This window comes from Mustela nivalis (assembly GCF_964662115.1).
Source record: "Mustela nivalis genome assembly, chromosome: X".
NCBI classification, from domain to species: domain Eukaryota; kingdom Metazoa; phylum Chordata; class Mammalia; order Carnivora; family Mustelidae; genus Mustela; species Mustela nivalis.
Window position 1 is genome coordinate 32,011,875 of NC_139040.1, and position 144,179 is coordinate 32,156,053.

The 144,179-nt window shown below is 38.4% G+C and overlaps 2 protein-coding genes and 1 pseudogene across 5 annotated transcripts; 2 read left to right on the top strand and 1 right to left on the bottom strand.

Moving 5' to 3' along the window:
- The first annotated feature begins 7,659 nt into the window (after positions 1-7,659).
- Positions 7,660-66,370, top strand: CT83 (cancer/testis antigen 83). 2 transcript variants are annotated; one of them, XM_082716410.1, is made up of 4 exons: positions 7,660-7,981; positions 62,524-63,047; positions 64,557-64,976; positions 66,055-66,370. In XM_082716410.1, the coding sequence occupies exons 3-4, from the start codon at positions 64,902-64,904 to the stop codon at positions 66,358-66,360; spliced, it is 381 nt and encodes a 126-aa protein (XP_082572536.1). In that variant the 5' UTR covers positions 7,660-7,981; positions 62,524-63,047; positions 64,557-64,901; the 3' UTR covers positions 66,361-66,370. The 2 variants fall into 2 exon arrangements, with proteins under 2 accessions (XP_082572536.1, XP_082572537.1); XM_082716411.1 differs by lacking the exon at positions 62,524-63,047.
- LOC309855810 (glyceraldehyde-3-phosphate dehydrogenase pseudogene) lies at positions 40,509-41,502 on the top strand (annotated as a pseudogene). Its single transcript has one exon. The product of its transcript is annotated as a glyceraldehyde-3-phosphate dehydrogenase pseudogene (transcript).
- Positions 66,371-66,454: 84 nt separating the features above from the next.
- SLC6A14 (solute carrier family 6 member 14) lies at positions 66,455-93,397 on the bottom strand. 2 transcript variants are annotated; one of them, XM_082716344.1, is made up of 14 exons: positions 93,246-93,397; positions 92,087-92,252; positions 88,719-88,850; positions 87,299-87,460; positions 86,062-86,200; positions 84,217-84,349; positions 82,131-82,271; positions 76,855-77,083; positions 75,323-75,448; positions 73,878-73,996; positions 73,228-73,327; positions 72,855-72,964; positions 69,953-70,120; positions 66,455-68,975 (listed from the first exon to the last, which is right to left on the bottom strand). In XM_082716344.1, exons 1-14 carry the CDS (start codon positions 93,291-93,293, stop codon positions 68,829-68,831), a joined length of 1,920 nt encoding a protein of 639 aa, XP_082572470.1. In that variant the 5' UTR covers positions 93,294-93,397; the 3' UTR covers positions 66,455-68,828. The 2 variants fall into 2 exon arrangements, with proteins under 2 accessions (XP_082572470.1, XP_082572471.1); XM_082716345.1 differs by having other exon boundaries at positions 72,855-72,954; positions 73,221-73,327.
- Between the last annotated feature and the right edge of the window lie 50,782 nt (positions 93,398-144,179).

Genomic DNA, 144,179 nt, shown 5'->3' on the forward strand with positions numbered 1-144,179 from the left:
ACTTAAAATGTAGATTTGGAAGCCATCCACAGAGGGATAATTTAAATCATAAGAGTAATTCAGATTACCAAAGAGCACTGTGTAGACTGGAAAGAGAAAACAGGCCTGGTCACAGTCTGAAGAACACCAGCACTTAAGGGATACACAAGGAGAATCAACCTATGAAAGAAACTAAGAAAGAGCTAGAGGAGAGGAGAAGCGGGTGAGCAAGGTGTTACAGAAATCCAGAGAAAGGAGTGCTTCAAAAAGAAGTGAAGGCAATACTTCCAGATGCTTGGACAGGTCAATTTTCCTTTCTTGACTTGTTATCATCTCCATACAATAAGAAGATTGGATTAGTGTATGTTAAAACCATCCCAGATCTGGTCTCTTTCTACTTTATAGGTGATCTGAAATGTCTCCCCTTACTTTGATTAATGGGGGGGAGAACATTCTTTCCAAGATTAGCTCCCAAGAAAAAGTCCTCTGGCCTTGCCACCAGTCTAATCAAAGCTTTTACATCAACTAACAATGACTACAATTAATAATAATAGTAAAGAAAACTAGAAAGTTAACAGCAAATAAAAACAATATATAAAAAATAGCTATATGTTCTTGACCACCTACTAAATGACTGGTATTGCCCTAATTTCTTTTTGTACTTTAAGTCGCTCACTGCTCATAAAGAATAACTATCCAAGGATGTCTGGGTGGCCCAGTTGGTTAAGCGGCCAACTCCTGTAGGTCATGATCCCAGGGTTGAGAGATGGAGCCCTATGTCCGGCTCCACGCTCAGCATGGAGTCTGCTTGAGGTCCTCTCTCTCCCTCTGCCTCTGCCCTTACCCTCACTCTCTCTCCCTCAAATAAATAAATAAACCTTAAAAAAAGGAATAATTATCCATATTTTACAAAGGTTAAAACCAAAAGTTCACCAATAGCTTACAGTGTTAATTTATGGGAGAGGTGAGATTTGAAACTAGGTCTACCTAATTCTAGCTATTTACTTACTGTGAAAAGTCCCAGAGACAGCACCTCCTCACTTCCTGCATCTTTATCTCTTATGAAGAATATGAATCCATTTTTCCTTTAACCTATTGTCTGAACACAGCCAGTCAGAATTTTTTTTTAAAGATTTTATTTATTTATTTATTTGACAGAGAAAGAGATCACAAGTAGGCAGTAAGGCAGGCAGAGAGAAGGTGGGAAGCAGGCTCCCGCTGAGCAGAGAGCCCAATGCGGGCTCGATCACAGAACCCTGGGATCATGACCTGAGCTGAAGGCAGAGGCTTAACCCACCGAGCCACCCAGGCACTAGTCTGCTTCTCCATTTGACCTTCTCCCCTCTCATGCTCTCTCTTATTGTCTCTCTCTCAAATAAATAAATACAATCTTTAAAAAAAATTACTCTTGTCTTAATATTTAAGTCTTTTCTATTAAATTCACAAACAAATTGTATTTTTTCAAAAGATTTTATTTATTTATCTGACAGAGAGAGAGAGAGAGAGAAAGAGAAAACAGTGGACAGCAGAGGGAGAGGGAGAAGCAGGCTCCCTGCTGAGCGGGGAGCCTGACACCAGGCCCCATCTGAGGACCTTGGGACCATGACCCAAGTTGAAGACATACGCTCCACAGACTGAGCCATTCAGGTGTCCCAAATCATTGTTTTACAAGATCCACAGCAGTTGATATCCTGACAAAGGTGAACACAAGCAATGGGAGAGGTATTATCTTCTAAATCTTTCAGTGGTCAGGACTTATTTGCCTTCTTCTGAGCATACTTTACACTTATTTGAAGCTCTTGCCTTTTTCCTAATCCTTCCATAATGTGGATCTCTTCCTAAATGTCTGTGTTGCTTGGGTCCATTTTGAACGTGAGAAAGCACTGAAGACAGATCTGAATAATAAAGTAGGAGAAGAACACAACCAGTAAATATGCCCTATGGAAGCCACTCTCACACAGGCAAAAGTATGAAAGATGATGCATAAATCTATTAACCAATCTTCTGCGTAATGCACATACGTATGTGTGTGTGTTGTCCTAGGGGATATAGTGAAGTGATAGAAGTGACTTTTATTTATTATTTTATGCATTTTCAAAAATGGTAGAATTTTATGGGATTTTACATTTTCTTTTGTGTTTTCATTTTTTTTAAACTAAAACTTTTTAAAACAACACCACTACCAAAAAGGCTATTTCTAGGCAGTTTCACATTCTCTTCCTCCAAAAACTATTTTCATGGTGTCATCAATGTGCTAAATGTCCAAAATAAAACTTTCATCTTGATTTGTTTTTTGTAGCAGGCATCTCTAGGGATGTCAAACTCTACTCTGAGGACTACCCTCCCACATGGGGAAGGGAGAATCTTTGTCATTTCTACTATATGACTGTCCTCCCCCACTTCTGAGCATAGCAATTGATGAAGGATAGACACGTGATCCAGGGTATAACAATTCATTCTTCTTCCCTGATTATTTGAAATTGGTATTCAAAGATATTCATCTCTATTGATGGCTTAAACTGAGATAGCAACAACCTATAAGCAATAGATTGGCTATCTTTTTTTTCCTTTTTTAAAGATTTTATTTATTTGATGGAGAGAGAGACAACAAGAGAGGGAATTCAAGCAGGAGGAGTGGGAGAGGGAGAAGCAGGCAGAGCAAGGAGCCTGATGTGGAGCTCGATACCAGGACCCCAGGACCATGACCCGAGCCAAAGGCAGACACCCAACAACTGAGCCACTCAGACACTCCAATAGGTTGACTATCTTACACAGGAAGATGGAGAAAACATAAATCTGCCAAAAGAAAATGAAGCAGGCAAAAAAGACAAAATTTAAAAAGAGCTCATGAAATCTGAGGAGATGTCTTAAAGAAAGCAGCCCAAGAGAGAGCACAAGGAAGACTACTCAGATTCTTAATAGCATGCTCCTTTTTGATTCTCAGCCTTCTTAAGACTGACCTTGACCTTGGCTCCTTGAAATAGTGTTCTTTATATTTACTTACAGTTGTTTGAGTTGGTGTCTATCACTTTTTATCTGAAGCTCCTTGCCTAAGATAATGAATTACAAATTTTCTGCCTGGCCTAGAGGGGAACAGCAACAATATGAATTTAAATGAAGGCTAACATACAAGGGGTATCTCAGAGGTACAGACAGCTGAAGGAATTGATCTCATATTTGTGATCTCTTCAGCAGGCTGTAGTCCTTTCATAATATATGTATTTCTATTGTTGTGTGTTTAACAGTGGTTTTTGGCCATTTCCCCTTTGGGCTTGTTGAGGGGAAGGATTAAGTCTGTGGAATCTCTTCTACATGAAAATACACATCCTACAAGGAGGTTTAGTGAAAGCCTAAACATGCCTCTTTTTATAGTGTTCACACAAAGCTGGGTACCCTATTTAGTGGCTATAGCAGAGCATCCTAGAGGATGCAGGAAAGAGGAAGTCTTCATTCATGGCCATGAGAACCCATCAAATCACAATCGAAGGAAGGAAGGAAGGAAGGGAAAGAAGAAAGAAAAGAATGAAGAAATAAAAGAAAGAAAAAGTAGGGAAGGGAAGGAGGGAGAGAGAAGGAGAGAAAGAAAAGAAGAAACAACAGCTTCAATCAGATCGATTGTCTAGGTCAATGCTTAACTTCATTTATGTGCATCATCAATAAAAGTGAGTTCTGACCCAGTGGCAATGAAAGCTCTGAAATAAATGAGGTGTCTGCCCATGTGTGAATCATAACCTGTTAAGTCTTTCAGAAACAGAAAACTAACTTTCTCAAATATAAATATTAGTAGAAGGATTTCCTGTAACTTTTTTTCATTCATTTCAGATGCTGCGTTGGGGTAACTAGACTTTCAGTTAAGGCTATTTAACTACTATGCCCTGATGTTGATTTGTTGTGTATGTTTTTCTCTTCCATGTAAGACAACGACAAAATTAAAGAAAGAAAAATGAAAATAACCCCCGGAATAAAAAAAAAAAATGGAGTGACAAGTAATAAAGTTTACTATGTCCCAGAGCCAAGGTCACTTTGGACTTCCTGTGCTTCAAATTTTTTCATCCCCATGGGCCTTCACTGAATATAGAAGCCATTAATCAAACCTTAGCTCCTCGGTACCAGAAACAATGCAATTTTGGCCCTCAGCCGGACAAAATACACTCTGACCTATATTGGCTGATTGGTCTCTTTGCCACTCTCCATGCTGGAAATAGGGGATCAGGTTGACTGGCAACAGGTGGGGTAATCTACTGAAATTGACAATGGGGAAGAAGGAGCCACTTCTTCCTCCGTTGACCTCCCCAGAAACCTACCAGTGGGGTACAAAAGTTACAACTGGAAGAATTCAGGGTAGCAAGAGAAAAGTGAACAGACCAGACAATGTCTGCAGGAGGGTGCCTCATTCATGTCGGAGTCTGTCAGATGTATTAAAAGCAAGTGTCTGAGATAATAATTCACTTCATCTTTCTATTTCCCCCTCAGTGGGAGTTCGTCCTGTGCACCATGTCCCCAGCCTTGGTTGCAACAACCAAGTCCTTCAGTTAGGCTAGCACAACAAAACCTCCCTCCCCTGCCCACCCGCCTGCCTGCCTGCCTGCCTGCCTGCCTTGATTATTCTAGGAGCCTTCTGTGAGGTCTCCCTGTCCAGTGTCTCTCTTTCTGCCCCAGTCAATCTTGTTTGCTATTGTTATATTTCATCTTCCCCAATGTCATTTTCTTTACATTTATCTCATCCAAAAATCACCTACACCAGATTCTCCTCATTAACTGAACCAAACTGAATTTCTTACCCCTGCTTCTTTTCCCTTGACCGTCTTTCCACACCCACTCCTCCCCACCCTACCACTGGTTTTCCCATCCTGCCTTTTATAATTTCACCACCAGCCTTCATGTTATAGACAAACATGTACCTTGCTTATAGTAGAAATAGGGCAGGTGTGGACCAGAGGTCCTCTGTGAGGCATTTCCATTATTTTTTAAATCTCCTTCTTTAAAATAGAGAGAGGCTGAGCAGAAGGCAAGTATTGAGGAGGAAAGGACAGTGAAGGAGGTAAAGCACCAAGACAAATCCTGGCCTGACTGAAGCCAGCTTCCAGAATTCCCTTTGCTACCAGCAATTGTCTTCCACCCTTTCCAGTGTTGGTATGGCCACCGCACAAAGACAGTGTTTATGAAATACCAACTATAACCCATACTTAGAGTGTGCCATGGCATTGACACCTAATGGCCTTTGAGGCTGGGACTGGAGCCTTCTACCTTACACATGAGGAAAGTAAGGGACTATCTGTCTCCGAAGCTGGTGCCCTTCCCCTTACTGTGCTCTCTTCTTAAAGGAGGTAACATGACATTGATCTATATTGATGAGATCCCCTTCCCCACTCATCTTCTTCTTAAAGGGAACTGTGTTACGAAGAGAAGGGCTTGAAGGTAAATTGTTTTGCTCTCAGTAGCGCCTATAGAGGTCCTTCCCTGGCTCAGAAATCAGGGAACAAAGGAATTCACAAATTCTTATCCATAGCCACTTGGACCTCACAAACAGACTTGTGAGTAAAATCAAAATACAATGATTATTTTTAAAATCAAAAATGTAAATGAATTCCCATTAAATGTAATTACTTAAACATTTAAATCTAAAATTTAATGCATTGATAGAAAAAGATTTAAAAGGGCTATTGGAGGTTATTTGATCATTAATGGCCTGTAGAATCTTCTCGCCATTTCTTGCATAGTAAGTGAGCATGGCTGCTCTCTTCCGTAGTAATTCCTACTTCCCCACCATGCTGAGCGCATCGGTTCCTCACTCTAGATTTTCTTCTGTCGATGCAACTGAAGGAAGTATTGCTTCTCCAGCAGCCACATCAAACTATTGATGCATATTAAATTTAAAAATCAGGCAAAAGCGCAAAAGAGATTTTCGTGTACTGATGCTAAGTCCCATTTCCTGCAATGCCTAATGATAGCTGGGCTGCCTTCTTGCGTGAAGGTTTGGGGTCATCATATCTCATGGTTATCTCTGGGAAAAAAAGTGTCTTGCTTCATTCAGCCTGTGAAGACACTAGTTAAGGATGACACCCAGTTTTCTGTCTTTGGGAACTAGGCAAGGCAGTTACAGAGGTAGTAAATTCAGGCAGGAGAGCAGATGGACAGTGCAAGAATTGCATTATTTTGAATGTGTTGAGCTCAAGCTCCCTGACCAAATCCAAGTGCAGAGGTTTGGGGCTCCAATACAGCTCTAGGAATCATGAGCTAACTGATAGGAATGTAAGCAACAGACATAGTGAAGTCATCCAGAAGATCAAAGGCTTAGGAATACATTTGGGATGTAGTTTTTATTGGCATAGGGAAATGAAACTCAGTGTTGCAAGGAGTAGTCAGAAATAGAAAACATTCTATAGAAATATGGAGTATGAGTATTTCAAAAAGTAATGAAAAAGTAAACAATTGTGTCACATGCCACAAAAAGATAGTTGGGGAGAGGAGTAAAATACTGTGATCGGGGTAGTCTATGCCTAGATACTTTCCCCCATCTCCCTTAGCAAGGGAAGAAATGGCCTGATAGAACTTTTCTTGGTGACATCATGGATGATTCAAAGGATAATTCCTTTCTCTAATAAGAGCTTATAAACTACCCCTTTCTTAACCCTTTTTAAAATCATGCACAACTCTGAACACTTATGGTAAAGGACCCATTTTCTTCTCCTTATTAACAATTAGAATGATAATCCTCTGTTCAAATCTTTTGGTATGTTTTCCCATTCTCAATAATGAACAATCTTATCTATAAAATCTCTCAGAACCCTGGTGTGTGATTCCTCTGGACCATGAGCTGTACATTTATTTAGAAGAAAAAAAGTGTCCTTCAAAAACTTTTCTCTGCATTTCCTGGATTTCTCTTCCCCTTTCCCAATATTCCTTCTACTATTTTTATAAGAAGATTATTCCCTTCCACTAAAGAACATGAGCAAAATAGTCTGACTTTTAAAAAAATCAAATGCCTTCAAGGTAATCCGGTTAATTTGTCAGTAGAATAATGCCAGTGAGTTTCAAAACTAAAGGTAACGATATATTCAAGTTCATTCCTAATAGCCTGCAGAGAACTATTGATACTCGTGTTCTATTAGCTATAATAGGGACACACACCTAATTCTGTTCAAATTACCTTGAAACTTTACTGCATCATATCTTCAGACAGCAGATTTTTTTCACGCTTAATGAAATTAAATCTTTAAGGATACTCATAAATTACAAGCTACAAAACTGCATTGCACCTTTACCTATAAAGCCTAAAGAAAGAGCAATCCTATTTTAAGGCAAAATTGCAGATTAACACAGAACTCACAGATGTGAATAAGAAGAGAAGCCAGTATCTTTCTTGCCAGTTCCTTCTGGCTTTTACTAGAAGACTCTAGTTGCCACTTCTGGGAACTCAATCCTAATTTCATACCCTCTGCATGTACCAGAAAACCTGTCTCTCATCATGCCACAATTTTCTTCCATTTCAAGGGTCTAAAGTCATATTTCTGGTTTTTCCTGTTGTTAACTCTGGCTTGCTAAAATCCCCCAAATCCTTCTCCCCCCACCCCCGCTGCTCGACCAATATCTATTCATCCCCTCCTCCTCCCTCCCTCTCTCCTCCTCCCTTACATACGGTTGTCGGAAAATCACCACAAAGAGATCCAGCTGGATGAATCATCCTTTAGACACACAACTCTTCTCAGAGACACAGATCTTTTGAAAGCTGATGGGGACATCTTTCTCCAAAGCAATTCAGGAGTTAATCCTTAACCAAACAACCCTGTGAAGTAACTCAGGAGTACAGGGTTCATTTTTTGTTTTCTTCCAAAAACTCTAGGGAAATGTGGAACACAGTATCTACATATCACTCTTCTGAAAACTTCAGAGATCCCTCTGTTCTCCAAGCAGATGGAGATCCCACTCTATCAAGGGTTTTGTCTGTTGGCTCTTCCAAAGAGGCTGGTGCTCCTGACTCTTAAGAGTAAGAAAGAGAAAGGTAAGAATTTTGCTGATTCATAGCTTTCTGGTATTTCTGCTGCTCTGGGCCTGTTTTTAGGGGTTCATAGTTGTTTAGTTTTAAGTAGTTATTCTCAAATGTAATCAAATGTAATCAAATTTGTATTTTCTGAACTTTCATGTTCCACTCTCAGATGACTAACTCTTTGAAAGTCATCTTCAGGATCTTGAATGATAAAATGCCTAACTCTCCTGATGGCACCAAATCCCAGAAAAATCTAAATGAGTTGAAAAGAGCTCTACTTCTTTATAGATTCTATGGAAGACGAATAAAAGAGGCTTTAAGTTATGCTCAGCAGGGAGTTTAGATAGTGTCTTAAAATTAATCACAGAAGATTGTTTAAAGCTTTCAGATTTTTAAAAGTCAAATAAGAACTAAACATTGCACAAGTAATAAAGGAGTCATGATTTTAATTCTAACTTTTAATATTTTCAGGAAAGAAGGCCCCAGACCAACCATTATATAAAAACACTCACCATGACTAATATTTCTGGTCATTAAAGATCACATTATATAAAAATGTTTAAAACCTACTTCTGGTTTTGACCCTGGATGATTTTATATAATAATAAAACCAACTTGCATCTGTACAGCATTTGGGAAGGGCTTCCCAAAAGTTTCTCATTTTCCATTTACATAGATGCTTGTGGATGAGTACAGATGCGGAATGAAAGCAGAGAGGTTATGTGAATTTGCTTAAGGTCACACAACAATTTCATGATATGGCAAGTTAAAAATTTATCCTGTTGGCTTATTCACAGCTCTTTCTCTCCCTCTCTCTCTTCAAGAGAGGAATATGCCTCTTGGACCCTTCATTCACTCAGAAGGGCCCAACCTTGCCACAGAGTTCTTTAGGCTTTAGCAGTGGAGGGTCAGAAGTAAAGGAAGATACAAATCATGAGAGACTCTTAACTCTAGGACACAAGCTGAGGGGTGTTAGAGGGAAGGAGGGTGGGGGACAGAGTAACTGGGTGATGGGCATGAAGGAGGCCATGTGATGTGATGAAGACTGGGGGTGAGATACAATTGATGAATTACTGAACTTTACTTCTAAAACTAAAGTACACTATATGTTAATTAACTGAATTTAAATTTAAAAGAGGGGTAGAGAAAGAAGGAAAGAAAGAGAAAGAAAGAAAGATTAAGAAAGAAGAAAAGATTACAAAGAAGGAAAGAAAGATTAAAGGAAGATAAAAGGGGAACTATAACTGGTCTTTTGAGCTGAAGGCTGAAATTAATTTACACGGAGTGGGTGAGCTGAGAGGAAATAGGTATAAGAAGCGCCAAGATATCAGACAAGTGTATAGGACAGAAAGAAAAAAAAATTTTAAATTCCATTTCCAGAGACTACATGTCCCCATAATAAGATTCAGGGGATACAAGTAAAAGATGAATTAGTGTAAAGTTGCTCTTAGTTAAATGGGCTGTGGTTCCATGTGTCCTTAACATTGCTCCAAAACTATACCATATGGTTGCATGTCTTCAAATGCTTTCTTAGTAGTATATCTTCGGCCTTCATAATATTTTTTTTCCACTTTATCATAGTAACTCTATATCATAGAAGAAATCCCCAAAGAATTTCTGTATAAGTGCAGAAAATCCTTACTCTTACCTGTTGCCACATGAAAATGACTTTTTCTGTTAGAGGTGACTGACTTATTAGAAGTCCAGTGCGAAGGGATGAGAACTAGACTGGAAAGAGGGAAAGATTAAATTCATACTAGATATGCTAGCACATATGAATAACCTAACAATCCCTGTTAGATACAAGTAGGAAATTGATTTATAAAGTGCTATCATTGGTTACTGGCACTAATCAATTAACTAATACATTGATTTATTTATACACTCGACTAAGTTTTTAAGTAACAATTCAGATAAACTACGTAAGGATATTTGTATTTAGGAGTTCCACGTTGAAAGAGAAGGAGGGGAAGAGAGAGACACACAGATAATTAAAATGATGCAATCTGATATACTTTATATTAGAAGAACATATGCATATACGCTATAGGAATTCGAAGCATAGCAAAGTGAGTGAGTAAAATAAAGGTAGGCCTTAACAATGATGCAAGAGCCTTACCAATGATGTATTAAAATCAAGTAGATAAAAGAATGATGGAGAGAGTGTATTCTATAGAATCATGGCTCTGCCCAGCTATGCTGTCATGGTGTGTTCTCTAAAAATTGCATGGGACTAGGGAGTGTCTGTGTTATGGAGAAGGGTGGCAATGATGGTGCTAATAATTTGCAAGATATAACGTTGGAAAAGTGACTTGAAACTAGATAGAGAAGAGTTGCAAAATTTTGCAAGTATATGCATCTGCACATTTTCTTTAAAAAAACTCATAGCTTTTGATAAATTGTCGAAGACCTTGTGACCACCCAAAAAGTTTGCAGGTCCCTGCTAAAGGAAAAGGAGAACATATATATTCCTTTTTAATGTTTATATTTGAAAATTCCTTATATTACTGAATACACCATAAATGTCTTTTTAGATCCTTCCATATTCTTCCACAATATAATTTTAATCCTGCCTGGACTGTACATATATAAATAAATATACATATTTAGACTATAAATATATATCTGTGTCATGGTTTGTCCAGTCTCTTACTGTTGAATATTATTATTCTCCTTTTTCTGTAAATGACAGACATTCTTATAGCTAAAATTTTTGCAAGCATTTGTAACAATTTATTTATAATAAACTCCTGGAAATTTAATTATTTGATCACACACTACATGCCTTTTTAAGGTCTTTGGTAAATACTGCCGAATAACTTCTCCCCAAAAAGTTGGTGCTGATTTGAGCTATTACTTCCACTGTATATGGTGTTTTTGTATACCCTGCTCTGTAGTCAAAAAAGGAAATTACACTTATTTCACATTTTAACATCCACTTGTGTTGTTATCAATTGGGTCCTTTGCCCTTTTTAGATTGGGTTGCTTGTCTATTACGTAAGGAATTGTAGGAGCTTAGTTACGCCTCTACTCACAATGTGAATTATTGCCATTCATGTTTGTGAATATTCACTCTAGTTTATTTGGCTTTTAGTTTGCTTTTGCAATGTTTGACTTACAGAAGCTGGAAGATTTCATTTAGACAGATCTATCATTGTTACCCTTTATGAATTATGACCATAATACTTAGAAAGTCCAGACCCATCCCATGACAATTTAAATATCTACCTATATTTTCTTCTAGAATTTAAAAGAAACTTATAGAATGTAATGATTTTCCAGGTGTCTGCACTGAGCTTCTTGAAACATCCAAACTGGACGCACCAGATCCAATGTTTATCTCTTAGATTTATCTCTTAACCACTTTTCCCTTGCTAACCACATCAGCATTTTCTCCAGCCTTTGGAAATGCCAAGCTCAATCCAAATGAAAGACCTTAATGTTTGCTATTATCTGGACAGTGAGCATGGTTCACTCTTTTGCTTAGGTCAAATCTCCACTTAAGTGTTACCCATTCATAAAGCCTATTCCTGCACGCTCCATCTAAGATAAAATACCGGTCCAGCCCATCACACTTAGTCTACTTTATTTTTCTTTCTATAACTTAATTCTACCTGAAAGGATATATTTATATATATACACTTGTTTATCGTTTTGTTTAGCATCATATGTTTCACATGGGTCATATTTTGTCTTCTTTTTTTTTTTTTTGGTAAAGATTTTACCTATTTATTTAAAGAGAGAACACATAAGCACACGCCTGGGGGAAGAGCAACGGGAAAGGAAAGAGAGAATCTCAGGCAGATCCAGGCTGAGCGCAGAGCCAGACTTGCAGCTGGACCTCATAACCCTGAGATCATGACCTGAGCCTAAATCAAAGGTCAGATATTCAACCAACCGAGCTACCCAGGTGCCCCAATATTTTGTCTTCTTATTCGATCTCTGTATCCTCAGGACCTACAGAGAGATGGGTGAATAGGAAGAGATCAATAAATACTTGCTAAATAAAGAAATCGATATCAAATATTCATACCCTGTATGTTCCTCTAGGAACATCTAGTATGTTCCTCTGACTTATCCAGTTCCCAAATAAGTAGCTTTATAATATATTAAAATCTATAAGACAATCTTTTTTATTCTTTCTAAGTATATCCATCTCTAGTTACTGCATATATTCTTCCAAATGTACTTTATTTTTCCTATTTACAAAAAATGATACTTTAATTGCACTTCCATTAAATCATGAATTTATATGAGGAAAATTGGCAACTAATATTTCTAACCATGAATGATTTTACATCTCTCCATTTAGTTGATTCTTCCTTTATGTCCCTCAGTAAAGTGTTATATTGTTCTTTGTGTTAGTTTCATACATTTCACATTTGTTTTACTTCTATGGATTAGATAGTCTTGTTATCATAGAGGGAAACTTTTATTCAAATTATTTCCTACCTACTTATAAATTTAGTGTGAAAATTTCAACATAAATCTGTTATGTTGTATTATTGTATAATTCAAATTTTATAACCCATGCATATTTAATATATTAAATCTATCAATGACTAGAACTTATGAAAAATATACCAAACTACTGTAGTTCTGTCAGTTTATCTTTTCATTTCTAATAAATTTTTGTGTTTGTTTTTAGATGTTTTGTTCTTTTAATTGGTTGTAAAATTTAGTGGAAAGTACCAAGAGACTTTACCTTTTATAACTGGAAAGTCAATACTACTATATTTTTGGTTTGTAACACCTTTTTTGGTTTCCTCTATGGTTTAAAATACTAATGCATAAAACAATAATTATAAATCCATTTTAATAGACAAATGACATAATGGCATATAATTTATGACAATAAAAAAAAGGGATGCAAGGATGTGTAGAAACAGACTTAATGTATGACATTGAAGCTAAGTTCACATCAATTCAACACAGATTGTCATAGGTTTAGCGTGTTAACTGTGATTAACTTGGTAAATTAATAAAAAAGTAACTAAAAAATATACAGTCAGCTCAGTCGGTTAAGTGGCTGGCTCTTGAGTTCATCTCAGGTCATGGTCTCAGAGTCCTAGGATAGAGTCCTGTATCAGGCTTCACACTTCATGGGGAGTTTTCTTGAAGATTCTTTCTCTCCCTCTTCTTCTGCCTCTCCCACCACTCATGGGCTCTCTCTCTCTCTCTGACATAAATAAATAAATAATATATAATTAATATCTCATATATTATATATTATTATATATAAATATGTATACATACATACACACACACACACACACACACACACACATATATATATATAGACACATACAGAATAGGAAATAGGAGGGGATCAGAATGGTGCACTAGAGAAAACCAAACATGAAAAAACATGCTTTACTAGGGGAACCAAGAACAAAAACTGTATAAGACATAATAAAGACAAATAGCAAAATGACAGAAGTAGGTTCTTCATTGTCAGAAATCACTTTAAATATAAGTAACATAAACTTGCCAACTAAAAACAGAGATTGGCAGACTGGATACAAAAAAATGATCCTTTCATTTATTTTGCTTTTCAGCTCTAGAGTTTCTTTTTGGTTCCTATTTATAATTTCTGTCTTGATTAATATTATTTATTTGTTCATACATTGTTCTCCTGTTTTCCCTTAGCTCTATGCCCATGATGTCTTTTAATATTTAAGCATACTTAAGACAGGTGATGTAAAAGTCTTTGTCTAATAAGTGCAAAATTTTCTTGGAGCAATTTCTATTCATTTCCTTTTTTTCTGTGAATGTTCCAAACTTCCTTGCTTCTTTGTGTGCTGCATAATTTTCTTGTTGGAAACTGGGCACTCTGAATATTACAATGTGGTCATTCAGGATGTCAAATTCTCCTCCCTCTCCATGGTCTGTTATTGTTGTTGTTGTTTTAAATATTAGTTTTTTGTTTATTTAGTGAATTTCCAGAATTAATTGTATAAAGCATATATTATTTTTTGAGTGTGGCCTCTGAAGTCTCAGCTAATGACTGGACAGAGACTTCCTTAAATGCCTAAAACCAAGAAGTCTCCACACCTTGGCTCAGAAGATCTTTGTGTATTGAAGCATGCCTTCAGCCACACAGGTGACAACTCTACCTTAGCCTTTACTTCCTGCCAGTACAGAGCCTCAAGGTTAGCAAACATGAGAGCTCAGGACATACAGATATCTTTCCTGAGCATGCACACTCTGGATATGTGTGTGGATTTCTAGATTTCCAGGAATAAGCTGGAGATATTTAAAGTCTCTTATGTTTATCTTTACTTTTTTTTTTTTAGTGAGCTTGTTGTTTCTCTCAACTCTTATCACAGCCTGAGGCAGCTGTGATTTTAAATGATTTTTATTTCTTGTTTTAGATAAATACCCCCAGGGTAAAGGCTATTGGCACTGGACTGCCTATGTATCCAATCACATGAAGAAAAGCCTAGCGTGGGCGGTTTTCTAGGAAACTGTCAGGTCAAATAATGACAATTCACTACAAATGGGGCTTTGAAAAAGCTTGAACTCTACTGTGATCACTCCAGGAACTGCTAGGCTGCTGATTTTAACCATGATTGTGGGCCATTTTTCTTTTTTTAAGATTTTATTTAATTATTTAGTGAGAGAAAGAGAGAGAGCATGTGCATGCACCAGTGAAGGTAGGGAGAGTGGGAGAGTGCAAATCTCCAGGTGACTCTGAGCTGAGTGTAGAGCCCAGTGCAGGGCTCCATCCCACAACCCTGAGATCATGACCTGAGCTGAAACCAAGAATCTGAGACTCAACTACCTGCATGACCCAGGTGCCCAGTGAGCCATTTTTCTTGACTCAGCACTCTCATGGTTGTTGTAAGCCTTTGGTTCATTTCCAGAGTTCAGAAAGTTTATTTTGACAATTTTTGCCAGTGTTCTTGTTAATTTTATGAAGAAGGGGATATCAAGGAGTCTTTATTCCACCTTTCCCACTGATGTCACTCCCTTTAATTTCCATTTAATTTCCAGCTGTGGCTGCATCTAAAAAATTTTGATATGTTGACATTTGTTTCTCATTTAGCTCAAAATGTTTTTAATTTATAACTCTTTTTCCCCTTTGTTTATAATTATATATCTTAATTCTGAATGTATAAGTATTCCTAGTTTTCTAGGTGATTTTTAATAGACCCAGCTCAATGGCACCATGATCAGAGAATATACTTTTCATAATTTCAAAATTCCATTCTTTGAGAGTTGAACTATCATCTAATGTTCCCCGAGGCTATATGTCTTTTTTTCTTCTGGATGCATTTAATATTTGCTGTTTCTCTACTGTTTTCATCAGCTTTACAACACCTAGATTTACTGTAATTAGTATTTATCTTATTTTGTGTTCATAGAGCTCCTTGAACATAAAATATTGGATGAACCTCAAAATCATGCTGAGAAAAGGATTACAGACACAAAAGAATATATAGTACATGATACTATTTACATGAAACTTGAAGAAATACATATCCCCTCTCTGGAGATAGAATGAAGATCAGTGGTTATTTGGGCCAAAGATGGAGATTGACTAGAAAGGGGGAAAAGGGTATCTTTGAGATAATGAAAGTGTTCTTTGTTTTAAATGTGGTGGAGGGGATGCCTGGGTGGCTTGGTCAATTAAGTGTCTGCTTTGAGCTCAGGTCATGATCCCAGGGTCCTGGGATCAAGTCCCATATCTGGCTCCCTGCTTAGTGAGGAGTCTGTTTCTCTATCTCCCTCTGCCTGCTACTCCCCCTGCTTGTTCTCTCTCTCTGTGTGTGTCAAATAAATAAATAAAATCTTTTTTAAAAATAAATGTGATGAAGGTCCCATAAAATGTTGTTTTAAACCATTGAGTTTTGGGATGGTTTATTACTTTGTAGTAGGTAACATTTATAGAAATCAGTACGTAGAAGCATAGTGATGTAATAACAAAGCACTAAAAGATGTTCCACTGTATATGGGACCAGGGAGCAGGCAAAGGCTAAGAAAGCAGGGGGAGGGGGAGGGTCTGTTAGCAAAAATTTGAGGAATGTCCAACAGTGAAAACTGGAAAGGCAAAAAAGATCTGTTATTTGAATCTGGGGAAAAAGAGAATCCATATTGTATAATAGCAAAAACAATTAGCAAAATGTCATCTAAGTAATCTTGGAGAATAGAAAATATACATAAATGAACTTACAACTTGGACTAAAGACACATCTCAGCAGAATGTTGAGCATAACAGTTGGCTTCTCCTAGCTATATATGACAAAGTTCAGGAAAGAAAAGATGAATTCTTTGGTTAGTTCCAAAAGATTTTGATGGAGTCTTTAAGGGTTTTCTATATATAATATCATATCATTGCAAAGAGAGGCAATTTTTCTTCTTCCTTTTTGGTTTGAATGATCTCTCTCTCTCTCTCTCTCTCTCTCTCCCTCTCTCTCTCTTTTTTGTCTAATTGCTCTGGCAAGGACTTCTAGTACTATGTTAAATAAAAGGGCCAAGAATGGGCATCCTTATATTTTCCTGATCCTAAAAGAAATGTTTTCACCATTGAATATGATAATAGCTATGAGCCTGTCATTTATGACCTTTCTAATTTGAAGTATGTGCCCTCTATACCCAATTTGTTCCCTCTAATTTGAAATATGTGCCCTCTATACCCAATTTATTCCCTCTGTACCCAGTTTGCTGAATTTTTTTTAACATGAATGGGTGTTGGATTTTGTCAAATGCTTGTTTCTGCATCAATTGAGATGATCATATGATTCTTATCTTTCATTTTCTTAATATGGTGTAGCTCATTGATTGATTAGCATGTGTTAAACCATCCTTGCATCCCTGAAATAAATCCCCCTTATTTGTGGTGTATGACTATTTTAAGGTACTGTTCAATAGAGTTTGCTAATATTTTATTGAGGGTTTTTGCATCTGTGTTTATAAGGGCTATTGGATTGTAATTTTTTTTTTCTTGTAGTGTCCTTTTCTGGCTTAGTATCAGGTTACTGTTGGGCTTGTAAATTGACTTTGGGAGTGTTTCTCTTTGATTTTTGGAAGAATTTAAGAAGAATTGGCATAAATCCCTCTTTAAGTATTTGATAGAATTCACCAGTGAATCTATCTGGTCCTAGGCTTTTTTTTTTTTAACCTGGAATTTTGGATTATTGATTCAATCCCTTTACTAGGAATGGGTTTGTTCTAATTTTTTATTTCTTCATGATTCAATTTAGTCATATATGATGAAGGATGAATAGTGGCAAGAAAGGCAGACAGGGAAAAAGGGACCCCGCCCTAAGAGGAAATCACCCTTAAAAGTATCTTACACCACACTGGAAGGAGCCCTCCACCCTTTCCCACATGAAAGGTAAATGACAAAAACCTCATTGGATGACAGGCAGAGGGAGGGTTAATCAGATTAAAACTGTCCACCACCAAGCCCATTAAAAACCCCTAGGCTCAAGTCCCTCCCTTTTCAGGAGCTTTGCACTAACACTTTACCATACCTCAATAAACTCTTTGCAGCTGACCACTCTTCCTCTGGTCTACTTCTTCATTCTTTGAAGTGGTGTGACCAAGAACTCCAGGAACTAAAGGAAAAGGAAATCCTGTAACAAATACATGTTTCTAGATATTTATCTGTTTCTTCTAGAGTGTCCAGTTTGTTGACAAAAAATGGTTCATACTTGTCTCATGATCCTTTGTATTTGTACAGTATTAATTGTAGTATCTCCTCTTGTGTTCATCATTTTATTTAATTGAGTCTTCTCTCTTTTTCTCTTGGTAAGAATAGTTAAATACTTGTCTATTTTGTGTGTTTTGGGGCCTCCTTTTTTTTTCTTAAATGAAAGTGCCTATTGTACGTTAGCCTTATCTTAGCTTTGGCTGTATCTGAAGAAGGCAAATAGCATGACTTTTTATCTGCCAGCTCTTAGGATCAAGAAGAGCTGCCCCTCCAAAAACGTATTAGACGAACTACATGTAATGAGCTCAGTCTACATCTAGATAATGAGACTTAGATAATGAGATGAAGACTTTGAGCCTCAGCCAAAGGTCATAATGAGATTTGAATTGGGGAAGAAAGGATAAACTATCTTCTACAAGGTGGGAATGTAAATAATTGTGCCTAGAAGAGAACTGGGGTAGATGGAAAACCATTGCTGAGATAAATTACCCCTCCTGCCATCAATAGGTGGCATGTTTTCCCCCAGTGCTTTGACTGTAAACTTCCCTTGTGAGTTATTTTGACCAATATAATATAATAAATGTGTGAATTGCAGAGCCTAAGCCTACAGAGAAGTCCTTGAAATCTTGTCTTCAATCCTTTAAAACACTGCCCCAAAACTGACACGCTCTTGAAAAAGACCAGGGTTAAAGACGGAAGAGAAAGGTCTGGCCATCCCAGATGTTCCAGATGAGTCAAGCCCCTTGACAACTTTTCAGCTGAATGCAGCCACTTAAGTGAGCCTTGGCCAGATCAGCAGAACAGCTCAGTCATTCCACAGAATTGTAAAGATAATAAATAAAGCCTTGTTGTTCTAAGCCACTAAGTTTTGGGGTAGGGTGATACAGTGTATTGGTTTTCTATAGCTATTTAAAAATTAGCAACTGAAAACAGCCAGCATTTATTGTATTACACAGTTCCTGAGAGCCTGGAGCCTTGGAGCAGCTTAGCTGAATTTCTGACTCAAGGTCTCTTGTGAGGTCAGAGTCGAGCTGTTAGGCAGGCCTGCAGTCAATTCAGATCTTGGATGGGACTGGAAAATCTGCTTCCAAACTCACTCACATGTTTGTTGGCAGGTCTCTCCTCCTTTCCGGCTGTTAGCAAGAGGCTTTGGTCTCTCACTCTGTAGGCCTCTCCACAGGCTAGTTCACAGCATGGCTGCTTATGTTGCCCCAGAGTAGGTGACCCAAGACAGACAAAGCATGTATGTGAGAGAACTGACAAAATGGAAGCCGCAGCCTTTTTTTAAACCTAATTTTGGAATTGATGTATCATTAGTTCTGTTGGAGGCTATTAGTCACACAGACTAACTCTGGTACCATGTAGAAAATACCGTATAAGAGTTTGAAGACCAGAAGGTGAGGATCATTAGGGGTCATCTTGGAGGCTGACAACCACATATTGCAATAGGGAACTGGAACAGATTTTTTAGAATTATTCTTCGTTTTGTTAGCTATGAGAATGACAGTGTGATTTTCTCCTAAGTTCATACTCTTAGAAATGCCTGCTGAAGATGGACTGTGTGATGACTTGAGCCATAAGATTTCTTTAAAATACTTCATCAAGGGGCGCCTGGGTGGCTCAGCGGGTTAAAGCCTCTGCCTTCGGCTCAGGTCATGATCCCAGGGTCCTGGGATCGAGACCCGCATCGGGCTCTCTGCTCAGTGGGGAGCCTGCTTCCTCCTCTCTCTCTACTTGTGATCTCTGTCTGTCAAAAAAATAAATAAATCTTAAAAAAATTTTTAAAATAAAATAAAATACTTCGGCAAAAACAGTAATAACAAAATAGATAGGTAAACAAGGGTGGGGATATCTTAAAAATTGTTGAATATGGGTGATGGTCAGAGGGAATGCATTATCATATTCATGGAGGCTGGACATCTTTCCTATAAAACTTTGAAGTCAGCATTTACAACGTGCATGACATGGAACGCTTTGCTACTTCTTGAACTTGGGGAGATTTTAGATCTCAACTTTAAAAATGTATGAGGGAAGAGCTACTTTCTCAAATTTTTTTAAGTCATGCGAGGGAAAGAAAAAGAAACAAAGACCACTGGTAGAAGGGGATGTTGAGGCTGACTTTACTTTTGCCTTGGAATTGGGATCTGTGGCCCAAAGCTGAGAACAAAGAATGGTTAAACTTTTGACATCTGAAAGAGGCCTCAAGGCCCAGTCAAGAACTAGAGCCAGACCTCTCCCTCTCAGCTATTATTAAAAAACAAACAAACAAAAAATAACTGCTGTACTGACTCTGTTAGCCTCCAATATCTCTGCAGGCCACTCCCAAATTCTGTAAAAGCAGAAGGCTAATGAGAAGGCAGGCAAGCCAGGGTGTAGTAAGCACATTTCTCCCTCCTTCCTCTGGATTGGTAGATAAGTATCTTGCTCTTGGCATGATGCTTGTTCAGACCTGTGTGTGGCATTGGTAGAAGTGTAGTAGTGGAAGGTGAGGGATCTTGGGGGAAAGCTTGACATGTCTCTCTCGGAGTTTGTGTGGTTTGTGCAGACTTGGCTACCACTCCCTGCTTCTCTGCTGTGGAGGCAGAGAGCTGGTTGGTAAAGCCAATGGCAGCAGATCAAAGAAGGAATGTAGTGTGGCATTCTTGGTACAAAGGGGAGAACCCTCACCCAGGAAACTCCCCAGGACTCCACAGCACTGAAGTGTGCAGGAAGGAACCTCAGAAATCCCCTTGCATTCACATGAAGGGGTATGAGGTGCAGGAGGGACAGAAGCAGTAGGGTTCTATAGACAGACAAAAATTGAGGAAACATTTTACCCAGAGAAGGGGTTGGGATGTGACTCTAACATGTCATCAGCCAATTATCAGGAAGCTCATTGAAGATTACTATATGGTGCCCCCTCCAAAACAAACAAACAAACAAACAAAGACTTGTGGTAGGCATTACCATTATTCTTCAATACCCAAGTTCTTTCCACCTCTGGCCAGGTGGAACAGTTTCCTGCTGAAGCTGTGTGAGGTGGCCACGTGCTGTGATCTGACCAATGAAATGGGGTGGAAGTAGCATGTATCACTTCTACATGGAAGTATTTCATCACCAATGCTTGGTGCTCCAGTCTACTTTTTCCCTGCTGCAGTGAGTGTAAAAGTATTTATTCATGGAGAGCCCATACTGATGAATGCCAAGCCAACATAGGGAAAAATACGAACCAAAGAGTCACCTAGATCCCAGAAGACTTTGAAAGATTAATTTTTGAAAGTTCTTTTTGTAAGCCTCTGAGATTTTGGAAATTGTTTATTACTGTAACAGAGCCTAGTGAATCCTAACTGTTACTCTGTCAGTGAGGATGCATTAGTCAAAGTCACCAGCAATTGACTAAAGACTAGCCATGTAAGATGATCCCTACTATCTCTCTCTCAATCTCTTTTTTTAATTCAGAGACTCACTTTGTATATTTTTATTTTTTATTAGCTTATTTTATTTAAAGTCAATTAGTTAACATATAGGATATAATTAGTTTCAGATGTAGAGTTCAGTAATTCATCAGTTGCATAGAACACCCAGTGCTCATTCCATCATGTGCCCTTCTTAATACCCATCACCTGGTTACCCCATCTTCCCACCCACCACCGCTCCAGCAATTGTCAGTTTGTTTCCTAGATTTAAGAGTCTCCTATGGTTTCTCTCCCTCTCTGACTTTGTCTTATTTGAGTTTTCCTTCCCTTCCCCTATGGTCCTCTGTTTTGTTTCTTAAATTCCCTGTATGAGTGAAACCATATGATAACTATCTTTCTCTGATTGACTTATTTTGCTCAGCATAATACCCTCCAGGTCCATCTACATCAATGTAAATGATAAGACTTCATCTTTGTTGATGGCTGAGTAATATTCCTGTGTGTGTGTGTGTGTGTGTAATCTGTTGATGGACATCTGGGATCACCCATAGTTGGCTATTGTGGACATTGCAGCTATAAACACTGGGGTGTAGGTGCCCCTTCAGATCACATTTGTGTCTTTGGGGTAAATACCTAGTAGTACGATTGTTGGGTCATAGGGTAGTTCTATTTTTAACTTCTTGAGAAACCTCCATACTGTTTTCCAGAGTGGTTGTATCAGTCAAGAAATAGGCAGAAGACACGAACAGATATTTCTCCAAAGACATACAAATAGTCAACAGACACATGAAAATTGCTCAACATCACTCAGCGTCAGTGAAATACAAATCAAACCTCAGTGAAATACCACCTCACACCAGTAAGATGGCTAAAATTAACAAGTCAGGAAACAATGGGTGTTGGCAAGGATGCAGAGAAAGGGGAACCCTCCTACGCTGTTGGTGGGAAAGCAAGCTGGTACTGTCTAATATCTCTCTTACTCTCTCTTCTCTCTCCCAATCCTATAGGAGTTTTGCTTTAAAAGGGTAGAAGAAAAGGTCAGATTTCCCATCAGTGGTGGGGAGATGTCTCCTGATATCACTCTGAGGAAAGCTTTGAATCCAATGAGATTGAATATTGGAGTTTTAAATTATATGACTTTTTTTAGAATGGAATCTTGCCATTTGCAATAGTGTAGATGGAGCTAGGGAGCATTATGTTAAGCAAAATAAGCCAGTCAGAGAAAGACAAATACCAAACAATCGTAGGGGGAGAAAAAGAGAGATGCAAAAACCAAGAAGCAGACTCTTAACTCTAGAAAAAAAACTGAGGGTTACCAGAAGGGAGGTGGGCAGGGGGTGGGGGGAAATAGATGGTGGGGATTAAGGAGTGCACTTGTGTTGAGAATTGGGTGATGTATGGAAGTGATGAATCGCTATATTGTACACCTGAAACTATCATAATACTCTATATTAACTTACTGGAATTTAACAAAAAACTTAAAAAAGTAAAAAACACATAAATCTTAATGAACAAATAAATAAATTACATGACTTTTTTAATAACTGATTGTGACCAGTGACCGATGACATCTGGTCAAGATAGTTTTAAGGTATTCGTTACATAATATGAAAGGGATATCAGAAGTAGCAGAGTTGAAAGCAATGATGAGAAGGAACAAAAGTTCCATAATTGTGAACCCATTGAGACCACAGAGATAGAGGCCAGTAAACAAGTTCCATCTCCTAAAAATTCAAGAATACATGATATACAGAGTATGCTTGATAATAACTAGCTCTGTGCTGCTACCATCTGAGGATTATGTGTCCTTTTGTTTGTTTTGTTTTGTTTTGTTTTGTTTGGGGGTTTTTGGCCATTTCCTTTCTGAAGACCAAATCCTTAGGAATCACAGCTTTCCCTTTGCTACTTTTTCAAGTATTCTAATAATACAGCCCCCAGTGAAGAACTTTCCTATTGAAACCCCACAGTACCTAGCAGTGTTTCTTGCATTGTGCCTACTTACATAAATATTTGCTTCTGGCAGATTTTACCAAAGGACAAAGGAATATCAGGATGCAAGCTATCTATGGAGTTCGACAAATTACAGGCCCAGCATCTCACTTATTATCCACACTTGACTAACTTCATGTAAATTCTCACTCAGTGTTTTCTGTTGTTAATACTTGGTTCTTGTACCTGATTTCCTTTTCAGCTTCATCTGTGGGTTTATACTGTCTTCTCTTGATCGTGTAATCTTATTTTTATTTACCAACCTATTTATCTCCTCTCCTAGGGTATTTGAGGAAGTATCATCCTTCCTGAGTGTTTGCCCCTCACCACCACCCACCATCACCATTCCAGAAAAAAAATCCTCCTGATTCAGTGGCCTCCATGGCCTCAGTATGGATTATCCCTGAACTTGCTTCTTCCCCTTGTGAATTAGCTCAGCTCCCCTAAACTGTCTCTCCTCTCTACCTCTTGTATCTCTTGTCCCTCTCCCTAACAATCTTTCCAGCTAGAAATTCTATTGCTTCTTCAGATGCACACATACACACAAGCTCTCGTCCTAACCCAGCTGAGACTGCTCATGAAATGACATGTGGTTTTAGGACAATTGTTTATGGATCTCAGCAGATACTAAAAATCTCTCACTGTAGTTAATAAAAAAATTGTATGGAACTTTTCAATTTGCTTAGTCATTTAGGAGTCTAGTGGTTCTATTTATTCATAGAAATTAAAACATATTCTTGAATCCAGCTGTAATATAAAATAAATCTAAGCTAAGTATTCACTTCAAAATACATTGCAATAGTCATTTAACTCTGAATACCTTCATATTTCTACTTTATAAAACAATTCTAAATGATGTGTAAATATTGTGGTCTCAATGCAGTTTTAGTCAACTTATTTTCAATATAGCTTTAATAAGAATCAAGGACTTTAAAAAATGGCAAATGTAAACAACATATTTAAATTTTTCATTTGTTTTCCTTCCTTTTTGAAATTCTCTCCTTCCCTTATTTTGGTGACCTGGGTATCTCTTCTCTACATGTGTGGTCACTTTTCAATTTCAGTCGGTTGTTTTATTCTCTATTCATCTCTTAAATGTTGATTTCTTTCAATGTTCCATATTGGGACCTCTTTTCACATTATAAGATCTCATGGGTGATCCATCCACTCTTGTGACTATGCACAGTATCGATATACAATGAATCTGATGCTGGAAATAGCTATGTAAATAAAATGAAGTCTTTCATTTAGTTTGTATTCTAGTTAGTGAAGGTACAAATAAATATATCGATTGGCAATAAGTGCTATAAAAAATAAAACAAGTTAAGAGAACACGGTGCTTTTTTACAGAAGAGTGTCACTAAAGGCTTTAGCAGGATTGTAACATTGGGTTGGGACTTGAATGAAATGACAAAGTGAGCCATGTAGATATCTGGAAGATATATATTCCTGGCATAAAGAACAGATAGTGCAAAGGCCCTGAGGCAAACACATGCCTGGTAGGTTTAGAGAATGTCAAGACCAGTATGGTGGGAGAAGAATGAGTGAGAGGAGAATATTAGATAAGACAATGAAGTGGGGACTTTATCTAGAACCTCAAAGGCCATCATTAGTTCTTGTCCTTTCACTCTGATTGAAATGGGGAGCCATTTTATAATTTTCATCAGGGACATGGCAGGATATGGCTTATAATCTTTTACACATTTTTAAAAGATTTATTTATTTGTGTATTTGAGAGAGAGAGAGCATGTAAGCTTAAGTGGGGGGAGGGGCAGAAGGAGAAGGAGAGGGAGAGAATATCTTAAGCAGACTCCCCGCTGAGTGCAGAGCCTGATGTGGGGCTCAACACCATGACCCTGAGGTCATGACCTGAGCTGAAATCAAGAGTCAGACGCTTAACTGAGCCACTCTGGTGCCCCATTACACTTTTTAAAACCTATAAATTATATATATTTAAGGTATAAAACATGGTTTGACATACATATACAGAGTGAAATGATCACCACAATCAAGCTAATAAACATACCACTTTCTCACAGTTACCATATTGTATGTGGCGAAAGTACCTGAAATCTACTCTCAGCAAATTTCTAGTATTCAGTACAATATTATTAACTATGGTTATCATGCTGTACATCAGATCTCTAGACTTACTCATTTCACATAACTATAACATTGTACTCTTTGACCAGCATCTCCCCATATCCCTCATCCCCCCCACCCTTGGCAAACCATTTTACGCTCTGCTTCTATGTATTCAATGTTTAAGATTTCACATGTAAGTGAGATTATGCAGTTTTGTTTTTTCTTTCTGTATGTGGCTTATTTCATAATGCAGAATGTCCTCCAGTTTCATCAATATAGCTACGCTTTAAGAGTCGCAATGACTAATTTGTAATAGACCTTGGTGAGGATTCAAAGCTAGAAGCAGAAAGACCAGTTGGGAAACTGTTGCTATAATCCAGGCAAGAAGGAGTGAGGATTTGCCCTAGGTTGGTAGCAGTGAAGTAGGGAAAAATTAGGACATTGAGAATAAACTTCAAACTTTGAGCTGACAGGATTGTGGTTTGTTTATTTGTTTGGATGAAGGTAGGGGCTCAAAGATGATTCTTCATTTTTTGACCTGTCCAACTAGTTAAGTCTATGTCTGTATCCAGACCTCTAGACCCACATAAATACAAATCCCCTACCCACTGAATTACTTCCACTGGTTGTCCCAGGACATCTCAGATTCAAAAGTAAACTCATCTTCCTCTAAGTTACTCCTTCTTTGAATAAATTGCATTTCCATCCACCAAATGTCCATATGCTTTTTTCCTCACCCTCTCCCAATCTAAGTATTCCACAGATCTTACTGAAAACATAAAATATCTTCTGTTTGTCCATTTCTTTCTCCACTCTCCTTCCCTTTGCTGCCTTATTTCATGTCCTCAGCCATTGCCTGGACTATTGCAGTACTTACGTAACTGATATTGCTACTGCAACTGATATTGCTCAACCATTTCTAATAGATTCGTAGCACCCAGTATAGCGCTTAATAAAAAGTAAGTAATTAATTTTGTTGAATTAAATTTATATACGAACTCCTGGATGATGATCATATATGTCAACTCAGGTGGACCATGGTACCCAGATATTTGGTCAAAACTTAAATCTAGTTGTTGCTGTAGGGGTATTTTTAGATGAGTTTAATATTTTAAAAAGTGGACTTTGGGTAAAGAAGATGACCTTCCATAGTGCAAGTGGGGGAGTGAGCCTCATCGAAGAGATCAGTTAAAAGCCTTAAGGACACAAAGACTCATTCCCTGAGAAAGAGAGATTTTTGCCAGCAGAATGCCTTTGGACTTGAACTGCACCAACCGTTTCTTGAGTCTATAGCTAGTCAGCTACCCTGCAGATTTGGTCTTGCCAACCTCAGCAGTTGTATGGTTATATGAAGCCATTGTGATTGTGTGTGTGTGTGTGTGTGTGTGTGTGTGTAGGAACCAATAAGATATATATATATATATTCTGTTTCTCTGAAAAATACCTGGCAAGTACAACCTGTGCATCAGGGCATAAAATTTCAGTGACAGATCTAATAATACTTCATCCTACAGGCTGACGTTATTTAAAAGTATTTATAATAATCTCTTACTCTGGGACACAGCCAGTTGAAATTCAACTTGGAAACAGAAATTAAAGGAACCACACAATTTACCAGCACTTCATAGCACCAATTAGCAAGACACTTGCTCAGATTAGCAAGTCCCTTTCCTGAGCCTACTTCCAATTGGCACCCCCCAGTAGAGTCAACTAACCCAACCCACTTGCTGACTCTGCTGCAAAAGGAATATATGACCTTCGATATATATCTTGGCAATGAAGCATCAAGCCAGTTCGAGCACTACCAATATTTTAAAAGTGTACCCTGCTTCTAGTAAATTTCAGTTTTTTGCCTTACTACATGACATCAAGATCTCCCTTTATGGTCCAATTCTTGCATTTGGGTCACGGTTTTGCTTTTCAAGAGTTTTTGCCTCATAAATTTTTCTCTCTCTCTGTCTCTCTCTCTCTTTCTCTTTAGTGTTTTTGCCCCCAGATACTAGAGTTCTAACCTTGAATCATTTCTGTCTTCAGTCAGTCTCTTCTGAGACTGTGTTTCTTATCTGGCAATCTATCTGCCTGATGTCTGTTTCTGGAACTCCTTGATGCCAGGTCTCCCTGAGTCTACACTTCCTTACCATATATAGCCTAGCCTCATGGATTTATCGACTCTCAGTGTTCTCAATGTCCTTTTGTGCCTTTTGCCCATCCTACTACTTGCTGGTTGTACGTCAGTCCTGACAGGGAGTGTCATGGCTGCAATTCAAGGAGCTGCCACCAGCTAGCTGTATAATGGCACACATGCTAGTAGGGGACAATTGTCTGAGAGGGTAGGCAATTTTGTCAGGGGAGAGAGAGAAAAATTCATACATGTGACCCAGATTATAATGTTTCAGATATATCTTATATATTAACATGAAAGTGCTAATGTACAGATTTTATCTAACTTATCTCACTGTCGCTGAAGAAGATCAGCCAAATAGAAGTGCTTATTAGAGTTGGAAATCCAGAATCAACCTCTGAAAAACAAATGTGTGAGGACAAAAAGGCAAAATACCTGATTTTACAAGCATGCTATACAGTAGATGCACCAAAAGGCACAACATCAAGAGAATAGGAAGATGAAACTACAGATCTGAAGACTTCTGACACATCAGGCTGTATTAAAGCCATTGAATAGGTTATGTACACTAAAGGACAATGAAAGAGACAGAAGGAGATGCTAAAAGTTGGAAAACTTTGAGTGGGCCATTGAGAATTCATGTTCCGGTGTCCACATTTTTCTTCCCTTAATATTTAAATGCCCTTTCACCGAACAACTTTAAGCCTCATCTCCCCTAGAGAAACGACATAATACTAGTGATTTAGAAAACTGATCTCTAAACATTTTTGACTACACTCCTAGATCAGTCTGTGACTTTTTTTTTAAAGTAATCTCTACCCCCAAGAGGGGGCTTGAACTCATAACCCTGTGTTTGAGAGTCGCTTGCTGTACCAACTGAGCCAGCCAAGCACCCTTACAATCCTAAAGCAGTTTTTAAAAAGCACATTTAATATATGTATTCATATTTATAAGTTGTGGACATAATAGGTACGTTAAGAAACTTCAAAAAAGGCTTATACATAGATATGGTTAAGTTTAGGAAGTGTTATCAAATATCATATAGATACTTCATGGTTCTAAACATTGCTGAAGTGTTGGTACAGATTTATGTTAATTTTTTTAAGATTTTTTATTTATTTATTTGACAGAGAGAGATCACAGTAGGCAGAGAGGCAGGCAGAGAGAGGGGAAGGGAAGGAAGCAGGCCCCTGCTGAGCAGAGAGCCTGATGCGGGACTCGATCCCAGGACCCTGAGATCATGACCTGAGCCGAAGGCAGCGGCTCAACCCACTGAGCCACCCAGGCGCCCCAGATTTATGTTAATGTTTAAAGTGGGTAGTTTTTAAGGTTTTGCTAATCAGTATAGCTTTATACTATCAATACATAGCTCAGGACACACTGTACATAAAAAAAAAAAAGAAAGGACCAATACCCAACTTTTGTAGCAACATGGACGGGACTGGAAGAGATTATTATGCTGAGTGAAATAAGTCAAGCAGAGAGAGTCAATTATCATATGGTTTCACTTATTTGTGGAGCATAACAAATGGCATGGAGGACATGGGGAGTTAGAGAGGAGAAGGGAGTTGGGGGAAATTGGAGGGGGAGGTGAACCATGAGAGACTGTGGACTCTGAAAAACAATCTGAGGGTTTTGAAGGGGTGGGGGGTGGGAGGTTGGGGTACTAGGTGGTGGGTATTATAAAGGGCACGAATTGCATGGAGCACTGGGTGTGGTGAAAAATAATGAATACTGTTATGCTGAAAATAAAAAATAAATTTATAAAAAATAAATAAATAAATAAATAAATAAATAAATAAAACCTTAAAAAAAAAAAAAAAAAAAAAAGAAGTGGGAGTCATTCATTGTTAATGATAGTGTATGTACATCTGTGTTTCAAGTAGATTCCAGAAAACTTTAAAAATACATCTTGGCCACCTTCCAACCAGATCTGTTTGTGCCATCATTTTCACTCTGTTTATGAGTGGCTAAAAAGAAAAACAACGGGTACTAGAACTGTCAGCCCCAACTTTTCTTGTTGGTTTGTGCTTACATTTCAGGATCACCTACAATCAAAGTATTCTTAAATAAATAAACAACTTGCCCGTTGAAAACTGCATAATAGGGGCACCTGGGTGGCTCAGTCGTTTAAGCATCTGCCTTCTGCCCAGGTCATGATCCCCAGAGTTCTGGAATCCAGCCCCACATCTGGGTCTGGCTCCCCATTGTGTGTGTTGGGGGGGGTCTGCTTCTCCCTCTACCCTCCCCACGCACTCGCACACACACTCATGTATGAGCTTCCTCTCTCAAATAAATAAATAAATAAAATCTTTTTTTAAAAAAGAAAACTGTATAATGTAATCCACAAATGCACTAAAATGAGCACACGGAAATGGGAACATGTGGCAATATGCCAAAAGCAGCAGAGCATTATTCCCTTCTCCAAAGAGGGAAATGCCCAGGGTTCCCTGGGACAGGCCATGTACTCAGTGTAATGTTTGAGCATCTGACACGCACATCTAGTGAGAGTCCCTGTGCCAATCTATAATATGAAATATTGGTACCTGTTAGCTTTTTGTTTTCACTTAAATATGTAATTTATTATTAACTTCTAGAACCCAAGTGACCTTCTTGCACACTTACTAGTGTAAATGTATCCACCTTTTTTTAAAAAAAGTTTGTTTATTTATTTATTAGTAATCTCTGTACTCAACATGGGGCTCGAACTCAAAACCCTGAGGTCAAGCCTTCCATGCTCCTTCAGCTGAGCCAGTCGGGAGCCCATGCATGAATTCACTTTAAAGATCATGACTTTAGAGCATGGATTTACTGTGGTAGATCTGGGTTTCCGTCTCAGTTCCACTGCTTACCAGCTCAGCGAACTCAGGCAGACACGACTTCCCTAGGTCTCATTTTTCTCGTCTATAAAATGTAGATGTGACCATGTTTATTTCACAGGGTTGCAAGAATCAAATGAGATAATGGGTGTATAACAATTGTGGCCAACTTCAGTACATAATTAATACATGGCTTATTTTGTCCATTATTAGCAGGATTATTTTTCTAGGCTCAAAATCTCCAGAAATGCATCACTAAGGAGGGAAGGGAAATGCCTTGTGGATAATAGAATCATCTTAGAGGACAGCCATTTGGGATGAGATTCTCTCTAACATTGGCCATGCTTAAGGGATCCATGAGCTCACAGGGAATAAATCCATTGAATAACTCCATTGGTTCCTGGAGAGAACATTTTCACCACTGTTAACTTTCTGGGATACCGTACATTTCTCTGGCTTGTTTATTGTCTGATTGGTACTTCTCAGAGAGGTAAATTCATATCGACTTGCTTAATCTTATTCTTCATCTTTGCTTTCTATTTCAAACCAAAGTTTTAAAGATTTAGCAAGGGTTAAGACACTTAGTGGATGAATTTCAGTCATTTTCCCTCTATATATCAATTATAACTGATTAAACATTTTTTCTTGATAAACTTCCGAGTCACTTTGCTCAGTAACACACTACACCAGTGAAATTTGTGTTACCCTCGCAATCTAATTTTTCAGTGCTAATGTTTCGGTTGCCTCTTCATGACTTTCCCTGGTGCGTTTCAGCAAAAACAACCCCAAGGGAGGAAACACAACTCTTGTTTCACACAAGCCGTATATTAAATTATTCTGCCGCCCTACAGTTCATTATTGTCAAATACTGTGTATACTGTTTTTGTACTACTTCTGATTCACTGGGATTTAGTCAGACAAAAGAGTGAAATCTTGCTCTCATGAATTGTTAAATTCATTTTGAAAACCGGTGAATTTGATCATGAGAGGCTACTCAGTAAGTTTCTCCCCTTTCAAAGACCTCCCTCACAAATAAATATTGTTATTTCTGTTCCTGCTTCATCTCCGGGAGGATCCCTGATGCGACATTTATCACCAATCCTGCCTCAGGTGTCACTAGGTCACCATACGAAGTTGGGGGGGCTTTTGATACCAAAGTAACAAAAAAGAAAGAAACAATCTGAAACACTTCACATTTTAGGGAAAACATCTCTTTGAAAGAGTGAACCATTTGGGAAGCCCTAACCTGTTCCATGGCCTCCAGCTCAGAAAAAAATTTGCCTACACTGGTTTAATATTCTCACCTCATGTTATTAACACAAACGAAGTCTGTCAATTAGCAGTATCTTTGGATCAACCAGACTTCTCTTTAAATAATTCAAACAGCGGAGTCGACAAAGGGGGATGATGAGCCATCCATGCATGAAGAGGGATTTGAAGCAGGTTGTTTCCTTCTTTTTCTTCTTCTTCTTCTTCTTCTTTTTTTTTTTTTTTTTTTTTTTTAGGTTGTTTCCTTCTTGACGCTGGGGTGGAAGAGAAATTATCTGAAAGAAAGGCAGAACGGTTTTATTAATAGCAAATAAAATAGATAATTTTGGATCCAGCAGCACTTTAAGAAGCAGGTCCGGCCTGCTTGGAATCCCACAGTAGGGAGCAGGGGTTGTATTTAAGGCAGACTGAGGGCACCAAGTTTTAGGTAGCTCTGAGGACACTGGTATGTGTCCCAAATCAAAGACAACCCCTCTTGCTTGTCTTAGCAATGTACCTTGAACTGACCCTTCGCCTTGGAAAAGGGTGAAAAAATAAGAGAATCCTGACCCTTTATTTCATGATCCAAAACCAGGACCTACAACTGAGTTGACCATTATGTTCTGGGCTTGGAGGTCGACCTGGCTACTCATTCAGTAAATTGTCTTTAAAATCTGAACGTGGGAGCCCACCCATTTCCTTAGATTGAAGTCTCCCTCAATTCCTGTGTCCTGATCCTTTCTGGGAAGATATAAATGAAGATCTTGTTCATATTCTAAAGGTGAATATTTACGATTATTGTATCCATAAAAAAAAAAACTGTATCGAATCTATTAAGGTCAAAATTGTTCTGTATTCTGCCTACTGAGATTTTCCAAGGAGTGTATGTGGAGTGGTTGAATATTCTTTGTAAATGTTTGGTCCACGTGTCTCACTGTTAGTCACCTTGTTCTCCCTTCTAATGAATTGCGACCTGAGAGGCTGGGAGATTGAATTTGTCCCCATTCTGGGGACAAGCTAAGAAAGCCCGCTGAGAGCCTCCGGTACTGTGTATCATTTTGATGTTTGAGGTAAAATACCAAAATAAATTGGTTCCCCAAAGAAAGATATCAAATGCATACTAAAGAACTCTTGCCGTCTGCCATTCCCATCAAACGCCCAGCGATGCTGCCATAAAAGTGACTGATTTGTATTCCCTTGTATCATCTCGTGTGTTCTCCCTCTCCACCCAGCCCATCTGGCGGGTTTCTGCAGACAGTACCCTGCACAGTTACTGTGAATGGAGCATGGCCTGTTGGGGAAGAAAATCAATAATCAGTTTCTTTTGCTCTTTCTATTGGAGGCAGGTATGCTCTGCTCCATTGAAGAAACCATCTCGTAGATTACATTGTAACTTTCATTACCTTAAGCTTTTTATAAGACTTAATCTATAATGCCTTGCTTTTCCTCCTTCAGTTCTGTCCTCATTCCCATTGCTCCTTTTTGTCTCTCTTGTATGCTCCCAGGCAATATCTCTTCACTATTTTAGGCACTTTCTTTATTTCTTTCGGTCTAGAAATGCTAAACCATGTGTTAACAGTTTACCACAAACCTTCTTTTCCTCCTTTTCAGTAATAACTACAAGAGAGTCTTCCCCACCCTGCTTGCACACACCAAGTTATGTTGGTTTTTATGTGTATGGGTAGTAAAGTCTTAATGGCCCAAAGTACATTCTGCCAGTGAAGTCTTATATCATGTTTTCAATGGTAATTCTCTTAGTTTAGGACAAGAATGGATGTCGAACCAACTTGGTTTATGAACTTCCAGCTCTCTGTCAGTCTGTGTCTACGGACTTCGATCAGGGGCTGGATTTAAAGAGATAGCGCCACCCTGAACATTTCAGCAGCAGGAAGAAATTGAATGACTGGGAAACTAGGAGATGGTCTTGATTATGTCTCAGTGGGAAGCTTTCTGTTTCACAGCTCAATGTTTCGATCCCAGACTGAACAGATGCTCTCTCACTTGACTTTCAAAAGAAGGAAATCTGTGCTTAATGGGTATGATTTTTCCTTTGAAGATGATGAAGTTCTAGAACTAGACAGTGATGATACTTGTACAACACTATGAATGTACTAAATACCGTTGAATTGCACACTTTGAAATGGTGAATTTCATGCTCTGTGTATTTTGAGACAATAAAAAAAAAGGAAAAAAATCTAGAGAAAAAAGAACAGGACCAAAATTACAAAGAAGATCAAGTCCCCCTTGGTAACCCCCAACTGCCCTTTTCCTACTCATCTGCAAATCTCTAGCCCTCCTTTCCCTAACTGTAGGATGATTTTTGCTCTGTCTGTCTATACAGAGACACTTTTTTCTGTTTCTTTCAGGTCTGCCTTTCTGACTCAGTGCTGTGTTGTCCAGGTCACATCTACATTGTCTCCTCAACCTTGCCAATAATCATATAAATTCTCAATCCATTTATAGTGTAAGAACATACCCACCCTTTGGATGCCAGTGTTTCTACTGAAATGGCTCTGTCTTTTCCAGAAAGTGATCAGTGTGGAACACACTAGTGGAAACCAGGAAGATTGTGGCATCGCGTGTTATTGTTAAAGAAGCATAGGGTTTGGAATCAAAGGAATCCACCCTACGACTTAGTATATGCCATGGTAAAAGTGAATTATCATGAGCCTCAATTTTTATCTATAAAAATGAGAGAACACCTGTCTCAGAGGGGAGTTGTAACCTATAAAGATGAATAAGTTTAAAATGGTGTTACGTACAAGACACAGTCGATAAATATGAGCTCCATCTCCTGTGTCATCTAGCTCTGTCACTAATTAAATGTAGAGTCATCACCAAGTTCTTGGACCTTCTTAGCTTCCATTTCCTCTGAGTAAAATGAGGGAGAAGAACAATGGCTTAACAGTAAGACAGAAGATGGCTAGATCTTGAACAACACCAAAAAGCTACACCTTTCTAAAATTCCTCTGGGTTATTTTCATTTTAAGCCATGCAGGACTCAGTTGCATGCAGACCCCTATCCTTATCATTCAATGAAGAACAGGTCCATTAGGTAATTATGTTCTATTTTACAGAAATCCAACTGGCAATTTCCAAAACGCACAGAATCAAATGTTATGATCTTGAATTATAAAAGCAAATCTACTGAGCACGTGTTTGTCTTACGGAGTAAACACTCAGAAAGATGGAGCTTCTTTTTATTTTTTATAGATTTTTAAAAAGATTTACGTATTTATTTGAGAGGGGAGAGAGCATGTGAGCATGTGTGAGTTGGAGAGGGGCAGAGGAGGAGACTCTCAAGCAGACTCCCCACTAGCGCAGAGCTCAACTCCATGACCCCTAAGATCATGACCTGAGTCAACTAGGAGTCAGACATTTAATCACCTGAGCCAAGCAGGTGCCCCAGAAAGATAGAGCTTCTAAAATTTTTTGAATTTTTCTTGTTCAAGCCAGCCTAAATAGCCTCATCTTGGGGAGTCTTTCATCAAACTAGTTTACTCAACTTTTTTGTCCCGCTAGGCTAACAGAAAATGCAGAATTTCATCATTAGATATTTTGAAGTTCTTGGAATAAAAATATATGCAAGTTAACAACAAATGTCTTTTATGCAAATATTTTTGTCCCAGTAATATATCCTGGTTGATTCTAAGTTACTTAAAAATTCCTTCTTTTGTCTACTTAACCACTCATGTGCAAAAATTGAACCAACAAAAAGTGTATGATTTGTCAAACATTGTGTTTCTCTGCCCTTGTGGATTTTGTGGTCTCATAGAGCACATTAATGTTAACACACCATACAAATTAATATAAAATCACACTCTAAGATATGCCACAAGTAAGGGTCCATGGAGTTATGAAACAGTATAATAAGAAGGTCAACAAAGCCATGGGTGTCAGGAAAGGGTTATTATTAGGTTATCTTTTCATAATGTCACACAGAAGCCTTCTCTTAACTTTTATATTCTAAGTTGGATAATGCTACCGCTGTTCATTCAGTCACCCATACTTGAATTTCACAATCATCATTGATCTTGTCTTCTTCCTAGACTTAGGCCACCTTCAATCAATCACTATAGCCTATCCTTCTGGACAATATCTCACAGCTTTTAGCTTGTGTTTCCATTTCTAATATTGTTCCCCATAATTATTAGCTATTGCCCCTCTGTTGGACTATGAGCATAGTGGTCGTTTTAGTGGGCCTGCTTCTGCCCTTTTCACTCTTCCAGTCCTTTCTAATCACTGAGGTCTGAGCAATCTTTATTAAATCGCTTCAGCGCCCACCCTAGCAGTCTGTCCCTAGCTCAGTGATTTTGATGTGTGGAGTGGTTAAAGCCACTGTCTCAACCCAGATTTTCACCCCTGTTTCCCTCTGCTTCCCTACACATACACAAGACTACAGCAATTTCTTACATACCCTCTGCATTTTCTATTTCTTCTAGACTCTACTCTTCCCTCTGCTTAGAGTGGCCTCTCCTCCTCACTTGTCTGCCAATGACAGTTTTTAAAATTTATTTATTTATTTATTTATTTATTTATTTGAAAGAGAGATTGAGAGAGGAAGAGCACAAGCACAGGCAGGATGAACAGATGGGGAGAGAGACCATACTCCATGCTGAGCAGGGAGCCCAATGTGGGACTCAATCCCAGGTCCCTGGGATCATGACCTGAGCTGAAGGCAGATGCTTAATCAACTGAACCACCCAGGTGCCCCTATAATCCTTGTTTTCGAAGGTTTCATTCCAGAGCCACTTCCTCTGCTGGGCTTTGGGACTTCTCCCAAGTTGGTATTGATTTCCCACTCTTCTTGAGAACTTCAGGAACGTTTTGTTTATAGCACTTATGTGTTCTATTAGAATGTCTTGTCTCCCTTTGTAGACCATAATCACATAAAGACTTTTTCTTAGATAATTTATATCCACTGTAATGGTTAGTTTAGTTCTTTGGGCAAAGTAGGTGGTATAAGATATCTTTGTTGAGAAAATGAAACAGGAGTAAAATTGCCTGCAACTGTACTGCTATCGGAACAACTCCCCCTTAACTATCAATGTTCTTGAAGTCTCCATTGGACATCTCTGCTTTCCATAAATATGAGCTTAGCTACATATATTAGATATACAGATATGCAAATCTATAAGGCTTCAATATACACTCTTTTCATGAATAGAAAATCTATACAATTTCTGTCATTCACTCACTTTTACTTTGCAGTCTGACTTTTAACCCACCCATTTTCCAATAACAAAGGAGATGAAATGCTTTCTCCAGAGGCAATGCTGTTGATGCCCTGCTGTGAATCACTGAGAAAACAGCCTTGGAGCAGGAACTTTGCGGCATTTCTTCAAGTAGACTTTCCATAGGTCACTTCTAATATTTGTGTATCTTTAACTCGTTTTCATCCAGTGAATTCATTTACATAGTGGACTAAAATTCAAAAAAGAAAAAAAAATGGTTCCGCTTTACAATTCATGGCATGATGCTTAAAACTTCAAAAATAGTTTGATTTATACAAAGACATAGGTCTCATTGGTTGGATGATGTCCAGTACCTTTTGACAAATAGGACCCAAAGCCAGTGAGTTTCCAAGAATAAAGGTAAAATGTCTCCCAAATTTATACAGAGATCATGGACTATATCTATATTACTATAGATTTATCATGTCCTAGAAGTGATCAGGCATTTCATGTTTTGTAGGATGGACATGAACTAACATGCAAATCTGCTCATCATTCTAGAGTCTGTAAGAAGTTTAACTAGCCTAGCTGAAGTTCTTTTTTTGAACTGAGAAAGATTTAAATAAAAATGAAAACTAGTCCTTATAACATTGAAGCTCTCTGTATTGAAGTTCTCTGCTTTTTGTTTTTTCTACGGATTACCAATAGTCTTTGTTATGAAGGATACATCCCTTTAGGAATTGCAAAATAGGTTGCATGTTTCCTCTGGAACCCTCCTTCTGGGGTGCCTTGGTTAAGCAACTGCCTTCAGTTCAGTTCATGATCTTGAAGTCCTGGGATCGAGTCTCGCCTCGGGCTGCCTAGTCAGTAGGGAATCTGCTTCTCCCTCTGACTCTCTCCCCACTTATGCTCTCTCTCTCTCTTACTCTCATTCTCTCTCAAATAAATAAATAAAATCTTTAAAAAAGAAAAAAAAAGATCTGTGGAACCCTCCTTCTGTCTCCCCTCCTTGGTGTCTTTCTCTTACTGCTGTCAGCTGTTATATAAGGTCCTTCACTGTGATAATCTTTTCCTTTCCAGCCCAGACTTAAACCACTTTCCCACATCAAAAATTATCCCATTTCTTAAGAAGTCACACAGATAAGTGCTTCTCAGCCTTTACTGTGCACGTGGGACTGGGTTGGAGCTCTCGATTCTACATTTCTAACCAACTTCTTGGTTAGCAGATCCTCACATCTGCTAGTTTGGGGACAGCACTTGGAATAGCAGGGTTTTAGGTGGCAGAAAAATATTTTAATCAACTTCATTTTGATCATCTAATAATGGCTTCAAAAGCTTTACTCTGTTCAGAAAAGTGTACATTGTTAAATAAACCTTCAATAACTCATATGCAAATATGATATGAAATTTCAGAATACTACAGTAATATCCACAGGAGAAATATTAAGGGGACAATTGTCACTGAATGTCTCAAATCATGCAACAGAGTAGATGGATGCTTTGCTTACAAAAACAGCAGGGGGGACTCGGGCAGCAGATATTAATCACCCACTTTATGGATGAGGAAACTGAATTCTAGCAATATTAACTAACTGGTCTGAGGTCACCAAGATGGTAATTGAAACAGGTTTTGAATACTGATTTTTCTGACTAGAAAAATCCATGATCTTTCTAAAATGTAATTGCACCTACCTAATAACTAAAGAAATTTATCAGAGTCATAGGCTGATAAATCCTTCAAAGGATTTTAAGATTCTAAAAATTTAAGTATCAGGTAGATGCAACTGGATTCTGAGGGGAGAGAAAACAACACTTGTTAATTCATTTTCTAATAATACACACACATGCACACGTGCATAATATTACTAAAAGCCAAAAGTAAAACTTAATATTCAAATAAATCTCTGAACTTTATATGCGGTGAAGTTGATTCAAAAAAGGTAGGAATGAACATTCAAAAGTCATAGCTGAATTTAAGTAAATAACTTGCTAAAAGGTAGTTTTGTTACTATTTTTTAGAGTTGTATGAATTTTTGTTCAACCTTTTATTTCACCACATTTTCTTATCAGTTTGTAGACTTTCATTATTTATTTATTTAAAGCTTGACTCTTCTCTGAGTGTAATTTTAATATACTCTCTACTGAATTCTTACAATATAATTTGGAATAAAATTCAAGGAACAATAATGGCAGTAGGATTCTAAGTCCAAGGTACAACAGGCTGATCTCAAAATAGAGTCCAGAATAATGGTTCCCATTATCGGCTTTAGGAATGAAAGAGACCAAGAAATAAATAAGATGTAATGGGAAGAAAAAAAAAGTCAAGTTCATTTTATTTATTTCTCTGTATTCAGTCAGCCACGGCCATTTCTTATAGCTGAATAAATAAAGCAAAACATAAGAGCTAGTATCTTAAAGCATGTATAGAATGCAGTAATAATCATAGGCAGCAATATTCTTTCAATTGAAATGACTGCAATTTTGTCGACATAGTTTTTCTCCGAAGTCAAATGTACCCATATTTTAAACCATTTTTCACATCCAGTCTGTTCTTCAATAGTTACAGGGCTCCATTAACAGGGAGACGAGAGGACAACATTCCTTTCAAACTTATTATATGACTTGGGTCAAGGGTTCCACCGAATCCTCATTGGGTTCAACTTATTATCTCCTCTCCAGGCCAGGTTCTCATGCAAAAATACTGAACTATGTCCAATGTGTAGAACTTCACATGTCTCAAGCAGGATCTGTTATTTTGCTGAGACTATGCTTTCTAAACCATTGAAATGGTGGGCTCACCCACATCCTGGCCCCTCAGATATACTTCACTATCTTTTTTGATGAGCTCATCATCCATAATGCATCTCTTTTCTCTTCTGGTCATGAATTACCCTGGCCATCGTGGCCAGTTTCTCATTGCATTTGCTCACTCCTTCAATTTCTCTAACTTGCAAGTGTCCTTGGTAATGCCCTACCAGTAATTTTAGATCACCCGGCCACTGAGTGGAAATGAACAATCATTTTAACTACGTGAGGTCCACACAGGGATAGTCAACAACCTAAACTCAAGAAATGATACAAAGCAAATCATAGGTTATTTCAATCAAAGATACACATGCTATGTGACGTTTGTTCATTATACCAACATGATGTGAGGAGTGTCGTCAAATGTGTCCTATACTAGTCTGAAAATAAGATCCTTAAAGGCCATAAAGTTTAGTTGCAGTCTTTGTAGTTAAGCATACAATTGTATGTTCTTTTTAAAAAAAATTTTTTAAGATTTTATTTATTTATTTGACAGATAGAGACCACAAGTAAGCAGAGAGGCAAGCAGAGAGAGAGAGGAGGAAGCAGGTTCCCCGCTGAGCAGAAATCCTGATGTGGGGCTCAACCCTAGGACCCTGGGATCATGACCCAAGCCGAAGACAGAGTCTTTAACCCACTGAGCCACCCAGGCACCCCCAATTGTATGTTCTTATGTTTGAGATTGAGTCAGAAAGTGCTCTTTTTCCATGCGAGAATGGTAAAATGAATACATCTCCTCATAAATGATCATGAAGGCAGGTAGAAAAGCCTACCAAACATACTCTCATACTGTTGAATGGAATCAGTGTTATTTGAAATATATTAGAACAGCAGCCTATTAAACTCTAAAAAGGAATCCAATGTGGCAAACTGACCTAACACCAAACTGGGCTCGAAGGACATATAAATACTGAATAAAATATAGCTATTCTTTAAAAGATTTTTATTTATCTATTTGAGAGACAGAGAGAGAGAGAACAAGCAGAGGGAGGGTCAAAGGGAGAGGGAGAAGCCAGCTCCCCACTGAGTAGGGAGCCCAACAGAGGGCTCAAAACCAGGACCATGAGATCATGACCCAAGCCAAAGGCAGACACAACTAACTGGTCTACCCAGGCACCCCATAGCTATTTTAATAATCACGAACCTTGAAAGAAAAATTCCCAGCAGACAGAAGTCTAAAAAGAACTCAAGTTATCAGCTCCTCCCTGTTCAACAGACAGCCCCATTTTCTGATGCATTGTCAGCCATGGACCCGAGACACCATGGTGAAAGTCAGAGTAAACAGATTTGATTGTATTGGGCTTTTAACTCTGGCAAAATGTATATTGTCACCATCAATGGCCCCTTCGTTGACCTCAACTACGTGGTCTACATATTCTAGTATGATTCCACCCATAGAAAATTCAATGGCATACTCAAAGCTGAGAATGGGAAACTTGTCATCAATGGAAAGCCCATGTCCATCTTCCAGGAGCGAGATCTCACCAACATCAAATGGAGTGATGTTGGTACTGAGTATGTTGTAGAGTCCAGTAGGGTCTTTACCACCATGGAGAAGACTGGGGCTCCTTTGAATTGTGGGGCCAAGATGGTCATCATCTCTGCCCCTTTTGCCTATGCCCCCATGTTTATGAGGGATGGGAACCATGAGAAGTATGACAACTCTCTGGAAGATTGTCAGCAATGCCTCCTGCACTAACTGCTTGTCCCCTCTGACCAAGGTCATCCATAACAACTTTAGCATCATGGTCCACGGTCCACGTCTTCACTGTCATACAGAAGACCATGAATGGCTCCACTCGGAAGCTGTAGCATGATATCTGAGTGGCTGCCCATGACATCATCCCTGCTTCCACAGGTGCCACAAAGGCTGCAGGAAAGGTCATCGCTGAGCTGAATGCAAAGCTCACTGGCATGTCCTTGCATGTTCCCACCCCTAATGTGTCATTCATGGATCTGACCTGTTGCCTGGAGAAAGCTGCCAAATAGGATTACATCAAGAAGGTGGTGAAGAAGCAGGCATCAGAGGGCCCCCTCATGGGCATCCTGGGCCATACTGAAGACCAGGTTGTCTCCTGCAACTTTAACAGTGACACCCATTCCCATTCTTCCACCTTTGATGTTGGGGCTGGCATTGCCTTCCATGACCACTTTCTCGAGCTCATTTCCTGGTATGACAATGAATTTGGCTACAGCAACCAGATGGTCGACCTTATGGTCTACATGGCCTCCAAGGAGTAAGTACCACATGGACCAACCAGCTGTAGCAAGAGCAAGAGGAAGAGAGAGGCCCTTGGCTGCTGGGGAGTCCTTGCTTCAACTCATCACCCAACACACACTGAGACTCTCCCAACCTTTATACAGTTTGCATCCCTGACTCCCTGAAGAAGGGGAGGGACTTGGGGAGCCTCTACCTTGTCATGTACCATCAACAAACATACTGTGTCCAGCCAAACACACACACACACACACACACACACACACACACACACACAAAGGACTCAAAACCAGGGGGATATAGATTAGCTAGTTATTATGGTGATGTAAGGGCTCTCTGAACGACATATCTAACAAGGATTCCACAAGTAGAAGATAAGAAGTGGGGAAAAAACAGCAGTGAAAAGAGGGGAGAATTTAAGAAAGATATGAATACTCAGGTCGAAATGGATCCAATGGAGATGAATCAAACTAAAGTGACCTGTAGAAAAAAGGTAAGGAAACTGTAGAATAGCAAATGCAAAGGAAAAGATTACAAATAATCCAAAGAAGGATATTTTCCCCCAATAAAATGGCAATCATGTGGACCATAGATTTTGTTATCAACAACACACACCAGGAGGCAGTGGACATCTATGATTTGACAGCTGAGGGAAAATAACTGCCCACCTAAGGCTGCTAAATCTTCAAGAGTGAATATGAAAAAAGACAGCCACTGAATGAATTTACCACTCACAAATGCTTACTGAAAGCGTGTCCAAAGATTATTCTAAAATGAAAAAGAGGCTGACTCTTGAAAGAAGTAATGGAAATGCAAAAGGTCAGTGGTGAACAAGAAGTGGGCACATATGTGAGGAAAGCTTATGAGGCATCACTTGTAAAACGTATACTACGAGGACTACTTTGGGCCAAGTTTAAAAACAAGCTGGGACTTCCACTTCTGGGAAGACAGAGGTGGATTTTCCCTATCCCTCCTGCTAAGTACAACTAAAAATGCTGGACATTATATATAAAACAAACATATAAAGACTCTGAAAGGTGGAAAAGAAAGCAAGTCAGTTGTGGACTTTTGCAACCAAAGAATGGCACACTGCTGAGTTCTCAGATAGAAGGATAGATACTTGATAAAAAGACATAGAAATAGATACATCTCTATCCCATGAATATCAACAGGAGCAGACAAAAAAAGCTTTAGCTAGACTTATTGTCTCTAGCCAAAGAACCAGGAAGGGGGGAGCTTAATAAGACAAAAACCTTTTAGACAACAACCAGTCTACTGCATTCAAACACCACAGAAGAAATTGTAACCTGACTCCCACCCATGAAAGCAAAGGTGGAAGGGGGAAACTAGACACCCACTCTCACGAAGCTCTAACAAGGTTCTCCAACACCACTGATTAGATGGTTCGGAGAAAGCTATATTAAAAGCAGGGACTTTTATCCCCACAGCCTGTTAATCAATCCCACCCCCCATGGTGTCAGAGGGTATGATGTGGGGAGCCTGAGCTTACACTCCACCCACTGTCCATGAGGCATTGTGCTCCCTCCCTGCTGGAGTTGTCTAAGAGGAGGTCTAGTGGAGAGTCAGGACATTTACCATTTTGTAGAAGAAAGGAAGTGAACCCACCCTGTGGTGTCAGTGGGAACCACAGGGCTGGAAGTCCAATCCTATCCAACAGAAATGAGTGCACCCCACTCCAATGCCGGTGTTGGTGGAAACCAAGCTGGGAACCTTTACTTATACTCCCTTATGGTAATAAGGCAGCACTTACTCCTCTGTCAAAGTAGTGTCAGAAAAAAGAGAAAGTCAGCAAAAGGCCCTTGGCTGCTGGGAGTCTTCAGGAAAAAAAAAAATGAAGATTCAATAAGAAAATTAAAAATGAAGATTTCAGTAAGATCCAGGGCCTCATAAGATAATATGAAAATGCCCAGCTTTCAATAGAAAATCAATCATCACACTATGCACTAGAATGATCTCAAACAGAATGAGAAAAGACAATCAGTAAACACTAACATCGAGATGAAAGAGATGTTAGAATTATCTGAAGGAAAAAAATGGCACCCCCTTAAATATATACCCAGCAAAAGTACCCTTCAAGAATAAAGAAGAAATCAGACATTCTCAGATGAAAGACAAACTAAGAGAATTCCTTGCCAAGAAACATGCTCTGAAAGAATGGCAAAAAGAAGCTCTTTAAACAAAAGGGAAATGATAAAAGAGAGAAGAACCCTGAAGCATCATGAGAGAAGAAAGAACATGGCAAGCAAAAAGCTGGGTAAATACAATAGCCTTTTCTCTGTCTGAGTTTTCTAAATTATATTTGCTGGTTTTTTAAAAAAAAGTATAACACTGGTATCATTTTAAATGTAAACAGGAGAAATATTTAGGACAATTATGTTATAAAAGGGGAAGGGAAATGAGACACGAGAAAAGAACTATTCTAAAATTAAAAGTTTCCCTTAAGGGGCGCCTGGGTGGCTCAATGGTTTGGGCCGCTGCCTTCGGCTCAGGTCATGATCTCAGGGTCCTGGGATCGAGCCCCGCATTGGGCTCCCTGCTCCGCAGGAGGCCTGCTTCCCTCTCTCTCTCTCTTTCTCTCTCTGCCTGCCTCTCTGCCTGCTTGTGATCTCTGTCTGTCAAGTGAATAAATAAAATCTTTAAAAAAAAAAAAGTTTCCCTTAAAAAGTCGCTACACCATAAAAATATTTATGCTCAAGGATTAATTTCATTCAGACCATGTTCTCTGAATACAATGTGGTCATAGAACAATAGGAAAGAGACAATAAATATCTAAAATGATTATAGAGATTAGGGGTGCCTGGATGGCTCAGTCAGGCAAACATCCAATTCTTTTTTTCTCTTCTCCTTTTTTTTATTATTTGTTTAAATTTCTTTTCAGCGTAACAGTATTCATTGTTTTTGCACCACACCCAGTGCTCCATGCAATCTGTGCCCTCTCTAATACCCACCACCTGGTTCCCCCAACCTCCCACCCCCCGCCCCTTCAAACCAATTTCCCTCAACTCCCTTCTCCTCTCCATCTCCCCATGTCCTCTATGTTATTTGTTATGCTCCACAAATAAGTGAAACTATAAGATAATTGACTCTCTCTGCTTGACTTATTTCACTCAGCATAATCTCTTCCAGTCCTGTCCATGTTGCTACAAAAGTTGGGTATTCATCCTTTCTGATAGAGGCATAATACTCCATAGTGTATATGGACCACATCTTCCTTATCCATTCGTCCGTTGAAGGGCATCTTGGTTCTTTCCAGTTTGGCGACCATGGCCATTGCTGCTATAAACATTGGGGTACAGATGGCCCTTCTTTTCACTACATCTGTATCTTTGGGGTAAATACCCAGGAGTGCAATTGCAGGGTCATAGGGAAGCTCTATTTTTAATTTCTTGAGGAATCTTCACACTGGTTTCCAAAGTGGCTGCACCAACTTGCATTCCCACCAACAATGTAAGAGGGTTCCCCTTTCTCCACATCCTCTCCAACACATGTTGTTTCCTGTCTTGCTAATTTTGGTCATTCTAACTGGTGTAAGGTGGTATCTTAATGTGGTTTTAATTTGAATCTCCCTGATGGCTAGTGATGAAGGCATCCAACTCTTGATTTCACCTCAGATCACAGTCTTGGAGTCCTGGGATCAAATCCTGTGTCATGTTCTGTGCTCAGCAGGGAGTCTGCTTGAGGATTCTCTCCCTCGCACTCTGCCCCTCCCCTCACTCACACACTCTCTCTAAAATAAATACATCAATCTTTAAAAAATAAAACAATTATGGAGATTATAAAAATAAATATGAACCATGATGAAATCACAAAATAATATTTAAAAATCAGATTTGTAAAAATAAAAAAACAAATAGAATTTACTTTTTTCTAAATGAATAATTCAAACAAATCATAAAGGAAATGGTTATATAGTTGTAATTGAATAATCACAAAAATACTACATATAGGAATTTACTATACAGTTATAGTAATTAAAACAATGTGATATTGGCAAAATGAAGCAATTAGGCTAGTGAAATGGAACAAAGCCAAATGTATATGCACATATTTATATGTATATGAAAATTTAGCATATAACAGAGATGATATTTAGTTAGGAGAGCAAAAGTTTTTCAGTACATGGCATTGGATCAATTGAGTATATATGTATATGAAGAAAAATAAAATGGGATCCCTACATCACATAATAAAAAAAACCAATTCCAGATGGATTTAAAGACCTAATGTGAGGGGCGCCTGGGTGGCTCAGTGGATTAAGCCGCTGCCTTCGGCTCAGGTCATGATCTCAGGGTCCTGGGATCGGGTCCCGCATCGAGCTCTCTGCTCGGCGGGGAGCTTGCTTCCCTCTCTCTCTCTCTCTGGCTGCCTCTCTGTCTACTTGTGATTTCTCTCTGTCAAATAAATAAATCTTTAAAAAAAAAAAAAAAAAAAAAGACCTAATGTGAAAAAAGAAAAACCTTCCAAACAAAATACAGGAGACTATCTTCATGATTTGGAAATGTCAATGGCTTTCTAACACAGGAACCCAAAGCTAAAACTACAAAGTAGCAGATCAAAGTTTGGGTTTGTAATAATTTAAATTATTCTGTATGACAAAAGACAAGGTTAAACTAGAAGATATGACTGGGAGAAGACATTTCCAATACATACAAACCAAGAATGCACTGGGCATCAAGAATCCATAAAGAACTCCTATAGATTAGTTTTTTTTTTAAGCAGTTAAAGGGTGGTCAAAGAATATGGGCAAGCAATTCGCAGGGGAGAAATATGAATAGTTAATAAACATACAAAAGGATGCTCAATCTCAATAATGATCAAAGAAATACAAATTTAAATAAATATCTTTCATACCCAACAAACTGATGAAGCTTTAAATGTGATAGTGTAAATTTAAGCAAGGATATAGAAAAACGATTCTTTCAGATGCTGTGCAATTGGAATGTAGTTATTACAACAATCTTGGAAAGAACTTTATTTACTTACTGGAATTCTACTCAACAGTAAAATAAATGAACAAGGCCAATATGGATATATCTCAAAATAAAATGAATGATAAAACAAGTTATGAAAGAATTCATATATAATAGTAAAATGCTTATAAACTTGAAAATTAAATACCCAGGTATTGAGACAGCAAAAATGAATTTATTTGGAAATAATGTAGGAATTGCTGTCCTGGACATGCAAATTAAGGCAAACCATAGTCAAGTTCAAAGAACTAAGGAGTAGAGCATGCTTTTATAGAGAAAGGATGAAGTTGAGAAGGGTTATTTTGAACAAAATCTCACTAGAGAAAATGAAAAGTTCAGGGTAGTGGTGGTTTCTCATTTGCTAGGTTGTTAAGCAAGGAGAAAAATCATCCTTCCTGCTGATAAAAAGAAAGCTGTGAGGAGTGGTACATGAGTGAGAAACCTTCCTTCATGGTTTCCCAACTCCATTTTGAATTAGGTTTCCTATATTAATTTTCACAACAGTAATATACTGTAAATGGTTTATGGAAACATTGTGCTGTATTAACATAAAATGAGACATAGAGGAAACTAACTTTAAAATGGTTATTTAAAAATTTTTTTTTAAATGGTGGTTATTCCAGGAAAGGAAGGCATATTGGGATAGGCTCAGGTTACAAAGTGGGCCTCAGCTGTATCTATAAGTTTTATTCTTTAAAAAAATCTCAAGCAGATATGGCAAAAATCTTAATATCAGTGAACGTGGATGGTGGATTCTTAGCATCCAGATTATTAGAAAGAACAGAAAACCTCTCCTAATACCACTACCCAGAGGTTACCATGGTTAAGCTTGTAACACATTTCTTAAGAGTTTCTGTGCATCTGCCTTGTGTTCTTATTCTCATGTGTGTGTGTGTCTGTGTGTGTGTGTGTGTGTGTGTAGTAAATTGGGATCATGGAGTTGTACCTCCTAATTTCTTCATTTAACATCATATAGTAAGCATTTGAGCATTTGATATATAGCTATTTCCCTTCCTTCCAGTTTTCCCCTACTTATATAAACAAGAAATGACTGTTTCTGATGTGTGTCTCTGGCCCCATCATGGAATAAGTTTCTTAGGATTGTTTTCTGATGTGGAATTCCTTGAATATTAATACTTGAAGGCTTTTGATACCTATTTTCTATATTGTCTTTGAGAATATTTGGCCTAATTTAATTCCTATAAGTAAAATCAGTATCCATGCTCATCACAGAGAATTAGTATCTTAAAAATATTACTCAAACATATATATAAATATATTTCATTTTAATTTTCATTTCTTTGATTGATAATCAGGTTGGTTTTTTTTTTTTTTTTGGTTAATTGTTTCTCTTCTTTTTTTTGTCTTTATCATTTTTTTATTAGAATGTTCATCTTTGTTTCAAGTTTTCTAATCTCTTTCCATTGTCTATATACTCCCGTTCTAACACCACATTGGGGTTAAATTGTTTCTTTTCTACATTTTTATATAAGCAAGCATCCTCTCTTTACTTTTGTTGTTCAAAAATTTCTTGGATGTCTCATGTTTTAAAACTTCCAGATGAGTGTTAAAATCATTTTCTCAAGTTTCAAAAATCCCACTGGGATTTTGCTCTGAATTACAATAAACTTACATCTGAATTTTGGAAAAGTTGGCGTGTTTATATTGTTTAGTCTCCCTATCCAGGAACATGTTATTCTTCTACGTTTATGTAAATCTTGTATCTCTCCCAGTAAAGTTTTGTCATTTTCTTCAGCCAATTTTTAGTTGGTTGTTTCTGGGTATTTTGTATATTATGTTGCCATTTTAAGTGGTCTTGTTTCCCTTTATATTTTCTAACTAGTTATTATCAATATGTAAGAAAGCTATTTAGTCTGTTCATTTCCTTTGTATTCGGGCATTTGACTAAACTCTCCCATCAGTTCTAAGATTTTTAATGCAGAACCTCTTAGATTTTCTATGCAGAATTTTCTTGCTGCATTGGCTGGAATTTCTCTGTCATAATTGTAAGGATGAAGAATGCTTGTCTTAATTTTGATTATAATGTCTCCAGCATCTCACTATTTCAGATGATGTTGGTTATTGTTTTCATCTCAATTGAACCTTATTCTTTCATGCATAGGCTTTTAATAAATTAATGTTTAGCTTCATTAATCCAGACATGGTGTTGAAATGTAGCAAATGCCTCTTTTGGCCATATATTGAGAGATAGTCCAGTAACTCAGTTTTCTTTTGACTTCTGGGTATGATATAGTAAGAGATTTCCTAATGTTGTCAGGCTGACATTCGGGAATAAACTATAATTGGTGATAATATTTTCTTTTCAATACTGGCCATATTTTATTGGTTTAATGTTTTATGTTAGTTTTTTTTTAATTTTAAGAGAATCAGTCATTAATTTCTATGTGGTATCTTTGGTAAGATTTTGTATCAGGGTCAGTTTAGCCTCAAAAAATATGTTCAGGAGCCTTCCTTCTTTCACCACGTGTGATTAAAAAAAAAATTACTGGCTAATTATATATTCCATGAAAATCTGAAAAAAGAAGACCATAAATAATCAGTCTGGGAATTTGAATAGAGCTTCTCAATAGAATAAAATCTGCAGGGGCGCCTGGGTGGCTCAGTGGGTTAAGCCACTGCCTTCGGCTCAGGTCATGATCTCAGGGTCCTGGGATCGAGTCCTGCATCGGGCTCTTTGCTCAGCAGGGAGCCTGCTTCCTTCTCTCTCTCTCTGCCTGCCTCTCAGTGTACTTGTAATTTCTCTCTGTCAAATAAATAAATAAAATCTTTAAAAAAAAAAAAGAATAAAATCTGCAAGGAGGATTTTCGTCTCTTGCTCTCTACTATATTTCTACTATCTAGAACAATTTCTTACATGGAGTAGGTATTCAATAAATATTTGTTGAATAAAACTAATGGATAATATCACCAGACATCTGTTGTATAGTTCAGGTTTCTTTCTTTCTGAATTATTCAGTATTTTGCTCAATAAAGCTCTTTTAGTGTATCACTTAACACACACATGCACACACAACCCCCCCCCAAAATACTGGTTTATTTCAGACAACCAAAGTATAGGTGCTACTAGAAAGATCATGTATTGTACTTTAATTCCCCACTGATACTAAAAACAATTATCAACATTTTCTAAAGTTTTCCAATATTACAAGTTTTAACAAGGTTGTAAATTATATTTCAAGAAAATTTTCAAGCTAGCATTTTAAAGTTTCAGTGACAGACAAAATGAATTGTTAGCTCCAATTTGAGCTCTCTTAATAAAAAAGCTAAAAGCAATTTCTTTTCCAAGTCCCTTAATACTTTCCAGGACACACTACAGATATAAAGGTCACTTAAAATAAGTTCTAAACGTCACTTAAAGTAAAACCATGTCACTGAAAATAAAATAGTAAATTTAAGCATGATAGCTCAGATTATATAATCACTTTCTTTTGCCTATATTACAACACCAGGGGTGATATGGGGGTAGAGGTAAAAAATGTCTCAGGTTGGGATTGATCATACTTGATCAATTGATCACAATTGATCATAATATATGGTTTTTAATCCCTTTCTTTTCAAAGAAAGAGAACAAATGTGGTTTGATTTGATAATGTTAACATTAACTTAAAATTAATATGATTAATTTTAAAGAACATAACCTCATCAAAATACTATGGTAATTTTTATGCAGTGATTTCTGGATTATGGTGTCACATAGATCAGTGATCTGTGGTATATTTCACAAATACAACTTACCACTTATTTATTTGACCCTGGATAATATAATACAATTCCAAATGAAAAGAAACTATGGTTGAACAGTATAGAGCAACCAAAAAATGAAATAAACCTACAATGCCCTCTGTTGATGAAATGTGTGACTACAGAATGCATGATGAAAAAGGAAAAATTCAACATATGTTTCTTAATTCATTTTTGTATCAGTTTAAAGTAGTTTCTCTAAAATGTGTCTTAATTTCATAAAATGAATGTTCCGTTTTTATAGCAGTCAGCACAGAAGTATATAAATTAATAGGGGAAAATATCAAAATAAAAATGTTTAATGCAGTAGTTCTAGTCACATGGCCTTGAACAGTTATTGTCTAGTCTGACCTCTTTCCAGGAGAACAATAATAGGGAGGGAAGAACCATTTTTAGAGATTTTCAGGTAGGGCAGAGTGGAAGAGGTAGATGGGCAGTCTTCTGAACAAGGCCGATGGCTATTCTCCCCCCTCATTTTCCCTAGTCTTCAAATATCAGCTAAGTCCTTACAACTGCTGGAGTTCACCTGTGGCTTATGGGTGCAAGGATGGCTTGGTACCCGGGAACAAAATCTAAGGCCCCTCTTCCAGAAGGTGTTGAAGAGATAGGCATCCTCTGATAACTTCTCTCTCTCTGCTTTTTAGTAACATAATCATACATTTTGGTTGGGCATATTGGTACCCAGCATAAACACTCTATTTCTTAGCCTCCTTTGCACCTAGATTTGGCCATGTTTCTACATTCTGGCCAGTAAAATGAAAGGGGTAGTAACATATGTGACTTCCAGGAAATGTCTTGAAAAGAGAGGACACATGTCCTTCTTCACCTTCTCCACCAACCTGGTAAGCAAGGACAGTTGGCAAACATCTTGGACCATAAGGCAGAACATGTATGCTGCCATAAAGAAGAACATATATGTTGAAGATGACAAATCAACAGACTATATCACATTTGTGTTCCCAATACATTTATGAATCTCCCCTCCTCATGTTGGACTCCCTGTCTCTTAATCAACTATTTTTTTGTGTTAAGTTATTATTTTGCATCTTAGCTACCCCTGAATCTAAACCTAAATGAAAAAAAAAATGGAGTATTGGGTAAAAACTTTCAGAGACTATGACACCATCAAGGATTATGACAAGTTGCTTTATAGTGATTATTTGCACAGCATTTACCATATTATTCAAATAGATTTGCATTAAATTTCCATTGAGTGTGTTAAAAAAGATACATTGTATAAACTTAAGGTAAATTTTATTGTTATAGAATGAAAAATATTATAATATTTTCTGGATACCAATTCCTTACTTCTGTGCTTATGTTGACTCATTTGTTATGGAGAATTTCCTTGGTGATTCACGTTGAAGATAGGGTGTCCTTTTACGTGCAAAGGATTATTCTGAGGAAACTCAGATTTCATTCTACACTCATTCTAATCTTCCTTCAAAATCAAATAGAAATGGGCTCACATCTTCCAGACACCAAGAACTTTGAGCTTTAGATGGATGACATTGTTACAGAGGTGGTTAAATATGGTAGCATAACCCAAGAGAAGCTCCTAAGCAATGGCAGGACCTCGATAGCACAACCAAAAGGGGCAAACATTTCAATTACAACAATGTCTTAATATCATTTGATATCTTCTCTGTCAATTTCACAACTAGAGAGATGATGATAGGTTGCTTGTCAACGGACCTGAGGGTGAACACTAAAAGATTCAATGTGTATGGTAAACTGCCAACAAGATATCTCCATTTATTCATCTTTTAAAAAAAGATTTCATGCATTTATTTGACGGACAGAGATCACAAGTAGGCAGAGAGGCAGGCAGAGAGAGGAGGAAGCAGGCTCCGTGCTGAGAAGAGAGCCTGATGTGGGGTTCGAGCCCAGGACCCTGGGATCATGACCTGAGCCGAAGGCAGAGGCTTTAACCCACTGAGCCAACCAGGCACCCCTATTCATCTTTTCAACACGGGAACAGAAAATTAATACCATAAGCTATCTAACTTGTGATTCTTCTCTACTTGGGGATAAACATATTAAGGAAGTATGATGAGAGGACACAAAATCGAGAGGCCTGGTTCCGAGTTAACTAATTCTGAGAACTGGTTTTTTTTAAGAAATTTTTTCATTTGAGAGCGAGAAAGAGTGAGCTAGAGAGAGTATGAGTAGAGGAAGGGGCAGAAGGAGAGGAAAGCAGACTCCTGTGCTGAGAAGGGGCCCAACACGGGGCTCCATGCTGGAGCTCGATCCCAGAACCCCAGCATCACAACCTGAGCCCAAGGCAGATGCTTAACCAACCGAGCCACCCAGGCGCCCCTAATTCTGAGAACTTAAGCAAAGCAATTAAATCACACCTGCTTCCTCTGCCCTAAAATGGTAATTACATTTGTCACACCTATCACACAGGATTATTGGGAGGGATTAAATGAAATCATGTAAATAAAGATAATTTGGAAATCAAAGAAATGATCAACAATTATAAGAACGTTACCTTTCTATCCAGATTATTAGAGAGCAAACTCTTTCCATGAATAAACTGACCATGTAACAAAATACACTTACTAACTTCCATCACTATAGAAAGCACTGTCAGTGCTCCCACTGTAATGTAAAAATCACATTTATTCAGATACCAGCCTGGGAAACACTCCCCAAGTTGCCCACAAATATTTCATAATAATATCCAAATGGCTGAGGAATCTGGTATTTTCAAGTTTAATATTGTATGATGTATATATGTCAGAACTTGGGGAAAATTGTAGTAAAATTTATACATGATGTCCTCAGTATCCTTTTTTTCCCCTTGATTCTATCCTACTCCCTACCCTCTCACTATTACAACTCTATTAAACCTATTTTTTCAAATAACTAAGGTAACCCTGGTATTTAAAAAATTGATGTCATGTACATCTTGGCATAAATTAAAATCTCACGGACTCCTCAGTGGCTCAGTCAGTTAAGCATCTGCCTTCTGCTCATGTCATGATCCCACGGTCATGGGATCGAGTCCCACACCATGCATCGAGCCTGCTTCTCCCTCTCCCCCTTGTTCATGTCTTCTCTCTCAATCTCTGAAATAAGTAAATAATATCTTTTAAAAAATAAAGTCTCGGGAGGGAGAAGAATTAAGTTTTATCTCTAAAACGTGGAGTAAACTAAAGCTTTCATGATCTCCTCCCCTAAGAATTTCAGCTCATTAGTAAGGGAATAATCTTCTTCAGTGTAAAAACTGAAGTGGCAAAGGACCAGCCCATAGACTTTAAAAACACATTCTGTAAGCATATGAGATAAGCCTGATTATGATGGGAAATCAAGGGCAAAACCTACTTTTTCTGTCATATCCCAACAATAGATGGGCCTCTGTAATTCCTGTCTGAACCATGTAATTTACAAAAGAACGCTTATAAAACTACCAGCTTAGCTTGTTAAGGACAATCCAATTAGAAGCAGGATATTGCTGCTTGTTTCCTAGCTTTCCCTTATTCTGGGTAATTTGAGATGCCCACCCCCACAACACACACACACACACACACACACACACACACACACACACACCTGTAACCTCTCACCTCTCAACCATCCTCCTCAACCCCACTTACACAGGTTCCCTCCTAAAGAGCTTAATTTCTCCTGTTGCACCAAGAAGCAGTTATCCAGTTCTTGAAACTCTGTCTGAACCCTGGATTTCCATCAATGCCTGTGTCTAATGCCTACCATCACATTTCATAGCAAACATAACTTTTCTGAGATATTTTAAAAATTAATAGTATAATGAATGGGACACCTGGGTGGCTGATTTGGTGGGTGTCTGCCTTCAGCTCAGGCCGGGATCCAGCCCCACTTGGCTCCCCACTCAGTGGGGAGTCTGCTTCGTCCTCTGCCCCTCCCCCCTGCTCTAGCTCTCTCTCTCACTCCATCTCTGTCAAGTAAATAGTCTTTTAAAAAAAAATTAATAGTATGACTAAAACATCAGTAATCTTTCACATTTTGTAAAATTCAGCAAATCAATAATATTTCACATTCCCCAAAGTTTCTGAAAGTCACAATACTTAAGCAATAAGCAAAAGGATGAGACTTCATTGATTTATAAAGGAATAGGTACTTGGGAAAGCATGTGTTCTACACAGTGTCTTTAAGTTGAACTCTTGTTTTTAGAGGCCCAGAGAAGTAATAGTCATTAGTAGAGGGAAAGACCCGGAAGGCACCTTTCTCTCCTGCATATATAAATAGGAAAAAACACTTACAGGAAAATGCAAATTTTTCCTTTTATCTACAGCCATTCGCAAAGACAACAGATTTGTCAGAAACATCACTTCATAGCACAAACCAAGATTTTGGGGGAGAATTAGAGTGGATTTTTATTTGTGCTAACATAAAAGTAAAATCCTTACAAAGGGAGAGAAGAAGTAAAGAAATATAAATATATGATCATTAAAGTAAATAAATTTTCAGCAGAGACCATTGAAACAGTATTTCATAATTGAATAAATGCATTCTTGACCATAACCAAGATTACAAATTTTGAAACATTTGTAGCTAATATTTTGAAAGCACAACAATAAGCAACAATAATTATTAAGAACTTTTTCCCTGAAATAAAGAACTTTTTTTAAAAAATGGTTTAATTATGGCCAGAAACACAGACAGTTTACAAAATATTTCAATAATAAAAAGTAACCTATTTTCTGTATACACATTAAGCTGGTCTTTGAAAAGAAAGAAACTCAAAATCTGATTTTATTTTCTGTGTATTTTAATGTAATTATTTTCCAGTAAAGGATTCATAAACCACCTTTATTTCTAATTCTAACATAGATTTATATGAATGTGTTCATACGTATATAAATATATAGTTATATAATAATGTGAATTTGTCCATCTTGTTTTTTTAAATATAATTAACTTTATAGGCATATTAAATAAGACAATGTGTAGGGTATGTTATGATCTTAATAAGGCTAATAATTTTTCTGATAAATTACAATATAAATCATACACATTATCTCATATGTATTCATTTCTAACTACTGTACCTAGTCTAAACTCAACCATTTATCTCTACCAGAACCAACCATTAAAACATCCTTCTTTACAGAGAAAACTAGAAGCCAGGAAGTCAAGAACTGCCTGGCCCTTTTTTTCACCATCATACATTTCATATTACTTACAAAATTATCAAGTTACAATAAACATATATATTAAAACTATCCAAAGACTTTATTTATCCTATCAGCTATTAGCTATTATAGAAATAAGGGACAAGAGTAAATGAAAAATTCTGTGTAAGGACCAATGTGTTATATACTTTTCTTACCTAGAAATTGTCCAAATACCCAAAGAATATTTATTAATTAGCTCAATTCAATATGAATTTAAGGACATAAAGTTAACTAAGGACATGGAATGTAGAATCGAAGCCAACACATTAAGACTTTATGATTTTAACATTATAAAAATTCACAAGACTGAGATTTTTAATATACTTATTATTGCAAATTCATTTAGTTCACAAAATTTTACATTTTAGTAATTCAAAACTGTGAGAACAATAATGACTATTTGACTTATAAAAGTAAGAAATTTAAATATTTTAAACCTCCATTAATTAAAGTCTTAAACTATCAAGAATATCATATCTTTATTATTTTTTAAGATATTTATTTATTTATTTATTTGACAGACAGAGATGACAAGTGGCCAGAGAGGCAGGGGAAGCAGGCTCCCTACTGAGCAGAGAGCCTGATCTGGGGCTCGATCCCAGGACCCTGAGACCAAGACCTGAGCTGAAGGCAGAGGCTTTAACCCACTGAGCCACCCAGGCACCCCATATTTTTATTATTTTTACATGATAGTGAAATCAGGGAGACAACAAAAAAATTGTCATTAAACTAAAATTAAGTCACTGTGATTTGTCCAAATTGTCTTCTTATTTGGAATATTACATGTATTATTTTCTGATACAATTCATAAAACTCTTTACTCTTGAAATCATCCCCAAAACAACTGAGTATCTCATTTTTCTGCTTATTTCATTAGCTAGCAACCTATGCCAATAGAAAATTTGGCATCTAATGAAGAGGAGATAACAAAATTAAAGGTTAATAATATGTGTAACATTCATTCCATAATTTATTTTTGTTTTTCTGTTAATTTTTCACAAGTGGAGAGACTCCATACTTTTTTTTTTAAAGAATTATTTATTTATTTATTTACTGACAGAGAGAGACAGTGGGTAGGGGAAGAGGGAGCGAATCTTTCAAGCAGACACCTTGCTGAGCACAGAGCCCGATGTGGGACTTGATCTCATGACCTAGGAGATCATGATCTGAGCTAAAACCAAGAGTTGGACTCCCAAACAATAGAGCCACTCAGGTGCCCCAGGACTCTATAGTCCCAATTATTTATACCAGTTGTCATATTTTATTTATTTATTTATTTATTTATTTATTTATTTTTTTCCAGTTGCTGTATTTTATTTTTATTTTTTCAAGATTTTATTTATGTATTTGAGAGAGAGAGAGAGAGAGAGCACAGAGGGAGAGGGAGAAGCAGATTCTCCACCAAGCGGGGAGCCTGGGTTCAATCCAAGGACCCTGAGATCATAACCTGAGCTGAAGGCAGATGATTAACCCACTGAGCCACACACATACCCTTCCAGTTGTAGTGTTTTAAAAATCAGTTTTTAGTGGGTGATATCAACGAGATGATGGAACAGGAAAGCCCCAGGCCACAGACCCTTTTTACCCCATGGAGATATCAAACAACTGCCGATTGACTTAGATAACTTTATAGGAACTCTGTATACCAATGAAAGATCTATAGCAACCATGTGATTGCGCAATCAAGAAAAAAACACATGAAAACTAGTGGGAAATTTTGCAGCCTTCTGCTCACTCTTGTCTTCCTCCCATGGGGGCATGCTTGAAAAATAGCAGCCCAATTCCTGGTTCCATCCATCCGGCAGAAGCAGAGGGAAACTTGTTTACAAGGATTTGGTGTGTCCTTGGGCTGTTGGAGTGACCGGTTTGTCTTCCATGACTCGAAGCTCAGTTGAGGAACAGCAGAAACTTTTGGATCTCAGTCTGGAAGTCATGTGAGACAACAGAGAGTATCTTGGCATGCAAACATTACAGAGGGGTGCAGACCTGTGGATGTCTGTGAGCCAGAGAGTCTAAGTAGAGGAATACAATAGAAATTCTAAAGTCCCAAGATGCTCAAATGAGACTTTGGGGAAACTGAGACATTTAAAAGCAGCTGGGGAAAAAAATTAGAAATTAAAAAAGGAGGGCGCCTGGGTGGCTCAGTGGGTTAAGCCGCTGCCTTCGGCTCAGGTCATGATCTCAGGGTCCTGGGATCGAGTCCCGCATCGGGCTCTCTGCTCGGCAGGGAACCTGCTTCCCTCTCTCTCTCTCTCTCTCTCTCTGCCTGCCTCTCCATCTACTTGTGATTTCTCTCTGTCAAATAAATAAATAAATAAATAAATCTTTAAAAAAAAAAAGAAATTTAAAAAGTACACACAGAGACTCACAAAAAAACACATCCCCATAGAAGCCCCAGGCTGATCCCAAGGCTCAGGGTCCCTCTAAATAGTGAAGGTCTTCCATGTCAGTCTTTAAAGACTAGAAGAGGTGGGCATTTTCCCAACTGCCTGATTTTCAGCAAGGTATCAAAAAGCATACAAAAAAAAAAAACAAAAACAAGAAAATGTGGCCCATTCAAAGGAATACAATAAATCTCCAGTAGTCATTTCTAAAGAACATATGCATCAGACTTACTACACAAACATTTTAAAAGGTCTATCTTAAGTATGCTCAAAGTGCTAAAGGGAAGCATGGACAAAAACTACAGAAATTCAGGTAAAAGATATATAAACAAAATGAGAATATCAACAAAGATAGAAATAATAAAGTATCAGAGTCTGGAGCTGTAAAATACAATCACCGAACTGAAAAATGTACTAGAAAGATATTCAAAAGAAGACTCAAACAGGGAGAAAAAAAGGTCAGTGAAGTTAAAGACTTTAGAAATAAATGAGTCTGAGGAGTAAAAAGAAAAGAAGGACTGATGAAAAGTGAACAGAGACTAAAGGATTCATGATACAGTGGAGTGAAACAATGCACACATTAGGGAAATCCCAGAAGAGGAGGGATAGAGAAAGGCGAAGACACATTATTTGAAGAAATAATGACATAAAATTTCTCAAATTTAAGGTAATATGTGAATATACAAACCCAAGAATCTTAACAATTCCACTTAAGGTTAACCCAAATAGTCCAACACTGACACCATTATAATATAACCTTTGAAAACCAAAGAAAAAAAATAGTTAAAATAGCAAGAGAAAAGTGACTCATCATGTACAAGGAATCCCCAGTAAGAATATGGGTGGATTTCTCAGAAGAGACCTTGCAGGCCAGGAGGCAGTAATATGATGTATGTAAAGTGCAGAAAGAAATAAACTGCCGTGTAAGAATTCTACATCCAGTAAATACATATGTCAATAATAAGGGAGAAACTAAAACATTTCCAGAAAAAATCAGAAAGAGTTCATTATGAATAGAAATGCTACAGAGGGGCACCTGGGTGGCTCAGTCAGTTAAGTGTCCAACTCTTGACTCTTAATTTCCACTCAGGTCATGCTCTCAGGGTCATGGAATGGAGCCCTATGTCAGGCTCCACACTCAGTGTGGAGTCTGCTTGAGATTGTCTCTCTCCCTCTCTCTTTAAAAATAATATTAATAAGTAATGCTAAAAGAAATACTAAAAAGAATCCTTAAAATTGAAATAAAAGTCACTATATAGGGGCACTTGGGTGGCTCAGATGGTTAAGCATCTGTCTACAGCTCAGGTCATGATCCCAGAGTCCCAGGATCAAGCTCCCTGCTCAGCAGAGAGTCTGCTTCTCCCTTTCTCTCTCCCTCTGCCTCTCCCTCCTGCTTGTGCTCGCATTCTCTCTCCCTCTCCCTCTCTCTTTCTCTCTCTCTCAGACAAATACATAAAATCTTAAGAAAAAGGATGCTAGATAGTAACTCGAAGTCATATGAAAATATAAAGCCTTCTAGTAAAAGCAAATGCCTGGGCAAATGGAAAAAAACAACAAAAAATACTGTATTATAGTGATTTTGGTTTGTAACTCCACTTAACTATTTTCTACAGGATTTAGAAAGACAAAATCTACCCACTATGTAAGTGGGTATCCAATATATAATAGATGTAATTTGTGACATCGATGACATAAAGTGGAAGCAGGAAGCAGAGTTGTAAAAGAGTAAAGTTTATGTATGCAATTGAAGTTAATTTTGTGTCAATTAAGACAGATAATCATAACGTTAGGAGGTTATATGGAACCTCCATGGTAACCATAATAAAATATATATTGACTATACACGAAAGGAAATAGGAAGATAATCAAAATGCATTACTACAAAAAACTGAACTAAAGATAAAGGAGGTAAACAGTCATGGAGAAAAGGAGGGACAAAATTGATAAAATATGTAGAGAAAACAACAACAAAAAATAAAGTGATAAAAGTAAATGCTTCCCCACCAGTAATTACTTCACATCCAAACAGATGAAACACTCCATCAAAAAACATATATTGGCAGAATGGATTAAAAGCAGAATCCAAGCATGATACCTGGTGATTCACAGACCTGTACCCCTGGGGATAAAAATATATGTTTATAAAAAATAAAAAATTATAAAAAAAAAGCAGAATCCAAGTCTATGTTGTCTAAAACGGAGTACTTTTAGGTATAACATGCAGAGATTGATAGTAAAAAGATGAAAAAAGATATTTCATGCAGTAATCAAAAGGGAATATAAAGTTAAGTTGTTGATTCTTTAAAAAGATTACTATTTATTCATTTGAATGAGCTAGCACAGCAAGCAAGAACACAAGTTGGCAGGGAGGGCCAAAGGGAGAAGCAGGCTCCCCACTGATCACGGAGCCCAATGCGGGGCTCAGTCCCTGGACCCTGGGACCATGATCTGAGCCAAAGGCAGACGCTTAGCCAACTGAGCCACCCAGGTGCCCCTAAGTTGTTGATTTAAGTCCTTTTTCTAAAAAAAAGAAAGCATTTAAACCTATCAATTTCCTGCCCTGCACTGATTTTGCTGCATTCCATAAGTATTAGTATATTGTATATTCATTTGCATTTGCATCAAGATAGTTTCTAATTTCCTTTCTAATTTCTTCTTTGACCCATTGGTTGTTTAATAGTGTGCTGTTTAATTGCCACAGATTTGTGAATTGACCAGTTTTCCTTCTGCTGTTGATTTCCAGTTTCATCCGTTGTGATTGGAAAAAAGTACTTTGTATGATTCAATATTTTTACATTTATTAAGACTTGTTTTGAGCGCCTGGGTGGCACAGTTGGTTAGGCGTCTGCCTTCAGCTCAGGTCATGCTCTTGTGATCCTGGGATCAAGTCCCACATTGGGCTCCCTGCTCTGAGGAAACCCTGCTTCTCCCTCTGCCTCTGCCTCTCTCTCTGTCTCTCATGAATAAATAAATAAAATCTTAAAAAAAAAAAAAAGACTTATTTTGTGGCCTTTTGGTCTATCCTGAAGAATGTTTTCATGTGAACTTGAGAGAAACATGCATTCAGCTATTTTTAGAAAAATAACAGAACTATAAGAAAAGGTAGAAGCAACATAGTGTCCATCAATGGATAAATGAGTAAACAAAATGTAGCATATATATACTGAAATATGTTTTTTTTAAATTTTATTTATTTATTGACAGAAAAAGAGGTAACAAGAGAGGGAACACAAGCAGGGGGAGTGGGAGAGGGAGAGGCAGGCTTCCCACTTAGCAGGGAGTCCAACATGGGGCTGGATCCCAGGACCCTGGGGTCATGACCAGAGCCAAAATCAGGTGCTTAATGACTGAGCCACCCAGGTGCCCTATACTGTAGAGTATTATCTGGCCTGAAAAAGGAATAAAATTCTGACACACAGTACAGTATGGATGAAACTTGAAGACATTATGTTAAGTGAAATAAGCCAGTCACAACATGACAAATATTGTGTCATTCTACTTCTATGAGGTAACTATTCTATTCAAATCTGTAAAAATAGAAAGAAAAATGGTAGTTTCTAGGGGCTGAGTGGAGGGAAGAATCGGCATTTAGTGTTTAAGCATATAGGTTTTCAGTTGGGAAAGATGAAAAAGTTTTGGACATGGGTGGTGGTGATGAGTTGCACAACCATGTGAATGTACTTACAGCCATAGAAGTGTGTCCTTAAAATTGTTTAAAATGTTAAATTCTATGTTTTGTATATTATACTACAATAAAAAATAAATGAAAACCTCAGTGGTTAGAAGAGTACTTTAAGGTGCTTGATGAGAATATTTTTAAAGGTTTTTGAAGTGTTTTCTCAGATACCAGTAGGGTCAAAATTCAAAACGCTTTTGTTAGAGACAATGTTACTGGGCTGCACTCAATTTTATTTGATGAAACAAGAAAGTTAGATGTCAACATAGCCATAGTAACATACCAAAGGAAGTGTTGTTACCCAGCCATTAAATATTAAAATCCTTCCATGCTCTATTCTCTCTTTGTATGTCCTACACCGACATGAGGGAATTTCTTCCATATCTAGAGCTTCAATTATCATTTGTATGTAGATGCTTCAAAAATTTATGTCTTCAGGGGCGCCTGGTGGCTCTGTGGGTTGAGCTTCTGCCTTTGGCTCAGGTCATGATCTCGAGGTCCTGGGATCAAGCCCCGCATCAGGCTCTCTGCTCAGCAGCAGGCCTGCTTCCCCCTCCCCTGCTGCCTACTTGTGTGCTATCTCTCTCTGTCAAATAAACAAAATCTTAAAAAAAAATTATGTCTTCAGTTATCTCCCCAAGCTCAACTATTTCATGTCTCAGTGTCACCTCAAACTCAACATGTCCAACACTAAATTCATGATTAGTAATCCCATACATGGTTATCTCCCATCCATCTAATTGAATAAGCCCTAAAGCCAGGAGCATCATTCTCCTTTATATCCCATATCTTATTAGAAACTCCTGTGCCACCCACCATGTACTTCTTCCTACCACTTATCTCATTAGCACTTTTACATTCATTTCTGTGAGTGTTTGATTAATATCTGTCTCCCACACTACAGTGCACATTCCAGGTGAACAGAGACCTTATTTTCACTCATAATCATATTATTAGGGTCCGTGATCAAAGGAACGAGACTGATAGAAAGTGAAGGTCAAACAAAGTTTCATTTCGCGCCAAGCATCAAGAATCAAACTGACCGGTCAGGGCTGTCTCTTACAAAAAGGTGACGACGATGATCCTGACAAAGTCACTCCCAAGAAGGCCGCTCCAGAGGAGGCTGCTCCGCAGATGCTGCTGCTCCCCCTTCAGAGCCACTCCTAAGAAGAGGCCACTCCCAGGACAAGGCCGCTGCTGGATGAGGTCGCTCCCCGGATAGGGCCGCTCCCAGGAAGAGGCCACTCTGGAGGAGGCCGCTCCAGACAACGAAGAGGCAACGATGACAGCAATGATGACAAGGAGGACAACCCTGATGACACAGACTCTGCTCCCCATAACGCCACACTGACAAGGCTGCCACCCAGAGTAGGCCACCGCTGCGGACAAGGCTGCTCATGGCTCAGGGTGGCCAGGCATTTTGCAGTGAGGCTGCTGGCGGCTAGGGGCCATTGGCGTCTCAGGACCACTGGCATCTCGGGGCTGCAGACATGGGTACTGCTGACAGCTGGACCGCTGTGGTCTTAGGACCGTTGACGTCTAGGGGCTGCAGGTGCAGACAGCTGGACCACTGATGTCCCCGGACCACCGGAGGTGGGACTGCAGGCGGCTGGAGGCCGCGGGCAGCTCGGGGCCTCAGGCAGCTCAGGGCCCTCGGAGGCGGGGGCCGCTGGAGGCTGGAGGCCGCGGGCGGCTCGGGGCCGCTGGAGGCGGGACCGCAGGCGGCTCGAAGCTGTAGGTGGCTCGGGGCCGCCAGAGGCAGGGCCGCAGGCGGCTGGAGGCTGCGGGCGGCTCGGGGCCCCCGGAGGCGGTACCGCAGAAGGCTCGGGGCAGCGGGAGGCAGGACCGCAGGCTGTTCGAGGCCACAGGCAGCTCGGGGCCACCAGCGGCGGTACTGCCGGCAGTGGTTAGAGCTCTTACAAGAGCTGTTACAGCTCTTCCTCTCCCTTGGACTCTTCCGTCTGCTCCCACAGTGGACGGCTCTCCTCTCCTGCTAGCCTCACACAACAACCTTTATGGGGTTGGTTGAGCCGGGCCCCTACACAGGTGGCCAATCGGATCTCCATTAACCCTAATGGATATATGCATGCCCCACCGATTGGACATCCCCACCCGGCCTGCCCCGCCCCTACACCCGGGGTCCACAAGCAAGTTCCTCTGGGAGGGGCAGGCCCTTACAATATCCCCAGAATTTATCACAGTGCCTGTCTTTACAGGAGTGTTTAATCCATACTTATTGAATAAATAAATCTTTAAGCTTTGAACTCATAATTAGGAAATAAGTTTGATGTGAAAAATTTGTAAATAATTCCTTTCTTTCCTATCCATATGAAGATGTGAGTCTTTCCCCCAAGCAGTTAGGGGTTGTAGTTTGACATTCATCTTGAGATTACCCTGGTTATTGCTTTTAGTTCTGAGTTTTTAGTTCAGTGTCATCTATGCAGGTTTCTTGAAACATTTCCTGTTGAGTATAACGATTCGTATATCTGTTACTTCTCATTAATATTAATCTAAATTTACTGTTCAATTCCTTGAGTGGAAAATATTAAATACTCAATGCTTACAAGTCAGAAAGTACAGGTAGAGGTCCTGAGGATGGGGAAGAGGGCAAGGGAATGAGGGAGTTTACCTCAGGACCCAACTCTGTGATTTGGGGCTTGTTTTTGCTACTGGTCTCAAATGAGTTTACTTTAGTACCTGATTCTGTTTCTGCATACCTGAAAGTAGACACAGTATTAAAAAATACCTGTAGTACAAAATTATTGTGAGAATTATATGAGAGAATGTCTCTAGAATTACTTTTTAAACTTTACAGTGACACTAATGTACATAATTAGCCCAATGGCGAACAGGGTCAGAGTGAATCCTAAAATAGCAATGGGACTGTGGGAAAGGTTTTCCGCAAAGACTTACGCGGTTTGTGGGTAACTACTTTTCACAGTACATTTCCATCTCGTTTCTGACCTTGTTTTTGAAATGAATAATGGAATGGTTGCAGCAAAGACAAAGATAATTTAAAAGAGAAAAAAAGGAGGGAGGAACAATTTCAAAATCTTGTATTTAACCAATGAATTTGGAGTCTGTATTTCTACCGTGTTTCAGCTTCCTGGACATCCCGACTGCCCCAGGTGTCTCTCAGTGCCCTCCCTGCCTACCGACCTGACAGCACAACCAAGTAGGCAGACATCATGCCACCTGCTTATGGGTTTTACGTCATCAAATTGTGACGCAGCGCCCTCACGTAGGTGCTCCACTGTGACATCACCTGCCCTTTGCAGTATATAAAGCCGGAAGCGGAAGCGTCCTCCAGCTGCACCAGGCAGTGTGGGATGCTTAGCATCGTTGCCCGCGGCTTCCCTAGTCCGGGCGACTAGTGTCCCCCTGCTTCCCAACTGCCAGCCGAGTGCCTCCGTACCCGAGAAGAGAAAAAGAGGTGGAAGAGGAAACATGAATATGCTGTTGCTTCTACTGAGCGGCATTCTGTTTGCTTTTCTGTTTGTCTTCTTGAAAAACCGCTTTCAGGTAAAGCGTGTAGGAGAAGTTGGAATTAGATGAAGTTAGATGGTTCATGGATGGGAGGTGTGTGTCTGAGAGAGTAGAAAGGTACTAAAATAGTAAAATAAGGGTAAGGGAAGATCATTTCATTCCTCTTCTCTTGCAAGAGCCCCAGATGTTTACCCCCACTCTTTGTTCTTATTGTCCAATGACTGGGTAGCTGTGGTCTGCTTTAAAAAGCATTGAGTGATGTGGTGTGCTTTTCACCCACTTGAAAAGTAGAGCTGAAAGTGCCCGTTTCCCACCACTTCTATTTTAGGAATCTATACCTTCTCTCTCTTCTCTCGCTTCTACTACAGGCTTTATGTTTGTTTGCCTCTTTTCCCCATGGTTTCAACCATCATTATGACAGGTATTTGGGCTTTCACAAATAATTCAGGTCAGAATGTGGGTTTCCTGGTGATATTGAAAGCTGCAAGTGACTTTGATCTTTAGTGATCCTTTTAGTTAAGGATTAGGGTCCAGGTATAGACCTACTTTTCTGTCCAAGAAATGCAAACCAAAGAGATAGGACAATTTTGATATTTAAAGGTTACTTTCATATACATTTTTTTCAGTGTTTTGGAAGGGCATATTTCCAGATCAACATTGTTCAACAGATTTTCAATCTCTAATTCTTAGGGGAGGACAATCAGTTTATTTTGGTAACCCAAGACTAAGCATGTTATTTAGTAGTACTGTAGACCCTTGAGCAACATAGGTTTGAACTCCATGGGACTTTACTTTCTCTCTTTTTTTTGGATACAGTACTTCAAACGTATTTTCTCTTATGATTTTCTTAACATTTTCTTTCCTCTAGCTTACTTTATTGTACAAATACAGTATATAACACATATACAAAATATGTGTTAATCAGCTGTTATCTGTAAGGCTTCTGGTCAACACTAGGCTATTAGGGTTAACTTTTGGGAGAGGCAAAAGTTATACATAGGTTTTTATACAGAGAATCGAAGTCTTTAATGCCCCCTCCTTGTTCAAAGGTCAATTGTATTTGGAAATTGCTAAATTCAATAAATTACATATGTATAATTTTCTTCCCTTACAGAGCAGCGTTGGTGAAATGTCATCAAATTCGACTTCTCTTGCACTAGTAAGACCAACCTCTTCTACTGGGTCAACTAAGAGCAATACTGATAAGAGTCTTTCAGTCATCAGCCTCTCTCGGGATATCTTAATTAATTCCCCACACATGATAACCATGCAGAAGCGAATACTGGTAAACCTCAGGATCGTGGAATACAAGCTGGCTGAATTGGAACATTTCCTAGTTATCAAGGGCTTAAATGGTGCATTAGTTAACTGGAAATCTGACAGGCTTAGAGAATGTCATAACAGTGAAGGCAATCATTAAAGGCACTTTGAGTGAATTCATTTGATTATACGTGTTTATACCAAATGAATTGTTGAAAAGGGGGGAGGGGATGCCAAGTCAGGTACAAAATCCAGACATTTATCAATTTGCTTTTACTGACATTTAAAGAATCGATTACATATTTTATATACTTACACATTTATATATTATATATATATATATATACAAGTTTGACAAGTTTATAAACATGTATAAACATATATATGTGTGTGTATATATATATATGTTTTACTGGGGAAGGAATGAAAGTACAGTAGAGAAAGAAACAGTTCCTAAGTTTTGCATTAAAAAATAAGCTACAGCAAAAAGAATATAGTTGAGATATGGTGATTTCCATTTCACTCACACGTGAAAAATAGTTTTGGTGTACAACACAATATTGCAGATGTCTTTTTGCATTCAAGTAAATGGGATTTGATGGAACTCTATTATACAGAATACTCTCTTACCACTGTCAAATCTGCAATAAGAGCTATCATTGAGCACCCTAAAATATGCCAGGCACTGTTAAGATCTGGCCTTAGACACTTACGAAGATAGTCACACAAACTCTTCACTCTTTGTAGTCAACTCTTGAAGGGGTTTTCTTCCCCATCACCCTCTCCTCTACCAATTTGATAGAAATGTGCCTAAATCTTCCCTGAATTACAAGAATCACCTATAGAAAAGGGCATACCTTTTTCTATTGGGTGGAAAATTGACACCCCAGATAGCACCAAAATAGAGTGATAGAATGCGTGTAATGTAATATGGGTTAAAATGAAGAAAAAGTGTTTCTTAACTCTAGTCAGTCATCTATTTCAAATATTTTATAAAATCCAGTGTAACCGAGGAATTAACAATCTGTTGAAGTTCACTAATGGCATTTGTCTTACCCTCAGAATCCTCAGAATATCTAACACACAGGTTCATTTTATATATGTGTACATAGCTCACTGAGGTGGTTCCATTATAGGCCCGTTTACCTACCTTCCTGCCCCTTCTCCCCAAAATAAATTACCAGTATAAATTAAATACAAATACATTAATCCCTTACTCCTTTAATCTTTGATCAAAGGGAAGAGGAAAAGAAATTTAAAAGGTATCAGAAATTAAGGTTTATTCCTCACTTGCTGAGGACAAAAAGCCAGAAGTAGTAGTATATGTGGTTCTTAAACATTTTTGAGTCACAGATCTCTTTGGTATTCTTATGAAAACTCAAGACTCTCTCCCTAGAAAAATGCATGTACACATTCACATGGAAAAATATTGTGTATAATGTTGGTTTCATATGTTCTCTGAAGCCCAGGATAAGAGCCTTAAGAACAGCTGAGAAGTTTCTTACATATTTAGGCACTGTTCACTATCCTAGGCTCTGATGTTTAAACCAGTGGTCAATAATATCAACATATAAGCCTATTAATGACACGTTTTCATTATCTTTTTTAAATGAAACTGGGACATAGGATTTTGTAATTTGCCTTCTCTCATACTTGACAAGTTTGACAAGTTTATCTCCTTTAAGTGTGTAAATAAATTATCACCTGTAAGTAGAAACTTACTCAAATAAGACAAAAATCATTTTACCTGATCTATTAATGATATATTACCATCGTAAGATCTTAGATTTGATTGAAAGTCATCTCCTCATTAGTATTTTGTCCCATGTTCTATTTGAAAATCTAGATTTCAGAGAGCACAATTAACAACTCTTAATTTTGTGAAACAGTAGAAATTAGGTGGGAGACATATTCTTCCAAGTATAACCTAAGGAAGACATTATTTGGGGCAAGAAGTACTCAAAGTTCCAGGATTCCATTTGCTAGATTTATCATTTACTGGCCATAGAATTCTTATTTTCCTGTCTTGTTTCACTATTTGTAAGTAAAGAACAATAACCACTAAGTTCACATAGAAAAAGCAAAATTTTAGATATATTTGAATCAAAAGTATTAAACTACAGTACTCATATATACAGTACATCTTTTCATCTATGTATAGCATTTCTAGTTAAATGAGGCCTTCAATTTTAACACTTTTTTTTTAAATATACTGGTTTATTTTCCCCAGCTTTATGGAAAAGAAAGATTGTATACTAAGAAAATATAAGCAAATTGTATTTTAAAACTTGTATAATAGAAAATATAACAATTTTCTAAATAACTGGCTCAAAATAAAGTATTCGGTGTGTTAGAAAAATAAGGTAATATTTACAAAAGTGTTACTGTGACACAGAGACAGCTATATGTGTGTTATACAGATAGATAATCTAAAAAATATAATAATCACATTGTTAAATATTAGTAGATTCACATTATATTACATTCTTAATAAATGGGGGGGAAAGCTTACACTATCTTGAGCATAGTATATACATTTTTCTACTAAGTTAACATAAAAATAAATAAAATTTTCCTCTGTTCTAAAATAATCACATTGTATGACCACATATTTTTAAAAATTGGATTTCATTCTGGTTTTCCGCTGCCACTAACTGTAGGTATTTCATGGTCAGTCTCTTTTTTAGGATCTACCATATCTTTATATCTCTCCCCACGATGTCGTTCCAGGTATGGGCCCCAGTTAGAAGCTGGTCTGCAGCAGTTTACAATGCGCTAAAAAGAAAAAAAAAAAAAACTTGTTTCAGACCATAAGTGTTACAATCTGTAAACAAGCAAATACCAAACCATATTATTAAGTTTCTTTGCTAACCAAAATGAAATAGGAACCATAGAAACGTTTAAAAAAAAAAAGAAGTGTTCATCAGAATTCTTAATAGAGTATACTAAAAAAAAAGATACCCAAATTTAACCGTAACTAGAATTACATGAACTACGAAACCAGAATAACTGATGAATATGTAAATTATTTTAAAAGAAAGTGTATGAGCCTTTAAACAACGGAATCAATCCACATATTTTCACTGAATTGTCTGACATTTCTGTCCTGCCCCTAGAGGGAGGGTTAGGTGAGGATTTAAACAAGTGTATACTTGGGAGGTTTCAAGAACCAAACAAAGGGAGCTCCAGGGTCAAACCATTGATCAGGGTGGGCTTGGGAAATTATCTAAAAATTTGACTCCTGAGAATTTATCCTTGTCATTGTCCTAGTGAGATGTCATAATCAACTCCATCTGCCTACACCTCCATGCAAGAAGGGTCACTCGGGGTCTAGACTGGGTTTGAAATAATTTACCAGTTTTTTTCCAGTCTAAACACACTATGAGGACATGTATCATAACCAGACAATGTATTTGAAGATTATAGATATAAAGCAAAATGTTCATTTGCTTTGCACCATCTTCAGGGACAACTCAGTACAAGTATAAATATAACTTCTACATGCTAAGCACTCTCATAGTGCCTGAGGATGTAGCAGCAAGCATAAGACTCTCCCTGAAGGAGTTTAGAGGCCAGTATGAGACATGCAAATAGATACGTGGCATAAAGCTATGCTATGCACATGGTAATGAGATGATTATACCAGGTGTAGAAGTTGCCTAAAGGTTCATAATCCCATATTACCACCATATGAGTAATCTTCATTTTGATAAGGGCTTTCTATAAAGTATAAATAATATAAATGTGCTTACTTGAAAGATATTTCCTTCAGCTTGAATTATTTTTATGACGGCCATAATTGGAATCCAAATAATGCAGAAAATAATCATACACCAGCCTAGAGCAACTCCCCAGTCAGGGTATAGAATTTTGGCATACTCGGGCCTATGAAATTTCACCAGTGACCAGATCAAAATTGCCTGTGAAAGTAAAATATGAAGAGACAATGCTGAAGATTAGACTTTATTGCCCTAATGATTTCAATTGCACTAATGATTAAGAATTTAATCCCATTCCTTAGAAATAGTCTATCAAAAGCAATTAAAATGGAGATATAGTCAAGCAACTAAGATAATCCAGTAACTAGCCAGAAGATAATACTAAATGAACTGATCTAAATAACTTGCATTTGGCTTTGAATAGATTCTTCCAAAATGAGCACCTCCATATATTTATAAAAGATAGAAATACTGGTCCAACATGTTTTTCAATAAACTACTTTACCATGAAATATTTCAGATTGAAAATAAAATAATATCTGAACAATTTGCACAAATGAACTTTTAACTTTCACTTATAACAGTATGGTTTTATTCTATGCTATAAGCTAGCCAGCATATAAATTCAAGGAAAACATAAAGTACCCTTTAGTGAAAATGCTTTGCTCCTTGCTTAGCAGATGTTTCTATTATTTCCCACTGCACAGAGCACCCCTTACTCCACACCCAAAACACAGACACACTCACACGCTACTGGTGCATATTTGCTAAAGCACGCTTCACTTCCAGCCTCTCTTTGAGAGAAAAACAAACTCAAGGTGTATTTGGGTAAAACAGTGAAATCTGAATCTTAACAAGGAAAAAATTTGTAAGCCAAGGCAAAAAACAAACAAACAAACAAAAAATTTCTTTAAAAAAACCTACTAGTTGGGCGCCTGGGTGGCTCAGTGGGTTAAAGCCTCTGCCTTAGGCTCAGGTCATGATCTCAGTCCTGGGATGGAGCCCCACATCAGGCGCTCTGCTCAGCAGGGAGCCTGCTCCCCTCTCCCCCCAACTCTGCCTGCCTCTCTGCCTACTTGTGATCTCTGTCAAATAAATAATAAAATCTTTTAAAAAGAAACCTACTAGACATGTTGCAGCATTAAAACTAATTATTTAGAAATCTGTAAAGCAAACAAAAGAAAGTAAACAAGAACCAGAGTCACCTAGTAGTTTCTCTAAATTACTTAACTGTCTAGGTTTTACTAAAAGTGAGGAAATGGAATGTAAGAATTTTTATCAAATATTCGAGTTTAATTTTAAAATAGATTAATCCTACTTAATTACAGTAATTTAGATGTATTTCCCAGTTACCATAATTTTTTACATAGCTACAAGAGAATGGATAAAGGATGCTGGAGTACCTATGACTTCACATCCTTTTATACAAAATAGATGATAATGTATACCATTTAATATTTAACGCTTTTACATTTGAAATTAAATCCAGTTGTCAAAGCTATATAGTCAATAAAAACTAGCTGGCTAAAACGTCTAGTGAGAGCTTCTTAATTGATAAAGGGTTTATTTTATTATGGGGAATTGTCAGAAGAGGAAAACAATCTTTAATACCACTGTCTAAATCATTTAGTTAGAATATGGAGCATCCAAAATATTTTAATTCAGTACATCCAGTCCCAAACTGCTCTCTGCTTGAAGCTGACCTTAAAAAATATGAGAAAAAATAAACTTAACACCCTCTAAAACAACAATAATACTTCAGGTGTGAAGCAAATTCTGGATCAAATTATTTAATGTCCTTTCCTGGGAAAAGCTCTGAGGCATGGAGACAATGAGAACCAAAACACATCCTCTGTGAAGCTTTGTGACTCCCACACCTCCACCATTGCAGTAATTCTCCATCCTATTAAGTGTTTATTTTATTATTGACTGCCCTGAAGTGTTATTTAACGACATCATGTCTATATGCCGGGTCTCTCTTTCCCTCAGTTCCTAAATAGCACCAATTGTTGAATTTAACATAAACTATTGCCTCTGTTGAAAGGGGTGAGTTTCTTTTAGTAATTTCAGATAGCAAATCCCTCCCATAAGGAAAAAAAAATAATGCATTAAAATGTGAGTGTTTCTTAGCAATTGGTATATTTATTTATTTATTAAGATTTATTTTATTTATTTATTTGACAGACAGAGATCACAAGTCAGCAAGGGGCAGGCAGAGAGAGAGGAGGAAGCAGGCTCCCCGCAGAGCAGAGAGCCCAATTTGAGGCTCAATCCCAGAACCCTGGGATCATGACCTGAGCTGAAGGCAGTGGCCTAATCCACTGAGCCACCCAGGTGCTCCGCAGTTAGTATATTTAGATCACAGGCCTTGAAGATTTAGATCACTGGGCCTTAGCAGAGAACTTAGGAACATTGCAGATAACTCAGCATACTTTTTAGGGAACGGCAGACAAATGATTTATTTTTATTTATTCTACTGATAATTTTTATTTATTTATTTAAAGATTTTATTTAATATTTGACAGAGAGAAATCACAAGTAGTCGGAGAGGCAGGCAGAGAGAGAGAGAGGGAAGCAGGCTCCCTGTGGAGCCGAGAGCCCGATGCGGGACTCGATCCCAGGACCCCGAGATCACGATCTGAGCTGAAGGCAGCGGCTTAACCCACTGAGCCACCCAGGCGCCCCTCTACTAATAATTTTTAAGTACGTAAGACCTTTAAGTCTATAGGAGCCTGTTCATTTTCTCAAATTGTAAGTGTTTAAACCTAGAGCCTCAAAGACAATACTGCAAAGGCGCTTTAACTGAGGCAACTTGCAGTCATAAAGCAAAAGTTGGAAGTCATTAATTTATGATACTAGTTTGCCTTATTGTCTTCAATTTGAATTATTTGGTACCAATGATATGGTACCAAATTCATGACATACTAATACTTACAATCAGAAGAAGAGGTGTAATGACAAACCAGCAGGCTCTCCACCATAGCCAGAATATCCACCTTTTTGCTCCAATCATCATTTCGATATCTTCAATAAATCTGTTCCCGCCTTAGACCAAAAAAAAAAAGAAAAAAAAAGTGTATTCAGTTCTTGCTCATGTTTTCCTCCATTAATCATTGTGGCCCCAAATTATCTTTCTGTCTAAACATTTTCTTATACTATAGCAATGAAGTACACACCTTTAACTACATTTTATTCCTAATCAATTTTTCCAGTAATATTCTACTTTACGACTTTAGTAAACATAATAAAAATAATCACACTAAATTATTTTAATAAGATGTGTAGATAATTCTGTAGTTACTGTGTACCATAAATCCAGATGATCCCTATTATTTCCAGTATAGCCGCAATCAAAATGCCCCATCCAGCACAGAAGTGGTCAATCAGATGCACCCAGTAAATTCCAGCCTACAAAAAAAAAAAAAAATTACATCTAAGTATATTTTTAATTATTTTTATGACTGATGAAGTCTTTATATCAAATCTATTCATTTGACCTTAACATGTGCTTCTTGGTTTCACCTGTGCTAAGATGTGAAAAAGGAGTATTTTCAAACGTAAACACAAATGTGGCTTTAAATATCTCAAAAAGGATGCACCTTTCATCCTATACTGAGTTACTGGGGAAAAAAGCATTGAGAATAGTTGGTCAAAATGATATGCAGTGTCTGTGTGCTGTGTGGTAGTTGCCAAAAAATACAGTATGTGTTTAAAGTCTATAACTTTAATTGTAATTGGGGAATTGTCCATTATTGGGTCTCCTGCCCTCTTCATAGTATACTTAGCTATTGAAATGTACTGCAATGGGGAAAAACTCTGGGCTAAAACTCAGAAAATCCTGAGCGGAGTCAGACTTGGACTTGTCTCTAACATCCTGTTGAACGTTTGTTTTCCTCATTTAGATTATTAAGTACGTTGCAACTAATGATTTGTCTACGAAAAAATACTGTAGTAATACCTGAGTTACACAGACGAGACCAAGGAGAAACAAAACCAAGCAGCAACCCAAAGTTATAGGAACTCTCATTTTCTTCATCACTTTGGGAAATAAATCTTGAATTGTTGTCGTAATTGTTTCTTCAGAAGGGGAAAAAAAATGACATGTCATAGGTCAACTCATTTGCCAGTAATTTTAATCAAATAATTCAACTTCTATTAATCAAATTTACAAATATATGCTGAAAATATACTCTGGGTCCTATTCCTTTTGTTTGTTTGTTTGTTTTCCCCTAAATGAAGTGCTTTCTGTATTTATTTTTAAGTTTTATTTTATTTAAATTCAATTAACTAGTTTCAGAGGTAGAGTTCAGTGATTCATCAGTTGCCTATCACACCCAGTGCCTACCCCTTGCTTTTAAAAATCCATAGGGTTCTCTCTCTTGGCAGTCACCAGTTGTTGGTTCAGATAAAAACCAAATGCTGCTCTCTTTCTTTGTTGTTTTTAGTCTGTTTTACAAGGTTTTGATAATAACTACAAGGTAACAGATCCCTGAGGGCTGATGTAGTTTGAAAGAGGATTATGGGAAAGGAAGAATTCTAGGAGAACTTTTTAAAAAGGTGAATATTTAAATAAATGGCATGGAAACAGAAAGGCCTTCTAGGTTTAAGAAATAAATATGTTCATGAAACAGAGTACTGACTGAAAACAGAAGGATGCGGGGGTGAGAGGATTAAGATACAAGCTGAAATTTCCAAGGCTTTGAAAGTCAACTGGAGGAGCCCAGACTTTATACTGTATCTTAGTCAATTATTAAAGTGTGTTATGCAAGACTGATCTGATGAATAATGTTTTGGAACATCTAGGTGTGTACCATGGGGGAAATTCCCTATATGTACATAGAGCCACGTGCAAAAACAATCATTGCAGTTGCATGTTTCATTTGTCAGAATTGGAAATGACCCAAATGCCCATCATTATGGCAAAAGACGATGAATTAGCTCAATCTATATGAGTATTATATCAACACAGATTCACAATACATGTAAAAAAGGGTCAGAATGATACATGTGTTATGAAACTTCACATTTATGTGACAACATTTATATGTTATTTATGGATACATATATAACAGATACGGACATGGACTGGATAACACACATAAGCCATGGTGACAGTTGCTTCTAGGAAGGAAGAAATGTGAATCGTATTAGGGAGAGAAACAGAGGGGACTTCAATTTCATTTCTGAGGCAAATATAAAATATTAATTAATAAGTGTTTCTTTGGGGTAACTACTGCATGAGTGCTTTGTACTTTTCGGTATTTAAAATCGAGTTAAAAAGAATTTCAGATTCTAAGAGTAAAAGCTAATGGGGACAACAAGGGTAAGAAAAGGATGTTTTTAAGTAGAGGAAACACGAGTAAAATAGAAGAGGGATATGGTAACACTGGGAGCATTACTTACCAATGGATGCAAACTGAGAGTCGAGACCCAAAGTCAAAAGCATGAAGAAAAATAATATGGACCAAAATGGCCCCCCTGGGAGTTGGGCTAGAGCTTCTGGATAAGCAATGAATGCCAAATCAAAACCTAAGAAAAATGTATGACACTTCACTTAAATTGGTTGCCAAAAAGCTCACACATTTGAACATTTTCAAAATAAGATACTAGAAAAATTACATTTTAATTTGGCGACACAATCCATGAGACACATTCTCGGGCAACTATTTCACTCGCACTTTTTAAAATATTTGACTTGATTGTTCAACGAAGTGATAATGTGAGCATGTGATGTGAATTAAGCTAGTGAGATGAATTTTGTAAATGGTACATTGCTCACATAAGAAATCTTAACTATTTCAATGATTTTGTTTCACCTATTTCATTTTTTTTAGAGACTCATAAAGAGTAACAACTGTCTTAAACTCCAGAAACCTAAATTAAGCCTAGAAATTTTAAGAGAATCACATTATCAAGAAAGCTCTGCTTACGGAACTACCTTTTTAGTCTTCAGCTGTCTCTCCAAATGTTCACCCAGAATCACTAGCCGTAGTGCCATTTTAATTCATATGTGGACACTTGCAAAATGGTGTATAACAAAACTAGAGGTTGAATCTTATTTTCTATTTCATGCACATTATTGTTAGAGGTGTTTTAATTCTTTTTTCAATCATATTATGTGATACTTTGTTTTTTTAAGTATTTTAAGTTTCTCCAGACTCCCAGAGGACTGACCTAGGAGTCAGAAGAATGACCTTCAGTCTAGGCTCTGTCACTTCCAATGATTTAATCTGTAAGACATGCTGGACACGAACTTATGTAGTCCTAACATTCTGCCATCAAATGATCCTGCCCATGAAAAAAATTTAATGAGGGATTCCTACCACTAAGAGCACGAGAATTCTTTTCCTAAGAGTCTTAGCCAGAAAATTAAGCATCCCTAGCTAATGTCTTTAAAGTTAGGAAGTTCATTATTCAGATTCCTTTAAAGCTGAACACAGCTGGACATTCAAATTTACCTGGGTTTCTATCTATATGATATTAATGTGTTTTAAAAATTCAGACCCAAGGTTGCACTTGTACATGGGGGAATACACACACACACACACACTCACATATATGATCTCGTGCTGTCATAGATATATGAATACACACACGTATATACATACATACATAAATTAAATGAAGGTAACACATGTAAATGGATCCATGATGCCTGACACTTGTACAGTAAGCAATTCATATTAAGGACTACACAAAATTCAGAAAATTATCTTCTTAAACAATTGTTCCCTAATAGAGCCCTGCTTTCTCCAACCATCTAAAAATTATTACATCATTAAAGTAATCAAATTATATAAGAGGACATGAAAAAGAAAATGCAACACCCTAAACCTTGCTTGAGTGCTTTAAGTAAATTGCCACAAGTTATATAAGTGTTTCTTAAATGAGCTACACGAAATTAATCAAAGTTATTAATGTATAGCACCACATACCTGATTTTACGACTTGAGAGACTTCCTTTCCAGATATATGAGCCATGTGTCCCAATATAGAAAAAATAGCAAATCCAGCGAACACACTAGTGAGGCAGTTTGTCAAACAAACTACAATAGCATCTGAGAAGCAGTTGTTATTGAACTTATTATAAGATGATAGAGCAACTAAGCCACCCCAAGCCACTGAAAGGGAGTAAAATATTTGAGTGGCAGCATCCTTCCAAACCTATAAGAGAAGATAATTTCGTCTTTAAAAACATACACTTTAATTTTTTTACTTCTACAAAAGACTTCATATATACAAATGAATAAATACAAATAACAATGAAATAAGCACCAAAAAACCAAACCCACTGCTCAGCTTAAAATATGACATGTTCCCAGTCTTTGGAAGCCCCCCCCAGCGCCCCCTTATGATCAGATAGATCACCCTTCCCCCTCCAGTGCTAACCGCTATCCTGACTCTTGGGTTTTTCATTTCCTCCTTTTCCTTTATATTTTTACCCTAGAAACATGTAAACCCAAAACAATATGGTATTTAGCTTTTCACGATCTGGAGTTGATAGAAAAGCTTTCTTCATGCATGTAAACCTATACACCTTGCCTCTTTTCATTCAGTATTGTATGGGCATTACTCGTTTTCAGTTTGAACTGTATGAAATTTCAATTTTGTGTCAAAACTGAAAAATATAGACAAATTCACGTGGTTTAGCTAAATATATGTAGTTTGGGACTTTTTTTTTTCACTGCCGTGTTGCCCCACTGTATATACCACAGATCATCCTCTATCCTGCTGAGGAACATTGAGGTGGCTCAATATTCTGCTATTAAAAATAATGTAGCTGTAAGTAGTCCCGTATGTGTCTCCTCATACCGAGCTGAGGAACTGTGATGATGTCGAAGAGTATACGCATCTTCTCTTTCATGAAATATTGCCACATTATTCTATTGCTTTGGACCCTCACCAGCTAGGTGTGAGAGCTCCCATTCCTTCACATGCTTGCCAATATTAGTCAGAATTAACATTCTCCAATCTGGTGGCTGTCAAATGAGAGTTTTCATTACCCTAATTACTTACAAGGTTTAGTATGTTTTAATGTCTTTCTATTCCACAGGTTTTTTTTTTTTCTTTGTAAAATTCCTGCTCACGTCTTTTGCCGATTTTTTGTTTGGGTTATTTGTCTTCTTTAATCTCTAGAAATTCTTTACTTATGCTGGGTTCTAATCCTTTGTCTGTTATATATGTTATTGTTCCTCCTAATTTGTGGCTTACTCTTTTTGCCTCTTAACATTGTGACCTTTGATGAGCCAAAGATTTTATCGTTGTTTTAATGTAACTAAAGGTGCCCATCTTTGCTTTAATGTATTGTCCTTGATTTCTCTGACTTAAAAAGACATCTTTAGCCAAAGATCATAGATACTTTCCTACAGTTTCTTCTAAATGATTTAAAGCTTTGTTCATATTATCCTCAATTAACCTGAAAAAATGACACAGTACATATTAAAGTGGAAAGCCCAATTCATTTTCTTTTCTAAATGGAGTATCAGTTGTCTAAGGATAATTGATACTACCAATTACATCACTTGGATGTCAGTTATCTGAAGTAGATAGTCCATCTTTTCCCCATTGATCTGTATTGCCACCTCTGCCACATAGCAAGTTCCAAATGTTCATGAATCTATTTCTGAGACTACTGTTCCACTGGCCTATAAGTCTATATGCTAACACCACATTATTTTAATTCCTATAGCATTATAATATTATTTCATATCTGGTAGGACAAGTCTTCCTTCGTCAGAAACCCCTTTTTTTTCCTTTTTCTCTTTCACGTAAATTTTACAATCCATTCTCGAGATCTAAGGAAAACTGTGCTGTCAATCTGATTAAAATTCTATTGACTCTTCATACCAATTTAGAGATGAGAGATACATATTCATTCTTAACAAGGACAATACTAGGTAATTTTTGAAGAATGATGATATATTTAGATCACTAGTTCCCTCATCATGTTTGTTGGAATAGATCCTCACGGAGCCAGGCCTCAACTCCTTAAGTGGCCTCTCCCTCACTCCATCTAATCCGAGCCTTTTACTAGTCAGCCTCTTACAGTTTACCCCTCCTGTATCTTTGCTAAAGGACAATAATCTTAGAAATGAATCTAAGCAAATCCATATTAACAGTGAAATTCTGTTGATATAACAATACAAAAGAGAAAACCTAATTGTGTAGATTTCAAATATATTGCCAAAGATTTGGGCAAAAGTGTTATTTTTTTGTTTGTTTTTTAGTCCATTGAAAAACAGGACTGCTCAGTGAAGAGCAGGCAATATAACATGGAGACAAAGAGCTCTAACTCTGGAGTCAAAAAGAATGACTTACTCTCCTTGACTTCAATTTATCTAACATTTTTAAGCCTGTTTGTTCTTCTGTGAAATGGAGATGATGAAGATGATGATGGTGATGATAAAAGTGTACTAAGAATGATGTGATAATTGAATAAGATAGCATATGTAAAGCAATTAGCATGTTCAATGGTAGCTATTATTATGGAAAATGATCATAAAATGATACTCAATTTCTTTTACGGAAATTAAAAACTATAATTTCCCCCTGGAAAGGTATGTAATCTATTTCCAATTTCAATAGAAATATAAGTTGTGAGAGAGTAAAATTTACTAGGTCTTCAGAATACAGCTTGATATTAGATTATTATTACATTATAATTGCTTTATACTGGCAGGCAACCAGTAGAAAGCAAAGTGGATGGATGGATGGATGGATGGATGGACGGGAAGAAGAAATAGATAGATGTAATTTCACTTATAACAAAATCATTACAAAGAAAATGCTCTTGTTTCTTAGGCACATATTAAGAGATGAACAACATGCTTATGTTGATCTCTCAGCTGCTTTTACTTGATACATTTTGTATTCATATGTGAGTTAGGGGGAGCTGGAAATTGATGTAGCAGGTCTGGGTTCTATCAAAATGCTGCTGCAGACCAAGATGTGTACCTAGGTAGCAAATAAAGTGAAGCAAAATTCCAAACATAGTTCTAATCTCCATATCTATCAATCTCATAGCTATATACAAAATTACTAATTTAGAGATTAGAAAATCTTAATTCAAGATGCACAAACTGGATGTGTAAACTTAACTACACGTGAATCTTTCTGGGTGTCAGTGTCATCACTGTAAAATGAAGGCATTAGTGAAATAATCACTGAAGACCAGAAGACACTTCTTACTATAAATTTGTATGATTCTCTGCTCTCCTAAAGATTGTAACAAAGTTCAGATAGCCAAAGAAAAGGAAAAAGTATATATTTATGATCCCATGCTCAGAATATGGATTGTGAGAAATTAAAAAAGATATAGGAAAAAATTCTCATTATCAGCAAACCCAAAGAAGGAATGGGGAAGTACTGTATCAGGGTGAAGAGGAGGGAGGATTAAATTGTATGTTTCCAAGGAAACTTTAGGTTTAGGTCTGATATTTTAAAGGTAACAGAGACATTGAAATAGACCAATTTAAAATAATCGTATAAAGTTTTCAGGAACTACAAAGCTCAGGTGATCTGAGGCTTGGAATAGTCACTTAAAGACTATCAAAGGGGCATTTCACCTGTGCCCAAAGTTAAGAAGTTTAAATAAAATGGAGGTCCACTTCTGGGGAAAATGTTGCATTAATAATAGTAGCAATGATTAATAATATAATAGCAATGATTGAAATCACCGTGTGCTCATATTTATATAATAGTATATCATTTTGTAAGTGCATTAATTAATATTTTATCTTGTTTAACAACCTAATAGAGAGAAGATGATGAATCCCAGCTTCCATTTTATTTATTTCTTATTCATCATGGAAAATGGTCTTCGAGTTGGGAAGATATTAACAAACAAGGTTAAAAGATGTGAGGCCCAAGATAAATGAAGAAATAAACAAATGGCCTGTGGACACATCAAACTACACTAATCTCCAAGACTAAAATAATAAAAGTTCATAGTCTAAAATAATTTAAGTCTGTTGTGGTTAATTACTGAGTGAAAATTATTTGGGTATAGGAAACCAATTTTTTGAAAAGAAGTTTTCAAAAAAAAAGTAAAGGCTGGATTGCCATGACTAAAAACTGATTACCAGAAAAATTCTACAACAAATAATTAAATATCCAGATTCTGGGGTGCCTGAGTAGCTTAGTGGGTTAAGCCTTGGACTCTTGATTTTGGTCAGGTCATGATCTCAGGGTCATAAGATCGAGCCCAGGGTCAGGCTTCATGCTGAATGTGGAATCAGCTTGAGGTTCTCTTATTCCGCTCCTCCCCCTGCATGATCTCTCTCTAAATAAATAAAATCTTAAAAAAATAAATATCCAGATTGTAAGTATTTAGAAAAAGACAAATTGCTGGAAATTAGCACCAGTTCCTCAAAGAATCAATATCCATTTTGGATAGCACTGCTAGTTAGGAAAATAATAGTAACATAGTGTTCCTTGACTTTAGCATAAGACCTGGTGTTTTAGTTGGCCAGAAGCATAATGTGTGCAAGAATGTGATGTGATTACTGACAAAGTGAAACCATTCTTGGGCTGTGCGAATAGAACCATCCTATATAGAGTACACTGAATCTATGTGATCTCTGCAGTCAAAAGTGAAAAAGATTTTATGTATCTCTAATACACACAGCCATTACCTGGTGATAGACTAAAGTTAAAAGAGGGTTACCCAATTCATATTCACGGCAAGTAACAGTTTCATTTATGGAATGCTTCATTCATTTCAAAGTTGTGGTTTAACTTCCTAACCCATTAAGGACACTTTGATCTTAACTTGGGGATATTAACTTTGGAAGACAATAAAAATATGTCTTAGACCATTAGGCTTTCACCTATAATCTTGAGATCTCTTGAGTTTATCCAAGAAGTCTCACCATACTAGTCATCAACTTGTAGGTCGGTGTCCCAACGTGAAAGGTGCTTTGTCAGATTAACACGCCTCAAATGCTTTTGGTCAAATAGAATCAGTTATATGAATAATATGACTTTTAAAACCTTACTGCTAAAAATGATTATCTCACTTCTAAAAGGAAAGCACTAGTGTCATGTTAAATAGCTCCATGGGACTTCCTGTGGACAGAAAGACCAATACATTTAACTGCATTATTCCTTTGCCAACGACAACATGATGACACTCATATGCAACCAAAGATTTTCAGTGTTGGATTTTAAGGTTTACCTCCTCAGATCATTTGAAATCCAAATGAAGTCTTACCTCGGCTTCCCTAAGTTTTGTAAAATTTGACTGTGCTCCAATATAGTAAGAAATGCCTTTCGATGCACCCTCCAGAGTAGCCCCCCGGATTAGAAGGATGAGCAGGACAACATAGGGGAAAATGGCTGTGAAATATACCACCTACAAAGAAAAACAACCAGAGGTGAGTAAGTTAAACTTGTAAGGCCCATTATATAATTGTATATGAACAAAGTCATTAACCAGTTAACATTAGTAGAATAAAGTATTAAAGATTTCATAGGTTCTCGATAAACCTGGCGATACTATTACCCAAACTGGCATCATTTTCTCTTTCTCTTCTCCCCACTCTCTGATGATCCCTTTTCAAAACACTCTGATGTATGAAGCAGTATTTCCTGAGTTCACATTGTAAATACACAGTACATCAGCCATGGTAACTGGGAATTGAGGTAGAGTGCTTTCCTAAATGTGTCTTTATAAATGTCTGAAGGGACTGAATATCACTTCTCGGTAAATTACTGCATTGAGGTGGGAAGGGAAATGATTTTATACCTGCGATAGTTAGTATATATTCAGTCCCCAAGGAGGAGGAACATAATCTCCTAGTAGATGTCCAAATCCCATGAAAGTTGATTAAAGTGAATACCGAACACTTGATACTATTATCCTTAGAGCAACCATGAAGACAGTTTGATAACACACATTGCAGTGTACTTGGATCCTGGATAACCCACGGTTCCAGATGAGCAGATTGCCCTTGAGGCCGGCTTTTCATTAATGTGGACAATTTCTTTGATCCATAGATGTCCTATGTTTGATAATATGCCCAAGGAGACAATTTAAAGTCATCCAGAGATCAATAAAAATTAATCACCTAGGCAAATGGCCTTTAATGGATTATTTCAATATTAACGTCAAAAAGGAACCACAGGTTTCAAAAATGTGCAACTGAAATATTATTTTGGAAAGTTTCCACTGACTTTGTGAGGCCCACTATATTTCTTTGATCTAAACAGAGTGTCTCCATAATTCAGCATTAACTGAACACGCTAGATATTATATCCAGAATACAAAGATAGCAGCCACAGTTACTCCTGCCTTTCATCTTTAAGGGGATTTCAGTCTAGTAGTTACCCATAAATACTCATTTTCTGGGTAGCGTACAACTGTTCTCAGAGAAAATTTCATGTTGTTCCCTGAAATTGCCATGATGCTCTCAGGAAAGTTTAAAAAATAAAGCAATAAAGGGGGAAAACAGGTTTTCCAGAAGAGGACTTTTCACTGAAAAGAGGGTTCTGAGTCGATTCTGGCCAGCTTAAAGAGAATGACTGCATATTTGAATTTTTTTCCTCTCTCTCATTGAAGGAATCCTGACACTAAACCTATATAACGAGAATCTAGACTTCAAACCAAACACTGCAATATATAATTCCATCCAACATGTTTATTTGTATAATAGGTGACACAATTTTAAACTAGGTACTCGAGCCTCTGAATGCTGTGTTAGCTAGCGGGGACCAACTTACAGAAGTACAGCTGACTCCTGAACAACACAGGCTTGAACTGTGTGGGTCCACGTAGACGAGGATTTTTTTTTTTCTTCAGTAAATACAGTACTGTAAATGTGTGTTCTATGATTTTCTTCATAACATTGCCTTTTCTCTAGCTTACTTTCTTATAAGAATAAGGCAGATTATTATATATATATATATATACATATATACATATATATATATAAACATACTAAAATAGGTGTTAATTGACTTTAGGTTATCAGAAAGTCTTCTGGTCATTGTGGGGGAGTCAAAAGCTATAGCTGGATTTTCAACTGCGGGGGTGGGTTGGCACCCCTCACCCCCACGTTGTTCAAGGGTCAGCTATAATTGCACCATCCTGGTACTAGTTTTTGCTTGTTTTGTTGTGTTTCTACCAGGAGCAGAGATCTTATGTATTTTCCTACAGCTAGGCTGCCTACTTAGAAAGCTTTTCACACATTCAAATGTTCCCATTATAGAAAAAAACATGCATTTGATTATGCTTGACATTGAACTGCAATGAAATTGGAAAAGAGCTACATCACTACCTAATGTGTTTTTCAAATTACCTTGCCAGAAGACTTGATTCCTTTAAATAGCGCTGCTCCAACTATGAGCCAAGCCAGAAGAAGACAAAGGGCTAAATACCACACAATTGTTCCAGTCTCATCCATTCCACTTGACCGCTGGAGCGCCACCTTACTGAAAACACACAAGCCCTTTTTATGAACACAGAATCGCTTGTCTTCATACATTGAAGTTTGTAATATCTATCAGGAGATGTTTCAGAAGTATTCTATCTTATTAATACATCAATTTCATGTGAATCTTTTATTTTTTTAAAGATTCTATTTATTTATTTGGCGGGGGGGGAGAGAGCATAAGAACAGGGAGGGGTCAGAGGGAGAAGCAGACTCCCCACTGAGCAGGGAGTCCAACGCAGGGCTCAATCCTGGGACTCCAGCTTCATGACCTGAGCCCAAAACAGTCACTTAACTGACTGAGCCACCCAGGTGCCCCCCATGTGAGCCTTTTATTGATGCTATTGTAAGAGGGGCAAAAGCAGTTCAATGAAAAGCTAGGCTCTGAACTTTAGGGTTAACTGTAGCCAATCCAAAATTCCAAACCGTAGAATAGAAGATCTACTCATTCCTTTAGCTATGATTCGCCCCCTAGTATATCAAAGCTCTTTTATGTAAAAATAAAATAATAACCTTACATCAGATTATTTCTTTTATTTGTTACAGTATTTTTCTCAAGGTAAAAAGATGAAGAAAATATCTAAAATTAAATCATTCATCATTCTTGTAGTTAGCATCAAACCTAAATGATCCCAATTTTATGCCTTTTTCAAAGGCTTTCTGTAAAAATCAATGATTTCTATTAAGAACGTGCATGAATCTAGGATTTTAGTTCTTAGCTTAATGTTTGGGAACATTTTAAAATCCAGATTTTAGGGGCGCCTGGGTGGCTCAGGTCATGATCCCAGGGTCCTGGGATTGAGCCTCGCATCAGGCTCTCTGCTCAGCAGGGAGCCTGCTTCCCCCCCCCCCGCCTGCCTCTCTGTCTACTTGTAATCTCTGTCAAATAAATAAAATCCAAATTTTAAAACGGTCCCACAGAGCATGAACATTTAGATGAGGAAAGGCTCGTTACAACAATAATCAAGGTAGTTTGCTAAGAGTAAGATGTAGGTATAAGTCAGGAGAGTAGAGAATGATCAACGGAAGTTAATGCAAATAAATATAAGCCCGAATGTCCACTTTTTCATGGAATGACAATCATTAACAAAATGGATAGTAAAGAATTGAAGCTTTATTTTTTCTTTTTTTAAAAGATTTTATTTGACAGAGAAAGAGATCCCAAGTAGGCAGAGAGGCAGGCAGAGAAAGAGGGAGAAAAGAGGCTCCCTACTGAGCAGAGAGCCCAGTGCAGGACTTGATCCCAGGACCCTGAGATCATGACCTGAGCCAAAGGCAGAGGCTTAACCACTGAGCCACCCAGGTGCCCCAGATTGTAGCTTTAAATAACAATTTTGCCCCCAATATTACTCATTACCCAACAGTTTATTATTCAAATTTTCTCATTATATTCTAAAATTTGAGTATTCCTTTCTTCAGAGCAATGCCCTAACTTATGCATGATAAACACCGAACAAATCATTTCTGACAGTACTGTGCTCATTTGATAAACAATTTATAAATGACAATTGGTTGACTAGAAGCTGATCTTGCAAGTTACCACTACCCCCACAGGCTAGGTAAGCATTTGAGTCCTATCAAGTGTAGTTTGCTCTGATTCTCCTTTTTCTCTTCTTATATGAGGTAAGGAATGAGCTGATCCGTATTTCATTGTTATTTCCAAAAACTTTTAAACAACACCTGTTTGAGAAGTAGATCATCTAGCATACTTACTTCCAATATTGTTCGCTGGGAAGCTGTCCTGGCTTATAAATTTCACTTCCGTTGATGCAGTTTAAATTGTGGATGTCTGCCCAGCTTTTATTCACTTGGATGATCTCCCCCAGAATTGTATTGACATTACAATGAGTAACTAAATATTATAAAAAAAAAATACACACACAGACACATACTTAGTTTTAGACAAGTACTTTTCAGGGGAAAAAAGTGTTCATTTAAATATTTATTTATCATTTTAGAGAAAGAGAGAGCATGTGATCGGAGGGGCAGCGTCAAAGAAAGAGAGAGAAGCAGATGCCTCACTGAGTGTGTGGAGTCTGATGCAGGGCTGGATCCCAGGACCCTGAGATCACGATCTGAGCCCCAATCAAGAGTCAGTTGCTCAACAGACTGAGCCACCCAGGCACCCCTCCTGAATGAAAGTTCTAATGATAAAATTATTAAGCCATTTAGATTGTTACTTGGTGAGGGAAGAAGAGAAATCTTACAAGTGGAATAAGCCATGCACATTCAGCATCTTAAATCTCTGCTACTAAGCTGGAATGAATAAATATCTGCCCTTTTAAACTGTGGTTATATGTATAGTAATGACCGCTATAAAGTAACAATCATTTCAGACGGGACTTAGTGTTCTAAGGAATTTTTAGTATGTGGACTTATTTAACCTCTGTAGATAAATGACACCTTTAAATTCCTAAGAAGCCTTAAAACTTTATTACTTTATTCTCTGGTATACATAGGCAATCCTAGTGGTAACAGTCTACAATATCAATACTATGTAATTCCAAAGATCAGCCATTTAAGATGTGGATGATACATCCTGAAACACAATAGCACTATCATGGATAGCGCTTATCTCTACCACATCCCCACTTTCTTCCTCCTCTCCTGACTACTCTTGAGAATGGCTTGGCTTTACCAGCGGCCCTCAGAAATAACATATTGCATTAATTGACTTTCAAAGTTATCCATGCTTTATCCTGCTTTCATCAACAACCCATGGCTCACTTTAAACTTTGATCTTTAAGTAACCCGTACACCCAACATGTGGCTCGAACTCACAACCCCGAGATCAAGAGTTGCATGCTCTCCCAACCGACTGAGCCAGCTAGGCGCCTCACCTGTGGCTCACTTAAAATTGCCCCTAAATTTGTTGGAAAATCATGTAACCCTTGAAAAGATAGAATGATTCTCCATTCACAACATTTTTAAATAAATAAATGACGTTTACCTATAGGCGACCTGCTACAGTTCTCATCTGCCCAATATGAGCAATTTTTCCATGGTAGTTCACTTTGGAAAGAAGCAAACATGTAGTAAAGACTATAGGCAATTATGACATTGTAATAGATCGTCACAAAAATGGATATCAGGACCATCGTAATTCCCACACCTAGAAAAGAGAACAATTGAAATAAAAAACAAACAAGTGCAATTTATTTTGCTAATTCATAAAAAAGATGCATCTCAATTTCCACAAAATCTATTTGAAAATGAGAAAGCAGGTTCAAGCAGCGTCTTTTCTTTTTTTCGGCGGGGGGTAGGGGAGTGGGGAGGAAGGAAGTTTTTTCCCAAATTTAAAATTATTTTGATGACTGGCTTTCTGAAACCATTTTTTTAATTAACTAGAAAATGGTACTAAGATCAAGGGCAGAAGACCTGTAGGGATCCGTCAAGTTCAAGTAATCACCCATGGCCATTACTCTCTTATTATGTCTGAAAGTTCTCGTCAGACTGGGTCCTGTTGTTAAAAAAAAAAAAGCAAACACTATTCAAAGCTTGTATCCTATTGACCCACTGACCACTAATTACATCCTCCTCTATAAACCAATATTGTGGCAAGTAGAAGACAAAGGCTCAGAGTTAATGTACAAGATTTCTTCAAGCATGTGTAAAGAAAAGTCAATAATTCAGTAACAATCTGAATTTAAGTTTGCCAAGTTTCTTGAATGTTGTGGTTTCAAGATGCAGTTTAGCATACTGAGTACAACCCGTGTGCTCAAGGCTCACTTTTGAGGTGGCTTCCTTAACATTCCCGCACAATGTTCTATTCGCCTCACTCTCAATTTATTTTTGATGCTTTGTTGAAGACTTTACAAATAGTTGGCAGCCACTAGCTCACACCAAAATGATATCGAATCTTCAGACAGGAAGGCTGTTTGATGTTTAATAACAATCGAGGCACTTTGAAAAACTTTGCCAGTATCCTCTTCTATTAGGGAATAGCCCAGAAAACATGGTGACCTGCCCTTTAACTTTTCTGAATGAGGCATTTTAAAAGATACACAAATGCAAGAAGACAAAAGACTGCACATGGAGGAGGAAAAAAAGCCAGAGCCACAAAGTGAACACACAACTGGACTACAACTCTGTGCCCCGGGACCGTAAAAGGTGAATGTAGGATAGTAACGACACCCTTACAACCCCCCGTGGTATACTTCCTAACACCTTCTGGATCTTCAGCCCGAGAGAAACAGAAATACGGATTAGCATTTGGTCTTTCATTTCTCCAGCAAACATTCAGAGAAACAACATCTGCTACTTTGCCTTTACCAGGTCCAAATACGAAACCTTTTCCCACCCCCCAGTGAGGACAGTTATAGACACCAAGAGATCGATAGGCACAATAAGAAAAACATTTGAATACCAACCTTGAAATAATGGGAGAATCCTCCAAACTGAAACTGGACCTAAGCTAGCAAATTGTCCCAGTGAACACTCCAGGAAGAACAGAGGTAAACCAGCCAGGGCCAGCATGATTGCATAAGGTATCAAGAAGGCACCTAAAAAATGCAAAACAGAACCAAAGGGCTATTAGGTCCCCAAACGTCGACAGCACATTGATAACCAGCCTAACATTTTGAAAGCATTCTGATATAGTGGAGTCAGAGGCCTAGGTTTAGGCCCCAGATTTACTAGTTTCTGTGAGAAAGTAGTTGCTTCTTGACATCTGGTTTTCTCATCTGTGAAATGGGATTCTAGCATTACCTAGAGAGGTTGCTATGGTTATTAAAAACAATAGCCTGTAAAATAGGAATCCATAGGCGGTGAATGATCACAGACTTTAGAGTCAGATATACCTAGGTTTCTATCCTTACTCCACCATTTACTAGTTATGTGACCTGGGGCAATTTACTTAACCTCTCTGGACCTTGGGTTCCTCCTAAATGGGGAGAGCAAGGCCAACTCTTCAGTCTGTGGTAAGGTTTCAGCTCTAGAGCCTCTGTGAAAACACTTGGCAAAATGGCAGGCACAGAGTATGTGTTCAAAGTTTATTTCCCTCCTTTTTCCTCTCCAAATAATAGTGTGTTTTTGTAAGACTTTGGGTGCAAATACTAAATGTGATGATTCAGAGCGAAAGTTATTGCTGTGGCTAAGTGGAGTCTTCTCCAAATAGTCATCGTAAGGGTCTTTCCTCAATGTTAGTAAGAAATTTCCTGGCTTCATTAAAAGATTCTGAAGTTTGGAGATGCATTCAAAGTTAACTTTCTGGGGCGCCTGGGTGGCTCAGTTGGTTAGGTGTCTGACTCTTGATTTCAGCTCAGGTCATGATCTTGGGGTCATCGGATCAGCGTCAGGATGCACCTTCCATGTGGGGTCTGCTCGCGATTCTGTCACTCTCTCTCCCTCTGCCCCTCCCCTGCATCAGCACGTGCATGCTTGCACGCTCTCTCTCTCTTTCTCTCTCTTAAGAAGTTAACTTTTGTTTTAAAAGCAAGGATCAATGCTCCTGCATTTAGATTATCCAGATCCCTTTTTGATGTTTTTAAAATTTTATTACTTTACTTTTTTTTCCACCCACTTTTGAGATATAATAAATTGCTCATTCGAACTTTGGCCAGATTGTAGGTAGAAGCAGAGACAGAATATTAAACTTATTGATCAAGTACTCGACAAGTCTTAACAAAGTTTAATAAGAAAAGGGGATCAATGGATTAAAAATGGGCTTTTGGATTACATATATGTCATTGACCTATATGGCACTGTTGTCCTCATGTATTTTTCATATTATGATATCGTAACATCATACTTGGGAATTACATTTTTCCCAACCCTCAAAATATATTCCATTAAAAATAATGAGACAATAAAATACTTGTTATGTACAAGTCCCTAGTCACTAGAATGTAAAGACAAATATGTCTTCATAGATGTTGCAATGTACATACCATCATTGCTATGACTAATAGAAGTTTTAGTCTTAGCAATGATAAATATGAAGAAAAGTAATACAGACTATCCCTGTCTACAGCAGTAAGGGAAATGTTTCTAGCCCATTATAAATAGTTGTGTGTGTGTGTGTGTGTGTGTTTAAAAAAGGATTATTTTCCTGAGTGGTACTTTTTACCCATTATATTATCGTTTTTATTATCAGCCATAATTGGTAAACTGTGACAGAATACCCTGGTCCCAAATTGTTGATACTGCTGTCTCAGACCCTGTGGTTGTATGAAGCTTCTCTTTCATAAACTAATAAAAGAATCTACAGATAAAAATGACTCCAGATTTTAGCCATAGTTATCAAAACCTAAGCAAATTTAAAAATATGATCTATTGACATGTGGCAAATCTGAATTTCATGTTCCTCTCCTCCATTTGGACAGCAGAGAAAGAAGCAATCAAAAGAGCCTAGATTATGCATTCCCCAAATGATACGATCTTTAAAAAAACTGAGAATTGATGTGAGATATTAATTTTTAGAGGAAAAAGTGAGAGAGATAATAGCATACAATAGATAATAGCATTTGGGGAAAGGGGGCTACATTTCAATTTCTCTATATTAAACCTAGTTTAATATAGTTACCAGAAGTTTATGGCCACCACTGGGCTGATGTATGATGACAAGTCACAGGAAATTTCTGAACCTGAATACTAGAGTCTACTCCTTTTCAGAGTCCATAGTGAGAAACTATGGACTCTGAAAATGAGTCTGAATGCTCTTCACTACAGGAGACCTTAGGACTTAGACACCTACAGGCCTGGGATTCCTAACTCATTTTTCCAGTTCAAACTTACACGCAACCCATGACTAAACGATGTAGGCTCCGGAGAGGGGAATTTATTGCCACCAACACTTAAAGTGTTTGATAAACAGAGCTTCTTTCTTAAGTCTCCATAGGCCAATATGAATGTTCTAAGGCAACCAATTAACAAGGACTACAAGATTGAAACATCACCACAGAAAATCCCATTATACCAAGGAAAATAATTATAGTGGCACAGTTTCACTGGTTCCCAATTATGAAATCTAAGGGCATGTCACCTCTACACTTCTAATAGAACCTGTAATTACAAGTAAATAAAATATGGTGTAAGTGAAAAGTTGTTTCGACACTACTAGAGAATTGGGCAATTCATTTTGTTTCCCTTTGTGTGTCACCTCAGAGTTATTTTTTTTTTCTCCTTGTTCTAACTGAGTCTTCCTTAATGATCTCTGAGGTATAAACAGTATCATTTTGCAGAAATTAACCACCTAGTCTTGAACTAAAGTCTGTTGCACATTCTAGAAGGATCCTTTATATACATGGTCAACCCAATTTGGAATACATGTAACTGAATATTGCAGCTTAAAATACTAAACCTTTACTTTTTTATCATCTTCTTCCACATTTGTATTTCCAAAATGCAATGCCTTACTCTACTTAAACCACCAGTTGTACTTGAGCTTCAAATTAGAATGAAAATCCCCAGCCTCTTGCTTAGATTCAGTCTTAAATTAAGCCAAACACAACTTGAGTCTGAAAAGATTATCACAGGAACATGTATAAATGAAGAAGAGCAAGTCATAATGGAAGACTACATTGGATCCTAAACCAGAGATGCAGAAGTGTTAAAAATACAACTTTTACCAAGTTTATGCCTGAAGATTTTTGCAAAGCCAGCTTCCTAACTTGACCTAGCAACTCATAGTCTAATGACCCAAACTCTCATGCACCTTCCTTCAGTTCTTAAACAGCCTCAGAAGCCACACAGCACATCATTTTAACTGGAAGGGAAAGAAGTTGGGGGTAGGGAATACCTCCGCCATTGTTGTAGGTCAGATAGGGGAATCTCCACACATTCCCCAATCCCACTGCATATCCAACCATAGATAGAAGATAATCCGATTTTTTGGACCAGTTACCACGGTCCTGATTCTCATCATTTTCACCAACATGGAAATTCTCAGAGGAAGCCGTCACTTTCTAGGAAAGAGAAAATATCAAGAGTTTGTCTGTCTGCTATTAAAAATCCACAGAAGTGTAATTTTACACACACATGTGGGTGTGCACACAAACATAGATGGGGGGAGAATGAACCCAAAAGCCTTAGCTGAGAGAGACACTTTCCAAAGGTTGAGGAGATTTCTGCTAATGGCTGTTTTTACTTTACAACATTTACCCCTTGAAATGAAAAACAAGACAAAACAAAACCAAAACTCAAAACCTCTTTAGGTGGCTATAATTACTACTTCTTTGGGTGAGATCATCCAAATTTTGGATGGTTACATGTGGTACCCAGCATGAAGGACAAATGAAGGTGGACAAATAAGGCTTCAGATAAAGAAGACTTAAAAATGAATTAGGTAAAATCAACACTGTTGAGCTTGCAGGAGATCTTAGAGAAAAAGGCACCTTTGAAAAAAAGGCTTCTACTAAAACAAACAAAGATTTTATAGACTCCTTTTCCTATAGGCTGATAGTTTGGGATGTACCGAGTTAAGGTAAATTTCACTTCTCTCCCTATCCCTGGCTGGAAGCCACAGAATAATATTCAGAGACAAATTCCCCTGTCCCACCAGGTGGAGTAGCTCTCTCTCCACCTCAGAGAGAAGGGGTTCCCTCCCAACCTGTTAGCTACTCTGGGGTATGGATGTTTCCTCAGGTCAAATAAGGACAAAGCATTTTCTCATTTCCCTCCAGCATATGGACACAGTCTGGTGAGGGACAAAAACCAGGATCGTGTGGGCATACCCAAGGCAGAGGTTGAGATGACTGATCCTAAGTCTTCTGGTTACCTCGGTAAGAGTTGTTCTCTTTTCCCTCTACCCTATAGGGACGTCTCAGGCACACTTGAAAGCAATTGAAGAGAAAGGTGGAGAACCGGGAACAGCCACAGAAGGCAAAACCTGAGACGGCCTCCCCTGAAGTGTTCCCTTCCCAGGCCTCCCACCCTTCCCACAGTTTCCAGACCCCTACCTCCTTCCCTCTGCACTTGAAGAAGCTCGGGCACTTCAACTTGTCCATGGTTGACTCACTCCCTCAGCTTGCTCCGCCTCAGCTGGCAGTCTGGCTTAGCTCCACTGGTGGCAGGTGCACACTCCCCAGTCGCTACCTGCCTGAGTGAGCCACCTTGCCCAGGGGTGGGACCATTTATGGAGGGAGCTCTCCCCTCCCCCTTCAGGGCGCCCTGTCGTGTCAATTACCGGAAGGGACCAAAGTGAGGCTCTGGTTTTTCCCCAGGTAAGCTGGCATGTAGCAATCCCCTGTCCCAGCCCCGGGAAAGGGCTGGGCTGTTCAGGAGCTGAGCAGCCTGAGCCCAAGTGACTGACAGCCCTTGACTCAGAGCCCTGCAGGTGCCTTCGCAATCTCGCCTGCCTCCTTTCCCGGGTTCCCTGCTTCCTCCTAACCTTCTCTCTTAATCTGGTCTCTGTCCTGATGCTAAGTGCTGATCTCCACTGGCGCTGGGTGGGGGGGGGGGGGGAGGTTGGGGCTGGGGGGGTTGTTGTGAAGGGCATGGTCTGTGGGGTGCGTTCTGTTCCCCCAGATACTCCTGAACAGACCCTATCGTCCTGGGCCCTGGGATTTTCCCAGTTTTGCCCCTCACTCTAAAGCACGTGATCCCTGGGGCAAACGCAGCTCCCAGAGGGAAAGCTCCCGAATTGGGCACCTTGAAAAGCAGCCACCTGAGATAAGGTTACTCAGCTGGCTCTGCCTGAAAAGAGCAACTTTGAGACGCTGTCCCAGGGACCTTTCTCAGCCTTCAGGGACAGCGTTGCCCTTTACAGAGATTGCTTTGTGTAGTATTTCAAAGAGGGCAAACAAAAACAAATTATCCAGCGGGTTTATGGGAAATTCTAACCCTAACAAAGGACTCCACTTTGCAAGAGTAAGGCCTAGAAAGTAAACTATGAGGAAACCTCTGGCTTGGCCAGGGAGGAGCGAATTACTCTAATGCTGTTTACCAGGGCAGCACCTTTTTCTCAGAAAGCTCAAAGGATTTCATCTGATTCAGGTCAGAGAGGGTGGAATCGGGGCACACAGACGAACCAGCGGAGAGTCAAAACCTGTAGGCTGTGTGCAGCTCCTTTGTTCTCCATCTGCCGACGTGAATTTCCCACTTGCAACGGAAATACACCCCGAGAAGTCTGGGCAGGTAAAGCAGAGGAAAGCTCATGAGGAAAGTGGAAAGGTGGTCATGAGAAAGCATTAATGAATTTCACCTGGCTTTGTGTTGAACATAGCACAGGCTGGAATGTGTGTGTGCGGGTGTGCGCGCTTGCGCACGCGCGCATGTGCGCACGCATGCGCATCCATTAGTATTAGATACACACAATTAGGTGTGACCTAAAGGTTAAAATGAAGGAATTATTGGCCTGTCTCAGACCTAGAAGAGAGGAGAGGCGAAGAGACATATAGCCCTCTTTGTAAAAGGATGAGCTGAAAAGCGAATCTAATGGCATGTGCCCAATTATCAAATAGAAATTAAAGGGACGCGCCAAGGGGTGCCGCAAACAAACGGTGACCGTGGGACTAGAAAGAAAATAGCAGTCTTAGGGATAAATAGATTATGGGGATATCAAGACAGAGGTAGGGGGGTGTAGAGGAAACAACTAACAATTCTCCCTGCCAGTCGAGAAACGTCTGGCAACTTGGAGAGCTTAGAGCATCAGGGGCATAACATTTAAAATAGAAGATATTTGAGAGAAAATATTGTTTTTTATTTGTTTGAGGGATATTTTCCCATTGTCGTGCATCTCTTGCCATTCTTTGCCTCAAACTCTTAAGCTTGCGTGCCGTTTTTCACCTCTGGGCCTTTGCTCATGCTATTTCTTCTGGAAATTCCCACTCTACTCATTTGGGTAACTACTTAGTCTTAGGTGTCACCTCCTCCAGGTCTTTCCACATGGTTGCACCCCAATTACGGCACACTGGGTTTGGATGACTGTCCTCTATAGTCCTATGAGCCCCACACTCACGTTACATCGTGTGAAATTATTTGCTTATGATCCTCTAGACTGCCGGTTCTCCAAAGGAGGGCAGGGAAATGGTCATAATCATTTCTGTATTCCCAACACCCCGAACAAAACCTGACCCACACAGGCACTCAGTAAATGCTTATTAGGAAATTTGACCCAGAGAGGCCATCTAACAACTCTGTGGTCCAGAAAGGGAAAGGACAACTGGTTTACCATCCACCCCCCCAAGAGATCATAAAATACCAGGACTGCATTTCCTTCTCTTTGGGTTCTGACTTATTAACTAACAAATTATATAATGGATTTTTTTAAATTTATATAAGACTCAAAAGAAATATAGAAGTTGATTGTTTAGGGGCACCTGGGTAGCTCTGCTGGTTAAGTGTCTACCTTCCACTCAGGTCATGATCTCAGAGTCCTGGGATCGACCCCTTCATGGGACTCCCTGCTCAGTGGAGATCCTGCTTCTTCTCCCCCGCTCCCTCTGCTTGTGCTCACTCTCTGTCTGTCAAATAAATCAATAAAATCTTGAAAAAAAAAAACAAAAAAAAAAGTTGGGTGGGCATAAGAGAGAGGGAACGACATAAATCCAGTCACAAGGGTATGAATGAGCAGGATGTGGGAGAATATGAGAAGAGTCTGCTAATTGATAGGCTAATAAGAAATAAGGTTGGAGAGACAAAGTGTGGCCATTTATGTGCCTCGAAATCTAGGCCTTGGTCTAGCAGGCAATAGTGAAATGATTGATAACTTAGGAATGACACATAGTACACTCTACTTCAGTTGTGCAAAAACACCTCAAAATTATAATTAACGATCTCCATGCACTGAGTTGTGCAATGCTGGACTTTTAACTGTGGGTCAGCTCTTCCAGGACACCCACACCACAGCCATGAATCTGCTTAGCTGTAAAAAAGAAAAAGAAACACGGACAGTAATTTAAAAATTTATTTAGTATGTGGCCAGCAAGTAAAGATCATCTTATAACTGTGATTTGGCCAGGAAAAAAGTTAAGAACCGATCCAATAGTTATCTCCCACATTCTTTGCCCTTAGTACTAAGAATCCATTTATGTTATTATTTGTGGAAGTCCCTCCGATATTTTTAGTCACAAAAGTAAAGGAGACTCATTACCTAAAGCTTTCTTCCAGCTATTTGGATATGAAAAGTTTGCACTAATCAGAAGTCCTTTGAACAATCTCACAAACCCAGTGTCTTACTGAGCAACGGCACAGCTCTGTAGCCTTCTCCCAGAAGAACCCCATTAAATTTCACCAGCTGAAAGACTTAAGAAATGCAACCATACTAGTCTATCAACAGGAAAAAGAAATAAATATGTATTTTTAAAATCCTATCATAGTAAATGTGTGCAGGCCTATCGTTTCAGGGGCTCCTGGGTGGAACAGCTGGTTAAGCATATGACTCTTGGTTTCAGCTCATGGGGTCATCTCAGGGTTGTGACATCGAGCCCCACATTGGGCTCTGTGCAGTCTACTTAACACTCTCTCTCCCTCCGATCGTCCCAACCATGCTTTCACTCTTTTTCTAAAATAAATAAATAAATAAATCTTTAAAAAAACATTTAAAGTCTATCATTTCAGACATTGAACACTTGATTAAAAAATTAGACTCTCGGGGCACCTGGGTGGCTCAGTCAGTTGAGTGTCTGCCTTTGGTTCAAGTCATGATCCCAGGGTCCTGGGATTGAGTCCTGCATCGGTCTCCTTGCTCAGTCTGCTTCTCCCTTTCCCTCTCCCCTGCTCATGCTTTCACTCTTTCTCTCTCATACTCTCTCAAATAAATAAATCTTTAAAAAATTTTAAAAATTAGACTCTACCCATAGTCAAAACAAATTAATAAGTAATTAACAAATTATTTCTTAAAAAAAAGATTCTTTCAATTCTAGGAAACAAGACTTGGGAAAGACGGATTTCATAGATGTCCTTGCTGACAGCTGTGGAGGTAATGATTCTCTAGTTGGAACAACTAGTGAAAGGGCAGAAAATACACACTTCTTCTTACAGAATACTGGAGGGTGCCATTCCAGAGAAACTTGAAAGAAAAAAATAGCTCTTGGTGAATAATTTCATGTGGGTGCTTTCTAAACAGGAAAAGTTCATCTGTCAAATTTCATAATTTTTTTAAGTAGACTCTACATTCAATATGGAGCCCGACTCAGGGCTCAAACTCAAAAACCCTGAGATTAAGACCTGAACTGAGGTCAAGAGTTAGTCATCCTACTGACTGAGCCACCAGGCAACCCAAATTTCATAATTTCTATATTCACTATGGTATACCATATACCTTTTCTTAAGTATTAAGTGTACAAATCATAGGTGTACAGCTTGATGAATTTTCACAAACATGGCACTCCCAGGCATCTAGTTCAAGTTCAAGAAACAATAGTACCAGAACCTCAGAAGACCCCTCCTTAACCTCCTCAAGGTTACCCACGATCTTGAATATTTAACCCCATCAATTTGTTCGGACAGTTTTTGAACTTCATATAAATGGATATTATTGCACATACCCTTTTATGTCCCATTTCTTTGGGCTCAACAATATGTTCTGGAGCTCTAACCGTAGTGTAGCCTAGTCCCATAGTTCATCAATAGATGAACTATGGTCATTCTGCATGGTATTCCAATATATGACTGTACCACAATTTATTGATCTATTTTGCTGATGGACATTTGGGCTGCTTTCAGATGGGGGCCATTTTGAAGAGCGTGGCTCTGAACTTTCCTGTAACAGGGTCTTCTGTGTGTATTTCTGTTAGGTGTAGACCTAGTGCGGATATTCTGGGTCACAGGATATAGCTTATTTGTCCTTAGCAGATGTTGCCAAACACTATTCCAAAGTGTTTTTCCAATCTGCATTCCCTCTAGTACTACCATATTGACTTTAAAGGCCACGTAGAATAGAATGGTTTTGTGGAAGATGGAAGGAAGTGGGCACGTGATGGGAAAAGAGGAGAAATACGTCCTGGGCCAGGTACTGTGTTAAGTGAGCAACATTTCAGATCTCATCTGATTCTCAGAGAACCACTTTGAAGTAGAAACACCCATTTTACAACCACAGAAACAGAGGCCCCGAGAAGCTAAATGACTTAAACGACTATTAACTGACAGGTCTGATATTTGAACCCAGACTATCTGACTCTCCAGTTGATTATCCCAAACCACCTTATTGTAAGGACATGAGCACAAAATGTCGGAAAATGCTTTATCTGTGGAATTCCTGCCACAGAGAACTTGGCACTCCATCAGCAGAAAGGATGAATTGGAACAATTAGGCATCATTTGATCCTCTGTCCGTTAGAACAGTCCACCGAAACAAAACCTTTAAATCTCATCTTTGGGAAGATTGAAGAAGCTTTACCATATCGCCTCCCTGAAGGAGAAGTCATGATGTAGATATTATGATTCCCAGTTGAGTCTCACACTATCAGTTTGCAAGGGTCACCATCGAGAGATTCGGATTCAGCTGATTCATAGTAAGGCTGCTGTGTAGTGTTCAGTGTTCAGGGTGAGGGCTGGATTTCAGTAGCTAGAGCTTAGAAGCAAAGAAAGATGTGCAATGTTCTTTCTCTAACAACAAACACAGAAGACTTGGAGCCTGTGGGACCAAACCCCATGCAATGCAGCTTTATTTTTTTTTAAAACATCTTTAACCAAACGAGTACTTTTTAAAAAGATATTTATTTGAGAGAGAGTGAGTGAGTACGTGAGAGAGAGAGAGAGAGGCCATGAGTAGGGGGAGGGCAGAGGGAGATGGAGTAGCATTCCCCCCCCCCCATGAGCAGGGGGCCTGATACAGGGCTGGATCTCAGGACAGTGGGATCATGACCAAGCCTGAAGGCAGATGATTAACCTACTGAGCCACCCAGAAGCCCCTAACCAAACCAATCCTTAATACAAGAGATACCTGAATCAAACCAGGCAATAGAGCTAGTGTGACTTTTTTTGGTATTTATTTATTTATTTATTTATTGCATGTGAATAAACAAATCAAGAATTTTCTCTCCTAGTATATACAAGACCTTTCTTCACTACATCAGCATCATTCTTTCCAGCACCCTGAATCCATTGGCCATGTAGCCACTAGAGGTTCTCTTTAAATTGTTAGCAACAATGAATAAACATTTTAATTTGACCTAATTATCTGATACTATTGTAATGATGCATTAAAGGAAAAAAAATTTAGGCTTCACTCTTGATACATTGGTATTTCTCCTTTGGAAAGCATTGCTGTAAGGCATGCTAACTCTCAGTTTGCATTTATAATAATAAACTGTATCAAAACTATATCAGAACTAGCTCTTAGGCATTCAGGCCCTTTAGAGATCCAGGTGCCCAGTCTTTTGCTTTCCCACCCAAGGAAATCAATCATTCACTTCGTATGAGCCACAGAATCATTGCTTTTGTTAACTTGATAAATAAAAGTAAGCATTAAAAAAACATGTCATTGTGGGACCTATCTGAACTCTACGTACTAAAATCCTTTAAGAAGATATACAATCAATTAAAAAATAGTTATGTTAATACTATCTCTCTTCATGTGCAGGATTTTTCAATATTTTATTCTAATTAAGAAAGATCAAATTGGGACTTGTTACATCTTCTAAGGAACGGGAAGAGGAAGTACCATGAGCAGCACAGGTCATGTGTATAAAATACAGCATTCATTTTTATCTTGCCTGGCTGAGGTCCTCTAATGTGAAAGTGATGTGTGGTTGGATGTCTAATATATGAGCCATAGAATGCAATTCTTTTCCTCCTTCACCAATACAGTGATGTTCTAGCTTCTTTTGCTAAAAATTGACATCCAGAGGGCTTGCTGAGACTGTCTTCATCTATGGACTTTCTTTTATTGATGAATGTCATAGCAATTAATTTGTCTTTTATGACCATCAAACAACACCATCATTAACAACAATAACATTACCACCTCCAAGAATAATAATAACCACCACAACAGTAATAATATCAGCTACCCTTTTTTTGAGTAGCTGCCATATGCCATGTACTTCATGTACATTCTCTTCAATCCTTCCAACAACCCTACCAAATAGCTACTATTATTATCCCCATTTTTAGAGATTAATAAACAGGCATAGAGGGGCAAAATAACTTGTCCTGGGGTCATAGGGTTGGAAAATCTAGGGGCAGACATCCAAACCCAGTTCTATTAACAAAATCTCCGTCTTACCTCAGCCTTTCTGGATTTTTCTATAACTTCTTTCCCTCTTCCCAACATTCCACCCTTCTGCTGTTTACTTCTATTATTCCTTCCTTTACCACTTATCATGGTTAACCCAATTCTTCATACAAATTATATTCCCATTCTTGGCCGTTTCCCTCTTTTGGTTCCTCCCCTCTCAATCAGTCTCTCTCTAAAACACAAACGTGGGTTAATAAGTATTCATCATCAGTCTGAACAAATAACACCTTAACACCTGCCAGATATCTCACTTCTCCAAGCTGGGGATCTCTTTTGGGAGACTGCCGAAGAGAGAAGGGGTGACTCAGTGTATAAGTCAATTGGATCAGTTCCATAGGTTTCCTACAATCAGAGATCAGTTCATAAGACCAAGACCAAGACCTCTGCCATTACCCGTGGGAGGAAAGGCTTATAAATTATAAAATAGAGTCCAGCACTATAATCTTTTTTCTTATAGTTAGGGGAGTACAGCCACCAGTCACTGGTGGTCAGGATTTCAGGCTCCCCAAGACCCAGTGTTATTGGGATACTGTTGTTTTCAGGGTAAAGAGTGGTGACACACCTGTTTTGTAATTACACAACATCAGCTAATTCCTTAGTGGGTTACAACTGACTCATTTGTTTAGATCTTTTGTGTCTAGAAAAGAAGAGAGCTATATGATTAAAACTTAGTGGGAAATATTACTGAAAAGTGCAGGAAAAATGAAAACACTACTTCTTACATACTACCTTTCTGTAAAGTCATTCTACCAATGGGAGTGGCTCATTCCAATGTGGCATACCAAGTGAACTAGGTGCAATGAGTTTTAGTCTTATTTTCCTAAATAGTTAACAGAAAAAACACTTAGGTTGCTGTTGCATAACTTGATGATGCAAAAAAAAAAATCTGTGGGGCTAGAAAAATGGCGACATTTCCTGATGATATAGGTACTAAATCCTATTACCTATTCTTTTTTTTTTTCCTTTTCCTACTACCTATTCTGACTAGCATGTCCTTTAGGAAATAGAAAAAATAATCCTACAGATATCCAGTTTATTGAACAGTGTTGTGTACACATGTAATTTTTTTTATGATTACTAATTTTAATGACGGTGTGTTGAGTCTCCATTTCCTGAACCTTAAAAATACCTCAGGAGTAAAACTGTCACTATAGACGACATGATATTATGTATTAAAAAAAAAAAAACCCTAGAGACTCTCCCACCCCGAGAATTGTTGAAACTAAAATAATAATAATAATAATTCAATAAAGGTGCAGGATAAAAAAAATCAAGATACAAAAATCTGTTACTTTTCTATATAATCATGACAAACTATCAGAAAGAGAAATTAAGAAAAAATTCCTAGCTACAATTGCATCAAAAAGAATAAAATAGGGGCGCCTGGATGGCTCAGTGGGTTAAAGCCTCTGCCTTCGGCTCAGTTCATGATCCCAGGGTCCTGGGATCGAGCCCCACATCAGGCTCTCCACTCAACAAGGAGACTGCTTCCCTTCCTCTCTCTGCCTGCCTCTCTGCCTACTTGTGTTCTCTGTCTGTCAAATAAATAAAAATTTTAAAAAATCTTAAAAAAATTTTTTTAAAAAGAATAAAATACCAAGGGATAAATTTAATCAGGGATATAAAAATTCTATATATTGAACACTATAAGATGTTGATAAAATAAATTGAAGAAGACACACATAAATGAAAAGATATTTCATGTTTATGGATTGGAAGAATGGACATTGTTAAAATGTCCATGCTACCCAAAGCAATCTACAGATTTAATGCAAATTCTATCAAATTTCCCATGGCATATTTTCACAGAAATAGAACAAACAGTCCTAAAATTTGAAGGGAAGCACAAAAGACCATGAACTGCCAAAGTTACCCTGAGAATGAAAAACAAAGCCAGAGGCACCATAATCCCTGATTTCAAACCATATTACAAAGCTATAGTAATCAAAATAGTGTGGTATTGGTATAAAAAAATGCAAAGATCAAAAGAACAGAATACAAAGTCCAGGAATAAACCCATGCATAAATGGTCAATTGATTTACAATGAAGGAGGCAAGAATATACAATGGGGAAAGGACAGTCCTTTCCATAAATGGTGTTGAGAAAACCGGACAACCACATGCAAAAGAATGAAACTCTTACATCATACACAAAAATTTAGTCAAAATAGATTGAAGGCTTGAATGTAAGATCTGCAACCAGAAAACTCTGAGAAGAAAATATAAGTAGTAAGCTCCTTGATGTCAGTCTTGGTGATGATATTTTAAATATCAAATAACATCAAGAAGCAAAAGAAACAAAAGTAAAAATAAACAAGTGGGATTACATCAGACTATAAAGCTCATGCACAAGGGCGCCTGGGTGGCTCAGTCCATTAAGGGTCTGTCTTCAGCGCAGGTCATGATCCCAGGTCTTGGGATCGAGTCCCACCTCTCTGAGCAGAGAGCCTGCTTCTTCCTCTCCCTCCGCCTCCTACTCCTCCTGCTTATGCTCTCTCTCCTTCTCTCTGTGTCAAACAAATAAATAAAATCTTTAAAAATGAAATAAAATAAAATAATAAAAAGCTCATGTACAGCAAAGGAAACCATCAACAAAACCAAAAGGGAATGTACCGACTGGAAGAAGATATTTGCAAATTGTACATGTGTTAAGGAGTTAAAATCCAAAATATATAAAGAACTGATACAACTCAATAACCAACCAACCAACTGACAATCCAATTTAAAAGTGGGCAGAATATCTAAATAGACATTTTTCTGTAGAAGACCTACAGATGGCCAACAGACACATGATTAGATGCTAAGCATGACTAATCAGGAAATTGCAAATCAAAATCACAAGATACCGCCTCACACCTGTTAGAATGGCTATCCTCAAAAAGATCAGAAGTAAGTGTTGGAGAGGATGTGGAGAAAAGTGAACTCTGTGTACTATTGGTGGAAATGTAAATTTGTGCCTCTTTGGAAAACAGTATGGAGTTTACTCAAAAAATAAAAATAAAAACAGAACTACCATATGATCCAGCAATTTCACTCCTGGATATTTATCCAAAGAGATGGAAAACACTAACTCAAAAAGATCTGTACCCCCATGTTCATTGTGGCATTACTAATAATAGCCAAGCTTTGGAATCAATGTGAGTGTTCATTGACAGATAAATGGATAAAGAAAATGTAGTATTGGAGGGCCTGGGTGGGCCAGTCATTTAAGTTTCTGACTCTTGTTCTCAGCTTAGGCCATCATCTCAGGGTTGTGAGATCGAGCCCCGTGTCAGGTTCCATACTCAGCATGGAGTCTGCTTGAGATTCTTTCTCCCTGTATAAGACCTCATGAACTCATTTATACGTGGGATCTGAAAAGCTCACAGATACAGAGAATAGATTGGTGGCTGCTAGAAGTGGGGGATAGAGAGGCTAGGCAAAAGGGGTGAAGGGGATCAAGAGGTACAAATGTCCAGTTACACAATTAATAATTCATGAGGACATAATACATAGCACAGTGAATATAGTTAATCATACTGCATTGCATATTTGAACATTGCTAAAGGAATAAATCTTAAAAGTTCTTATTACAGGAAAAAAATCTAAACTATGTATGTTGACATACTAACTAGCCTTAGTGTTGTCATCACTTGGGAATATATACAAATATCGAGTTGTTCAACTGTACGCCTGAAACTCATATCTTATATGCTAATTATACCTCAAAGAAAAAAAAAAAACAGGGGCACCTGGGTAGCTCAATTGGTTAAGCTGCTGATTTCAGCTCAGGTCATGATCTCGGGGTCCTGGGACCGAACCCTGCATTGGGCTCCCTGCTCCACGAGGAGCCTGCTTCTCCCACTCCCTCTGCCTGCCACTCCCCTTGCTTGTGCTTTCCCTCTCTGTGTCAAATAAATTTTTAAAAAATCTTAACAACAACAACAAAAAAAACAAGTGAAGGACATATGAGGAAAAGCTCTCCAACACCTCAGGTATATAGCATTGCTTTCTGATCACCTTCAGGTATGAAAAAGTCCAAAGTGTTCCAACCCATTTTCAAACCCCAATTCACTGCCTGTTTTCTCTTCACCTTTTTTCTCTCCTTAGTAACAGCCAGACTTCGGCTTAAGGGACTTGGAGCGGTAAGAAAATACGAGTGGCTCTTATTCCTCCCCTCTCTTTGCAGAGTCCCTTTCTCCTCTGCAGCACTGGAGGTGGGAAGAGCTTCTGGGATAATCTGCATTCAGCCGTCATCGCTTCCTTGACGATGAATGTCTGGCCATCCCTGCCCTCTTCCAGGGGGTATCCAAACCCCAGGTGCGTATGACATCTTCTGGAACCGTATGGTTGTGTGGTGGTCCTTGCACTCTCCTCTGACCTCCAGTTGCCACCTCTTCTAAGGCAACATCTGCAGTACGCTTTGGAGCCTCTGACTATGGGGAAACCTTCACCCAGTGGCAGCCCTCTTGGGTAGCATCCTGGTGAGATGACTCCAGCCCACCTGCTTTTGGAGGCATCGGCTTGACCAGTAGGAAACCCATACACACTTTCTATGTCAAACTGAGAGTTCAGGCTACTCCTGACAGCTCCTTCTCTTTGCCCTGCCTTCTCTCTTTGATTATTTTCTCCTGCTACTCAAAGAAGCTGAAGGGACAGATCAAATGGTCCACTAGATAAGTGGAGGTTAAAGGAAAAAAAGATGACAGGCAGGTGTCCTCTTTTTGCCATACTTGCAATTTCTGGGTAGTAGTTCTCTTGGAGTCCTCTCCACCCTACCCTGTCATTGGAACACGTCTCCTCTTCCCCTTTAAGAAGAAAGAGGACCTGTGGTGGTAATCATTTCACAATATCTACAAATATTAAATCATATTGCACACGAGATAAACATAGTGTTATATTTCAATTATATCTCGATGAAAAAGAAATCTATCTTTTTAAAGATCTAATTTATTTGACAGAGAGAGAGAGAGAATGGGGGGCGGTGAGGGGCAGAGGGAGAAGCAGGTTTCTTGCTGAGCACTTGAGCCTGATGAGGGACTCAATCCCAGGGCCCTGGGATCATGACCTGAGGCAAAGGCAGAGGCTTCACCAATTGAGCCACCCAGGCACCCCAGTGAAAAAGAAATCTATAGAAAGTGAGGAAAACGATAATACTTTACACATAGAGCTTTTTACATCTAACTCCTCATATGATTCTCCTAACAATGCTATGAAATAGGTAGCAAATATATCATTCATTGTCTCCATTTGACGAAAGAATCTAAAACACAAGAAGCATATGGTTCCCTCAAGATGTATTTTCGAAGGTCCCTGCGTGAGTGAGAGATCCAGGAACAAACCCTGGTTCCCTGATTCCCAGGCCCGTAGCATGGGCGGGAGCCAGACTCTAACATCAACCTCAGGGGCTCGGCCTTATAGTTGCAGCTGGACTGACAAGGAGACCCTGAGGACCTCTTCCACGAATTCTCCCCGGGCAGGGTTGGTCCAACACAGAGCAACCTTATTCAGAACCTCATCCCACCAATGAAAGCCAAGTTCCGGTAAAGACGGGGTTATTTGGTGCATACCCTCTGCTAGGGGCTCATTATGCATGGCTTACCCACAGCCCCCCTTTCTGGAGGGCAGTAAGGAGTGGAAGAAAATGAAGAATCAATTGCATATACAGATTTGAGCACTTGGATGAGAGGAGTCGCTGGAGACAGTTTCGCAGGGGACTTAGGATAAGCCTTGACTGCAAGGATTAGAGCTTATGTGCCAAGATAACTGTAATCGGACAAAAATGAACACAAAGAAGCTCAAATACAAGTCTGACTCCGGCAAAAGATTTTGCATTGGGGAGGGAGATTCCACGGCTCCATTCCATGGAATTACCAGACTGCAAAATTCACAGAGGGACCTTGTCTTGTTCACCAGGGTATCTTCCCAGTGTTTTGAAGGAAGCCTGGAACACAATGGGCTCCACTCAGTAGTTATTGCTCATTGAGCCCAAGCATGGAGATCCTTGAACCTGGATTCTGTGCTGTAGGGAAGAAGGAGCCTTCAGAGTTAGCATCAAGAACAAAACCACCTGAGCATTTTCCAAAGTACCTTTAGAATTATTTTGAGGCTTATTTTGTATCCAGACTTCATCATCCCACACCCTTTTCCTACCCAAGGATATCTCAAAGTAAACCAGCAAACCAGTAAACCAGCAGTCTCCTCCCATGAAATAAGGCCAAAGAATGACCCAAGTCATGTTCAATCTTATTTCTTTGGCTGTCATCAGCATAGAATTTATGATAATATTTGCGTTATTTCTTGTGGGTTGAAGATCCAGGCTCACATTTATCTGCATAGTGGATAGCACGCTACATCTGTATAAACTTCTGAAAAGCAATGTGGAAACGTGTCAAAAATTTGAATGTCCATAACCCTTGACCTGGTATTTCTTCATTCTAGCAATGGAGCTTAAGGAAATGAAGATACAAACAAAAATTTAGCATAATCAAACACAACTAATAACACCCAGAGTAACTAAGCATTCATGAATGTTTAAGTAAATTTTATGTTATTCAACCAAGAAAATTTCTGTTGTAGAATAATGACATAAAAATATGAATATATACCCAGAGAGATTGGAAAAAGTCTGGGAAAAAATTAGCTAAAATAGTAGAAGGAGATTCCTCGAGGCAGTGAGAGGATTAATAATTATTAATATTATTAATTAATTCTCATGCATATTTTTATAATCAAAGAAAAGCTACTACTTTCTGAGTTTATTTCATAATCTATCTTTGCTTTTTATCTTCTCATACCTACTGCAGAGGCAAAAAAAGAAAAAGAAAAAGGGAAGTAACAATAAATTCAATGCAACTTTGGAACATACCAATAGGTACTTAAGGACTATACCTGGGTACCCGAATCCCGTTCCCAGAGTTATCCTGCAGATTCCTCCTTTCCCCTCATGTTTCTGCCCCAGAATGTCCATCCATGCAAGCAACAACAGGAATTTTTTTTACAAAAGAAGAACAAAAATGTAAACAAAAACTACAGGTCAATTCAGATGGTCCTCTGTTTTCTGATGTCCCAGGATGCAGAGAGAGTGGTATGTGTCACTCCGAGCCCAAGAAGCTTTTTGAATTCTAGCCTAAACCTCCATCCTTCTGCTTCCTGTCCTTAAAGTTGGTCTAAACATTTTTAAAAAGGAAGTAAATAGAAGTTTTGGCAATGTTTTCTCTAATTCCTCCCAACTTCGTGGTAATGAGGAGTATTAGGAAATAGGGCTACTATAGCCCAAATAGGCAGTTCCCTGCTGGCTAACTTTCTGCTGACATCATCAGAGTAATACCTGGGCAGCAGTGGGGAGGGTGGCTCTTCTCTGAACTTCATGTCCCATGTCCCCCAGTCTTTCCTCTTTCCTTCTCCATTGCTTTCATCCTCAGCCCCAGGTCTACTGCTCACACACGCTCAGTCAGCCAATGGCCAGAGCATGGCAATTTCAGGGGATAAACCATACATAGATTAGGTAAATTGCAGGTACACAGGCTTATTATTTAAATTAGCACAGCACAGCTTACTTGTTAATTAGGCCTTAAAGAGGCTGTTGTTCTAGATTTTTCTCCAAGGCTTGGACAGCTCCCACATTTGGCCATCTTCTTCCCTGACAGACCAGCAGGCCGACCCCTCAGGGATGGGTAAAACCACGCCTTCTTCAGGATCTCCAAAATGGGACAGCATATAGTATTTATTTTACCTGCTGATTATAAAAGTAGTATTTTTGTTCAAAAAATCATGAAATAAGACAAGTATAAAGGAAAACAAAAGTTATCTGTAGTACCTCCATCCAGGAATAACCACTATTACTCCATCATATGCCTTATACATAGATATATTTGTATATATGTACATATAAACAAAATCAGATCAGTTTGATATTATAAAAAAATGTTTTAGGTCCCATGTGCTGCACCTAGTATTATATTTTGAGCATGTTTTATGTGAACATCTCTTAAATGACTCCATAGTGTCCTATCACCTGGACATGGCAATTTACTCGACCTGTTCTGTTTTTGTTTTTGTTTTTGTTTTTTCACTTGACCTGTTCTTGATTATTTATAATTTTTCAAGTTTTTGTTGTTATAAATGATGTTTGGATAGGCATCCACATTTATAAATTGTTAAGGATTATTTCCTCAAGATAGATTTTTTTTAGACTTCTAGATTCCTAGAAGTGTGATTAGAAATCAGAAGGAATGATTGTTTCAAGCTTCAAGACGTATTTCTAAATTATCATCCAAAACTGTGCTGATTCACATTATCCCCAGAAGTATATCAGAGAACCTTGGTACTTCTTGGTACATGAAAACATTGGGTCAGTATTTCCAGTATAGTTCGGGAACTCTGACCCAGTCCCAGATACACAAGGGTCTTAACTTATTTATTTGCATCCCACATTTACTGCAATTTACTACCTAAAAACAGAAAGATTTTCTATGGATCTCCATACCTTTTAATAGATAATGACTTTTTGATATGGCCATGAAGTACAGTTAGTGGTTTTGTTATCTGCTATCTCTTAGTCACATTTTTCTGCAAATTCCATTTACCTCTGAACTCTCACCAGAATGTAGTAAAAACTACAGGAACAACGTCCATGCGAAAATCTTTACCAGCTGCCAGCGTGTTCTCAGAAGGCCAGAAGAGTTCACCAAATAAACTTAAAATGCAATTCCCTAATATTCTGTGTATTAAGGTCCATTCACTTCAGTCAGTTCCTGTAAACGTTATGTGGGAGAAAACGAACATTTCTTTGAGTGGTAACATTTGCCAGGGAGTGTGTTTCTCATCTCCCATGCATTATCTCATTTAGACATCACAAGGCTCTTAGGGTACATTCACAGTAGGCTGTTTTACTGATAAGAAAACTGAGGCTTTGAGAAGCTCATTGACTCTCCTCCAACCACTAGGAAATGGCAGAATCACTGATGACACCCTGGTCCATTTCACACCATGGCTGGGGCTCTCTGCACTTCACCACACGAAGTTCTGAGAGGTTAAGTTGAAACCGAGGTATCACCTCTTATGCTCAGTAATCTTCATCCTCCCCCTAATATCTCATACTACATTTGGTTCCACTTCCAGGCAGAACCTTCTACCATGAACTATTGCGACCACAGGAATATTCTGAAGATGAATCAATAAGCCATTGCAGGGCAGATTAGCAGTCTGAACATGGTCATTCGACAGCACAACACAGCTATGCCAAGTACATGTCGTTAGAGCCACTGTACACGGAAATGACTTACATCCAGTGGCTCCAATTTTAATGTTATCTAATTAGTCTATCTGTAGATGTTCACGTTCTTATTTTACACTGCTGGGAAAGAATATGTATCGTCAGACGCCCTTACTGTAACTCTTGCTGACGTCTGAAAGTTCCACACAAATATCTGGGGATAGAATTTGAGTCTCTGTATGCCAAGGATTGAGTTACTAAACACGAGATCGTAACTAATCCAATGTATGAATCAACTTCTTTCAGAGCATATCCCTCCCTCCTCTTCCCTTAAAAGGAATGGCTCGCTTTGCAAAGGTCTGTTTCTTGTTTCTTTGAGTAAATGATTAACCACTCGCATGAGAATCCTATAAACCTTTGGGAAACAGTCTTCGAGACAATTCTTTTTGTCCACTGGAGCCATGTTGAATACATTCAAGCTGTTGGAATTTACAAGATAGCAGCCTAGTCACAGAACCGGTATTGTCCCAGATAAGCTCATGCAACAAGCCTTGTAAGGTGATTTGCGATTATCGCTCTCCAAGTCGGAGTTTCTCAACCTCAACACTGTTGACATTTGGGGCCAGATGATTCTCGTCTGTTGGGAGGCATTTCTGCTCATTAAAGCATGTGCAGCAGCATCCCTGGCCTCTACCTGGTAGATGCCAGAAGCAAGCCCCCAACCCATGTCATGACCATCAAAGATTTCTTTAGACGCTGTCAAGGGGGAGGAGAGCTGTGGACAGAATCTCCCGTAGCTGAGAACTACTGCTCTCAGGAAAGTGTTTGTAACTTCTTTGCAGTGAGGTTGACTCTGGGCTTCTAGTTTCTACTCGAAGCTTGCGGTTAGGGTAAGGAAGAGAGAAATGGCTTTTGAGAGGAAGATCTCTGAGCTTGGCAGAGGCAGCTAAGATGGTAGGGGATGTATGAATAAATACAATATTAACCTCTCCCCTACTGGATCGTTTGAAAAGAAGAATCAAGAAAGGTATTGTTTGAACGATGAGATAGCACATATTTACATGAAATAGACTGGGATAGTTAAGAATTTTGAGTGTAGAATGAAATAGATCTTTCTGCGAATTCTAGCCCTGACACTTCATCGCTAAGTGACTTTGGACAGTTTCTCTCAGTTTCCTCATTTGTAAAATGGGGACAATACTAGAGCACTTGTTTCACTGGGTTGTTGTGATGATTCAATAATAGAATGTACATAAAGGGCTCATCAGGGCAAAGGAAGAAAAGCACCTCAAAAAGGTAACTCCCTTTATGTAAACAGCAAAGAAAAACTCTTGGAAAGTTGTTTAGCTAGTTTTTTCCCACCTTGATGTTTTTGATTTTAGAAACACAAAAGATAATGTGGAACTATATCTATTTGTATGAGCTAATCCATAAAAACTTTCCTGAACAACTTTGCTAATAATAGTACCGTCTAAATGGAATTTAACTTTCCTATTTGTAACAGGAAAGCGATTCCCTGAATTTTAAATTCATGCATGGTTATCAAAAATTAGGCTAGGACAATGGTGGGAACCACTGTAGCTGCCCACAGAATCTGACTCTCATATGCACCCATGCACCCGGAACTAGAGAGTCCAGCCACTCTGGAACCATTACAAGGATTATTCAAATCTTGTAAGAGACAGACTAGCTGGATTTTGGCCAATAAAATCATGTTAGACCTGTTTGGTTCATGGGTGACTGAATTGGCCTATGACAAAACATACAATTAGGAAGCCAAAACTTTGACCTTTTCTGTATCACTAGGAAAAATCCACCACCTGAACCAAAAACATGGAGGCCAGAGCTCAGGTATCTCCCCCCTTAAATCACAGTAGATTTAATATTGAAGGTTCAATAACAGAGTAGGCCATTATGCACTTGAAAGGTAGATAAGGAAGGATGTTGATTTCCCTGTGCATCAAGATTGAGCAGTCAAAGTTTTCTTTCTTCAAGGCACCAAGTCTAAGATCCCTGGAGGGCCATAAGAAAAATGGGGAAAATGTTCCAGTTTTGTCCCAGCCTCTCTAAATTGCCCTTATGTTTCAACGTTGATATTAACTCAGCCAAGTACGTCGGTGCTTCGAGAAGGAGTAGTGTCGTACTGACAGAGTTTATCTACAGTGAGCCTTTGACCACGGGCTCCTGAACAGACCTTGAAACCAAGCAGCTCTTGCTGATTGATGTAATGACTACAACTAAGGAGAATCTGAGATATTTCTCTAGCATTTGCCTCTCTTGCCAGCTTGGCTTAAATCCACTTCAAGGCATAGTATAGATTTCTTTGGTTTGTTCCAGATTTGGACTAAGCCCTCACGATGCCCATATGTTTCTTTCTACATTACTCCCACCTCCAAGAAATAAAAGTCCAAAGCATAAGACTGAAATCATCAATGATCCCACCCACCAGTAATGTAGTGTTTTGGTACATAAATAATTTCAAACACTTTCCTACGGAGATGTGAACTTTAGAATGATTTGATAATTATCTAGCTAAATTCCAGTGACCAGATGAAACAAGGTCCTCTACTCTTCTGCCATCTTGCATGAAACCAGAGGTGTGTATTTTAAACAAAGGATCACTTGATATATTTTTTAACAAGTGTTTTTCCTTACCTAACGTCTTACATGTGAATAGGTATATACATATATATGTACACATAATAGAATTACTATATAAATGTACAACATACTTATAAAGAAATGAACAAATTTTAAGTATAGAGTTGGACGATTTTTCACAAAGTGAACATGCCCCATGTAATCGTCATTCAGGTCAAGAAATAAAATATTACTGGGTTCCCTGGGCTTTGTGTTTCCTTCCAGACGTACTGGCTATGCCAAAAGCAAAACCCTATCCTGACTTCGTTCACCTTCAAATGACATTTTATGTTTCTGAACTTCAAATGGAATGGTAGTTATGCAGTTGTTTTTGTGTCTAGCTTCCTTTGTCTCTCGTTATATTTATAAGATTCATCCAAGTGGCTGCATATGACAGTAATCACGCTCCCTTATTATGGTACAGAAGTCCATTGTGTGAATATACAAGGCATTTATTCATTCTATACTTGATGACCACAGGGATGTTTCCAGTGCTTGGCTATTATGAACACTACTGCTAAGAATCTTCTTGTACGTGTCTTTGGTACCTTTATGGTCACATTTCTCTTATATCTAATTAAATGCAGAATTGCTAGATTATAGGCTACCATAGGTTTAGTAGAGAATGTCAAACCATTTTCCAAAGTGGTTGTGTCAGTTTGCAATCCCACCAGCAGGTCATGGGCATCCCAATTGCTTTATATCCTCACGAAAACTTGTTATTACCTATCGTTTCCATTTTAGCCACTCAAGTGAATATGCTTTTATGTCACAATCTGTTTAACCCTTTTGCCTATTGGGTTGTTTATCTCTACTGATGTGTAGAACTTCTTTAGACATTCTGGTTACACAGTCTTGTTTGGTTGTATGTATTGTTAACATCTTCTGCTTATCTGCAGCTTGTTTTTTCACTATCAATAAAGCTTTTGAGTAACACGTGGTTTTTTTTAATATCCAATTTTATAGCATTGTCTTTTAGTAATTGTGTTTTTTGTTTTATTTAAGAAATCTTTGCCCGAAGACAATAAGATATTCTCTTGTGTGTTTCTTCTGGAAGATTTATCATTTTATCTTTCACATTTAGATCGATAATCCATCTAGAATTGATGTTGTGTGTGGTGTAATACTGGGGGAGATTTCCTTTTTTCCTATTTGCTACCCAGCAGACCATGAATCCAGCACCATTTATTGAAAAGGTCATCTTTCCCTGCCATGCTACAGGGCAACCAAATAATCCTATATGTGTAGGTTGGTTTCTGAACTCCCTGTCCATTGTTTTAGTTCTCTCATTTTATGCCAATATCATACTATATTAATTATTGTAAATTTATCTTAAGTCTTGTTATCAGACACGGATGTCCTCCATCTTTACTCTTCCTGTCTTGATTATTCTTGGCCCTTTCCATTTCCATAGGAACTTTAAAATAAGCATGTTGAGTGCCTGGGTGGCTCAGTGGGTTAAAGCCTCTGCCTTCAGCTCAGGTCATGATATCCTGGTCCTGAGATCGAGCACTGCATCTGGCTCCCTGCTCAGCGGGAAGCCTGCTTCAGCCTCTGTCCTTTCCTCTACTCATTCTCTCTCTCTCTCAAATAAATAAATAAAATCCTTAAAAATAAATAAATAAAATAAAATGTGCATGTCAATTTCCACAAAACACCTGCTATAGTTATACTTGAGACTAACTGTAGAACTTATGGATCAATTATAAAAATTTATATTTTTATAATAGTGTGTGATTCTATAAATGCATGGTATATACATACCTCAATGTACTTAGGTCTTTTTATTATCCCACAGTAATTTTTTTATAGTTTACTATGTATTGACCTGGTGTATATTTCATTTGATATTTTCTAGGTATTTAATATTTTTATGGTATTTTCATATGCCTTTTAAAAATTTCATCTTCTATAATTATTTCAGACATGGAAATGCAATTTTACATTTGATCTTGTGGCCAAAAACATTAATAATTTACTTAGTCATTGCAATAGCTTGCTTATAGATTCTTTTGCATTTTCTACACACACAGTCTTTCATCCGTGAATAATGAGATTTATTTTTTCCTTTCTAATCCTTAAACTACTTTTTCCTTGTCTTCTTGCATTTGCTAAGACTTCTGGTACAATAATAAATGAGTATTTTTGTCTCATCCCCAATCTTGCTGTGTATTGAGGGGGAGAGCCTGTCATATTTTATCATTAGACATGTCTCCTATAGGCTTTTGATAAACACTTCTTATCAGATGAGTGAAATTTCTCACCTCTTCCTAGTTTACTACAAGTTTTTTTTTTTAAAGATTTTATTTATTTACTTGAGAAAGAGAGAGCTCATGGAAGAGAGCAGTAGTGGAGGGAAAGGCAGAGGAAGAGGGAGAAGCAGACTCCCCACTGAGCAAGGAGCCTGATGTGGGGCTTGATCCCAGGACCCCAAGATCATGACCTGAGCCTAAAGCAGACACTTAACCAACTGAGCCACACAGGCACCCCACGTTTTTTTTTTTTTTAATTTTGAATGAACTTTTCACAGATGTGTTTTTATGCATCTACTGAGATAAAATATGAATTTCTCCTTGATTCTGTTAAAGTAAATTACATTCACTGATTGGTATTTCTGAAACAACTTAACCTATCTGAGACATATTACCTCTTGTAATATAACACTGAATTTTATTTGATAGTATGTTAGGATCTTCCATTACACGAAATTTTAACATGTTGCAAATATCTAACCGTCTCAGTAAATATGGGTCTATTTTATCAATTTTCATGATTGAATTCATTCCCATATTGATCCACAATCATGAAGTTGTTTTCAAAATGTTGGCATCATAAACAGCATTGCACTGAATACCCTTGGGCATACATATTTCACTTGTATCTGTTTCCCAAAGTACTAAGTAACATTGTCTTTTTGGTTTCGCTTGAACTCAACAGTAGCTTTGTAAGTATCAACTGCCAGGAATCAGAATCCAGATTTCCTGGTTCCAGAAGCTCCCCAATATTGAGTTTGCTCCTAATAGCTCTGGCTGAAGACTGATATCTACTCAAAGGACATAGGGCCTAGGAAGTGAAAAATCTAAACACTGCAGTGCTAAAATTAAAGACAACCTGGGAAAATACTTTATGGAACAATCGAATGTGGTTTCAGGAAAACCGAAATTGATCATCAGAAAAGCAAGGCAAATGAAGTCAGAAACACTGGATTCATATACCAATTACCAGCTATGTAATCTCAGGCAAATTAGTCCTTGCTATAACCCTGAGTTTCTTCACCAATAAAGTAGAAATATATTAACATTAGAGGATTGTTAAGAGGAGAAAATGAGCAGCCCGTACTACTGCATTTTTATAGAGCTGACATTCAGCTAATGACAGTTCCTTTAGTTTCTCTGTAGTTAAGAGACTGCTAAAAAGAATAAGAAGAAGAAGAAGAAGAAGAAGAAGAAGAAGAAAAAGAAGAAGAAGAAGAAGACGACAACAGAAAAAAAAAAGAATTGAGAAAGGATTTTCTAGTTTTTCTTTGGGGAGGCTCAGAGAAAAAGAATGTCCTTTCCTACATCAAGATCTTTCCTTTAGCTTTAATACATGTAAACACATAGAACTACTCATCCTTGAAAACTGCTTGGAGTAAAAAGGATCTATACGATTAATGACATCGTTTATTTGCATGGTCACCAAAATGTCCATGTAAATATCTTCTCCGTATGACTTTGTATCTTGTCATGTGAGGTTAAAAAGCCAGCCTAAAGTCCTAGTTTAGAGATGACTAATTAGGATCAAAGTAGGTGCTTCTTAGTTATGAAATGATTGAGTCACACTCTCAGTCTACACCTTTTGGTCTGAGGGCGGTGGCATAAAATTAGCAGAAAGTGCTTGGGGTATGATGCATTGGTTAGTTATTGAAAATTACTGGCACTGATGCCAGGGAAAACTTACCCTTAATGGCAACCATAAGTCTGTAGGACAATGTCTTGTGTGCTCATCTCTTTGTGTTTCCATTTTCCTGGTCCTGGTTTTTCCTTTGGTGCTACAAAACTTAGTGTAAATTTTATTTATGTGACAGTCTTTCTCAACTATTTAAAGTCAGTGTTCATTTTTCAGTCTGCTTTTCAATCAAGATCATTATGTAAATCCAATTTACAGAAGAACAACCATCTTCAAACACAGGTAGAACCTACTTTCAAGTATTAATTCATGATATCTGGTCCTATAAGATGAAACCACTCCCACCTTTATCAAATAATCCAAATCAATATTCCTGTAAAATAAGCAGTTAGTTAAAAAAAAAAATTTAAAAAGTCAGGTGGCTCCTGGGTGGCTCAGTGGGTTAAGCCTCTGCCTTTGGCTCAGGTCATGATCTCAGGGTCCTGGGATCAAGCCTGACGTCGGGCTCTCTGCTCACCTAGGGAGTCTGCTTCTCCCTCTATTCTCTCTCTCTCTCAAAAAAAAAAATCTTAAAAAACATGGTAAAATCAACCCTTTGCTTATCTTTTTGTATAGCATCAACATTTGAATGTCTACAATTCTTAAATTTCTTAATAAGTGCTGACTCATCAAAATGTTGGGTTGATGATTAAAGGAAAGGAAAGGAGACATTGTATCTTCCCTTTCCTTTTTGTTTATTTTTGCTACAGAGCAAAGAGCCTTCCAGGATGTAGGAAAACTACCATTGATGCTGGAAATGGCTCTAAATGGCTTTGGAAATGGTGCTTCTCAAAGCCAAAAATGTTAGCGCTCTAAGAGAACTTTCAGATCACTGGTTCAACCCTCTTATTTTACAGATGAGGAAACCTCATTACAGAAGGGAGAAATTATTTGTTTTAAGGTCTTTAAACCAACTTACTGCTGTTTGCCTGTTTTTTTTTTAAGTTCTTATTGAAATTCCGGACAGTTAGCCTAGTGTCATATGAATTGCAGATGTACAATAGAGTGATTCAGTACTTTCATACATCACACAGTGCTCATCACAGCAAGTGCCTTCTACTCCCCATCACGGATTCCACCCATCCCCCCACCCAACCTTCCTCCTGCAACTCGGAGTCCACTCTCTAGAGTCAAGAGTCTGTTTCTTGGCCTGCTTCCCTCTTTTCTTTCCCCTTGCTCATCTATTTTGTTTCTTAAATTTCACACATGAGTGAAATCACACGGCACCTGTCTCCCTCTGGCTGACCAGCTTCACCCTGCATAATACTCCCCGGCTCCACGCATGTTGCAGCAAATGGCAAGATGTCATTCCTCTCCATGGCTGAGTGATATTCCACTATATATACACTGCATCTTCTCCATCCATTCATTGGTCGATGGACACCTGAGCTGCCTTCACAATCCGACCACTGTAGACACTGTTGCCATAAACCTCGGGATGCATGGATCCCCCTGAATTAGCATTTTTGCTAGAACATAGGGAAGTTTCATTTTTAAGTTTCTGAGGAAGCTCTGTACCATTCTCCAGGGTGGTTGTTCCGATCTGCACTCCCACCAACAGTGCAAGAGGCTCCCCCTCTCCACATCCTCACCAACACCTGCCGCCTCCTGCCACCTTACATTATTGTTTTTTGCCATTCTGACAAGTGTGAGGCTTAACTACTCTCTGTTGAAGGGAAAAGAAGAACTGTTGTGAGATCCATAAAAATTGGAGGGTTTTTATATCTCAGCAAACACACACACGCCTGACTTGACTTGGCCAGTCCAGCTTTGGGTGACAAGTTTACAGTGGACATGTTTCCTAGGAAACATGACCAAAGAGACCATATTTACCATACTGAGCAAACAAAGTAGCTCGGACTTAAAGACTTCTGTGCTCAGAACTGCAAGAAAGACAATGTGTGAACTTGCAAATCATCAGTTAAGCCTGACTACAATGTTAACTCGGACATACTTCTCATTGCAAGGCTGCTTGGGCTATGAAAAAACACCTCCCCAAAGAATAAATAATTTATAGGTGTGTTGGTTCTTCGCCTTTTGTCTCACCTTCCCAAATCCATTAAAACCCTTCTCTGCCCTTTGGGGTTGCACCAGCAATCCTTGCCCCTGCTTGTTATTCCCCATCCCCTTCCACAGATCCCAGCTCTCCTTGGCCTGAAGAGCAGAGCCTCCCTCTGTGGCTCATCTCTAAGTACCTCACTGTTTCTTGTTGGTTCCCTTAAACTGCTCGCAGCCCTACGAAGAGTCCCTTCATTCCATTTTACTCAGAATCCAAGCTACATGTATGTCCCATCTCCTGCCAAAATCCTGGCCGATACACAAACATCTCTACGTCTTCCTCACTCAATAGCTCAAATTGCATTGAGGTCTTATGCAGCATCCCATAGGAAGGAAGAAACGGGCATACTGTAGCCCCAAACAAATAGTTGGTTTCTCAAGATTCCTTCTTTGGAATCATTAGGTATCCCTATTTGCATATTTCACCTTTAGTATATTGCCGTTGGCAGAAAATAAACATCGAATATTTGCTTTCTAGAAATAGGAAATTTGTAAACAACTGAGAGCAACAGTTATGCACATTGTAACAACAGGTTTCCATTTTAATAAGGCCTGAATGCAACACAACAATCTCAATGTCTTGTCAAAACTCATGAAAACAGAATGCATCTGTGTAGCCACTTCTTGAAGAACTATTTTTATTTTTTATTTTTTAAAAGATTTTATTTGTCTATTTGCCAGCGAGGGAGAGAAACGGAGAGAGTAAGCACAAGCAGAGGGAGAAGCAGGCTCCCAGCCAAGCAAGGAGCCCGATGTGGGACTCAATCCCAGGACCCCGGGATCATGACCTGAGCCAAAGGGAGACACTTAACCGACTGAGCCACCAAGACGGCCCTGAGGAACCATTTTTAGGCAGGAGCTGGCAAGACATTTTTTATGAAAAATACCCATAGTATTCCATCAAGGTTGTCCGGCTTCTCTGGGAACTTTGGAGTATCCCTGTGGTGCTTTAGTCTCATGGAGAGATAGGGAGAGACCTGAGGGTGAACCCAAAGTTAATCAAGGCCAAGGAGAGGATAATTTGCTCCTTTTTGGGCACTAGGAGCTTACTGTGGCTGTTTTGCCATGAGAATTAGGGCAACAGCTGCACACACATATAAACACACACCGAGTTCCATAGGGGTTCTCTACACTTTCCTTCTCTACTTTGAAGGAACTTGTCCCCTTCTTTAGCAATATGTCTCAAAAACAAAAAACAGAAAACAAAAAACCTCTTGTTCCAGAATTATAGAAAGATTGATTTGAGTATTAAATATTATGACTTCTACCTACCTAGCTGATGCATACACAGCCCCCTAAAATTATTCCTGATACCCTCAATATCTTGTAATTGCTCCAAATTGTCATCATGGAACTTTTCACTAAACCCTTGTAGTAGGCACCTAACAAATCCTCTTTCACTGATGTTCCATTACTCTCAAAATTTAGTTCAAATTCATTTACATGGCATACAAGGCCCCTCATTACCTAGCCCCTTGGAACCTATTTAAAATCTTCTCACAGTCCTCCGATTTAAATTCTGGGGTCCAGCTAAACACAGTGCTCTCATGCTTCTGGGCTTTGGTTCTTACTATGTTTTTCCTGTTCTCCTCCTCCCCTTTGATTTAACTGTTATGTTCAGGCATAAACTTAGATATCACCTCCTCCAGGAAGCCTTCCCTAGTACCCCAAGTTTAAGTTAGAGTTTCATATGCTTCCATGGTATCCTACAATTTCTCTTTTTCAGTGCTTATCATAGCCTAATATAAACATATATTTTTTCAGTCTTCCCCCCCTAAACTAGAAGTTCCTCAGGACTGAGAATTATATCTAACTATGTTATGATTGGATCCCAGGCACCTGACACAATTCATGGTACAAGGAAAGTGCATAATATGTGTTTATTCAATGAAAGATAACATCAGCTTTCCTGTGGCTTTTTACCTATACATCCTCCCTCTGGAATCACATAGTTCCATTCTTAGATCAATAGGTGGTAAGTGAAGGGGAGTCTTCTTTGAAAAGAAGTCTTGCCCCAGCTCTAAGTCATCTTTGTTCCCTCTAAATGGCAAGGTCACTTTAAGCCACCGCATAGTGGGTCCTTGATGGCTTTAGATTAGATTAATGTGAGAGATACATTTCTGAGTGCATGTGTAACCCAGGGAATTCATTCCTTCATTTGTTTAGCAAATATTTATTTATTGTTTTATATGTAAGGCACTGTTCTAGGCACTGAAAGTAGGGCACGGTTAATAAGACAGACAGCAGTCTTTGCCCTCATGTAGCTTATATTCTAGGTGGGATGAGATGGAAATAAAACAAGTAAACTCTGTTAGTCATTAGAATGTGATCAGTGCTAGGGAAATAAATAGAGCAAGAGAGAGGGTGAGGGAAAGTCAAGAGGGGTTGAAATGTTAAGAGACAGAATGAGCTTGGTAGATATTGTAATGCTCCAAGCAGAGAGAAGAGCAAGTGCAAATGTCCTCGGAGAACAGCGTAGAGACCAGCAGGGCCGGGGCACAGTGAGCAAGGAAAGGGAGTAGAGAAGATATAATCAAAGAAGTCGTGAGGTGGAAAGTGCGGTGAAGCAGGTAAGGCGTTGTAGACCAATGGAAAGGTTTCAACTTTTACTTTAAGTGAGACAGAGAGCTTCCGGAGGGTTGCAAGAAGTGACATGGCCTGATTTAATGTTTTAAAAAGACCACTCCAGAAGCTGTATGTAAAACAGACTACAGTGGAACAGACCCATTAAAAGCCTATTGGAATACGTGCCCTCCACAATACCCACCACCAGGCTGGCCCAACCTCCCACCCCCGCCCCTTCAAAATCCTCAGGTTATTTTTCAGAGTCCATAGTCTCTCATGGTTCACCTCCCCTTGCAATTTCCCCCAACTCCCTTCTCCTCTCTAACTCCACATGTCCTCCATGCTATTTGTTATGCTCCACAAGTAAGTGAAACCATATGACAATTGACTCTCTCTGCTTGACTTACTTCATTCGGCATAATCTCTTCCAGTCCTGTCCATGTTGCTACAAAAGTTGGGTATTCATCCTTTCTGATGGAGGCATAATACTCCGTAGTGTATACGGACCACATCTTCCTTATCTATTCGTCCGTTGAAGGGCATCTTGGTTCTTGGTTGTGGTGCATAAACAGTGAATTCTAGTACACTGAGAAGTAATTAAAAAAATAAAAAATTTTTAAAAAAGCCTATTGGAAGAATTCAGCCAAGAGATGGTACAGCAGGGAGGTAGAAGGGAGCGGGCAGCAGTGGAGACAGCAAGAAGTAGTTAGATTCTGGATATATTTGAAGGAAAAGAGTCAATATGATTTTAAATAGATTGGATAGGAACTGTGAGTGAAAGAAATGGGTCAGAGCTTAATAACTAAAAAGATGAAGCTGCTAATCATTGAGATGGGAGAAAGTGTGGGAAATGCTGAGCCAGGGAGTTTTCGATGTGTTGACTTTTTTGATGCCTACTGTACATCTAAGTCAGAGGTCTGGATGGGATGCCTGGGTGGTTTAGTTTGTTAAACAGCTGCCTTCATCTCAGGTCATGATCCCAGGGTCCAGGGATCAAGTCCCACAGCAGACTCCTTGCTCAGTGGGGAGTCTGCTTCTCCCTCTGCCTGCCGCTCCCCCTGTTAGTTTTTTCTCTCTCTCTGACAAATAAATAAAAATCTTTTTTTTTAAGTTGGAAGCCTGGAGTTGGCCAGCTGACATTTGAGTTTCGTGGAGAGGTCTGAGATAGAGATATATGCAGGAACTGTCAACAGATAAATGAGATTTCAAGCTATAACGTGGGATGAGATCATCAAAAGAGGAAAAGTAGAGGAGAGAGAAGAGGAGGACTGAGCCACGGAGAGGTATCATGTCCCTTCAGTGTTGAGAGGTAGGATAGATGAGGAAGCACCAATAAAGATAATGAAGTAGGAAGAAAGAGTGGTGTTCTAGAAGCCAAGGAAATAGAGTTTTGCAAAGAGGAGGTTGTAATCAACTGAGCAAATGCTGCTGATGGTCAATAAAATGAAGACTGAGAAATGACCATTGGATTTAGACCGCGGAGGGAATATTTTACTGGGAATATTGACAGGAGGAATTTCAGTTCGTGGTGACAACAAAAGCCCAATAAGGACTAAGTTAAAAGAGGATGGGAGTAGAAGAAGTGGAAAGATTGGAACTGAAGTAGTGACAGATTAAGGAGGCTTCTCAGGACTTCAGGTGACAGATAGGTTTGCAAGGTTCAGCACGTAAAAATGTAGAACACCCAGTTAAGTTAGAATTTCTGAGAAACAGGTCATCTTAGATAAATCTCAGATAAAATTCCAGATAGACTGTTCTTCATATAAATATGTTTGGTGCAATCTTTGGTATATACTTTTACTAAAAATTATTCTTTGTTTATATACAATTCAAATTTAACGGGCATCTTGTATTTTATCTAGCTACTCTAAGTACAAATACTTCTAGCCTGATTGATGTGAATTTAAAATGCCCAGCACTTCCAAACATGTCTGGATCTCTGAAATACTCCTGGCTTCCTGGGCCAATTCAGAGAACAAGGTAGCTACTGAGGTAATGTCAAGGTCTGGCACGTCTAACTCCGAGGACAGAAAAAAGTCAATTAATATTCTTTTTCACCAGGCCCCCTAAAAAAAGTTTAAGTAAATAACATTACCCAAAGCTGCTATTTGGCAAAAAACTTAAGTGTACTCAATCATCCTGAGATGATCTCTAGTCATTTAGAAAAGGATAAACAAGATAGTCTTTCCTACACCAAGCCTTTCACCAAAATGAAGACAGGGATGGTAGAGTAGAGTGGAAGAACATTTACATTCTATGATGAAAGACTGAAGATTATTTAGGTTAATAAAGGGATACGGGCACCAAGTGATTTATCTCAATATCACATAGGTGGTAAGTATTGCAAAGATCAGCAGACATAACAAAGTTGCCTTGAGCAGCTACCATGGGTTGGCCATACAAAGCTAAGAGGCCTATAAGACTGTGTAAGACTCATACCCCCTTCAAAGAGTTGAAAAGGAGCAGAAAGTTGAAAAATCTCAATAGTTCATACTATCTCTTTGACCTTGCTTCCCACCTTTCTCGCTCCAATCCAGCCCACTGGGATGGCCTGCTCCACTTCTAGGTCTTTGTTCTTGGCTGTTTCTTCTGCCTGTCATGTTCATTCTTTTTATATCACTGTGGCACACTCCCTCACCACCTCCGAGACTTTGCTCAATTAGTACCTTCCAGAGAGGATATCTATAACCACGTGATAGAAAATAACATCTATCATTCTCTGTCTGTACTCTGCTTCATTTTCCCCCACAATGCTTATCACCTTATGAAATTCTATCCATTTGCGTGTCGAATTATTGATCACCTGTATCCTCCAATTTGAATGCTAACAATATCAAGTAGATCCTTGGTCTGTTTTCTTTCTTACTGTGTCACCAGCACCCACAATGGTGCCTAACACCAAGTAAGAGATTGTTATTTGTTGAATGAATGATAATGTCTAGCTTTTCTAGAAAGTGTGCTAGGCAGTTTAGATATATGAGCTCATTTAGCTTAATCTTCACTAAAATCTTATGAAATAGGTAGAATTCTTCTCATTTTCTTTTTTAAGATTTTACTTATTTATTAGAGAGAGAGAGAGAGAGAGGGAGAGAGGGAGAGAGATTGTGCTGGCAGGAGCAGAGAGAGATGGACACAGAGTCTCCATGCTGAGTGCAGAGCCAGAAGCGGGGCTCAATCTCAGGACCCTGAGATCATGACCTGAACCTATTATGTTACATGGCAAAGTGTTAAGGGATATAGAAAGAATTAAGGTTGCTAATCAGTTTGCCTTAAATGGGAGAGATTATCCCGGATTATCTTATTGGGCCCACTGTAATCAAGAGGGTCCTTAAAAGTGGAAGAAAGAGTCAGAATGAAAGGCAAAGTGATATGTTGTGAAAAGGACTCAACTTGCCATTGCTGTTTTACAGATGGAAAAAAAAGGGGGGCCAGAAGCCAAAGAATATGGCCATCCTCTGGAAGCTGGAAAGGCAAGGGTTCGGATTCTTTCCCAGAAGCTACAGATAGATTGGAGACCCACCAGCACCTCGATCTTAGCCCATTGATACCTGTGCCACACTTCTGACTTCCGGAATTGTGAAACAGTAAATACATTTGTGTTGTTGTAAGTCACATTTAGTGGCAATTTGTTATTGCAGCAAGAGAAAACAAATATGCTGAGTTACCTAAGATCAACTAGTTGTGAGAGAGGCATGTTTTAAATCCAGCTCGGACTCATACATTCTGCGCTGTTTCAGGCAGCACAAAATGCTATGGGAGTTCAGTGAAAATAGAGATCACTTGTAACCAGGGAATGAGGACAGTTTTCATGACAAAGTTAGAATTTGAACCAGGCCTTGAAGGATTGATAGGGCTTCAAATGGCAAATATTTCAAAAACAATCTAATGTCCACTCAGCAAGGAATGAATGAACAAATGGTGGTGTATTCATACAGTGGAATACTACTCAGCAATAAAAGAAGAACCTGGTGATTCACAGACCTGTACCCCTGGGGATAAAAATATATGTTTATAAAAAATAAAAAATTTAAATAAATAAATAAAATTGAAATTAAAAAAAAGAAGAACCAATAACTGTACATCAAATAACATGCATAAATCTAATAGACAATTTTGAAAAAGAAAGAAACCAGGTAAAACATAGTACTCACCATATGGTTGTAATTATATGAGGTCCAAGAACGAGCAAAACTATATTGTTAGAAATCCAAAAGTGGTTTTTGGGAGGGAGGAAAACTAATTAGGAAAGGATACAAAAGAGCTTTCTAGAGCAATATTTTAAATGCATGAAATGGAGCACTTTAATTTTCTTTAATTTATTGTGTGTTAATTATACCTTTTTTTCTTAAGAAGGGGGTGGTTAGTAAGAGAAACAAGATATGAGGCTCAAATTTAGAAAAAAAAATCACACAGTTGGCTTAGAGAAGTTCTCAATCCCAGTTGCACATTAGAAACTTCTGGGAAGCTCTTACCCATACATATGCCAGCACCAACCCAGAGAGTCCTATTTAATTGGTTTGTGATAAACCCCAAGCATCAGTATTCTTATAAGATTCCCAGAGACTTCTTATATGAAGTCAGATTTGAGAACCAGGAGCTGAGAGCATAGATATTGTAAAACAGATGAACCGTGAATGTTTTGGAATGCAAATGAAGGAGTTTTCATTCACTTACATGGGATATGCAAGCACAATAAAAGTTTTTGAACAGGAGGGGGGGAAATCAGAGCTGTGCCCTAAGAACATTGATCTCACATCTGTGCCCTCTGGAGAACAGACCTGGAGGTGGAGAGGTGACATCAAAGATTGGCCCGATGACCCAGGCAACAAGCAGTGTAAGACCAGAGGTATTTTGGGAGAGGCAATGAAAGAGAGAAAGAAAATTTAAGCATGATTATGGATCAAAAGATGGAAGTCAATGGAAGGAAAGGAGAACAGGTTTGTTTTGTCTCATTTTTACATGTTTGTGTTTGTGGTGTCTGTGGTATATCCAAGTAGGAATGTCTACTAGATAATGAAAGACTTGGAGCTAGAGTTTAAGAGAGAGATCTAGGATAGAGACATGGATGTTAGAATCACTCAAGTCAGTGACATCCATTAATTGTGAAAGTATATGGAAAGAAGAGGAAAGGAAATGGGGCACCTGGGTGGCTCAGTGGGTTAAGCCGCTGCCTTTGGCTCAGGTCATGATCTCAGGGTCCTGGGATCGAGTCCCATGTCGGGCTCTCTGCTCAGCGGGGAGCTGGCTTCCTTCCTCTCTCTCTGCCTGCCTCTCTGCCTACTTGTGATCTCTCTCTGTCAAAGAAATAAAAATAAAAATCTTAAAAAAAAAATTAAAAAAAAAAAAAAAAAAGAAGAGGAAAGGAAAGACTAAGCCCTCAGGAATGCCCACTTCAGAGCTCACAAGGGATAACAGCAAATAAAGAATGATAATTAGAATAACTGATGATAAGGAAGACAAGGGAGGGGATTAATGATGTAAAATGCTGCAAAGACACTGATAACTAGATTAACCTATTGAATTTGAAATTGAGGAAGTCATTGACAAAGTTGCTTTATTAGAATTGGGTGGAAGTAGAATGAAGACTAGAAGTTGTTGAAAGGTATGCAGCATTCAAAACCGGCCCTCACAGACACCTCAGCCTCCCTGTCTGCTTCTGGAATGCCTTGGATCCTTTCCTCTATCGGGTCATGAAAGCTTCCAAGGTGTGTCTTCGAACCCACAGGACAGAGATATGAACATCGAATGAAAAGAGCAAATTCCATCAGTGGTAAATTATTTTGGTTCAAATCCTGACTCTGCCACTTCTTAGCTGCAGGGTGGATATTTCCCTATTAGAAACAATGCTGTGGGGGCATGACATCAGCAACATGGCAGCAAAGGACGTTTTACTCAGGCGCCTGCCAGCCCCAGCAGCCCCAGGCAGCTCCCATGACACCAGGTTCCCGGCAGGCTCCCATGAATCAAGAAACCCTCTCACCCTGGTTCCTGCCCATTCCAGGAGCCACAAGCAACTCCCATGGCTCCAGGGAGCCTCCCCCATAGAGCTCCCTGCAAGCTAATGGGAACAGATTTCCGTCTTACCCTGGCACCTGCCGATTCCAAAAGCCCCAGGTGGCTCTTGCGACACCAAACTCCCGGCAAGCTTCCAGGAACCCACAGCCCCATTACCCCTCCCTCAAGTCCAGGCAGCGCAGCACGGGAGCCCACCTTCTTCATGGGAGAAGAATAAAGTGAGTGCCCAATTTCACTGCAGACCCCAGACTCAACTCACCCAAAGTCCTCCATGACTCCTTGCAAGATCCTGCTAAGGGCTCTCCTCGCAATGGCACTTGCAAGGTCCAGCACCCTCAGGTGGCTCCTGAAATCCCAAATGATGTCCTTGGAACCAGGTTTCTGGTGCGTTCCAGTGAACCCAGATCTGAACTCAATCTGTACCTGCCTACTCTAATGGCCCCAAGAACCTACCATGGCCCCAGGCAGCTTCTACCCAAAACTCCCTATAGATTCCTAGAAACCTGGGCTCCTATCTCACCCTGGTTCAAGGAACCACTTGTGTCTGTTTGGCACCTCCGGGCAACTTGTATGACAGAGCTCCTTATAGGCTCCTGGGAACACAAGCCCTTGTCTCTACCCAGGGCCTTCCAGCTCCCAAGGCCCCAGTTGGCTCCCATGGCCCTAAGCAGTTCCTGCAGTCCCAGATTCTTGGCAGGCTCCCACAGATCCCTATCTCTGGGTTAACCCAGTGTCTTCCAGCTCCAGTGGCCCCAGGGGGCTCCCCTGGCTCAAGGGGGCTTCAACAGCTCCAGGCTCTCAGAAGTCCCCTATGTGCAGGCTCCCAACACACCAACAGTCCCAAGTAGCTCAGGAACCACAGCTGGCTCCCGGAACTTCAAGCACCTTCCTTAGGTCCAGGCTACTAGAACATTCCCACGTGCCTAGGTACCTCATGCACTCTAGCACCTGTTGCCTCCCACAGCCCCAGGCAGCACCGGTGGCCAATACTTCTGGCTCACCCCAACATCAGCTAGCTCTCACCACCTCTAGCAACTCCTGGCAGGCTCCAGTAAACCCTGGCTCCCAGGACATCCCAGGATTGGTCAGACCCCGCAGCCCTAGGTGAATCTTAGGTTCTCACCCTCTCAATACCCATGAACACAGGCTTCCAGGGGGAATCTCTGAATCCTGGCCCAGCATCAGGCTGCCCAAGGACTCCAAGAGCAAGCCACTCATGGACAGTACCAGACTGCCCACCAGAATCACTGGGCCAGCTGACTGGTAAAAACCATTGCTTGCCAAAGCCAGTCTGTAGAGACTGGAAGAGGTGCACATGTCCTCAAATGCATAGACACCAATGCAAGTCCACAAAGTTCCTAATCAAGTAAACATGACACCACAAACACACACATGCACAAAAATACACCTCTAATGAATGACGCTGAAGAAACAAAAATCTATAAACTGTCTTCTAAAATATTCAGAAAAATCATCTTAAAGTAATTCAGTGAACTATAAAAACACAGATAAACAACTACATAAAATTAGGAAAACAATGAATGAACAGAACAAGTTCAAAACAGAAATAGAAACCACTAAACAACTGAACTGAAATCTAAACATCTAATAAGACTTAAACAGATTTGGTGCCTAGGTGGCTCAGTCAGTTAAGCATCTGCCTTTGGTTCAGGTCATGACCCCAGGGTCCTACATCCTTGCTCAGCAAGGAGCCTGCTTCTCCTCCCTCTGCCCCTCCTCCTGCTTGCACATGCTCTCTCTCTCTCTTTCGTGGGCGCATGCGTGTGTGTACACATGCTCTCTCAAATAAATAAAGTCTTAAAAAAAAGCTTAAACAAATTCAACTGAGTAGAAGAACTTGTGAACTAAGAACATAGGTCATTTGATTCATTTAGTCACAAGAGGAAGGAATAACAAACAAACAGTAAAAAAAAAAAAAAAAAGCCTTCATGGGATACCATAAGTGGAATCAATCCATGCATTATTGAAATCTCAGAAGAAGGAGGAGGAGGAAGGGAAGGAGGAGGAGAAAGAGGAAAGGAAGATGGGGAGAAAGGAACAGAGAGCTTAAAGAAAGAGTGGCTGAGGGTACTGATAAAATATTGGTTAAAGAACAGACAAGTGACATTAACGACCTAGCTGAGGGTAGCATGAATCCTCATTAAACCTCATTAGCATAGCCTTTACTTCAATAAAATGGGAATTCCTGAGTGAGAACACAGTAAATGGTGGCTACCTAGATTTGGAGATCAGCCAAACAGTATGGAATAAACCAAAGAGGATAGAAAATTATAGGGATTAGCAAAGTACTGTTGAAATGGTTCTCCATGGAGTCCACCTGAGGAGAGAGATGGAATAGAGCAGACCAGGGTGAAGGATAGAATAAATAGGATTAACGTGATCTTAGACCATGATGAGAACAACAGGAAATATGCAGATTTAATTTATTCAGTAGGTGGGAAGGATTGAATGTGGGGCAAAGATCATAGTGAATTCTGGTTTCTAAATGGAAAGATTTTCCTCCTGTGGATTCTATTAAATGTGAGTTCTAAAATTTCCTAATTATCCTATTTTACCTTATGAGGAAGAATAACTTCAAATAATGAAAAAAAAATGAATGTGCCTTCAGCCTTAGTGACTTTCTTTCAGGTTCTCAAATGTGCTGTAGTCCCTCGAACCAGAGGACCTTTGCATATGCTCTGCTCTCTGCCTCAGTCAGTATCAGCCTCCCTCACCTGGTTAACTTATATTCATCTCTTAATTCTTGGTTAAGTATTACTTTCCCTGGGAAGAGTTTCTTGACCTTTCAAGTAAGAACATGTTTTCATAGTGCTTATGTAGCTTTTTTTCCTGGGGCTATTACAGTTGCGATTTTAAATTCATTTGCCTGATTATTTGATTATTATCTGGCATAAAGAAAATATACAATAGACATTTAGTGAGTAAATTAATGAGTGGATACTATCTTTGAAAAAAAATATATGAGCTGTAACAAATCAACTTGCCTAAGTTCCTTTTACCAACAGAAAAGACATTCTTATATAGTAATTATACTGTTCAAATTACCTCCCTAGAATCCCCTTTTGAGAAACTCCTTCTGAGCTTAGGATGTCTACTTTCAATTTATTCATTCTTTGAGGATAGAATTGAGTTTGGGCAAGAGTGAAAGTTATTAGTTATCATCTGTGCCTTACTGAAGCCCAGAGTAATACTAAACAAGAGGATAATACCATTTGGGTCCCAAACTAAACCCTGTTCTTAAAACGAAACATGATATTCTTATGTGGCTTATCACCTGTTTTTGAAGACAATTAGCAAAGGAGTTACACACATGATTAAACATTCCAACATGGCTGCTTAAGTTCCTATAACACCGGATGTGAACAATCCTGAATATTACATCTGATGCACTTCTCTGCTTCATTTGGAACCCAGGAGCTACATGCACAGTGAACATTTAGCATGTAGAACAGAATGTATCTTGATGCATTTGGAAAACAATAGTCCCTTCTGTATTATCATGGCCAAAATCATCATTCCTGACCCCTGTATTTTTTAAGTTACTCTAACTTAGAGGCAATGATGACATTAAAATCATAGTCACAAAGCATGGTTCTGCTTCTGCCCATTCTGCAGAAACGGCAACCCTTAACCCCCTTCAGACAGCTTCCGAATATATCGGGGACTACACGGGGAGTATCTCCAATGTACTGTTTAGTTAGCCCATGGCGTTCACAATACCCTTCCCTCTTCTCTCCTGGCTTGCTCTAACTCTTCTTGACCAGGTATTCTTTACCAGCAATGCCACAAAGTCACAGCTATGCTGCTGACGTCAGCCAAGGGGTTACAGATGCTGATGCCTGACAGGCACTGCTTCTGGCTCCAGGGTTTACCCAGATCTCCACCAAGCCTGCTGCTGTCCACGTTAGAGGGTGCTGATATCCACAACAAGGGCGCTGTTCCTGTTGCTGAAACCACGGGCATGGTCCTCTGTCTCTTCAGGAGCCACTGGCGCCACCTGACACAAAGACTGGAACGAAAACAGCCCTTTCAGATTATACAACGGCACTGCAGCCTCTCAGGCTAAGTCCCAGGCAGGAGTCCAGAGGGGCTGGACCAGAAGACATGACAGGGCCTATCCTGAGTTCGGAAGACTCTCTCGTCTCAAAGGCGGCCCACAGTTTTTTTAATCAAGCAAGTGTGTCTCTGGTTTCTTCTCAGTTGAAGTGCATTCAGACTTTTGGAGGTGATGGATATGTTTAGATAGATATGTGAGTTGTGGTAATTTTTCCGCTAGTGTATACTCAACTCCAAACTCGTCAAGTCATATACCTTAAGTATCGACAAATTGTCATATGTCAATATTGCATCAATAAAGCAGGTTGGAAAATAAAATAAATAAAAATAAAGTCCATTCTCTCTCAGAGTTCCTTTCAAATAAACCTTTTGGTGGGCTTGTTCCACCAGTCCCACTGACCTGCCCAGACATACATGAATTATCAGGAAACAAAACAAAACAATGTAAGGTAAAGCAAATATTTTTAATCCATATCTAGACTCACATAATGGCATCAAAAAATTATAGTGGCCAAATGGAAGAAGAGAATATATCTAATTAGTGAAATATAGTGAACAAAATGTCTTTTCAACATAAAACTTTAGTTTGAGGATGAAGGTCATAACATACAGCCTGCCTAACTACTATTAGGCTCTGGAACTGAAAGAATAATTGGTAGATTATTTATACATGATAAAATCAAGGCAACAAAACAAATGAAAGTCCACTTATATAAATCCACTAAAACTCTCTTTCACTTGTACTCAGCTTTTATCTATTTAATAATATTCATTGTAAAAGAATATACATAGTATCCATTAAATTTGTTATCCTGAAGAAACTTTGTTATAGTTGTGCTTACATAAAATCTACAGAAACCACTGTTAATAAAAACTGCTATTCATCTAGTCAGCACACACTATTTGTGAAGTGCTATGTGTGTGCATAATTTTATTTCTGTTTTGCCAATCTTTGAGATAGGGTCTATGACCACGCCCAAGTAACAGATTATGACACTGGAGCTTAGAAAAAATAATTAACCTTCACAGGGACAAAAGAAACCAGGAATCAAGTGCAGACAGTCCAAACACAGAGCCTCTGCTTACAACGACCTCCTCTCAAAGTTGCTGGCTACTACGGAAAGGTGACTAGCCCTCACCCTGAGAAGCTAGGAATTGATGATGTCCAGACTCCCCCTGGGCCTATTGTGGTAGATTATCTTATTGCAGAATCATGCTCCCAACTGGAGACAACTATAAAAGACATATCACAAAATTATTTGAGGGCATCTGAGAGGCATCGAGACCATTGAAACTTGAGGGACCAAGATCTCAGCAAAGGAAAGCACAGAGAAGTGAACCAATACTCTTCAAGAGACTTTTCCTTTTAGGCTATTGGCCTATTGAAGGTATACGGTAAGAGACTGGTAAGGCACAGGTTTGTAGCTAAGAAGCAGAGAAATCCACAAAGCTTTTGGCAAACCTGCAGGATTGGAAGAAAATAAACAAACAAACAAACAAACAACAGAGCTTGGGGCTGTCAAGGGAACCAAAACTTGAAGGACGAAAATTCCAGATGAAAGAAAGGCAAAGAAAAGGAAGCCCCACATTGTGCCTTTTTCCATCTCAAGGATTTGCTGAAATCATTGTCTGTGTGGGGCAGTGGGCTGGGTAAGTGGAAAGTTGCTGAAAAGTGAGACCAAATTTTCAAGCCATTTCTTAGTTCTGCCTTCTCATGCAGCAGGATGTTTCTTAGGGAAACATGGCTGCTCTCAGGTGAGCTTTGCAGGGAGCTAAACTCGAGGTCTGGGGCAAAATAGAGGTAGACTGAGACTGAAAAAAGAAATCCTGCAATAAGATTCAGTCCCCGATTGGATCAAGGTGAGCTATCTTTAAAGAGCCTGCACACTAGAGAGTCGGGTGAGCTCACTTTAGAGGAAGCTGTCATCATCCAGAGGCTTTCCAGTTTATCATAGGCAATGCCAAAGCGATTTTTCACATATAGCATCCAGCAACCTCTGAAACATAATGGTCCAGCATTCCATTAGGTGGTGAAGAAATAATTCCTTCCTAAAAGACAAAAATTCAGGAAAAGGTGAAGGGGAGTAGAAGGATTTATATCTTGGTAAATATAAATTAACATTGACTATACAGAAAGCTAATAATAAAATCTTGTGTGATCAAAAATATATGTAGGGTTAAGATGCTTTACAACAACACAAAATACTAAAGAGTATCAATTAACTTCAACTACTGTCAGGTCACAAGATTATCAAGGAAGGGTTATTATCAAGGAGTGGGGAGCCTGCTTGAGATTCTCTATCTCCCTCTCCCTCTGCCCCCCCAAAAATAAATAAATAAAACTGATGTTCAAGTCTTTTATACTCTTACATTTTTTGTCTACTTCTTTTGTTGTTTATTGAGTAAATTGTTTCCATTACGAAAGTAGTTCCCTGTATTTCTTTAGTTCCTCCAGATTTCTGTTCTATACATCCTGAAGCAATGAGTATAAATCGGGACAACTCTTGGAAAACTGATTGGCAGTATTTACTAAACTTGAGCATAATACCCACCTTATGACCCACCAGTTTTGCTTTTAAGTATTTACCCAATAAAAATGTGTACAAATGTGCAACCAAATACAAGGTAGATATATATTCATAGTTGCTTATTCAGAGAGCCCCAAATTAGAAATAATCCAAAATCCAGCCACAATAAAGTGGATAAATTATTCGTGGTGTACTTAGACAATGAAAAACTATTCAGCAATGAAAAGTCACAAACTGCTATAGAAAACAACCATGTTTCTAAATCTCCTAGATGTAATATTTTAGACGTACATCGTTATCAAAGACGTAATATTGTTATCAAAGGAGCTAGACACAAAAGAATACATATTCTATGATTTTATTTATATAAAGTTTAAAAAGTTTATGAATGTAATCTAAAATGATGGATGTTCAAACTGATTAAATTTGGAAGAAATGACTGGAAAAGGGTATGAGAGAGGCTTCAGGGCTCTGGAAATGTTTTGTGTGTTGATTTGGATGGTGATTACCTAAGTGTGTTTATGTTGTAAAAATCCACCCAGCTGTAGATGTATAATCTGTGCACTTTTTTGTATGTTTGTTATACTTTGATATAAAAGTTTGAGGAAAAGAAAAACAAACCTTATCTCGAGCCCCGAGTGCTCTCCTGAGCTCTAGATATCTCTGCTAGGATGTTTCTCAGGGAATTCTTAACACATTCAAACTGTACCCATCATCCTTCTGTTGTTCTTTCAAATATTTTCCTCCTACTTCCTTCTTTCAGATCTTTTCCTGCCTGAGTGAATGACATCCTTCTCAATTCATTTACCTAAGACAGAAACCTGGGAATCTGTTAACTCTCCTCTCTCACAACACCCCACATTGTGACATTCAATTTCTCAACAAATTCTTATTTCTAGAACCTCTCCAGAGTCTTTTGTCCATGCCCATTTTGTTCTTTGCCCTACATTAAATTCCCAGCATTTCTCTTGTAGACTCTCTCCAAAGCCTTCTGAATGGATTTCTGGGCCTCCAATCATGTTGTCTCACTAATTCACTCTCCACACAGCCTAAGTGACATTTCTAGAACCCAAATCTTCTCGTGCCATTTTCTTACTTAAAATCCTTCAATAACTCTCCATTGCTTTCAGCACAATGTTAAAAAACCTTAGCATTGCCTAAAACATACGACCTGCTCACTGCCTCTTTAGCCTCAACCTACAAGACTCTTCATAGAAACTTTTCTCTTTAGTTAGAGTGAACTCTTATATGATCCCCAAATTCACTCTTCTCTCTTCCTTAGTCTTTGCCTTTCAGGTTGCTCTTCAGTTAGACTGGAACACCAACCCCTTTCAAAAACACACCATTCTCCTCTTTTTTTTTTTTAAACTTTTTAATGAACATATAATGTATTATTTGTTTCAGGGGTACAGGTCTGTGATTCATCAGTCTTACATAATTCACAGCACTCACCATAGCACATATTCTCTCCAATGTCCATCACCCAGCCACCCCATCCCTCCTATCCACTCCACTCCAGGAACCCTCAGTTTGTTTCCTGAGATTAATGTATCAAAAACTCAGCTCTTCCCAAAAGCCTTTCTTTCTTCCCAGTCTGGATTAGGTGCCCATCTACTGGACTCCATAGTCCCTGCCACATTTGCCATACCATATTTATACCTAGGTTAATATGTCTGTCTTTCACCAGACTGAGTTCATGGAGACCATATGCAAATTTTATCTTACAGATCAGTTACACTGAGCATCTAGGCCAGTGTCTGGTACATGACAGGTGCTGGAAAAATATTTGTTGTGTTTCTGCTACCCCCAAGCATCTACCATGTAAATCTCTTTCCTAAGGTCCATGCTTTTTACTTTTAATTTTTCTGAGCATCTAGGTTGGAGACATTGTGCTATGCTTTTATAGACATGTTATTAATCCCCTCAATGACACTATGAGGTCAATTTTATTGTTGAGCCCATTTTATAGTTAGTGAACTGATAGTCAGAAATGTTATGAAGCATTCTTAACCAAAAAAAATTTAATCTGATTAAACTTATAGCTCTATTTACCAACTTCAGAAACTACAGAGAACAAAGGGGTGTGTTAAACTATACCTTAAAGATAAAATCAGCAGAACCCAGACTGGGAATATTCCAAAGAATAAAAAAAAAATCAGTTTCTTCAGTAGATAAATTTCAATGAAAAGAAAGAAAAAGAGAGAGAGAGAGAGAAAGAAAGAAACGGGAAGGAAAGGCACCTGGGTGGCTCAGTCGGTTAAGCATCTGCCTTTGGATCAGGTCATGATCCCAGAACCAGGTTCCTGGCTAAGGCTCCCAGCTTCTCTCTCTGCTGCTCTCCCCTGCTCATGCTCTCGTTCTCTCTCCCTCTCTCTCTCTGTCTAAAATAAATAAATAAAATCTTAAAGAAAAAGAAATTTTTTAAAAAACTGGAAAGGAGAACCATAGATTAGATAGACATAGAAAATATATCAAACAATCATAAAATGTGGATCTCATATATGATATTTATTATATAATTCTAAGTTTGAATGATTGTTGGGTGTGTGATGATACTAGGAAATTCTTGTAATTTTCCAGTATGCTAATTTTTTAGGTGTGATAACTATGATTGCATTTCTAAAAATTCGTATCCCTTAGAAAATCATACTGAAATATTTGCAGATGAAATGGAATGATGTCTGGATTTTGATTCAAAACAATAGGGGAGGGAGACAGTGAGTGGAGTTATTGATAATACAATATTAACCCATGTTTGATCATTATCAAAGCTGAATAATGGGTACATGGGAGATCATAATATAACTATCTTGACTTTTGGATGTATTTGAAATCCTCCAAGATAAATTGTTTAAACAAAAAAAAATAAAATAAAATAACTAAATGCAATTTAATACAGACTCTAGCTCCTCAGCAAACACATTTTATTATCTCTACTTTTAGCCATTTAATGCCTTTAGGATACATTTCTTCTATCTAAATCAAAGTTTATAGACCTCAGGTGCTAATGAATTACTTTCGGCTCTACAGGTCTAACAACTTGTCAATGAACTCAGAATTTCATCCCAACTCATATCAAATCTTGGGTCTTTAGCAGAGAAGTTTTGATCTTACAAGTATTCATGTAAATTATTTTAGTGAGTGAGCTGTGCACTTCTTCAGCAGCAGGTGAACAAAGTGTTTAGATAAGAATTTCTACTGATATACATTTATGGAATCGGTGAAGAGTCAGATTTGACTGGGGGATAATGATAATTAAGACATTATCCTCATTCCTCTGCCAGCTTATAATATAGGAATGAAAACAAGAAATATACACAAATCATCAGAAAACAAATAGACCAGATATTTGTATATACTACAAAGTGATCAATACCATAAATCTAGTTATCATCCAACACAATAAAATTGAACCTCTACCCGTGTCACCCACCTTCCCGACTCCATTTCCTTCTGGTAAACAGCAATTTATTTTCTGTATGAGTTTGGTTTTGTTTAGTTTTTGTTTTCATTTGTCTTATTTTTAGATCCCACATTTAAGTGAAATCATACAGTATTTGCCTTTCTTTATCTGACTTACTTCACTTAGTGTAATACCCTCAAGGTCCATCTGTGTTGTCACAAATGGGAAGATCTCATTCTTTTTTTATGGCTGTGTATTATTCTATATGGATATTTATGTCCATAAATATATCTCATTTTCTTTATCCATTCATCCATTAATGGACATTCACATAATGCTGTAATGAATATATGGGTGACAATATCTTTTTGAATTACTGTTTTTGTATTACTCAGATAAATACCCAGAATAAAATATCTGGATCATACCATAGTTCTACTTTTAATTTTTGAGAAGACCCCATAATATTTTCTGTAGTAGTTGCACCAAATTACATTTCCACCAACAGTGTGAAAGAACTCTCTTTTCTACACTTTTTTTTCCCAGCACTCATTATTTCTTGTTGTTTTGATAATAACCATTTTACCTGATATAGGATAATAACAGCTTATTGTGGTTTTAATTTGTATTTCCCTAATAATTAATGGTGTGAACATTTTTTTGAACATCTTTTCATGCATCTGTCTGTTGGCCATCTATATGTCTTTGGAAAAGTATCTGTTCAGATCTTCCACTTATTTTTAAATTAGGTTGGTTTTAGTGTTGATGAGTTGTATGAGTCTTTTATATATTTTGGATATTAACCCCTTATTGGATATATGATTTGCAAACATCTTCTCTCATTCAGTAGGTTGCCTTTTGGTTTTGCTGAGGATTTCTTTAGCTGTGCAGAAGTTTTTTTATAGTTTGATGCAGTCCCATTTGCTTAATTTTGCTTCTGTTTCCTTGCCATTGGAGTTAAATCCCCCCCCCCCCGCCACTGCCAAAAAAATCTCTAAGAACAATGTCAAGGACCTTACTGCCTATGTTTTGTTTCTTCATTTATTTTGAATTAAATGCCATATACAGTTCAAGAGAGTAGGCTAGTTTCATTCTTTTGCATGAGGCTGTCCTGTTTTCCACCACCATTTCTTTAAAGCTTTATTTAAAATCCAGTTAGTTAACATTCAGTGTAATATTAGTTTCAGGTGCACAATTTAGTGATTCAACACTTCCATACAACACCCAGTGCTCATCACAAGGGCCCTCCTAAATCCCCATCGCCTATTTCATCCATTGCCCACCCCCCAACTATCAGTTTGTTTTCTATACCTAAGGGTGGGTTTCTTGGTTTACCTTGCTCTCTCCTTTACCCCTTTTGCTTGTTTGTTTTGCTTCTTAAATTCCACATATGAGTGAGATCATATGGTATTTGTCTTTCTCTGACTGACTTATTTTACTTAGTTTAATACACTCTAGCTCCATCCATGTTGTTGCAGATGGCAAGATTTCATTCATTTTTATGGTCCATCACCATTTACTGAAGACACTATCCTTTCCCCATTGTGTATTCTTAGTTTTATGGTAAATTAATTGACCATATTTCTTTCTTTCTGGGCTCTCTATTTTATTTCTAAAGCTCTCTGGCTTTATTTCTGGGCTCTCTATTCTGTTCCATTGATCTATGTGTCTGCTTCTGTGCTGACACCATACTGTTTTCATAGCTTTGTAGTCTAGACTGAAATCATGGAGCATGATAGCTCCATGTTCGTTTTTCCTTCTCAAGGTGGTTTTGACTATTTGAGACCTTTTGTGGCTTGATGCACATTTTGGAATTATTAGTTCTAGTTCTGTAAAAAATGTCATTGATATTTTGATAGGGATTGCATTTAATATGAACATTGCTTTGGGTAGTATGGACGTTTTAACAATATTAATTCTTCTAATCTATGAGCACGGACTTTCGTTCCCTTTATTTGTGTCTTCTTCAATTTTTTTATTGTGTTTTACTGTTTTCCATGTACAGGTCTTTCATCTCTTTGGTTATTTTTATTCCTAGGCTTTTATTTTTTTGTGATACCATTGTAAATGGGATTGTTATTTTAATTTCTCTTTCTGATAGTTTATTATTAGTGTACTGAATTGCAACAGAGTTCTGGATATTGATTTTGTATCCTGAAACTTTACTAAATTCATCTATTGGGGTGCCTCGGAGGCTGAGTTGGTTGAGCATCTGCCTTTGGCTCAGGTTATGATCCCAAGGTGGGATCAAGCCCCATGTCGGGCTCCCTGCTCAGTGGGGAGCCTGTTTCTCCCTCTTCCTCTGCCTGCCGCTCTGCTGCTTGTGTGCTTGCTCTCTCTCTCTCTATCAAATAGGTGAATAAAACTTTAAATTCATTCATTCATGCATGCATTTCTTGTTCTAAAAGTTTTATGATGGAATCTTTAGGTTTTTGTATATATAGTATCATATCATCTGAAATAGCAACAATTTTACTTCTTTCTTATTTGGATGAGTTTTTTCTCACTAGACCACACTCCACCTCTCCTATCCATATGTAGCTGTAGATTTGTGTGTTCGTAAGAGCAGATGAGTTGACGATCTTTCTACACCACCATCTTGAAAAGTCCTCTCCAGGGAGGACTACTATTTGCATTTTGATTAGAGAACTGTAGTTAAGAAGTGAAAAAGAAGATAGGAACTGTAAGTAATGACTGATCATACCACCCCAAACCACCTGGGAGAACTCTTCTAACGTATTTCAAGCTTTAGTAGATATGAAATCAGTGTCCCTCTTCCTCTTCTGCCTCTACTATGATAGAGCAAAAGGGCAGAAATGTTAAACCTTGATATCTTAAGACTAAATCTCCACAACACATGGATTTTTCTTTTAACCCCATTTACTTCTCAAGAGAACAGTCCTTGTTTTAAGCACTCTTTACCCTCAGAGTACCCTGGGAAAACTCTGGTGCCGGAAAAATAAATCCAGCCTACTTACTGGTCACCAGCTCAGCATTCCAGCTTTAGTGTTTTGGGCTGGGGTCTAAGAACAAATAAATCTGCCCTCCTATTGCTATAATTTCAAGGCCCAGATCAACCCCAGACGGTCTATGCAGAGACAGTAAGGGCAGGCATTCTGGAATCAAATGAGATCATGTATTGAAATATGGTTCAAAAAGCATAAATTACATTACAAAGTAATTCATTTCTATTATGGACAAACAGATTCTTCTAGGTAACACTGAAGATGGGCTTCAGCACATATTCATGTTAGATATATTTTAAGTCAAGCCAAGAGAGAATTTATATGAACGGGTATGTACTTAAGTTTTCATAATACATTCTTGTTACAGAATCATGGGAAATCAAAGACCAGCTCATTATTACTCAAGCATGGCCTGTGGACCAGGAACATTGACATCACCTTGGCTCTTGTTATAAATGCAGAATTACAGTCCCCACTATAGATCTACTATATTAAAGTTCCAGAAGATCTGCTCAGCCTAGTAGATACCTTTAGAGACCATCTGCTGTAGTGTTTCCCAAACTTTAATGTGTACATGGACTACCCGGGTACTTCTAAAAATTCAGTTACTGATTCCCAGTAGATCTGGGGTAGACACCGGCATCTCTCCTAGGGATGCTCTTAAACATTCAAGAAGGTCTTTTATGTCAGATAACACTGTAAAGTAAAAGCACGTTCGAGTTGCTGCCTCTCTGAGAAGTACTTTTTTTTTTTTTTTAAAGCTGGAGTAAGTTTGCTGTTGGGATGTGCTTGAAAGAAAACACCCAGGAAAACTTCCAATGACCATTATTGGTTTTTTTTTTTTCAGCGTTTTTTAAAAAATTGTTTTTATTTTTAAATATCTTATTTAGTTATTTGACAGAGAGAAAATGCACAAGCAGGGTAAGCAGCAGAAGGAGAGAGAGAAGCAGACTCCCCGCCGAGCAGAGAGCTGGATACAGGGCTCCATTCCAGGACTCCAGGCTCATGACCGGAACTGAAGGCAGACAGTTAACTGACTGAGCCACCTAGGGGCCCCCTTCCCAATGACCATTCTTTATGACTAAATTTGAACTGACAATTGGGCTGATAGGTATAATTTGGGGCCCCTTTAAAATACTCCAAGTAAAATTCAAATCAAAAGCACCATGATAGGGCGCCTGGGTGGCTCAGTGGGTTAAGCCACTGCCTTCGGCTCAGGTCATGATCTCAGGGTCCTGGGATTGAGTCCCACATCGGGCTCTCTGCTCAGCGGGGGGCCTGCTTCCCTTCCCCTCTCTCTGCCTGCCTCTCTGCCTACTTGTAATCTCTCTCTGTCAAATAAATAAATAAAATCTTTAAAAAAAAAAAAAAAACCCTTTTCTGAAAAAAAAAAAAAAAAAAAAAAAAAAGGGCGCCTGGGTGGCTCAGTGGGTTAAGCCGCTGCCTTCGGCTCAGGTCATGATCTCAGAGTCCTGGGATCGAGTCCCGCATCGGGCTCTCAGCAGAGAGCCTGCTTCCCTCTCTCTCTCTGCCTGCCTCTCCATCTACTTGTGATTTCTCTCTGTCAAATAAATAAATAAAATCTAAAAAAAAAAAAAAAAGCACCATGATAATCACTTTATACCTGTCAGAATAGCTAAAATCAAAAAGAGAAGAAATAACAAGTGTTGATGAGGATGTGGAGAAAAATGAATCCTTGTGCACTGTTGGTGGGAATGTAAATTGGCACAGTCACTGTGAAAAATGGTACAAAAGTTCCTCAAAAAATTAGAAATAGAAATACCTTGTGATCCAATAATTCCACTACTGGGTATCTACATCTGAAAAACAAAAACACGAACTTGAAAAGATATATGAACCCCTATACTTATTGCAGTATCATTTACAATAGCCAAGATAAGGACACAACCTAAGTGTCCATCGATAGAAGATGTGGTGTATATACAATGGAATATTACATAGTCATAAAAAAGGATGTGATTCTGCTATTTGTGACAACTTGGATGGACCTAGAGGGTATGAAGTTAAGTGAAATAAGTCAGACTGAGAAAGAAAAATACCATATGTTTTCACTTACATGTGGAATCTAAAAAACAAGACAAACAAAAAAGGCAGAATCAGACTTGTCGATACAGACAACAAACTGATGGTTGCCAGAAGGGAGGGGGTGGGGATGGGTGCAATGGGTGAAGGGGAGTGGAAGATGCAGGCTTCCAGCTATGGAATGAATAAGTCACAGGGATGAACGCTACAACATAGGAAAAATAGCCAATGACATTGTAATCATGTTGTATGGTGGCTGATGGCAACTACACTTGTGATGAGGAGACCATAATGTATAGACTTGTCAATTGCTGTGTTGTATACCTGAAACTAATGTAACATTGTATGTCAACTACACTCAAAATTTTTTTAATTAAATTTTTTTTATTAAAACCTGTAAATAACCCAAGTAGTGTATAATTCTCTGTCCATTCAGTTTATTTACTCATAGTTTTACCAGTAGAAATAACAGAACCCAAAGGGGGGGAATCTGATTTGGGTGCTTAGGCAGACAAAACTGTAATTAGCTGACAGACCACTGGCTGGAGCTCAAACCCTTAACATTGTCATGCTTTTTTAGAATATTCTAACTATACTCTTTTAATTTCCTTTATCATGAATGTTCTTGGAAGAGTTTCAAAAATATTAAGAGCCCTGCATACCAAGGCAAAGCACAATATGCAATATGGATAAAATGCTGACAGCAGGAGAAACTTGAGACCTAACCTTTCAAAATTTAGAATTAAGTTGTCCCCTCACCCAAGGTGGCCACACTGTCACTCTGGGTAGATCAGAGGCCAATAGCAAAATAAGACCTCGCTATAATACAAAAATCCCTGTAAGAAGTAAGAGAAGCTTGGGTTTTACTGATATTGTAAAACTAAGACTATCAATTTCCCTAAATGTCTCCAAACAAATGAAACAGTCTTCAGCAAGTGATGTCAAATCATGGGCTATGTAGATTTTTGCCATCTACCAAAGCAACACATCTTAGTAGCCAGCATAGGCAGAGAACTAAAGATTTTACCATTTCCAAGATAAATCTATTTTATTTTGTGCTGCTAGTGATGTTACATTCTAAACTTACATACCATAGCTCATAGCAAAATGAGACTAACCAAATCCTCTAAAATTGGCTGTTGCAGAGATCTAAGAGAATAGATCACCCTTGTGAATGTTAGTTCATGACACTTTCTAAAAGTTAAAGATCTCAGTGGGCTTTAAAAAATTGTGATTTATGCAAATGGGTATGAGGTTTCTGGAGTGGTGGTGATGAAAACGCTCTAAATTTTACTGGGGTGCTGGTCTCACAATTCTTGAATATACTAAAATCCATTGGATGGTATGCTTAAATAGGTGAATTATATGATATGTGACTTATTTCTCAATACAGTCATTATTTATAAAATATTGTTATGCAAACATCTCCAATAATTCATCTATATACACAGTGTCACAATTTCAAAATTCCTAAAAAAGATAATCTTTCTTAAGCCCCATTTTGAAGGTAGTTGAGGATAAAAAAATATTATGTCTTATCTCTTAGTGCAGAGATAATTAAAATATGTTGAAATTAACTTCGAGAAAACTCATTAGAATATAAAATCTACATAAGAACAGATCCACTAAGATTTATATTCCCAGAAATAAGTCACAAGGTTTGAAGCGGTTCAGCTGAAACTAGCCCATAAATCAGAGCTTTTTGTCAGAATTTTGGAAGTTATTTTTATGGATCATAGAACATTAAAATTTAGAGGGGTCTTAAAGAAAGTCTAATCCAATGCTCTCATTTTCCAATGAGAAAAATGTAGAGGGGAAGAAAGAAAAGTGACTCATTAAAAGAGACACAAAAAATTCATGTGTAGAATAATCCTAGAACTTCCTGATGTTGATCTGAAGCTCCTGCTAGGGAGTTGAATCCCAGCAACACAGAACATGGAAGCTTCCAATATCGTACAGTCATGAAATCAAACCACAGATAGAGCTCCTTCCCATGACTCCCATCTTAACTCATGCTACTGTTCTCTTCCTTACAATTCTCTAGACCCTAAGAGCTCCATTCTGTTCTTCTCACTACCTTAGAACTTTTTGCACTTGCTGTTCCTTGGGCTAGAATGCTGTTTTTTGTTTTTGTTTCAAGTTTTGATTTAAATTCAAGTTAGTTAACATACAGTGCAATATTGGTTTCAGGAGTAGAATTTAGTGATTCATCACTTACATACAACACCCAGTGCTCATTACAAGAAGTGCCCTCCTTAATGTCCATCACCCATTTAGCCGATCCTCCCACCCA

Coding starts and splice junctions, on each gene's coding strand:
- SLC6A14 (XM_082716344.1), bottom strand. CDS start 93,293: ATGGACAAGTTGAAGTGCCCGAGCTTCTTCAAGTGCAGAGGGAAGGAG. Junction 92,253..93,245: donor TCAAGTGCAGAGGGAAGGAG/GTAGGGGTCTGG, acceptor TCTCTTTCCTAG/AAAGTGACGGCTTCCTCTGA. Junction 86,201..87,298: donor CTGTAGCAGGTCGCCTATAG/GTAAACGTCATT, acceptor TATAATATTTAG/TTACTCATTGTAATGTCAAT.
- CT83 (XM_082716410.1), top strand. CDS start 64,902: ATGAATATGCTGTTGCTTCTACTGAGCGGCATTCTGTTTGCTTTTCTG. Junction 64,977..66,054: donor TCTTGAAAAACCGCTTTCAG/GTAAAGCGTGTA, acceptor CTTCCCTTACAG/AGCAGCGTTGGTGAAATGTC.